Here is a 121,896-nt window from a genome sequence, read left to right on the forward strand (position 1 = left end):
TGACATCAGGAACCTGGACTGGTGAGTTTTCTTTCCAGGGAAAAATTCTGGGATACGTGCCCAGGGGCCCCCGGCCCTGGGTGGGCACCTGAATGCAAAAAATCAAAACATCCAAGGATGCATCCCAGAACAAAGCTGTCCCCACCTGAAACTTGCGCTGCCCTGACAGTCCCAATGGTACCCTAGAAACTGACATCAGGAACCTGGACTGCTGTGTTTCCTTTCCCAGGGAAAAGGCTGGAATTTGCGCACAGGTCCCCTGACCCCGGGTGGGCGCCTGACTGCAAAAATAAGAACATCAAAGGATATATCCGAGACTTCATCTGCCCCCGCCTCAAACTTGCGCTGCCCTGCGAGTCCCAAGGGAGCCCTACAAACTGACATCAGGAACCTGGACTGGTGAGTTTTCTTTCCCAGGGAAAAAGTCTGGAATTTGCGCACAAGACCCTGTGGCCCTGGGCTGGGCCCTGACGGCAACATGTACAAACATCAAAGGATATCTCCGAGACTTCATCTGCCCCAACATGTAATTTGTGCTGCCCTGAGAGTCCCAAGCAAGCCCTACAAACTGACATCAGGAACCTGGACTGGTGAGTTTTCTTTCCAGGGAAAAATTCTGGGATACGTGCCCAGGGGCCCCCGGCCCTGGGTGGGCACCTGAATGCAAAAAATCAAAACATCCAAGGATGCATCCCAGAACAAAGCTGTCCCCACCTGAAACTTGCGCTGCCCTGACAGTCCCAATGGTACCCTAGAAACTGACATCAGGAACCTGGACTGCTGTGTTTCCTTTCCCAGGGAAAAGGCTGGAATTTGCGCACAGGTCCCCTGACCCCGGGTGGGCGCCTGACTGCAAAAATAAGAACATCGAAGGATATATCCGAGACTTCATCTGCCCCCGCCTCAAACTTGCGCTGCCCTGCGAGTCCCAAGGGAGCCCTACAAACTGACATCAGGAACCTGGACTGGTGAGTTTTCTTTCCCAGGGAAAAAGTCTGGAATTTGCGCACAAGACCCTGTGGCCCTGGGCTGGGCCCTGACGGCAACATGTACAAACATCAAAGGATATCTCCGAGACTTCATCTGCCCCAACATGTAACTTTTGCTGCCCTGAGAGTCCCAAGCAAGCCCTACAAACTGACATGAGGAACTTGGACTGGTGAGTTTTCTTTCCCAGGGAAAATGGCTAGAATTAGAGCAAAGGTCCCCCTGGCCTTGGGCAGGCGCCTGACTGCAACTCATAAGACCATCAAAGGATATCTCCGAGACTTCATCTGCCCCCACCTCAAACTTGCTCTGCCCTGAGGGTCCCAACAGAGCACTACAAACTGACATCAACAACCTGAACTGGTGAGTTTTCTTTACTCAGGGAAAAAAGCTGGAATTTGCGCACAAGTCCCCTGACCCCGGGTGGGCGCCTGGCTGCAAAAATAAGAACATCAAAGGATATGTCCGAGACTTCATCTGCCCCCACCTCAAACTTGCTCTGCCCTGAGGGTCCCAACAGAGCACTACAAACTGACATCAACAACCTGAACTGGTGAGTTTTCTTTACTCAGTGAAAAAAGCTGGAATTTGCGCACAAGTCCCCTGACCCCGGGTGGGCGCCTGGCTGCAAAAATAAGAACATCAAAGGATATGTCCGAGACTTCATCTGCCCCCACCTCAAACTTGCGCTGCCCTGAGAGTCCCAAGGGAGCCCTGCAAACTGACATCAGGAACCTGGACTGGTGAGTTTTCTTTCCAGGGAAAACACTGGAAAATGTGCCAGGGGCCCCTGGCCCTGAGCTGTTGCCTCACTCCAAAAACTCCAAACATCCAAGGATGCATCCCAGAACAAAGCTGTCCCCACCTCAAACTTGTGTTGCCCTGATAGACCCAAGGGATCCCTACGAACTGAGATCAAGAACCTGGACTGGTGAGCTTTCTTTCCCAGGCAAAAAGGCTGGAATTAGACCACAGGACCCCCTGACCCCGGGTGGGAGGCTGACTGCAACAAATAGGAACATCAAAGAATATCTCCCAGAACGAAGCTGTCCCCACCTCAAACTTGTGCTGCCCGTACAGTGCCAAGGGAGACCTCCAAACTGACATCAGGAACCTGGACTGGTGAGTTTTCTTTCCCAGGCAAAAAGTCTGGAATTTGCGCACAAGACCCTGTGGCCCTGGGCTGGGCCCTGACGGCAACATGTACAAACATCATAGGATATCTCCGAGACTTCATCTGCCCCAACATTTAACTTGTGCTGCCAGTACAGTGCCAAGGGAGACCTACAAACTGACATCAGGAACCTGGACTGGTGAGTTTTCTTTCCAGGGAAAAATTCTGGGATACGTGCCCAGGGGCCCCCGGCCCTGGGTGGGCACCTGAATGCAAAAAATCAAAACATCCAAGGATGCATCCCAGAACAAAGCTGTCCCCACCTGAAACTTGCGCTGCCCTGACAGTCCCAATGGTACCCTAGAAACTGACATCAGGAACCTGGACTGCTGTGTTTCCTTTCCCAGGGAAAAGGCTGGAATTTGCGCACAGGTCCCCTGACCCCGGGTGGGCGCCTGACTGCAAAAATAAGAACATCAAAGGATATATCCGAGACTTCATCTGCCCCCGCCTCAAACTTGCGCTGCCCTGCGAGTCCCAAGGGAGCCCTACAAACTGACATCAGGAACCTGGACTGGTGAGTTTTCTTTCCCAGGGAAAAAGTCTGGAATTTGCGCACAAGACCCTGTGGCCCTGGGCTGGGCCCTGACGGCAACATGTACAAACATCAAAGGATATCTCCGAGACTTCATCTGCCCCAACATGTAATTTGTGCTGCCCTGAGAGTCCCAAGCAAGCCCTACAAACTGACATGAGGAACTTGGACTGGTGAGTTTTCTTTCCCAGGGAAAATGGCTAGAATTAGAGCAAAGGTCCCCCTGGCCTTGGGCAGGCGCCTGACTGCAACTCATAAGACCATCAAAGGATATCTCCGAGACTTCATCTGCCCCCACCTCAAACTTGCTCTGCCCTGAGGGTCCCAACAGAGCACTACAAACTGACATCAACAACCTGAACTGGTGAGTTTTCTTTACTCAGTGAAAAAAGCTGGAATTTGCGCACAAGTCCCCTGACCCCGGGTGGGCGCCTGGCTGCAAAAATAAGAACATCAAAGGATATGTCCGAGACTTCATCTGCCCCCACCTCAAACTTGCGCTGCCCTGAGAGTCCCAAGGGAGCCCTGCAAACTGACATCAGGAACCTGGACTGGTGAGTTTTCTTTCCAGGGAAAACACTGGAAAATGTGCCAGGGGCCCCTGGCCCTGAGCTGTTGCCTCACTCCAAAAACTCCAAACATCCAAGGATGCATCCCAGAACAAAGCTGTCCCCACCTCAAACTTGTGTTGCCCTGATAGACCCAAGGGATCCCTACGAACTGAGATCAAGAACCTGGACTGGTGAGCTTTCTTTCCCAGGCAAAAAGGCTGGAATTAGACCACAGGACCCCCTGACCCCGGGTGGGAGGCTGACTGCAACAAATAGGAACATCAAAGAATATCTCCCAGAACGAAGCTGTCCCCACCTCAAACTTGTGCTGCCCGTACAGTGCCAAGGGAGACCTCCAAACTGACATCAGGAACCTGGACTGGTGAGTTTTCTTTCCCAGGCAAAAAGTCTGGAATTTGCGCACAAGACCCTGTGGCCCTGGGCTGGGCCCTGACGGCAACATGTACAAACATCATAGGATATCTCCGAGACTTCATCTGCCCCAACATTTAACTTGTGCTGCCAGTACAGTGCCAAGGGAGACCTACAAACTGACATCAGGAACCTGGACTGGTGAGTTTTCTTTCCAGGGAAAAATTCTGGGATACGTGCCCAGGGGCCCCCGGCCCTGGGTGGGCACCTGAATGCAAAAAATCAAAACATCCAAGGATGCATCCCAGAACAAAGCTGTCCCCACCTGAAACTTGCGCTGCCCTGACAGTCCCAATGGTACCCTAGAAACTGACATCAGGAACCTGGACTGCTGTGTTTCCTTTCCCAGGGAAAAGGCTGGAATTTGCGCACAGGTCCCCTGACCCCGGGTGGGCGCCTGACTGCAAAAATAAGAACATCAAAGGATATATCCGAGACTTCATCTGCCCCCGCCTCAAACTTGCGCTGCCCTGCGAGTCCCAAGGGAGCCCTACAAACTGACATCAGGAACCTGGACTGGTGAGTTTTCTTTCCCAGGGAAAAAGTCTGGAATTTGCACACAAGACCCTGTGGCCCTGGGCTGGGCCCTGACGGCAACATGTACAAACATCAAAGGATATCTCCGAGACTTCATCTGCCCCAACATGTAACTTGTGCTGCCCTGAGAGTCCCAAGCAAGCCCTACAAACTGACATGAGGAACTTGGACTGGTGAGTTTTCTTTCCCAGGGAAAATGGCTAGAATTAGAGCAAAGGTCCCCCTGGCCTTGGGCAGGCGCCTGACTGCAACTCATAAGACCATCAAAGGATATGTCCGAGACTTCATCTGCCCCCACCTCAAACTTGCTCTGCCCTGAGGGTCCCAACAGAGCACTACAAACTGACATCAACAACCTGAACTGGTGAGTTTTCTTTACTCAGGGAAAAAAGCTGGAATTTGCGCACAAGTCCCCTGACCCCGGGTGGGCGCCTGGCTGCAAAAATAAGAACATCAAAGGATATGTCCGAGACTTCATCTGCCCCCACCTCAAACTTGCTCTGCCCTGAGGGTCCCAACAGAGCACTACAAACTGACATCAACAACCTGAACTGGTGAGTTTTCTTTACTCAGTGAAAAAAGCTGGAATTTGCGCACAAGTCCCCTGACCCCGGGTGGGCGCCTGGCTGCAAAAATAAGAACATCAAAGGATATGTCCGAGACTTCATCTGCCCCCACCTCAAACTTGCGCTGCCCTGAGAGTCCCAAGGGAGCCCTGCAAACTGACATCAGGAACCTGGACTGGTGAGTTTTCTTTCCAGGGAAAACACTGGAAAATGTGCCAGGGGCCCCTGGCCCTGAGCTGTTGCCTCACTCCAAAAACTCCAAACATCCAAGGATGCATCCCAGAACAAAGCTGTCCCCACCTCAAACTTGTGTTGCCCTGATAGACCCAAGGGATCCCTACGAACTGAGATCAAGAACCTGGACTGGTGAGCTTTCTTTCCCAGGCAAAAAGGCTGGAATTAGACCACAGGACCCCCTGACCCCGGGTGGGAGGCTGACTGCAACAAATAGGAACATCAAAGAATATCTCCCAGAACGAAGCTGTCCCCACCTCAAACTTGTGCTGCCCGTACAGTGCCAAGGGAGACCTCCAAACTGACATCAGGAACCTGGACTGGTGAGTTTTCTTTCCCAGGCAAAAAGTCTGGAATTTGCGCACAAGACCCTGTGGCCCTGGGCTGGGCCCTGACGGCAACATGTACAAACATCATAGGATATCTCCGAGACTTCATCTGCCCCAACATTTAACTTGTGCTGCCAGTACAGTGCCAAGGGAGACCTACAAACTGACATCAGGAACCTGGACTGGTGAGTTTTCTTTCCAGGGAAAAATTCTGGGATACGTGCCCAGGGGCCCCCGGCCCTGGGTGGGCACCTGAATGCAAAAAATCAAAACATCCAAGGATGCATCCCAGAACAAAGCTGTCCCCACCTGAAACTTGCGCTGCCCTGACAGTCCCAATGGTACCCTAGAAACTGACATCAGGAACCTGGACTGCTGTGTTTCCTTTCCCAGGGAAAAGGCTGGAATTTGCGCACAGGTCCCCTGACCCCGGGTGGGCGCCTGACTGCAAAAATAAGAACATCAAAGGATATATCCGAGACTTCATCTGCCCCCGCCTCAAACTTGCGCTGCCCTGCGAGTCCCAAGGGAGCCCTACAAACTGACATCAGGAACCTGGACTGGTGAGTTTTCTTTCCCAGGGAAAAAGTCTGGAATTTGCGCACAAGACCCTGTGGCCCTGGGCTGGGCCCTGACGGCAACATGTACAAACATCAAAGGATATCTCCGAGACTTCATCTGCCCCAACATGTAATTTGTGCTGCCCTGAGAGTCCCAAGCAAGCCCTACAAACTGACATGAGGAACTTGGACTGGTGAGTTTTCTTTCCCAGGGAAAATGGCTAGAATTAGAGCAAAGGTCCCCCTGGCCTTGGGCAGGCGCCTGACTGCAACTCATAAGACCATCAAAGGATATGTCCGAGACTTCATCTGCCCCCACCTCAAACTTGCTCTGCCCTGAGGGTCCCAACAGAGCACTACAAACTGACATCAACAACCTGAACTGGTGAGTTTTCTTTACTCAGGGAAAAAAGCTGGAATTTGCGCACAAGTCCCCTGACCCCGGGTGGGCGCCTGGCTGCAAAAATAAGAACATCAAAGGATATGTCCGAGACTTCATCTGCCCCCACCTCAAACTTGCTCTGCCCTGAGGGTCCCAACAGAGCACTACAAACTGACATCAACAACCTGAACTGGTGAGTTTTCTTTACTCAGTGAAAAAAGCTGGAATTTGCGCACAAGTCCCCTGACCCCGGGTGGGCGCCTGGCTGCAAAAATAAGAACATCAAAGGATATGTCCGAGACTTCATCTGCCCCCGCCTCAAACTTGCGCTGCCCTGAGAGTCCCAAGGGAGCCCTGCAAACTGACATCAGGAACCTGGACTGGTGAGTTTTCTTTCCAGGGAAAACACTGGAAAATGTGCCAGGGGCCCCTGGCCCTGAGCTGTTGCCTCACTCCAAAAACTCCAAACATCCAAGGATGCATCCCAGAACAAAGCTGTCCCCACCTCAAACTTGTGTTGCCCTGATAGACCCAAGGGATCCCTACGAACTGAGATCAAGAACCTGGACTGGTGAGCTTTCTTTCCCAGGCAAAAAGGCTGGAATTAGACCACAGGACCCCCTGACCCCGGGTGGGAGGCTGACTGCAACAAATAGGAACATCAAAGAATATCTCCCAGAACGAAGCTGTCCCCACCTCAAACTTGTGCTGCCCGTACAGTGCTAAGGGAGACCTCCAAACTGACATCAGGAACCTGGACTGGTGAGTTTTCTTTCCCAGGCAAAAAGTCTGGAATTTGCGCACAAGACCCTGTGGCCCTGGGCTGGGCCCTGACGGCAACATGTACAAACATCATAGGATATCTCCGAGACTTCATCTGCCCCAACATTTAACTTGTGCTGCCAGTACAGTGCCAAGGGAGACCTACAAACTGACATCAGGAACCTGGACTGGTGAGTTTTCTTTCCAGGGAAAAATTCTGGGATACGTGCCCAGGGGCCCCCGGCCCTGGGTGGGCACCTGAATGCAAAAAATCAAAACATCCAAGGATGCATCCCAGAACAAAGCTGTCCCCACCTGAAACTTGCGCTGCCCTGACAGTCCCAATGGTACCCTAGAAACTGACATCAGGAACCTGGACTGCTGTGTTTCCTTTCCCAGGGAAAAGGCTGGAATTTGCGCACAGGTCCCCTGACCCCGGGTGGGCGCCTGACTGCAAAAATAAGAACATCAAAGGATATATCCGAGACTTCATCTGCCCCCGCCTCAAACTTGCGCTGCCCTGCGAGTCCCAAGGGAGCCCTACAAACTGACATCAGGAACCTGGACTGGTGAGTTTTCTTTCCCAGGGAAAAAGTCTGGAATTTGCACACAAGACCCTGTGGCCCTGGGCTGGGCCCTGACGGCAACATGTACAAACATCAAAGGATATCTCCGAGACTTCATCTGCCCCAACATGTAACTTGTGCTGCCCTGAGAGTCCCAAGCAAGCCCTACAAACTGACATGAGGAACTTGGACTGGTGAGTTTTCTTTCCCAGGGAAAATGGCTAGAATTAGAGCAAAGGTCCCCCTGGCCTTGGGCAGGCGCCTGACTGCAACTCATAAGACCATCAAAGGATATCTCCGAGACTTCATCTGCCCCCACCTCAAACTTGCTCTGCCCTGAGGGTCCCAACAGAGCACTACAAACTGACATCAACAACCTGAACTGGTGAGTTTTCTTTACTCAGGGAAAAAAGCTGGAATTTGCGCACAAGTCCCCTGACCCCGGGTGGGCGCCTGGCTGCAAAAATAAGAACATCAAAGGATATGTCCGAGACTTCATCTGCCCCCACCTCAAACTTGCTCTGCCCTGAGGGTCCCAACAGAGCACTACAAACTGACATCAACAACCTGAACTGGTGAGTTTTCTTTACTCAGTGAAAAAAGCTGGAATTTGCGCACAAGTCCCCTGACCCCGGGTGGGCGCCTGGCTGCAAAAATAAGAACATCAAAGGATATGTCCGAGACTTCATCTGCCCCCACCTCAAACTTGCGCTGCCCTGAGAGTCCCAAGGGAGCCCTGCAAACTGACATCAGGAACCTGGACTGGTGAGTTTTCTTTCCAGGGAAAACACTGGAAAATGTGCCAGGGGCCCCTGGCCCTGAGCTGTTGCCTCACTCCAAAAACTCCAAACATCCAAGGATGCATCCCAGAACAAAGCTGTCCCCACCTCAAACTTGTGTTGCCCTGATAGACCCAAGGGATCCCTACGAACTGAGATCAAGAACCTGGACTGGTGAGCTTTCTTTCCCAGGCAAAAAGGCTGGAATTAGACCACAGGACCCCCTGACCCCGGGTGGGAGGCTGACTGCAACAAATAGGAACATCAAAGAATATCTCCCAGAACGAAGCTGTCCCCACCTCAAACTTGTGCTGCCCGTACAGTGCCAAGGGAGACCTCCAAACTGACATCAGGAACCTGGACTGGTGAGTTTTCTTTCCCAGGCAAAAAGTCTGGAATTTGCGCACAAGACCCTGTGGCCCTGGGCTGGGCCCTGACGGCAACATGTACAAACATCATAGGATATCTCCGAGACTTCATCTGCCCCAACATTTAACTTGTGCTGCCAGTACAGTGCCAAGGGAGACCTACAAACTGACATCAGGAACCTGGACTGGTGAGTTTTCTTTCCAGGGAAAAATTCTGGGATACGTGCCCAGGGGCCCCCGGCCCTGGGTGGGCACCTGAATGCAAAAAATCAAAACATCCAAGGATGCATCCCAGAACAAAGCTGTCCCCACCTGAAACTTGCGCTGCCCTGACAGTCCCAATGGTACCCTAGAAACTGACATCAGGAACCTGGACTGCTGTGTTTCCTTTCCCAGGGAAAAGGCTGGAATTTGCGCACAGGTCCCCTGACCCCGGGTGGGCGCCTGACTGCAAAAATAAGAACATCAAAGGATATATCCGAGACTTCATCTGCCCCCGCCTCAAACTTGCGCTGCCCTGCGAGTCCCAAGGGAGCCCTACAAACTGACATCAGGAACCTGGACTGGTGAGTTTTCTTTCCCAGGGAAAAAGTCTGGAATTTGCGCACAAGACCCTGTGGCCCTGGGCTGGGCCCTGACGGCAACATGTACAAACATCAAAGGATATCTCCGAGACTTCATCTGCCCCAACATGTAATTTGTGCTGCCCTGAGAGTCCCAAGCAAGCCCTACAAACTGACATGAGGAACTTGGACTGGTGAGTTTTCTTTCCCAGGGAAAATGGCTAGAATTAGAGCAAAGGTCCCCCTGGCCTTGGGCAGGCGCCTGACTGCAACTCATAAGACCATCAAAGGATATGTCCGAGACTTCATCTGCCCCCACCTCAAACTTGCTCTGCCCTGAGGGTCCCAACAGAGCACTACAAACTGACATCAACAACCTGAACTGGTGAGTTTTCTTTACTCAGGGAAAAAAGCTGGAATTTGCGCACAAGTCCCCTGACCCCGGGTGGGCGCCTGGCTGCAAAAATAAGAACATCAAAGGATATGTCCGAGACTTCATCTGCCCCCACCTCAAACTTGCTCTGCCCTGAGGGTCCCAACAGAGCACTACAAACTGACATCAACAACCTGAACTGGTGAGTTTTCTTTACTCAGTGAAAAAAGCTGGAATTTGCGCACAAGTCCCCTGACCCCGGGTGGGCGCCTGGCTGCAAAAATAAGAACATCAAAGGATATGTCCGAGACTTCATCTGCCCCCGCCTCAAACTTGCGCTGCCCTGAGAGTCCCAAGGGAGCCCTGCAAACTGACATCAGGAACCTGGACTGGTGAGTTTTCTTTCCAGGGAAAACACTGGAAAATGTGCCAGGGGCCCCTGGCCCTGAGCTGTTGCCTCACTCCAAAAACTCCAAACATCCAAGGATGCATCCCAGAACAAAGCTGTCCCCACCTCAAACTTGTGTTGCCCTGATAGACCCAAGGGATCCCTACGAACTGAGATCAAGAACCTGGACTGGTGAGCTTTCTTTCCCAGGCAAAAAGGCTGGAATTAGACCACAGGACCCCCTGACCCCGGGTGGGAGGCTGACTGCAACAAATAGGAACATCAAAGAATATCTCCCAGAACGAAGCTGTCCCCACCTCAAACTTGTGCTGCCCGTACAGTGCTAAGGGAGACCTCCAAACTGACATCAGGAACCTGGACTGGTGAGTTTTCTTTCCCAGGCAAAAAGTCTGGAATTTGCGCACAAGACCCTGTGGCCCTGGGCTGGGCCCTGACGGCAACATGTACAAACATCATAGGATATCTCCGAGACTTCATCTGCCCCAACATTTAACTTGTGCTGCCAGTACAGTGCCAAGGGAGACCTACAAACTGACATCAGGAACCTGGACTGGTGAGTTTTCTTTCCAGGGAAAAATTCTGGGATACGTGCCCAGGGGCCCCCGGCCCTGGGTGGGCACCTGAATGCAAAAAATCAAAACATCCAAGGATGCATCCCAGAACAAAGCTGTCCCCACCTGAAACTTGCGCTGCCCTGACAGTCCCAATGGTACCCTAGAAACTGACATCAGGAACCTGGACTGCTGTGTTTCCTTTCCCAGGGAAAAGGCTGGAATTTGCGCACAGGTCCCCTGACCCCGGGTGGGCGCCTGACTGCAAAAATAAGAACATCAAAGGATATATCCGAGACTTCATCTGCCCCCGCCTCAAACTTGCGCTGCCCTGCGAGTCCCAAGGGAGCCCTACAAACTGACATCAGGAACCTGGACTGGTGAGTTTTCTTTCCCAGGGAAAAAGTCTGGAATTTGCGCACAAGACCCTGTGGCCCTGGGCTGGGCCCTGACGGCAACATGTACAAACATCAAAGGATATCTCCGAGACTTCATCTGCCCCAACATGTAATTTGTGCTGCCCTGAGAGTCCCAAGCAAGCCCTACAAACTGACATGAGGAACTTGGACTGGTGAGTTTTCTTTCCCAGGGAAAATGGCTAGAATTAGAGCAAAGGTCCCCCTGGCCTTGGGCAGGCGCCTGACTGCAACTCATAAGACCATCAAAGGATATGTCCGAGACTTCATCTGCCCCCACCTCAAACTTGCTCTGCCCTGAGGGTCCCAACAGAGCACTACAAACTGACATCAACAACCTGAACTGGTGAGTTTTCTTTACTCAGGGAAAAAAGCTGGAATTTGCGCACAAGTCCCCTGACCCCGGGTGGGCGCCTGGCTGCAAAAATAAGAACATCAAAGGATATGTCCGAGACTTCATCTGCCCCCACCTCAAACTTGCTCTGCCCTGAGGGTCCCAACAGAGCACTACAAACTGACATCAACAACCTGAACTGGTGAGTTTTCTTTACTCAGTGAAAAAAGCTGGAATTTGCGCACAAGTCCCCTGACCCCGGGTGGGCGCCTGGCTGCAAAAATAAGAACATCAAAGGATATGTCCGAGACTTCATCTGCCCCCACCTCAAACTTGCGCTGCCCTGAGAGTCCCAAGGGAGCCCTGCAAACTGACATCAGGAACCTGGACTGGTGAGTTTTCTTTCCAGGGAAAACACTGGAAAATGTGCCAGGGGCCCCTGGCCCTGAGCTGTTGCCTCACTCCAAAAACTCCAAACATCCAAGGATGCATCCCAGAACAAAGCTGTCCCCACCTCAAACTTGTGTTGCCCTGATAGACCCAAGGGATCCCTACGAACTGAGATCAAGAACCTGGACTGGTGAGCTTTCTTTCCCAGGCAAAAAGGCTGGAATTAGACCACAGGACCCCCTGACCCCGGGTGGGAGGCTGACTGCAACAAATAGGAACATCAAAGAATATCTCCCAGAACGAAGCTGTCCCCACCTCAAACTTGTGCTGCCCGTACAGTGCCAAGGGAGACCTCCAAACTGACATCAGGAACCTGGACTGGTGAGTTTTCTTTCCCAGGCAAAAAGTCTGGAATTTGCGCACAAGACCCTGTGGCCCTGGGCTGGGCCCTGACGGCAACATGTACAAACATCATAGGATATCTCCGAGACTTCATCTGCCCCAACATTTAACTTGTGCTGCCAGTACAGTGCCAAGGGAGACCTACAAACTGACATCAGGAACCTGGACTGGTGAGTTTTCTTTCCAGGGAAAAATTCTGGGATACGTGCCCAGGGGCCCCCGGCCCTGGGTGGGCACCTGAATGCAAAAAATCAAAACATCCAAGGATGCATCCCAGAACAAAGCTGTCCCCACCTGAAACTTGCGCTGCCCTGACAGTCCCAATGGTACCCTAGAAACTGACATCAGGAACCTGGACTGCTGTGTTTCCTTTCCCAGGGAAAAGGCTGGAATTTGCGCACAGGTCCCCTGACCCCGGGTGGGCGCCTGACTGCAAAAATAAGAACATCGAAGGATATATCCGAGACTTCATCTGCCCCCACCTCAAACTTGCGCTGCCCTGAGAGTCCCAAGGGAGCCCTACAAACTGACATCAGGAACCTGGACTGGTGAGTTTTCTTTCCCAGGGAAAAGGGCCGGAGTATGGGCCCAGGGGGACCTGGCCCTGAGATGGCAACTGACTTCAAAACATCGAAACATCAAAGGATGCATCCCAGGAAAAAGCTGTCCCCACCTCTAACTTGCACTGCTCCGAGAGTTCCAATGGAGCCCAACAAACTAACATCAGGAACCTGGACTGGTGAGTTTTCTTTCCCCGGCAAAAAGGCTGGAATTAGAGCACAGGTCCCCCTGGCCCTGGGTGAGCAGCTGACCGCATCAAATGCGAACACTGAAGAATATCTCCCAGACCCCAGCTGCCCCCACCTCAAACTTGTACTGCCCTGATAGTCCCAATGGAGCCCTACAAACTGACATCAAGAACCTGAATGGTGTGTTTTCTTTCCCAGGGAAAAGAGCTGGAATTACAGCACAGGACCCCAAGGCTTTGGGCAGGCCCCAGACTGCAAAAAATATGAGCATTGAAGGATATCACCCAGACACCATCTGCCCCAACCTCTAACTTGTGTTGCCCTGAGAGACCCAAGGGAGCCCTACAAAATGACATCAGGAACCTGGACTGGTAAGCTTTCTTTTCCCAGCAAAAAGGCTGGAATTAGCGCACAGGTCCCCCTGGCCCTGGGCGGGCAGCTGACTGCATCAAATACGAACACTGAAGAATATCTCCCAGACCCCAGCTGCCCCCACATCAAACTGGTGCTGCCCTGATAGACCCAAGGGAGCATTAAAAACTGACATCAGGAACCTGGACTGGTGTGATTTCTTTCCCAGGGAAAAGGCTGGAATTAGCACTCAGGACCCCCTGACCCCGGGTGGGAGGCTGACTGCAACAAATAGGAACATCAAAGAATAGCTCCCAGAACGAAGCTGTCCCCAACTCAAACTTGTGCTGCCAGTACAGTGCCAAGGGAGTCCTACAAACTGACATCAGGATCCTGGACTGGTGAGTTTTCTATCGCAGAGAAAATGGCCAAAGTATGTGCCCAGGGGGCCCTGGCCCTGAGCTACCGCCTGAATGCAAAAACTACAAACATCGAAGGATGCATCCCAGAACAAAGCTGTCCCCACCTGAAACTTGTGCTGCCAGTACAGTGCCAAGGGAGACCTACAAACTGACATCAGAAACCGGGACTGGTCAGTTTTCTTTCGCAGGGAAAATGGCCAAAATATTTGCCCAGGGGCCCCTGGCCCTGAGCTAGCACCTGAATGCAAAAACTACAAACATCGAAGGATGCATCCCAGAACAAAGCTGTCCCCACCTGAAACTTGCGCTGCCCTGACAGTCCCAATGGTTCCCTAGAAACTGACATCAGGATCCTGGACTGGTGAGTTTCCTTTCCCAGGGGAAAGGCTGGAATTAGCGCTCAGGACCCCCTGGCCCTGACATGACTACTCACTCCTAAAACTCCAAACATTCAAGTATGCATCCCAGAATGAAGCTGTCCCCACCTCAAACTTGTGCTGACCGTACAGTGCCAAAGGGAGACCTACAAACTGACATCAGGAACTTGGACTGATGAGTTTTCTTTCCCAGGGAAAAAGGCTGGAATTTGTGCACAAGTCCCCTGACCCCGGGTGGGCGCCTGGCTGCTAAAATAACAATATCAAAGGATATCTCCGAGACTTCATCTGCCCCCACCTCAAACTTGCACTGCCCTGAGAGTCCCAAGGGAGCCCTACAAACTGACATCAGGAACCTGGACTGGTGAGTTTTCTTTCCAGGGAAAACACTGGAAAATGTGCCAGGGGCCCCTGGCCCTGAGCTGTTGCCTCACTCCAAAAACTCCAAACATCCAAGGATGCATCCCAGAACAAAGCTGTCCCCACCTCAAACTTGTGTTGTCCTGATAGACCCAAGGGATCCCTACGAACTGAGATCAAGAACCTGGACTGGTGAGCTTTCTTTCCCAGGCAAAAAGGCTGGAATTAGACCACAGGACCCCCTGACCCCGGGTGGGAGGCTGACTGCAACAAATAGGAACATCAAAGAATATCTCCCAGAACGAAGCTGTCCCCACCTCAAACTTGTGCTGCCCGTACAGTGCTAAGGGAGACCTCCAAACTGACATCAGGAACCTGGACTGGTGAGTTTTCTTTCCCAGGCAAAAAGTCTGGAATTTGCGCACAAGACCCTGTGGCCCTGGGCTGGGCCCTGACGGCAACATGTACAAACATCATAGGATATCTCCGAGACTTCATCTGCCCCAACATTTAACTTGTGCTGCCAGTACAGTGCCAAGGGAGACCTACAAACTGACATCAGGAACCTGGACTGGTGAGTTTTCTTTCCAGGGAAAAATTCTGGGATACGTGCCCAGGGGCCCCCGGCCCTGGGTGGGCACCTGAATGCAAAAAATCAAAACATCCAAGGATGCATCCCAGAACAAAGCTGTCCCCACCTAAAACTTGTGCTGCCCTGAGAGTCCCAAGAAAGGCCTAAAAACTGACATCAGGAACCTGGACCGGTGAGTTTTCTTTCCCAGGGAAAATGGCCAAAGTATGTGCCCAGGGGCCCCTGGCCCTGAGCTACCGCCTGAATGCAAAAACTACAAACATCAAAGGATGCATCACAGAACAAAGCTGTCCCCACGTGAAACTTGCGCTGCCCTGACAGTCCCAATGGTACCCTAGAAACTGACATCAGGAACCTGGACTGCTGTGTTTCCTTTCCCAGGGAAAAGGCTGGAATTTGCGCACAGGTCCCCTGACCCCGGGTGGGAGCCTGACTGCAAAAATAAGAACATCAAAGGATATATCCGAGACTTCATCTGCCCCCGCCTCAAACTTGCGCTGCCCTGCGAGTCCCAAGGGAGCCCTACAAACTGACATCAGGAACCTGGACTGGTGAGTTTTCTTTCCCAGGGAAAAAGTCTGGAATTTGCGCACAAGATCCTGTGGCCCTGGGCTGGGCCCTGACGGCAACATGTACAAACATCAAAGGATATCTCCGAGACTTCATCTGCCCCAACATGTAACTTGTGCTGCCCTGAGAGTCCCAAGCAAGCCCTACAAACTGACATGAGGAACTTGGACTGGTGAGTTTTCTTTCCCAGGGAAAATGGCTAGAATTAGAGCAAAGGTCCCCCTGGCCTTGGGCAGGCGCCTGACTGCAACTCATAAGACTATCAAAGGATATCTCCGAGACTTCATCTGCCCCCACCTCAAACTTGCTCTGCCCTGAGGGTCCCAACAGAGCACTACAAACTGACATCAACAACCTGAACTGGTGAGTTTTCTTTACTCAGTGAAAAAAGCTGGAATTTGCGCACAAGTCCCCTGACCCCGGGTGGGCGCCTGGCTGCAAAAATAAGAACATCAAAGGATATGTCCGAGACTTCATCTGCCCCCACCTCAAACTTGCGCCGCCCTGAGAGTCCCAAGGGAGCCCTGCAAACTGACATCAGGAACCTGGACTGGTGAGTTTTCTTTCCAGGGAAAACACTGGAAAATGTGCCAGGGGCCCCTGGCCCTGAGCTGTTGCCTCACTCCAAAAACTCCAAACATCCAAGGATGCATCCCAGAACAAAGCTGTCCCCACCTCAAACTTGTGTTGCCCTGATAGACCCAAGGGATCCCTACGAACTGAGATCAAGAACCTGGACTGGTGAGCTTTCTTTCCCAGGCAAAAAGGCTGGAATTAGACCACAGGACCCCCTGACCCCGGGTGGGAGGCTGACTGCAACAAATAGGAACATCAAAGAATATCTCCCAGAACGAAGCTGTCCCCACCTCAAACTTGTGCTGCCCGTACAGTGCCAAGGGAGACCTCCAAACTGACATCAGGAACCTGGACTGGTGAGTTTTCTTTCCCAGGGAAAAAGTCTGGAATTTGCGCACAAGACCCTGTGGCCCTGGGCTGGGCCCTGACGGCAACATGTACAAACATCATAGGATATCTCCGAGACTTCATCTGCCCCAACATTTAACTTGTGCTGCCAGTACAGTGCCAAGGGAGACCTACAAACTGACATCAGGAACCTGGACTGGTGAGTTTTCTTTCCAGGGAAAAATTCTGGGATACGTGCCCAGGGGCCCCCGGCCCTGGGTGGGCACCTGAATGCAAAAAATCAAAACATCCAAGGATGCATCCCAGAACAAAGCTGTCCCCACCTGAAACTTGCGCTGCCCTGACAGTCCCAATGGTACCCTAGAAACTGACATCAGGAACCTGGACTGCTGTGTTTCCTTTCCCAGGGAAAAGGCTGGAATTTGCGCACAGGTCCCCTGACCCCGGGTGGGCGCCTGACTGCAAAAATAAGAACATCGAAGGATATATCCGAGACTTCATCTGCCCCCGCCTCAAACTTGCGCTGCCCTGCGAGTCCCAAGGGAGCCCTACAAACTGACATCAGGAACCTGGACTGGTGAGTTTTCTTTCCCAGGGAAAAAGTCTGGAATTTGCGCACAAGACCCTGTGGCCCTGGGCTGGGCCCTGACGGCAACATGTACAAACATCAAAGGATATCTCCGAGACTTCATCTGCCCCAACATGTAACTTTTGCTGCCCTGAGAGTCCCAAGCAAGCCCTACAAACTGACATGAGGAACTTGGACTGGTGAGTTTTCTTTCCCAGGGAAAATGGCTAGAATTAGAGCAAAGGTCCCCCTGGCCTTGGGCAGGCGCCTGACTGCAACTCATAAGACCATCAAAGGATATCTCCGAGACTTCATCTGCCCCCACCTCAAACTTGCTCTGCCCTGAGGGTCCCAACAGAGCACTACAAACTGACATCAACAACCTGAACTGGTGAGTTTTCTTTACTCAGGGAAAAAAGCTGGAATTTGCGCACAAGTCCCCTGACCCCGGGTGGGCGCCTGCCTGCAAAAATAAGAACATCAAAGGATATGTCCGAGACTTCATCTGCCCCCACCTCAAACTTGCGCCGCCCTGAGAGTCCCAAGGGAGCCCTACAAACTGACATCAGGAACCTGGACTGGTGAGTTTTCTTTCCAGGGAAAACGCTGGAAAATGTGCCAGGGGCCCCTGGCCCTGAGCTGTTGCCTCACTCCAAAAACTCCAAACATCCAAGGATGCATCCCAGAACAAAGCTGTCCCCACCTCAAACTTGTGTTGCCCTGATAGACCCAAGGGATCCCTACGAACTGAGATCAAGAACCTGGACTGGTGAGCTTTCTTTCCCAGGCAAAAAGGCTGGAATTAGACCACAGGACCCCCTGACCCCGGGTGGGAGGCTGACTGCAACAAATAGGAACATCAAAGAATATCTCCCAGAACGAAGCTGTCCCCACCTCAAACTTGTGCTGCCCGTACAGTGCCAAGGGAGACCTCCAAACTGACATCAGGAACCTGGACTGGTGAGTTTTCTTTCCCAGGCAAAAAGTCTGGAATTTGCGCACAAGACCCTGTGGCCCTGGGCTGGGCCCTGACGGCAACATGTACAAACATCATAGGATATCTCCGAGACTTCATCTGCCCCAACATTTAACTTGTGCTGCCAGTACAGTGCCAAGGGAGACCTACAAACTGACATCAGGAACCTGGACTGGTGAGTTTTCTTTCCAGGGAAAAATTCTGGGATACGTGCCCAGGGGCCCCCGGCCCTGGGTGGGCACCTGAATGCAAAAAATCAAAACATCCAAGGATGCATCCCAGAACAAAGCTGTCCCCACCTGAAACTTGCGCTGCCCTGACAGTCCCAATGGTACCCTAGAAACTGACATCAGGAACCTGGACTGCTGTGTTTCCTTTCCCAGGGAAAAGGCTGGAATTTGCGCACAGGTCCCCTGACCCCGGGTGGGCGCCTGACTGCAAAAATAAGAACATCGAAGGATATATCCGAGACTTCATCTGCCCCCGCCTCAAACTTGCGCTGCCCTGCGAGTCCCAAGGGAGCCCTACAAACTGACATCAGGAACCTGGACTGGTGAGTTTTCTTTCCCAGGCAAAAAGTCTGGAATTTGCGCACAAGACCCTGTGGCCCTGGGCTGGGCCCTGACGGCAACATGTACAAACATCAAAGGATATCTCCGAGACTTCATCTGCCCCAACATGTAACTTGTGCTGCCCTGAGAGTCCCAAGCAAGCCCTACAAACTGACATGAGGAACTTGGACTGGTGAGTTTTCTTTCCCAGGGAAAATGGCTAGAATTAGAGCAAAGGTCCCCCTGGCCTTGGGCAGGCGCCTGACTGCAACTCATAAGACCATCAAAGGATATCTCCGAGACTTCATCTGCCCCCACCTCAAACTTGCTCTGCCCTGAGGGTCCCAACAGAGCACTACAAACTGACATCAACAACCTGAACTGGTGAGTTTTCTTTACTCAGGGAAAAAAGCTGGAATTTGCGCACAAGTCCCCTGACCCCGGGTGGGCGCCTGGCTGCAAAAATAAGAACATCAAAGGATATGTCCGAGACTTCATCTGCCCCCACCTCAAACTTGCTCTGCCCTGAGGGTCCCAACAGAGCACTACAAACTGACATCAACAACCTGAACTGGTGAGTTTTCTTTACTCAGTGAAAAAAGCTGGAATTTGCGCACAAGTCCCCTGACCCCGGGTGGGCGCCTGGCTGCAAAAATAAGAACATCAAAGGATATGTCCGAGACTTCATCTGCCCCCACCTCAAACTTGCGCTGCCCTGAGAGTCCCAAGGGAGCCCTGCAAACTGACATCAGGAACCTGGACTGGTGAGTTTTCTTTCCAGGGAAAACACTGGAAAATGTGCCAGGGGCCCCTGGCCCTGAGCTGTTGCCTCACTCCAAAAACTCCAAACATCCAAGGATGCATCCCAGAACAAAGCTGTCCCCACCTCAAACTTGTGTTGCCCTGATAGACCCAAGGGATCCCTACGAACTGAGATCAAGAACCTGGACTGGTGAGCTTTCTTTCCCAGGCAAAAAGGCTGGAATTAGACCACAGGACCCCCTGACCCCGGGTGGGAGGCTGACTGCAACAAATAGGAACATCAAAGAATATCTCCCAGAACGAAGCTGTCCCCACCTCAAACTTGTGCTGCCCGTACAGTGCCAAGGGAGACCTCCAAACTGACATCAGGAACCTGGACTGGTGAGTTTTCTTTCCCAGGCAAAAAGTCTGGAATTTGCGCACAAGACCCTGTGGCCCTGGGCTGGGCCCTGACGGCAACATGTACAAACATCATAGGATATCTCCGAGACTTCATCTGCCCCAACATTTAACTTGTGCTGCCAGTACAGTGCCAAGGGAGACCTACAAACTGACATCAGGAACCTGGACTGGTGAGTTTTCTTTCCAGGGAAAAATTCTGGGATACGTGCCCAGGGGCCCCCGGCCCTGGGTGGGCACCTGAATGCAAAAAATCAAAACATCCAAGGATGCATCCCAGAACAAAGCTGTCCCCACCTGAAACTTGCGCTGCCCTGACAGTCCCAATGGTACCCTAGAAACTGACATCAGGAACCTGGACTGCTGTGTTTCCTTTCCCAGGGAAAAGGCTGGAATTTGCGCACAGGTCCCCTGACCCCGGGTGGGCGCCTGACTGCAAAAATAAGAACATCAAAGGATATATCCGAGACTTCATCTGCCCCCGCCTCAAACTTGCGCTGCCCTGCGAGTCCCAAGGGAGCCCTACAAACTGACATCAGGAACCTGGACTGGTGAGTTTTCTTTCCCAGGGAAAAAGTCTGGAATTTGCACACAAGACCCTGTGGCCCTGGGCTGGGCCCTGACGGCAACATGTACAAACATCAAAGGATATCTCCGAGACTTCATCTGCCCCAACATGTAACTTGTGCTGCCCTGAGAGTCCCAAGCAAGCCCTACAAACTGACATGAGGAACTTGGACTGGTGAGTTTTCTTTCCCAGGGAAAATGGCTAGAATTAGAGCAAAGGTCCCCCTGGCCTTGGGCAGGCGCCTGACTGCAACTCATAAGACCATCAAAGGATATCTCCGAGACTTCATCTGCCCCCACCTCAAACTTGCTCTGCCCTGAGGGTCCCAACAGAGCACTACAAACTGACATCAACAACCTGAACTGGTGAGTTTTCTTTACTCAGGGAAAAAAGCTGGAATTTGCGCACAAGTCCCCTGACCCCGGGTGGGCGCCTGGCTGCAAAAATAAGAACATCAAAGGATATGTCCGAGACTTCATCTGCCCCCACCTCAAACTTGCTCTGCCCTGAGGGTCCCAACAGAGCACTACAAACTGACATCAACAACCTGAACTGGTGAGTTTTCTTTACTCAGTGAAAAAAGCTGGAATTTGCGCACAAGTCCCCTGACCCCGGGTGGGCGCCTGGCTGCAAAAATAAGAACATCAAAGGATATGTCCGAGACTTCATCTGCCCCCACCTCAAACTTGCGCTGCCCTGAGAGTCCCAAGGGAGCCCTGCAAACTGACATCAGGAACCTGGACTGGTGAGTTTTCTTTCCAGGGAAAACACTGGAAAATGTGCCAGGGGCCCCTGGCCCTGAGCTGTTGCCTCACTCCAAAAACTCCAAACATCCAAGGATGCATCCCAGAACAAAGCTGTCCCCACCTCAAACTTGTGTTGCCCTGATAGACCCAAGGGATCCCTACGAACTGAGATCAAGAACCTGGACTGGTGAGCTTTCTTTCCCAGGCAAAAAGGCTGGAATTAGACCACAGGACCCCCTGACCCCGGGTGGGAGGCTGACTGCAACAAATAGGAACATCAAAGAATATCTCCCAGAACGAAGCTGTCCCCACCTCAAACTTGTGCTGCCCGTACAGTGCCAAGGGAGACCTCCAAACTGACATCAGGAACCTGGACTGGTGAGTTTTCTTTCCCAGGCAAAAAGTCTGGAATTTGCGCACAAGACCCTGTGGCCCTGGGCTGGGCCCTGATGGCAACATGTACAAACATCATAGGATATCTCCGAGACTTCATCTGCCCCAACATTTAACTTGTGCTGCCAGTACAGTGCCAAGGGAGACCTACAAACTGACATCAGGAACCTGGACTGGTGAGTTTTCTTTCCAGGGAAAAATTCTGGGATACGTGCCCAGGGGCCCCCGGCCCTGGGTGGGCACCTGAATGCAAAAAATCAAAACATCCAAGGATGCATCCCAGAACAAAGCTGTCCCCACCTGAAACTTGCGCTGCCCTGACAGTCCCAATGGTACCCTAGAAACTGACATCAGGAACCTGGACTGCTGTGTTTCCTTTCCCAGGGAAAAGGCTGGAATTTGCGCACAGGTCCCCTGACCCCGGGTGGGCGCCTGACTGCAAAAATAAGAACATCAAAGGATATATCCGAGACTTCATCTGCCCCCGCCTCAAACTTGCGCTGCCCTGCGAGTCCCAAGGGAGCCCTACAAACTGACATCAGGAACCTGGACTGGTGAGTTTTCTTTCCCAGGGAAAAAGTCTGGAATTTGCGCACAAGACCCTGTGGCCCTGGGCTGGGCCCTGACGGCAACATGTACAAACATCAAAGGATATCTCCGAGACTTCATCTGCCCCAACATGTAATTTGTGCTGCCCTGAGAGTCCCAAGCAAGCCCTACAAACTGACATGAGGAACTTGGACTGGTGAGTTTTCTTTCCCAGGGAAAATGGCTAGAATTAGAGCAAAGGTCCCCCTGGCCTTGGGCAGGCGCCTGACTGCAACTCATAAGACCATCAAAGGATATCTCCGAGACTTCATCTGCCCCCACCTCAAACTTGCTCTGCCCTGAGGGTCCCAACAGAGCACTACAAACTGACATCAACAACCTGAACTGGTGAGTTTTCTTTACTCAGGGAAAAAAGCTGGAATTTGCGCACAAGTCCCCTGACCCCGGGTGGGCGCCTGGCTGCAAAAATAAGAACATCAAAGGATATGTCCGAGACTTCATCTGCCCCCACCTCAAACTTGCTCTGCCCTGAGGGTCCCAACAGAGCACTACAAACTGACATCAACAACCTGAACTGGTGAGTTTTCTTTACTCAGTGAAAAAAGCTGGAATTTGCGCACAAGTCCCCTGACCCCGGGTGGGCGCCTGGCTGCAAAAATAAGAACATCAAAGGATATGTCCGAGACTTCATCTGCCCCCACCTCAAACTTGCGCTGCCCTGAGAGTCCCAAGGGAGCCCTGCAAACTGACATCAGGAACCTGGACTGGTGAGTTTTCTTTCCAGGGAAAACACTGGAAAATGTGCCAGGGGCCCCTGGCCCTGAGCTGTTGCCTCACTCCAAAAACTCCAAACATCCAAGGATGCATCCCAGAACAAAGCTGTCCCCACCTCAAACTTGTGTTGCCCTGATAGACCCAAGGGATCCCTACGAACTGAGATCAAGAACCTGGACTGGTGAGCTTTCTTTCCCAGGCAAAAAGGCTGGAATTAGACCACAGGACCCCCTGACCCCGGGTGGGAGGCTGACTGCAACAAATAGGAACATCAAAGAATATCTCCCAGAACGAAGCTGTCCCCACCTCAAACTTGTGCTGCCCGTACAGTGCCAAGGGAGACCTCCAAACTGACATCAGGAACCTGGACTGGTGAGTTTTCTTTCCCAGGCAAAAAGTCTGGAATTTGCGCACAAGACCCTGTGGCCCTGGGCTGGGCCCTGACGGCAACATGTACAAACATCATAGGATATCTCCGAGACTTCATCTGCCCCAACATTTAACTTGTGCTGCCAGTACAGTGCCAAGGGAGACCTACAAACTGACATCAGGAACCTGGACTGGTGAGTTTTCTTTCCAGGGAAAAATTCTGGGATACGTGCCCAGGGGCCCCCGGCCCTGGGTGGGCACCTGAATGCAAAAAATCAAAACATCCAAGGATGCATCCCAGAACAAAGCTGTCCCCACCTGAAACTTGCGCTGCCCTGACAGTCCCAATGGTACCCTAGAAACTGACATCAGGAACCTGGACTGCTGTGTTTCCTTTCCCAGGGAAAAGGCTGGAATTTGCGCACAGGTCCCCTGACCCCGGGTGGGCGCCTGACTGCAAAAATAAGAACATCGAAGGATATATCCGAGACTTCATCTGCCCCCACCTCAAACTTGCGCTGCCCTGAGAGTCCCAAGGGAGCCCTACAAACTGACATCAGGAACCTGGACTGGTGAGTTTTCTTTCCCAGGGAAAAGGGCCGGAGTATGGGCCCAGGGGGACCTGGCCCTGAGATGGCAACTGACTTCAAAACATCGAAACATCAAAGGATGCATCCCAGGAAAAAGCTGTCCCCACCTCTAACTTGCACTGCTCCGAGAGTTCCAATGGAGCCCAACAAACTAACATCAGGAACCTGGACTGGTGAGTTTTCTTTCCCCGGCAAAAAGGCTGGAATTAGAGCACAGGTCCCCCTGGCCCTGGGTGAGCAGCTGACCGCATCAAATGCGAACACTGAAGAATATCTCCCAGACCCCAGCTGCCCCCACCTCAAACTTGTACTGCCCTGATAGTCCCAATGGAGCCCTACAAACTGACATCAAGAACCTGAACTGGTGTGTTTTCTTTCCCAGGGAAAAGAGCTGGAATTACAGCACAGGACCCCAAGGCTTTGGGCAGGCCCCAGACTGCAAAAAATATGAGCATTGAAGGATATCACCCAGACACCATCTGCCCCAACCTCTAACTTGTGTTGCCCTGAGAGACCCAAGGGAGCCCTACAAAATGACATCAGGAACCTGGACTGGTAAGCTTTCTTTTCCCAGCAAAAAGGCTGGAATTAGCGCACAGGTCCCCCTGGCCCTGGGCGGGCAGCTGACTGCATCAAATACGAACACTGAAGAATATCTCCCAGACCCCAGCTGCCCCCACATCAAACTGGTGCTGCCCTGATAGACCCAAGGGAGCATTAAAAACTGACATCAGGAACCTGGACTGGTGTGATTTCTTTCCCAGGGAAAAGGCTGGAATTAGCACTCAGGACCCCCTGACCCCGGGTGGGAGGCTGACTGCAACAAATAGGAACATCAAAGAATAGCTCCCAGAACGAAGCTGTCCCCAACTCAAACTTGTGCTGCCAGTACAGTGCCAAGGGAGTCCTACAAACTGACATCAGGATCCTGGACTGGTGAGTTTTCTATCGCAGAGAAAATGGCCAAAGTATGTGCCCAGGGGGCCCTGGCCCTGAGCTACCGCCTGAATGCAAAAACTACAAACATCGAAGGATGCATCCCAGAACAAAGCTGTCCCCACCTGAAACTTGTGCTGCCAGTACAGTGCCAAGGGAGACCTACAAACTGACATCAGAAACCGGGACTGGTCAGTTTTCTTTCGCAGGGAAAATGGCCAAAATATTTGCCCAGGGGCCCCTGGCCCTGAGCTAGCACCTGAATGCAAAAACTACAAACATCGAAGGATGCATCCCAGAACAAAGCTGTCCCCACCTGAAACTTGCGCTGCCCTGACAGTCCCAATGGTTCCCTAGAAACTGACATCAGGATCCTGGACTGGTGAGTTTCCTTTCCCAGGGGAAAGGCTGGAATTAGCGCTCAGGACCCCCTGGCCCTGACATGACTCCTCACTCCTAAAACTCCAAACATTCAAGTATGCATCCCAGAATGAAGCTGTCCCCACCTCAAACTTGTGCTGACCGTACAGTGCCAAAGGGAGACCTACAAACTGACATCAGGAACTTGGACTGATGAGTTTTCTTTCCCAGGGAAAATGGCCAAAGTATGTGCCCAGGGGCCCCTGGCCCTGAGCTACCGCCTGAATGCAAAAACTACAAACATCAAAGGATGCATCACAGAACAAAGCTGTCCCCACGTGAAACTTGCGCTGCCCTGACAGTCCCAATGGTACCCTAGAAACTGACATCAGGAACCTGGACTGCTGTGTTTCCTTTCCCAGGGAAAAGGCTGGAATTTGCGCACAGGTCCCCTGACCCCGGGTGGGAGCCTGACTGCAAAAATAAGAACATCAAAGGATATATCCGAGACTTCATCTGCCCCCGCCTCAAACTTGCGCTGCCCTGCGAGTCCCAAGGGAGCCCTACAAACTGACATCAGGAACCTGGACTGGTGAGTTTTCTTTCCCAGGCAAAAAGTCTGGAATTTGCGCACAAGACCCTGTGGCCCTGGGCTGGGCCCTGACGGCAACATGTACAAACATCAAAGGATATCTCCGAGACTTCATCTGCCCCAACATGTAACTTGTGCTGCCCTGAGAGTCCCAAGCAAGCCCTACAAACTGACATGAGGAACTTGGACTGGTGAGTTTTCTTTCCCAGGGAAAATGGCTAGAATTAGAGCAAAGGTCCCCCTGGCCTTGGGCAGGCGCCTGACTGCAACTCATAAGACTATCAAAGGATATCTCCGAGACTTCATCTGCCCCCACCTCAAACTTGCTCTGCCCTGAGGGTCCCAACAGAGCACTACAAACTGACATCAACAACCTGAACTGGTGAGTTTTCTTTACTCAGTGAAAAAAGCTGGAATTTGCGCACAAGTCCCCTGACCCCGGGTGGGTGCCTGGCTGCAAAAATAAGAACATCAAAGGATATGTCCGAGACTTCATCTGCCCCCACCTCAAACTTGCGCTGCCCTGAGAGTCCCAAGGGAGCCCTACAAACTGACATCAGGAACCTGGACTGGTGAGTTTTCTTTCCAGGGAAAACACTGTAAAATGTGCCAGGGGCCCCTGGCCCTGAGCTGTTGCCTCACTCCAAAAACTCCAAACATCCAAGGATGCATCCCAGAACAAAGCTGTCCCCACCTCAAACTTGTGTTGTCCTGATAGACCCAAGGGATCCCTACGAACTGAGATCAAGAACCTGGACTGGTGAGCTTTCTTTCCCAGGCAAAAAGGCTGGAATTAGACCACAGGACCCCCTGACCCCGGGTGGGAGGCTGACTGCAACAAATAGGAACATCAAAGAATATCTCCCAGAACGAAGCTGTCCCCACCTCAAACTTGTGCTGCCTGTACAGTGCCAAGGGAGACCTCCAAACTGACATCAGGAACCTGGACTGGTGAGTTTTCTTTCCCAGGCAAAAAGTCTGGAATTTGCGCACAAGACCCTGTGGCCCTGGGCTGGCCCCTAACAGCAACATGTACAAACATCATAGGATATCTCCAAGACTTCATCTGCCCCAACATTTAACTTGTGCTGCCAGTACAGTGCCAAGGGAGACCTACAAACTGACATCAGGAACCTGGACTGGTGAGTTTTCTTTCCAGGGAAAATTCTGGGATACGTGCCCAGGGGCCCCCAGCCCTGGGTGGGCACCTGAATGCAAAAAATCAAAACATCCAAGGATGCATCCCAGAACAAAGCTGTCCCCACCTAAAACTTGTGTTGCCCTGAGAGTCCCAAGCAAGCCCTACAAACTGACATGAGGAACTTGGACTGGTGAGTTTTCTTTCCCAGGGAAAATGGCTAGAATTAGAGCAAAGGTCCCCCTGGCCTTGGGCAGGCGCCTGACTGCAACTCATAAGACCATCAAAGGATATCTCCGAGACTTCATCTGCCCCCACCTCAAACTTGCGCTGCCCTGAGAGTCCCAAGGGAGCCCTACAAACTGACATCAGGAACCTGGACTGGTGAGTTTTCTTTCCAGGGAAAACACTGGAAAATGTGCCAGGGGCCCCTGGCCCTGAGCTGTTGCCTCACTCCAAAAACTCCAAACATCCAAGGATGCATCCCAGAACAAAGCTGTCCCCACCTCAAACTTGTGTTGCCCTGATAGACCCAAGGGATCCCTACGAACTGAGATCAAGAACCTGGACTGGTGAGCTTTCTTTCCCAGGCAAAAAGGCTGGAATTAGACCACAGGACCCCCTGACCCCGGGTGGGAGGCTGACTGCAACAAATAGGAACATCAAAGAATATCTCCCAGAACGAAGCTGTCCCCACCTCAAACTTGTGCTGCCTGTACAGTGCCAAGGGAGACCTCCAAACTGACATCAGGAACCTGGACTGGTGAGTTTTCTTTCCCAGGCAAAAAGTCTGGAATTTGCACACAAGACCCTGTGGCCCTGGGCTGGGCCCTGACGGCAACATGTACAAACATCATAGGATATCTCCGAGACTTCATCTGCCCCAACATTTAACTTGTGCTGCCAGTACAGTGCCAAGGGAGACCTACAAACTGACATCAGGAACCTGGACTGGTGAGTTTTCTTTCCAGGGAAAAATTCTGGGATACGTGCCCAGGGGCCCCCGGCCCTGGGTGGGCACCTGAATGCAAAAAATCAAAACATCCAAGGATGCATCCCAGAACAAAGCTGTCCCCACCTAAAACTTGTGTTGCCCTGAGAGTCCCAAGCAAGCCCTACAAACTGACATGAGGAACTTGGACTGGTGAGTTTTCTTTCCCAGGGAAAATGGCTAGAATTAGAGCAAAGGTCCCCCTGGCCTTGGGCAGGCGCCTGACTGCAACTCATAAGACCATCAAAGGATATCTCCGAGACTTCATCTGCCCCCACCTCAAACTTGCGCTGCCCTGAGAGTCCCAAGGGAGCCCTACAAACTGACATCAGGAACCTGGACTGGTGAGTTTTCTTTCCAGGGAAAACACTGGAAAATGTGCCAGGGGCCCCTGGCCCTGAGCTGTTGCCTCACTCCAAAAACTCCAAACACCGAAGGATGCATCCCAGAACAAAGCTGTCCCCACCTCAAACTTGTGTTGCCCTGATAGACCCAAGGGATCCCTACGAACTGAGATCAAGAACCTGGACTGGTGAGCTTTCTTTCCCAGGCAAAAAGGCTGGAATTAGACCACAGGACCCCCTGACCCCGGGTGGGAGGCTGACTGCAACAAATAGGAACATCAAAGAATATCTCCCAGAACGAAGCTGTCCCCACCTCAAACTTGTGCTGCCTGTACAGTGCCAAGGGAGACCTCCAAACTGACATCAGGAACCTGGACTGGTGAGTTTTCTTTCCCAGGCAAAAAGTCTGGAATTTGCGCACAAGACCCTGTGGCCCTGGGCTGGGCCCTGACGGCAACATGTACAAACATCATAGGATATCTCCGAGACTTCATCTGCCCCAACATTTAACTTGTGCTGCCAGTACAGTGCCAAGGGAGACCTACAAACTGACATCAGGAACCTGGACTGGTGAGTTTTCTTTCCAGGGAAAAATTCTGGGATACGTGCCCAGGGGCCCCCGGCCCTGGGTGGGCACCTGAATGCAAAAAATCAAAACATCCAAGGATGCATCCCAGAACAAAGCTGTCCCCACCTGAAACTTGCGCTGCCCTGACAGTCCCAATGGTACCCTAGAAACTGACATCAGGAACCTGGACTGCTGTGTTTCCTTTCCCAGGGAAAAGGCTGGAATTTGCGCACAGGTCCCCTGACCCCGGGTGGGCGCCTGACTGCAAAAATAAGAACATCAAAGGATATATCCGAGACTTCATCTGCCCCCGCCTCAAACTTGCGCTGCCCTGCGAGTCCCAAGGGAGCCCTACAAACTGACATCAGGAACCTGGACTAGTGAGTTTCCTTTTCAGGGAAAAACTTTGGAATTTGCACACAAGACCCTGTTGCCCTGATCTGGGCCCTGACAGCAACAAGTACAAACGTCAAAGGATATCTCCGAGACTTCATCTGCCCCCACCTCAAACTTGCGCTGCCCTGAGAGTCCCAAGGGAGCCCTACAAACTGACATCAGGAACCTGGACTGGTGAGTTTTCTTTCCAGGGAAAACACTGGAAAATGTGCCAGGGGCCCCTGGCACTGAGCTGGTGCCTCACTCCAAAAACTCCAAACATCGAAGGATGCATCCCTGAACAAAGCTGTCCCCAACTCAAACTTGTCCTGTCAGTACAGTGCATAGGGAGACCTACAAACTGACATCAGGAACCTGGACTGATGAGTTTTCTTTCCAAGGCAAAAAGTCTGGAATTTGCGCACAAGACCCTGTGGCCCTGGGCTAGGCCATGACAGCAGGAAGTACAGACATCAAAGGATATCTCCGAGACTTCATCTGCCCCAACATTTAACATGTGCTGCCCATACAGTGCCAAGGGTGCCCTACAAACTGACATCAGGAACCTGGACTGGTGAGTTTTCTTTCCAGGGAAAAGGCTGGAAAATATGCCAGGGGCACCTGGCCCTGAGCTGGCGCCTCACTCCAAAAACTCCAAAGATCCAAGGATGCATCCCAGAACAAAGCTGTCCCCACCTCAAACTTGTGTTGCCCTGAGAGACACAAGGGAGCCCTACAAACTGACATCAGGAACCTGGACTGGTGAGTTTTCCTTCCCAGGGAAAATGGCCAAAGTATGTGCCCAGGGGCCCATGGCCCTGAGCTGGTCCCTCACTCCAAAAACTCCAAACATCGAAGGATGCATCCCAGAATAAAGCTGTCCCCAACTCAAACTTGTGCTGCCAGTACAGTGCCAAGGGAGACCTACAAACTGACATCAGGAACCTGGACTGGTGAGTTTTCTTTCCAGGGAAAAGTCTGGGAAATGTGCCCAGGGGCCCCCGGCCCTGGGTGGGCACCTGAATGCAAAAAATCAAAACATCCAAGGATGCATCCTAGAACAAAGCTGTCCCCACCTCAAACTTGCGCTGCCATGACAGTCCCAATGGTTCCCTAGAAACTGACATCTGGAACCTGGACTGCTGTGTTTTATTTCCCAGGGAAAAGGTTGGAATTTGCACACAGGTCCCCTGACCCCGAGTGGGCGCCTGACTGCAAAAATAATAACATCAAAGGATATATCCGAGACTTCATCTGCCCCCACCTCAAACTTGCGCTGCCCTGAGAGTCCCAAAGGAGCCCTACAAACTGACATCAGGAACCTGGACTGGTGAGTTTTCTTTCCAGGGCAAACACTGGAAAATGTGCCAGGGGCCCCTGGCCCTGAGCTGGTGCCTCACTCCAAAAACTCCAAACACCGAAGGATGCATCCCAGAACAAAGCTCTCCCCACCTCAAACTTGTGCTGCCATGATAGTCCCAACAGAGCACTACAAACTGACATCAGGAACCTGGACTGGTGAGTTTCCTTTTCAGGGAAAAAGGCTGGAATTAGAGCAAAGGTCCCCCTGGCCTTGGGCAGGTGCCTGACTGCAACACATAAGAACATCAAAGGATATCTTCAAGACTTCATCTGCCCCCACCTCAAACTTGCGCTGCCCTGACAATCGCAATGGTTCCATACAAACTGACATCAGGAACCTGGACTGGTGAGTTTTCTTTCCAGGGAAAAGGCTTGAAAATATGCCCAGGGGCCCCTGGCCCTTAGCTGGCACCTCACTCCAAAAACTCCAAAGATCCAAGGATGCATCCCAGAACAAAGCTGTCCCCACCTCAAACTTGCGCTGCACTGACAGTCCCAATGGTTCCCTAGAAACTGACATCAGGAACCTGGACTGCTGTGTTTCCTTTCCCAGGGAAAAGCCTGGAATTAGCGCTCAGGACCCCCTGGCCCTGAGCTGTCGCCTCACTCCAAAAACTACAAACATCAATGGATGCATCCCAGAACAAAGGTGTCCCCACCTCAAACTTGTGCTGCCCGTACAGTGCCAAGAGAGCCCTGCAAACTGACATCAGGAACCTGGACTGGTGAGTTTTCTTTCCCAAGCAAAAGGCTGTAATTACCACTCAGGACCCCCTGTCCCTGGGTGGGCAGCTGATTGCAAAAACTCCAAACATCCAAGGATGCATCCCAGAACAAAGCTGTCGCCACCTCAAACTTGTGCTGCCCGTACAGTTCCAAGGGAGACCTAGAAACTGACATCAGGAACCTGGACTGGTGAGTTTCCTTTCCCAGGGAAAAGGGCTGGAATTTGAGCAAGTTCCCCCTGGCCTTGGGCAGGCGCCTGACAGCAACACATAAGAACATCAAAGGATATCTCCGAGATTTCATATGCCCTCACCTCAAACTTGCGCTGCCCTGAGAGTCCCAAGGGAGCCCTACAAACTGACATCAGGAACCTGGACTGGTGAGTTTTCTTTTCAGGGAAAACACTGGAAAATGTGCCAGGGGCCCCTGGCCCTGAGCTGGCGCCTCACTCCAAAAAGTCCAAAGATCCAAGGATGCATCCCAGAACAAAGCTGTCCCCACCTCAAACTTCTGCTGCCAGTACAGTGCCAAGGGAGACCTACAAACTGACATCAGGGATCTGGACTGCTAAGTTTTCTTTCCAGGGAAAAGGGCCAAAGTATATGCCCAGGGGTCCCCCAGCCCTGTTCTGGACCCTGACTGCAAAAAATCCTTATATCTAAGGATGGACCCCAAACCGAAGTTATCCCCACTTCAAACTTGCGCTGCCCGTACAGTGCCAAAGGAAACCTACAAACTGACATCAGGATCCTTGACTGGTGAGTTTTCTTTTCCAGGGAAAAAGGCTGGAATTCGTGCACAGGTCCCCTGACCCCGGGTGGGCGCTTGACTGCAAAAGTAAGAACATCAAAGGATATCTCCGAGACTTCATCTGCCCCCACCTCAAACTTGCGCTGCCCTGATAGTCCCAACAGAGCACTACAAACTGACATCAACAACCTGGACTGGTGAGTTTTCTTTCCTCAGGGAAAAAACCTGGAATTGGAGCACCGGAACTCCTGACCACGGATGGGCGCCTGACTGCAAAAATAAGACATCAAAGGATATCTCCGAGACTTCATCTGCCCCCACCTCAAACTTGCGCTGCCCTGAGAGTCCCAAGGGAGCCCTACAAACTGACATCAGGAACCTGGACTGGTGAGCTTTCTTTCCAGGGAAAACACTGGAAAATCTGCCAGGGGCACCTGGCCTTGAGCTGGCGCCTCACTCCAAAAACTCCAAACATCCAAGGATGCATCCCAGAACAAAGCTGTCCCCACCTCAAACTTGTGTTGCCCTGAGAGACCCAAGGGATCCCTACAAACTGACATCAGGAACTTGGACTGGTGAGTTTTCCTTCCCAGGCAAAAAGGCTGGAATTAGCGCACAGGACCCCCTGACGCTGGGTGGGAGGCTGACTGCAACAAATAGGAACATCAAAGGATATCTCCCAGAACGAAGTTGTCCCCACCGAAATTTGTGCTGCCTGTGCAATGCCAAGGGAGACCTACAAACTGACATCAGGAACCTGGACTGGTGAGTTTTCTTTCCCAGGGAAAATGGCCAAAGTATGTGCCCAGGGGCCCCTGGCCCTGAGCTGGCACCTGAATGCAAAAACTAAAAATATCCAAGGATGCATCCCAGAACAAAGCTTTCCCCACCTCAAACTTGTGTTGCCCTGATAGACTCAAGGGATACCTACGAACTGACATCAGGAACTTGGTCTCGTGAGTTTTCTTTCCCAGGCATAAAGGCTGGAATTATCGCACAGGAAGCCCTGACACTGGGTGGGAGTCTGACTGCAACAAAAAGGAACATCAAAGAATATCTCCCAGAACAAAGCTGTCCCCACCTCAAACTTGTGCTGCCCGTACAGTGCCAAGGGAAACCTACAAACTGACATCAGGAACCTGAGCTTGTGTGAATTCTTTCCCAGGCAAAAAGACTGGAATTAGCACTCAGGACCCCCTGTCCCTGGATGGGCAGCTGATTGCAAAAACTCCAAACATCAAAGGATGCATCCCAGAACAAAGCTGTCCCCACCTCAAACTTCCACTGCCCTGACAATCCGAATGTTTCCCTAGAAAATGACATCAGGAACATGGACTGCTGTGTTTCCATTCCAGGGAAAAGGCTGGAATTAGTGCACAGGTCCCCTGACACAGGGTGGGCACCTGACTGCCAAAATAAGAACATCAAAGGATATCTCCGAGACTTCATCTGCCCCCACCTCAAACTTGCGCTGCCCTGAGAGTCCCAAGGGAGCCCTACAAACTGACATCAGGAACCTGGACTGGTCAGTTTTCTTTCCAGGGAAAAGGCTGGGAAATGTGCCAAGGGGCCCCTGCCCCTGAGCCGGCGCCTCACTCCAAAAACTCCAAACATCGAAGAATGCATCTCAGAACAAAGCTGTCCCCACCACAAACTTGCGCTGCCCTGACAATCCCAATGGTTCCCTTGAAACTGACATCAGGAACCTGGACCGCTGTGTTTCCTTTCCCAGGGAGAAGTCTGGAATTAGCGCACAGGTCCCCTGACACAGGGTGGGCACCTGACTGCCAAAATAAGAACATCAAAGGATATCTCCGAGACTTCATCTGCCCCCATGTCAAATTTGTGCTGCCCTGAGAGTCTCAAGGGAGCCCTACAAACTGACATCAGGAACCTGGACTGGTGAGTTTCCTTTTCAGGGAAAAGGCTGGAAAATATGCCAGGGGCCCCCGGCCCTGGGTGGGCACATGAATGCAAAAAATACAATCATCAAAAGATGCATCCCAGAACAAACTGTCCCCACCTCAAACTTGTGCTGCCCGTACAGTGCCAAGGGAGACCTACAAACTGACATCAGGAACCTGGACTGGTGAGTTTTCTATCCCAGGGCAAATAGCCAAAGTATGTGCCATGGGCCCCTGGCCCTGAGCTAGCACCTGAATGCAAAAACTACAAACATCCAAGGATGCATCCCAGAACAAAGCTGTCCCCACCTCAAACTTGCGCTGCCCTGACAGTCCCAATGGTTCCCTAGTAACTGACATCAGGAACCTGGACTGCTGTGTTTCCTTTCCCAGGGAAAAGGCTGGAATTTGCGCACAGGTCCCCTGACACATGGTGGGCTCCTGACTGCAAAAATGAGAACATCAAAGGATATCTCCGAGACTTCAAATACCCTCACCCCAAACTTGCGCTGCCCTGAGAGTCCCAAGGGAGCCCTACAAACTGACATCAGGAACCTGGACTGGTGAGTTTTCTTTTCAGGGAAAACACTGTAAAATGTGCCAGGGGCCCCTGGCCCTGAGCTGGCGCCTCACTCCAAAAAGTCCAAACATCGAAGGATGCATCCCACTATAAAGCTGTCCCCACCTCAAACTTGCGCTGCCCTGACAATCCCAATGGTTCCCTAGAAACTGACATCAGGAACCTGGACTGCTGTGTTTCCTTTCCCAGGGAAAAGCCCGGAATTGGTGCACAGGTCCCCTGACCCCGGGTAGGCGCCTGACTACAAAAATAAGAACATCAATGGATATCTCCGAGACTTCATCTGCCCCCACCTCAAACTTGTGCTGCCAGTACAGAGCCAAGGGAGACCTACAAACTGACATCAGGAACCTGGACTGGTGAGTTTTCTTTTCAGGGAAAACACTGGAAAATGTGCCAGGGGCCCCTGGCCCTGAGCTGGCGCCTCACTCCAAAAAGTCCAAAGATCCAAGGATGCATCCCAGAACAAAGCTGTCCCCACCTCAAACTTCTGCTGCCAGTACAGTGCCAAGGGAGACCTACAAACTGACATCAGGGATCTGGACTGCTGAGTTTTCTTTCCAGGGAAAAGGGCCAAAGTATATGCCCAGGGGTCCCCCAGCCCTGTTCTGGACCCTGACTGCAAAAAATCCTTATATCTAAGGATGGACCCCAAACCGAAGTTATCCCCACTTCAAACTTGCGCTGCCCGTACAGTGCCAAAGGAAACCTACAAACTGACATCAGGATCCTTGACTGGTGAGTTTTCTTTTCCAGGGAAAAAGGCTGGAATTCGTGCACAGGTCCCCTGACCCCGGGTGGGCGCTTGACTGCAAAAGTAAGAACATCAAAGGATATCTCCGAGACTTCATCTGCCCCCACCTCAAACTTGCGCTGCCCTGATAGTCCCAACAGAGCACTACAAACTGACATCAACAACCTGGACTGGTGAGTTTTCTTTCCTCAGGGAAAAAACCTGGAATTGGAGCACAGGAACTCCTGACCACGGATGGGCGCCTGACTGCAAAAATAAGACATCAAAGGATATCTCCGAGACTTCATCTGCCCCCACCTCAAACTTGCGCTGCCCTGAGAGTCCCAAGGGAGCCCTACAAACTGACATCAGGAACCTGGACTGGTGAGCTTTCTTTCCAGGGAAAACACTGGAAAATCTGCCAGGGGCACCTGGCCTTGAGCTGGCGCCTCACTCCAAAAACTCCAAACATCCAAGGATGCATCCCAGAACAAAGCTGTCCCCACCTCAAACTTGTGTTGCCCTGAGAGACCCAAGGGATCCCTACAAACTGACATCAGGAACTTGGACTGGTGAGTTTTCCTTCCCAGGCAAAAAGGCTGGAATTAGCGCACAGGACCCCCTGACGCCGGGTGGGAGGCTGACTGCAACAAATAGGAACATCAAAGGATATCTCCCAGAACGAAGTTGTCCCCACCGAAATTTGTGCTGCCTGTGCAATGCCAAGGGAGACCTACAAACTGACATCAGGAACCTGGACTGGTGAGTTTTCTTTCCCAGGGAAAATGGCCAAAGTATGTGCCCAGGGGCCCCTGGCCCTGAGCTGGCACCTGAATGCAAAAACTAAAAATATCCAAGGATGCATCCCAGAACAAAGCTTTCCCCACCTCAAACTTGTGTTGCCCTGATAGACTCAAGGGATCCTTACGAACTGACATCAGGAACTTGGTCTCGTGAGTTTTCTTTCCCAGGCATAAAGGCTGGAATTATCGCACAGGAAGCCCTGACACTGGGTGGGAGTCTGACTGCAACAAAAAGGAACATCAAAGAATATCTCCCAGAACAAAGCTGTCCCCACCTCAAACTTGTGCTGCCCGTACAGTGCCAAGGGAAACCTACAAACTGACATCAGGAACCTGAGCTTGTGTGAATTCTTTCCCAGGCAAAAAGACTGGAATTAGCACTCAGGACCCCCTGTCCCTGGATGGGCAGCTGATTGCAAAAACTCCAAACATCAAAGGATGCATCCCAGAACAAAGCTGTCCCCACCTCAAACTTCCACTGCCCTGACAATCCGAATGTTTCCCTAGAAAATGACATCAGGAACATGGACTGCTGTGTTTCCATTCCAGGGAAAAGGCTGGAATTAGTGCACAGGTCCCCTGACACAGGGTGGGCACCTGACTGCCAAAATAAGAACATCAAAGGATATCTCCGAGACTTCATCTGCCCCCACCTCAAACTTGCGCTGCCCTGAGAGTCCCAAGGGAGCCCTACAAACTGATATCAGGAACCTGGACTGGTCAGTTTTCTTTCCAGGGAAAAGGCTGGGAAATGTGCCAAGGGGCCCCTGCCCCTGAGCCGGCGCCTCACTCCAAAAACTCCAAACATCGAAGAATGCATCTCAGAACAAAGCTGTCCCCACCACAAACTTGCGCTGCCCTGACAATCCCAATGGTTCCCTTGAAACTGACATCAGGAACCTGGACCGCTGTGTTTCCTTTCCCAGGGAGAAGTCTGGAATTAGCGCACAGGTCCCCTGACACAGGGTGGGCACCTGACTGCCAAAATAAGAACATCAAAGGATATCTCCGAGACTTCATCTGCCCCCATGTCAAATTTGTGCTGCCCTGAGAGTCTCAAGGGAGCCCTACAAACTGACATCAGGAACCTGGACTGGTGAGTTTCCTTTTCAGGGAAAAGGCTGGAAAATATGCCAGGGGCCCCCGGCCCTGGGTGGGCACATGAATGCAAAAAATACAATCATCAAAAGATGCATCCCAGAACAAACTGTCCCCACCTCAAACTTGTGCTGCCCGTACAGTGCCAAGGGAGACCTACAAACTGACATCAGGAACCTGGACTGGTGAGTTTTCTATCCCAGGGCAAATAGCCAAAGTATGTGCCATGGGCCCCTGGCCCTGAGCTAGCACCTGAATGCAAAAACTACAAACATCCAAGGATGCATCCCAGAACAAAGCTGTCCCCACCTCAAACTTGCGCTGCCCTGACAGTCCCAATGGTTCCCTAGTAACTGACATCAGGAACCTGGACTGCTGTGTTTCCTTTCCCAGGGAAAAGGCTGGAATTTGCGCACAGGTCCCCTGACACATGGTGGGCTCCTGACTGCAAAAATGAGAACATCAAAGGATATCTCCGAGACTTCAAATACCCTCACCCCAAACTTGCGCTGCCCTGAGAGTCCCAAGGGAGCCCTACAAACTGACATCAGGAACCTGGACTGGTGAGTTTTCTTTCCAGGGAAAAGGCTGGAAAATGTGCCAGGGGCCCCTGGCCCTGAGCTGGCGCCTCACTCCAAAAAGTCCAAACATCGAAGGATGCATCCCACTATAAAGCTGTCCCCACCTCAAACTTGTGTTGCCCTGATAGACCCAAGGAATCCCTACGAACTGACATCAGGAACTTGGACTGGTGAGCTTTCTTTCCCAGGCATAAAGGCTGGAATTAGCGCACAGGACCCCCTGACCCCGGGTGGGAGGCTGACTGCAACAAATAGGAACATCAAAGAATATCTCCCAGAACGAAGCTGTCCCCACCTCAAACATGTGCTGCCAGTACAGTGCCAAGGGAGACCTACAAATTGACATCAGGAACTTGGACTGGTGAGCTTTCTTTCCCAGGCAAAAAGGCTGGAATTAGCGCACAGGACCCCCTGACCCCGGGTGGGAGGTTGATTGCAACAATTAGGAACATCAAAGAATATCTCCCAGAACGAAGCTGTCCCCACCTCAAACTTGTGCTGCCCGTACAGTGCCAAGGGAGACCTACAAACTGACATCAGGAACCTGGACTCGTGAGTTTTCTTTCCCAGGGAAAAGGGCTGGAATTATAGCAAAGGTCCCCCTGGCCTTGGGCACGTGCCTGGCTGCAACACATAAGAACATCAAAGGATATCTATGAGACTTCATCTGCCCCCACCTCAAACTTGCACTGCCCTGAGAGTCCCAGGGGAGCCCTACAAACTGACATCAGGAACCTGGACTGGTGAGTTTTCTTTCCAGGGAAAAGGCTGGGAAATGTGCCAAGGGGCCCCTGCCCCTGAGCCGGCGCCTCACTCCAAAAACTCCAAACATCCAAGAATGCATCTCAGAACAAAGCTGTCCCCACCTCAAACTTGCGCTACCCTGACAATCCCAATGGTTCCCTTGAAACTGATATCAGGAACCTGGACTACTGTGTTTCCTTTCCCAGGGAAAAGGCTGGAATTAGCGCACAGGTCCCCTGACCCCGGGTGGGCGCCTGACTACAAAAATAAGAACATCAAAGGATATCTCTGAGATTTCATTTGCCCCCACCTCAAACTTGCGCTGCCCTGAGAGTCCCAAGGGAGCCCTACAAACTGACATCAGGAACCTGGACTGGTGAGTTTTCTTTCCAGGGAAAAGGCTGGAAAATATGCCCAGGGGCCCCAGGACCTGAGCTGGCCCCTCACTCCAAAAAGTCCAAACATCGAAGGATGCATCCCAGAACAAAGCTGTCCCCACCTCAAACTTGTGTTGCCCTGTTAAACTCAAGGGATCCCTACAAACTGACATCAGGAACTTGGACTGGTGAGTTTTCTTTCCCAGGGAAAATGGCTAAAGTAAGTGCCCAGGGGCCCCCAGCCCTGTTCTGGACCCTGACTGCAAAAAATCCTTATATCGAAGGATGGACTCCAGACTGAAGTTGTCCCCACCTCAAATTGCACTGCCCTGACAGTCCCAATGGTTCCCTAGAAACTGACATCAGGAACCTGGACTGGTGTGTTTCCTTTCCCAGGGAAAAGGCTGGAATTAGCACTCAGGACCCCCTAGCCCTGACCTGGCTCCTCACTCCAAAAACTCCAAATATCCAAGTATGCATCCCAGAACAAAGCTGTCCCCACCTCAAACTTGTGTTGCCCTGATAGACCCAAGGAATCCCTACGAACTGACATCAGGAACTTGGACTGGTGAGCTTTCTTTCCCAGGCATAAAGGCTGGAATTAGCGCACAGGACCCCCTGACCCCGGGTGGGAGGCTGACTGCAACAAATAGGAACATCAAAGAATATCTCCCAGAACGAAGCTGTCCCCACCTCAAACATGTGCTGCCAGTACAGTGCCAAGGGAGACCTACAAATTGACATCAGGAACCTGGACTGGTGAGTTTTCTATCCCAGGCAAAAAGGCTGGAATTGGCGCATAGGTCCCCTGACCCTGGGTGGGCGCCTGACTGCAACACATAAGAACATCGAAGGATATCTCTGAGATTTCATTTGCCCCCACCTCAAACTTGCACTGCCCTGAGAGTCCCAAGGGAGCCCTACAAACTGACATCAGGAACCTGGACTGGTGAGTTTTCTTTCCAGGGAAAACGCTGGGAAAGGTGCCCAGGGGCCCCTGGCCCTGAGCTAGCCCCTGAATCCAAAAACTCCAAATATCGAAGGATGCATCCCAGAACAAAGCTGTCCCCACCTCAAACTTGCGCTGCCCTGACAATCGCAATGGTTCCATACAAACTGACATCAGGAACCTGGACTGCTGTGTTTTCTTTCCCAGCGAAAAGGCTGGAATTAGCGCACAGTTCCCCTGACCCCGGGTGGGCGCCTGACTACAAAAATAAGAACATCAAAGGATATCTCCGAGACTTCATCTGCCCCCACCTCAAACTTGCACTGCCCTGAGAGTCCCAAGGGAGCCCTACAAACTGACATCAGGAACCTGGACTGGTGAGTTTTCTTTCCAGGGAAAAGGCTGTAAAATATGCCCAGGGGCCCCAGGCCCTGAGCTGGCCCCTCACTCCAGAAACTCCAAATATCCAAGGATGCATCCCAGAACAAAGCTGTCCCCACCTCAAACTTGTGTTGCCCTGATAAACTCAAGGGATCCCTACAAACTGACATCAGGAACTTGGACTGGTGAGTTTTCTTTCCCAGGCAAAAAGGCTGGAATTAGCACTCAGGACCCCCTGTCCCTGGGTGGGCAGCTGATTGCAAAAACTCCAAACATCCAAGGATGCATCCCAGAACAAAGCTGTCCCCACCTCAAACTTCTGCTGCCAGTACAGTGCCAAGAGAGCCCTACAAACTGACATCACAAATCCTGACTGCTGAGTTTTCTTTCCCAGGGGAAATGGCCAACGTATGTGCCCAGGGGCCCCCAGCCCTGTTCTGGACCCTTACTGCAAAAAATCCTTATATCGAAGGATGGACCCCAAACCTAAATTATCCCCACCTCAAACTTGTGCTGCCCATACAGTGCCAAGGGAGACCTACAAACTGACATCACGAATCCAAACTGCTGAGTTTTCTTTCCCAGGGAAAATGGCCAAAGTATGTGCCCAGGGGCCCCCAGCCCTGTTCTGGACCCTGACTGCAAAAAATCCTTATATCTAAGGATGGACCCCAAACGGAAGTTATCCCCACCTCAAACTTGTGCTGCCCGTACAGTGCCAAGGGAGACCTACAAACTGACATTAGGATCCTGGACTGGTGAGTTTTCCTTCCCAGGGAAAAAGGCTGGAATTGGTGCACAGGTCCCCTGACCCCGGGTGGGCACCTGACTGCAAAAATAAGAACATATAAGGATATCTTTGAGACTTCATCTGCCCCCACCTCAAACTTGCACTGCCCTGAGAGTCCCAAGTGAGCCCTACAAACTGACATCAGGATACTGGACTGGTGAGTTTCCTTTTCAGGGAAAAGTGCTGGAATTAGAGCAAAGGTCCCACTGGCCTTGGGCAGGCGCCTGACTGCAACTCATAAGAACATCAAAGGATATCTCCGAGACTTCATCTGCCCCCACCTCAAACTTGTGCTGCAAGTACAGTGCCAAGGGAGACCTACAAACTGACATCAGGAACCTGGACTGCTGAGTTTTCTTTCCAGGGAAAATGGCCAAAGTATATGCCCAGGGGCCCCCAGTCCTGTTTGGGTCCCTGACTGCAAAGAATTCCTTATATCTAAGGATGGACCCCAAACCAAATTTATCCCCACCTCAAACTTGCGCTGCCCGTAGAGTGCCAAGGGAGCCCTACAAACTGACATCAGGAACCTGGACTGGTGTGATTTCTTTCCCAGGCAAAAAGGCTGGAATTAGCACTCAGGACCCCCTGGCCCTGGGCGGGCAGCTGATTGCAAAAACTCCAAACATCAAAGGATGCATCCCAGAACAATGCTGTCCCTACCTCAAACTTGTGCTGCCAGTACAGTGCCAAGGGAGACCTACAAACTGACATCAGGAATCTGGACTGGTGAGTTTTCTTTCCCAGGGAAAATGGCCAAAGTATGTGCCCAGGGGCCCCCAGCCCTGTTCTGGACCCTGACTGCAAAAAATCCTTATATCGAAGGATGGACTCCAGACTGAAGTTGTCCCCACCTCAAATTGCACTGCCCTGACAGTCCCAATGGTTCCCTAGAAACTGACATCAGGAACCTGGACTGGTGTGTTTCCTTTCCCAGGGAAAAGGCTGGAATTAGCGCTCAGGACCCCCCGGCCCCGAGCTGGCGCCTCACTCCAAAAACTCCAAACATCAAAGGATTCATCCCAGAACAAAGCTGTCCCCACCTCAAACTTGTGTTGCCCTGATAGACCCAAGGGATCCCTACGAACTGACATCAGGAACTTGGACTGGTGAGCTTTCTTTCCCAGGCAAAAAGGCTGGAATTAGCGCACAGGACACCCTGACCCCGGGTGGGAGGCTGACTGCAACAAGTAGGAACATCAAAGAATATCTCCCAGAACGAAACTGTCCCCACCTCAAACTTGTGCTGCCAGTACAGTGCCAAGGGAGACCTACAAATTGACATCAGGAACCTGGACTGGTGAGTTTTCTTTCCCAGGGAAAATAGCCAAAGTATGTGCCCAGGGGCCCCTGGCCCTGAGCTAGCACCTGAATGCAAAAACTCCAAACATCAAAGGATGCATCCCAGAACAAAGCTGTCCCCACCTCAAACTTGCGCTGCCCTGACAATCCCAATGGTTCCCCAGAAACTGACATCAGGAACCTGGACTGCTGTGTTTCCTTTCCCAGGGAAAAGGCTGGAATTGGTGCACAGGTCCCCTGACCCCGGGTGGGCACCTGACTACAAAAATAGGAACATCAAAGGATATCTCCGAGACTTCATCTGCCCCCACCACAAACTTGCGCTGCCCTGAGAGTCCCAAGTGAGCCCTACAAACTGACATCAGGAACCTGGACTGATGAGTTTTCTTTCCAGGGAAAAGGCTGGAAAATATGCCAGGGGCCCCAGGCCCTGAGCTGGCACCTCACTCCAAAAACTCCAAAGATCCAAGGATGCATCCCAGAACAAAGCTTTCCCCACCTCAAACTTGTGTTGCCCTGAGAGACCCAAGGGATCCCTACGAACTGACATCAGGAACTTGGACTGGTGAGCTTTCTTTCCCAGGCAAAAAGGCTGGAATTAGCGCACAGGACCCCCTGACCCCGGGTGGGAGGCTGACTGCAACAAATAGGAACATCAAAGAATATCTCCCAGAACGAAGCTGTCCCCACCTCAAATTTGTGCTGCCTGTACAGTGCCAAGGGAGACCTACAAACTGACATCAGGATCCTTGACTGGTGAGTTTTCTTTCCAGGGAAAAGACTGGAGAATATGCCCAGGGGCCCCTGGCCCTGGGCTGGTACCTGACTGCAAAGTATCCAAACATCGAAGGATGTATCCCAGAACAAAGCTGTCCCCACCTCAAACTTGTGCTGCCTGTACAGTGCCAAGGGAGACCTACAAACTGACATCAGGAACCTGGACTGGTGAGTTTTCTTTCCTAGGCAGAAAGTCTGGAATTTGCGCACAAGACCCTGTAGCCCTGGGCTCGGCCCTGACAGCAACAACTACAAACATCAAAGGATATCTCTGAGACTTCATCTGCCCCAACTTATAACTTGTGCTGCCCTGATAGACCCAAGGGAGCCCTACAAACTGACATCAGGAACCTGGACTGGTGAGTTTTCTTTCCCAGGGAGAAGGACCGCTGTTTGTGCTCACGTCCTTGTGGACACCACTGGGCCTCCTGAAATTCCAAATGGGATGCCAGATGACTTCCACACCAAAGTTGCCCCCGGCTCATGGCCTGACTGCTCTTGCCGTGGTCCTGGGTGGCCCCGGGATCTCCGTCTGGAATATCCCATGGCACTGGGATGACTTCGGCTCCCTTTGTCTCCTTTTCCACAGCAGATCTCTCCCAGGTGTCCCCAAGTCATCCCAGCTGCCCCAGTTCCCTCCCAGTGTGCCACCCAACATTCCCGCTTCCCTCCTGATTTTCCCAGTGTCCCTCCCAGTGCTCCCATAGCAGGTACAGGACGCAGTAGAAGCAGTTCTGTCACTGCTTGTAGCCCTTACTGACACCACAGGAAGACTCTGAGGGTTCTTGGGGATGGTGGGGAGGGATGCAGGGGTCCCAGCGGTGTCACTCTGGGGGTTGGAAATCCAGATGGATTTTGGGAGGGGGGCATGGAGTGTTCAAGGGGGTCTCTCAATGGTCATATGGGGAGGGGTCCCAAGGACATCCCAGGGTGTCCTGGGGACCACTGGGGGGTACCAGGCATCCCTTAGGGTTACTGGGGATCATTCAGAGGGTCCCAGAGGGATCAAGGTAGGCCCCTGGGGGATCTTTTTAGGGGTACCGAGAGAGTTTTGTAGGGTCCCAGGGGTCAGATCTCCCAATTGAGATCTGGGGAGGAAGGGGGAGTCCCACAGGGACTGGCGGGGGGAGAACAACTTAGCATCACCAAACATGTTCTGGCAATCTCCCCATACAATCTAGAGCCCAACTACACCCTGCACTGCCAATTTCAAGTCCCCAGGACTTGTGTTGTTACAGGCTATGCAGCAGGGCAGAACAGCTCCAGGAAAAATACGTGCAGACATCCGTGGCACCGGACAGGGAGAGAGAGCTTTTGAGGAGAAAGGACCGAGAGACCCAAAGAACACAGAGTGCACCAGAGACAAGTGACAGGACACACACCAGAACTGCTCTCCCCTGCATCCCTCCACACTAATATCAAAACAGACACTTTTTGCCTTTAGATGGCCTAAGGAGACATTTTTTGGACGTCTCCAATTCCAAACTGTCTCAAAAACCCCTTCTGGGGAGTCCCAACCTTGCACCCCGCTTATCACCCCCTCTGTGGGTCATAACCCTCCAGTTATCTTGCACGCATCTGGGGAAGCAAATCCCTGTTGGGTGCAGAAGACCGTCTCCCTGTCCGGGAAGTTCCCCGCTGTCATTTCTTAGTCTGCCAAGAGAAAGAAAACTAAACATCAGTACACAGTCTTATCTGCACATGGGCCAAAACCTGATAATGCTGCTACTGACCATTCTCCTTTGAATGCCCGGGTTCTCGACCTGCACGCTTCGGACGTGCTTGGATTCCAACGCCGTCATTGCAGGGTACGCCTAGGTTAAGTGGAGACAAGGCGACATGGCATTGCTGAAACACGAGTGGAATCTCATTCCTCCCCAACTCACCACAACACCTCGGCCATTCCTCAGGGCTACCAGGATGGGACCTTGAAATGCAGGATTGGAAGGCTCCATCACAGGGTCCTATAATGCTTCCAGCAAGATCACAAGGGAATGAAACCTGGTCCATCAGCCACTTGGTAACAGAGGTATGCGCACTCCGAGTCGATTCCCTAAAGCACAAAATCAAGAATGGATGCTTACAATTGCATCAAAAACTGAGACCTGAGCAAAAATAACTGTTTCTGTCCCCTGCTCACCTGGCACACTTGGCCTTGACTGCAGCTATCTGCCTGGACCTCCTAAAAATAAAGGCAAAGAGCACCGCTGTATCACGGTCACCCCATTTAGGCTGCCCCTGCAAATGTGAACAATGACTGACCTGCTGATTGGAAAACCCCCACCCAGGACTGGGGCCCTCTGCCATAAATTTGAGCTGTCTGCATCTGAAAGAAAGTTAGGACTGGGACTGTTGTCAAATGGCTGCAGCACAACTTAGCATCACCAAACATGTTATGTCAATCTCCCCATACAATCTAGAGCGCAGCTACAACCTGCATTACAAATTTCAAGTCCCCAGGACTTGTGCTATTACAGGCTATGCAGCAGGGCAGAGCAGCTGCGGGACAAATACGTGCAGACACCCGTGACACAGGACAGGGAGAGAGAGCTTTTGAGAAGAAAGAACTGAGAGACCCAAAGAACACAGAGTGCACCAGAAACAAGTGGCAGGACACACACCAGAACTGCTCTGCCCTGAGCACCTCAGCATTGAGATCAAAACAGACACTCTCCCTTTAGGTGGCCTAAGGGGACATTCCTTGGACATCCCCATCTCCAAAACTGACTCAAAAACCCCTCCTGGGGAGTCCCAACCCAGCACCTCTCTTCCATTCCCTCTGTGGGTGTTAGCCCTCCACTTTATCTTGCACATATCTGGGAATGCAAATCCCCATCAGGTGCAGAACGAGGCCTCCTGCCTGTCTGGGAAGTTCCAGTTGTCACCAGGCTGTTATCTCTTGCTCTGCCAAGAGAAAGAAAACCAAACATCAGTGCACTACCTTAACAGCACATGGGGCAGAACCTGACAATTCTGCTACTCACCGTCTCCCAAGAAGTATCGGGCCACACACCTCAGGCACGCTTGGATTCTGACACAGTCATCTCAAGGTACACCTAGGTTAAGGGCAGACAAGGTGACATGGCATTGTTGCAACTTGAGGGTACCCTCGATCCTCCTCCCTGCCTCACCGCAAATGCTTGGCCATTCCTGTGGGTTACCAGGAGGGGACCTTGAAATGCAAAATTGGAAGGCTCTGTCACAGGGTCCTGTAATGCTTCCCACAAGATCACACATGCATGAAAACTGATCCATCAGCCAGATGGAGACAGAGGTATGCGTACTCCGAATGGATTCCCTAAAGCACACAAACTAGAACAGATACATACAATTGCACCAAAAACTAAAAGCTGAGCAAAAACAACTGCTTCTGTCCACTGTTCACCTGGCACACTTGGCCTTGACTGCTGCTATCTGCCAGGACCTCCTAAAAATAAAGGCAAAGAACACTGCTGTAACACTGTCACCACTTAGGCTTCCCCGGCAAATGCAAACAATGACTGACCTGATCATAGGAAAACCCTCACCGAGGACTGGGGCCATCTGCCATAGATTAGAGCTGCCTGCATCTGAAAGGAAGTTAGGACTAGTGTCAAATGGCTGCAGCACAGCTTAGCATCACCAAACATGTTATGTCAATCTCTCCATACAATCTAGAGTGCAACTACACCCTGCATTACCAATTTCAAGTCCCCAGGACTTGTGCTATTACAGGCTATGCAGCAGGGCAGAACAGCTCCAGGAAAAATACGTGCAGACATCCATGACACAGGACAGGGAGAGAGAGCTTTTGAGGAGAAGACCGAGAGACCCAAAGAACACAGAGTGCACCAGAGACAAGTGACAGGACACACACCAGAACTGCTCTGCCCTGAACACCTCAGCACTGAGATCAAAACAGTCACTTTCTCTTTAGCTGACCTAAGGGGACACTTCTTGCACATCCCCGCCCCCAAAGCTCATTCAAAATGCCCTCCCAGCACCCCGCTTTCACCCCCACTGTGGACCTGAGCCCTCAACTTATCTCTCAGGCATCTGGGGATGAGAATACACATCGCGTGCCAATGGAGGCTGCCTCGCCTGCGGGGAATGTCCTATGGTCACCGGGCTGTGGTCCCGTGCTCATCTACAATTGAGAACACCAAACATCACTGCACGATCTCAGCCGCACAGCAGCCACAAACCAGCAATTCTGCTGCTCACCATTATTCTCCTGAGAACGCCGGGCTCCTCGGGCCGCACGTTTCGCCCACACCCTCCTGGCATGGTCTGCCTGGCTGAAGAGCAGGTGAGGTGAGGTGGCGTTCCCAAAACTCGAGTGGACCCCGGTCCCCCTCACTAGTAGTTCCCCGACTTACAGCAAGTCCTCGGCTGCTCCTGAGGCTCCCTGGTGCCACCTTCAAGTGACAAAGATCAAGGCTTCGTCACAGAGCCGTGTGCCGCTCCCCAAATTCCCAGGAGAGCGAAGGAGCGGCTCTGCGGCCACTTGCAAGGGATGTCTCGCTGGTACATGAGTGGACTGCCTAACGCACACAAACATGAATGGATACTGAGAGTTGCAGCAGAGACACTACAGCTGCAGGCACACAAATTCATAAATAAACAAACTAACAAAATCAAAAAATTCTACCAAAATATTAATTTTATTTACCCAATATCCAAATAGATTGACAGAGACACCCTGTCCTATCCCCTCAATAAGACCTCTTAATCTATGCCAAACAAATCCTTAAAACTAAGATAACCCTGCCTGTATCAAAATAAAAAAAAGTCTTGTAAACTTTATAAATTCATTAACCTAACACATCAGAACCATAAAAATATTAAACTTTTATGAACACCAGTACGCATTACACACTACTCTCATTTCAACGTATAAGAGTAAAGCTATTCCTATTACTAACCTAACACAAATATCACAAAATATAGCAGTAAGAAAAGAAAAAAAAAATAAACCTCACTAAAAATAAAATATAATTTTTTTATTTTAAGCAAAAAAAAAAAAAAAAATCATACATTCTAAACAGGAACTTCCTCAAAATCAAGTATTTCAATAAACCCAAAAAACTCTAACATATTTCAAACAACTACTAAAAAGCCAAAAAACATAAAACAATTAAGCAACCCACCACAACTATCTAAAACTATCTACAATAAACCTTCTTGAAAAAAAAAACAACAAATACCCCTTATGACTTCAACAATACATCACCAGCAATACCAAACAACTCAAAATACCGTAACTCCCATCCAAAAAATGCTCTATAAACTGAAACACTAAAATTAATCTACAAAACCCACTCACCCTTCAACAACCTCCTCTAACCTACACACAAATCTAAAACAAATAAGAATTAACTATAAACTATCATACCTTAAATAACGCCACCATTAAACACTACTGTACCAGACTTACTATAAATCAAAAACCACAAAATAACACACCACTGTTAACATTACCAATATTTTTCTCCATTCCTCTAACAACTGAATACAAACCTCAATTTACCTTCACTTGAAAAACATACAATACACCTACAACCAACTACCCCAAAAATAAAAACACAATCCTACCATCTAGCATAAATTCATCCAAATGAAACGTAAAAAAATAAAACTCCAAAACATCTGTAATAATCCAACAACATTAGATGAAAAGTATAACAAAAATATTTTTTAAAATCATCCAAATTCTTCTAAAAGACTATTACACCACCAAAAAAAAAAAAAAAGGAATATCAAAAAGCCTACTGAAAATATCCAATTCCTAAAAATAAAATAACAAAAGAAACATCAAATTCCCACCAATTTCATAAAAAACAGCCAGAATGGCTCCATGACCCAACAAAAAGAACCCCAACCTATAAGAAAATGCCAAACCACCTCAGAAACAAACAATAAAACACAGACAAAAGTGTCCTCTACCCTGCCATCAATGCCACATAAAGCAAATAAATTAACTGTTATCATACAGGACATCCATATAAAAAATCTCAATCGCCCTAAAACCTTAAAAATAATTACAAATTAACCCCAAAATAAAAACTTTAATCTCTAACAAAAGAAACCCAAAAACAAACAACAGAAACTAAAAATACACCACCATAGAACCAACTACCAGCAAAAAAAACCCCAAACTACTCTTTTTACTACCAGTTGTTAGTGAGGCACATCACAAAAATGAAACAAAAATAAAAAATAGCCCTATAGAAACCCACAAATCACAAAACCCCCTAGAAAAAGAAGTCCAACCAACATACTAAACTTCAAACCATACAAGAGACCCTGAAAGCTACTAAAAATGAAAACCAGATCTCTACACTAACTCAAAGAGTAACTAGTACTCTGCTAAGTTATCTTTAAAAACCAAAGTAATAAACGATATTAAAAAAATCTAAACCACTAGACAATAAAAAGCACCCAAATAAAAAACTACCTAAAAAATCCACTGTATAAATACACAAGTTCCTCAAAAAAACACTAATAAAAAGCAACCAACAAATACATCAAACTAAAACAAAAACTCAAATAAATAAACTGAAATTAACAACCAAAAAAATTACTCCTAACTCAATAAACCCATAATGCCTCAATCCATCAAAATACAAATACCACCTAGAAATAAACACGTCACCAAAAGATAAATGTAACCATAAGCGATAACTCCCAAATTACCAGTAACAATATAACATCCACGACAATTAAACAAACCAAATGAATAAAACCTCTATAAGAGAATTTTAAAAAAAGCAATTCTCAACATTTAAAAAAAACCCCTCACTAATTCACTACAGGACACTACCTCAAACCCACCAAAACTAACACTACATACTCGTGCTAATAAAAGCCACCACAACCTAATTAAAAACCAACCCTGTACTTCATGCTACGACCCATAAAAACCATTGTAAACCTTAAAAAAACATATCCTTTAAGAAGATAACAACAATTATATTTTTATAATATAAAAACAACAAAAAAAAATTCCAACATATCGCACAAAAAAAAAAAAAAATCCAACAACAACTCAATCCAAAAAACCCCTTGTCACAGCACCTGAACCAAGAACCGTAACAATAAACAATTACACCGTGACCCTTCTCATACACCAACTACGAACAAAAGAAAACAACCAAATAAACTCCTCAGGAGCGCCTCAAAACCACCGCAGCGAGGGAGGCTGGAAGATGCGAAGCCGCGCTCCCGGCCCCGGGCGCAGCGCGGCTCTGGCAGGAAAGCGGCTCCTCTGGCAGGCAGAGGCGGCGCCGCGCCGGGAGACACCCCGCCCACTGCCCCCGGCCCGGCGGGGCCAGCACCGGGCCCGGGGGGCCCCGGCGGCGCCCGAGCCCCGCGCCCGGAGCGGACGGAGCGGCGGCACCGGCCGGCACCGGCCCCGCCCGCGCCGCCTCCCCCGCCCGCCGGCCCGGCCAAAGCTCCGCTCGGCTCCGCACGGCTCGCGCCGGCGCGGCTCTGGCGGGCCCGCGGCAGCCCAGCCGCGCCCAGCTCCCCTTCCGCCCCGGCCAGCCCCGGCACTGCCGGCAGGGCTCCGCGCCGGACCCTTCGCTGCCGGGCCGGGGGCAGAAGAAGCGCCCCGAATGCAGCGGCACAGCCCGATCCCCGCCCTGCCAGCGCTGCCACGGCTGCAGCTCCCTTCCTCTGAAGCCCCGACACTGACGCCACGCTCCGGCGCTCACCTCACCCAACGAGGGAAAAGAAATGTAGGCTTCCCTTCAATCGCGTCCCCTAGAAGAGAAGAAGCGGCTTGCCTCAAATGATGGCAAAAGGGGGCTTCTTACCTCAATCCAAACCCCTTAAAAGGTGGGACCACAGGACTGCCCCCTCCAATTCAACCTCAGGATGACGAAATTTCAAAGAGAAAGGACAAAAGTCCCGGCTAAAAAGGCGCATCGGCTCACCTGCTCAGCTGCTGCTTCTCGTCACAAAGGTTTGTCCCTCGGCTCCTCCTTTGAGCAATGCTCCACGAATCCAGGTGACCCTCCGGACCCTGTCCGAAGTACTCACCGTCCTTCACGGAGACAGCCCTGGGAGCCCCCCATAAACTCCTCTTCTCCAGCAGCTTCGTGCAAAACCGATGGGAGGAAAACCCCCTAAATCAGCCGCCGGAGGAGCCGCCCCCTCCTCATCATCCTCACAGCTCACACCTGTGGCTGCTCTGAGCCCTCATTATCTTAACAGCTCACACCTGTGGCTGCTCTGAGCCCTCATCATCCTAATAACTCACACCTGGGGCTGCTCTGAGCCCTCATCATCCTAATAACTCACACCTGGGGCTGCTCTGAGCCCTCATCATCTTAACAGCTCACACCTGTGGCTGCTCTGAGCCCTCATCATCTTAACAGCTCACACCTGTGGCTGCTCTGAGCCCTCATCATCCTCACAGCTCACACCTGGGGCTGCTCTGAGCCCCCATCATCCTAACAGCTCACACCTGCCGCTGTTGCCACCCTCCAACAGCGTCTCTCCCTCTCCAGCACACAGCCCACTTCTCACAGATACAGATTCAACAGAAATCTGCTACGGCTGTCGGCTTTTCTTAATCCACCTGGTTACACAATTAAAACACATACATGCACTGATGGTGATTGAAAGACAGCTTTCCCCTGGAGAAAACAGTCCTTTTGCTGGCACACTTTGCTACACCTTCGGAAAAAGCAGAATCTGCACCGACTCCTAAGACCCCTGCCGAGGAACCCAGCCCTGCCTGGGACACCCAAAGCAGCAGACCTCGAAAAAGGAGGGGAAAAGTCAAGCTTGGAGTGGAAAAAGAGGACAGAAGTACAGCAGCCTTTAAAAATGACTGCACGGAGCAATAGTGGGAACCAGACACATTTATTCTTTCCTTGCTTTCTGTGATGACATAAATAGGAAGTAAAAACACGTTAAACAAAAGGCAGAGCTAGGATTTTAGAGGTCTTTATTTTGGCAGGCTGCATGACAAACGCCTCTTCCGGGACTGCGACGCCTTTTGGGGAATGGCAGAGAACGGAGGGAAAAGGTGCCGGGAGACCTTTTCTGTTCCCTTCAGCCCCTGCAGCTGCTCCGCTGGTTTCAGGGCACTCGCTTGGTTCGTTCCTAGAGAAAAAGGCTAGGGCATGATTTTCAAAACTACTGCCCATCCCCAGTCAGAGTTTCCTACATTCCTGCATACAAATGAGTGGATCGAGAGAGGGCTTCTTTCCAAATGAGTTTAGCCATAGCTTCCTATTCTTTACCAATAGCTGTGGAAACGAAACACTTGCCAGGTTTTAGTATTGTACACACACTCCTCCCTGGGAATTTTGGGGCAGCTTTGGGTCCCTCTGCGGGACGGCACCCAGCGTGACCCCCTCCCCTCATTTGCCACCCACCCGCTCCTCCACCGCAGTGTGAGTCCCTCTCCTGGGGACCTTGGGGTGCCCCAAATGACATCAGAGCCCCGAGTCTTCAGCCCCTAACCCTGACCCCCGAAGAAGGCACAGGACGAGTCCAACTGCCCCGACCAGCAGCCCAGCACTCCCTTCCAGCCCTTCCCACACCTCCTTCCCCCAGAAAGGGACTCCGCCGCAACAAGAAAGGTGGGGGCAGCCCCCAGAAGGCTCGAAGCTCCCGCCCCGCCTCGCTGTCGCGGGCCAGGGGCAGAAAGAGGGAGCGGCAGAGGCGGCGGGGACGCGGCACGGCCGGCACGGCACGGAGCGGGGGCCGCTCGCAGCGCGATGCCGGCGGAGCCGCAGGTCCGGCAGTGCCGGGGCGGGGTCCGAGCGGCGCGGGGGATCCGCCGAGAGCTCCGGCCCCGTGCGGGGACTCCCGCAAGGCCCGGGGGGCGCCGGGCTCCGGCCCTCGGGGCTTTATTCTCCGGCGACCCGAGCCCCGCGGCTGCGGGGGAAAGAAGCGAAGGGGCGACGGGAAGAGAGGAGGGAGAGCGGGACATGCGAAAGGGCGGGGAGGAAGGTCGGGCTGCGGAGGAAAGCGGGCGGGGAAGGGAAAGGCCGGCAGGGAAGCAAGAGGGACGGGGCACAGAGGAGGGAGAGAGGGGGAATGGAACGGAGCAGCGGGGCAGGGACAGGACAGGAAGGAGCCGGGTTTGGGGGGGACATGGAAACGGGGGAAAGAGAGATAACTGAGGGGAATACGGGCAGGAGCATGGAGCGGGAGAGAGAGGGACAGGAGGTGATCCTCCCAGCGCCCCGGCTCCGCCTCGGCGCCCCGCCCGGGCTGCTGCGCTCGGCAGAGCTCGACTCCGTTCGGCTGCACTCGGCTCCTCGGCCAGCTTCGGCTACTTTCGGCCACGCTCGGCTATTTCCGGCCGCTTTCGCCTCCATTCGCCTCTTCGGCAAAGCTCGGCTCACCTCGGCTGAACTCGGCAAAGCTCGGCTCCGCTCGCCTCCTCGGCCCCTTTCGGCCGCTTTCGCCCACGCTCGCCTAGTCCCGCCCGCACCCGCCTCCATTCGCCCATTCCCACAGCTCGGCTCCCTCCGCCCGGCCCCGGCTCCCTCCGGCTCACACATTTCCTCAGGGCACCTCAGCACAGGGCGCACAAACTGCAGCCCCTAAAGGCTTGCGGCTCTTTCAACACACACACTCGTAACTCAGCTCTCGGGACAGAGCTGATGGCTCCTTTAGGACAAGAATAGTTACACGTAAAAGCAATTCCCTCATTTTGCATCTCCTTTTTATTGAACCCCCCCAAAATCCCATCCATATCACAAGGAACGTGCAGCTCCGGTGACGCTATTTGTACAAAGGCCCTGGGGCAGCACACAGCCGGGATTCCACGGAAGAAAGCCCGGTTTGCATTGCAGAGGTTCTCGCTCCGGCACTGCCTGTTTGCAGCTGGGCTCCGCTCCCCTCATGGCCACATCCCTGAATGATGTGCCAGATTTCCCAGAGAGCTCCCAATAAAACTCAGCTACAGTCACTGAGCAGAAAATCCTTTGGGCTTTAGTTCCGCCTCTCACCTGTTCCGAATGCAGGGAAGGCGGGTTTTGGTCCCACATCGCAGCAGCAGGGATGGATTAGGGTTTTGTTTTGGTTTGGTTTGTGGTTTTTTTGTGTGCGTGTGGGTTTTTTTTAAATTAAAAAAAGGGTAATAAAAACAAACCATGTCTGACATAAATGTCTTGAAGTGCCATTCAAGCTTTTTAAACCCAAGCAAACCGTCCTAATTCCCTAGCCCAGTCTTCTATTCATACTGGCTACTTACACCCCAGTGTAGGAAGCTCTGCAGCCTTCTTCTCCTGTCCTGTATTAGACAGAGGATGGATATGAAGGGCACACGCATGCAGTCTTTTTGGTTCTTCAAAAAGATAAAAATGCCTGCAATAAAAATTACAGAAGTAATATTGTCTCTCAAAGTGTTCCAGAAAAGGGAAATTGGAGCTTTAATGTCCCACTGAGAGATGTTGAATAAAATCTTCCCCCTGAGTTTGCACCCAGTAATAAAATACTGATTTTTTTTTGACCAGACAAGGTAGGTCTATAGGAGAACAGCTCAGGAGGCTCTCATGGCTCACGGCGATGAGGATGGAGCAGGGCAGAACGTTAAAGGTGAAGTGTCAGTCCCCTGAATTAATGCCCTGATGGAGCCAATTTTTTTGCTAAGAGACATAACAGTTTCTTCCTTTTGTTCCCCAGTTTCCAAGTCACCTGTAATTCGTTACCTGCACCAACCTGCTGCAGCTAAGTGACAAATCCAGCTCCTGTGCTCCAAGCCACGTGTCCCTGACGCGAAGGGAAGTCAGGGATACAGAATCAGCTGTGGAAGAAAGAGAAGACAAAAATCAGAACAGATATTCTTCTATTTCCCCACAGGATTACCAAGCCAAGCTGCTTGTTACCTCCAGGACTATGTTTGAAAAGAGTTCCCTAACTCTTTTCTTAGCCTGAAATTCCAGAGTGGCTTTGCCCATGCAAAGCCAACGATCCTACTCACAAGAAGGAACAAACCAGCTTCCTGTTAAATAAAGCACTTGGAAATATGAGCTGTCAGATGCTCTCACTGACCAGCAAAAGGGATCAGCATCCAGGCCCACTTGGAGATGGGTTTTTAAATATCACAAATAAACTTAACAAAAAATTATTCCTGACTCAAACCCACAATGCCTCAAACCATCAAAACAAAAATAGTTCTGGAATGACAGCTACACCTCTGCAGACCACAGCACAAAAATAACACTAAAGAATTTCTGACACCTTCCTTTTGAAGATGCTCTTACAGCATATTATCATAGTAAAGGGGCATTCCCTACATCTCTAACCAGAACTAGAGCTAGAGCTATCAGTTACTTTCACATACTCGCATGTCTGTATGATGGCCTTAGGAGAAGCTGGCAACAGCTCTTCTGGTACCACACCTTGGAGGCTCAGATTGAGTCAAAAGCACCACTGAAACCAGCGTGTCAGGAGCTAACTGAATAATGAAAGTAATTTTCTCCATTTCTGTGACAGAAAAGCCTTCCATTTGGACAGCATTATTTGCAGCCAATTATTCTGCTACTTCCAGCAGTGCTCCAGGGAGCTGTATCACTTCTCCGCAGAGCTCAGGAGCTGTTCATTAGGTTCATCTCCTATAGTCTCCAGTTCCTTTTGCTTGCACAATGTGCACCCTGCAGTGCCATATGACAGGAGCTTTGAGTGCTGTCTGTTGCTCTGTATTACCCTCATAGGACTGAGGAACCCATCCCAGCCAGGGAAAGAACAGCTTTTTATTCTTGGATTAGGACACAAAGTGCCACAGTTTATCCTAACAGTGGGAGGAATAAAGAGGAATACCTGGCATACTCAGAATTCCACCTTAGGGCAAAGCCCAAGTGACACTGCCCTACAGCAGGATTTGAAAAATTCAGGGTCCATCTCTTAATAAATACATTTTGGCAAGAACCTGCACGATTCTCTTTGACATGTATTTCTCCTTTGTAATGACTCAGTGCTTGGTCTCTAGGACTTCCATATCCCTGACACACTTGCACTCGGATTACTAGCAGGAGGATCACAAACTTAGGTAGTCTCATATCTGTGCAGCATTTAAAGTCAAGGAACACTAGGCTTGGTCAGTAAGACGTCCAGTTTTACAATTTTCCATCATAGCTGCCTACACCTTTTAACATAAACTTGAAAAAGAGACAAAATTCCACCCTACCACTGTTGCAATAGGGAACTGAACTCTGATTTCAGACATTTTCCTCCTGCTTGAGCAGGGACATTGTACAAGATGACCCCACTGGTGGGTCCCTTTCAACCTTAATAATTTTGTGATTTCCAGGGTCTTCAGAGCAAGCCTGCTGAGTTTATAATGTTTTATTTAATTAAAAAAGCTGGAAGTGCAGCTCGAACCCTGAAAGTCAAAATGCGTTTATTCCTTACTTACTCATTACCCCCCAAAGTAGAGCTGCAGCTCAGCAGACAGAGAGGGACTTCTGTGGACACTGCATTTGTCACCTGTGACTAATTTAATTCAGCAAGCTCTAAACCACAGGTCAGCCTGTTCCATTACAGCATCATCAGGGCAACTTACAAGAACTGAAGCCAACTGAGAGCCCCTTCATCCCAAAGAGGACAAATATAAGCCTTTTACTTCAGCTCAGCAGAACTCTTAGTTCATCCTAACAAGAGGTAATGCATCCCAGCAGGTGTCAGTGAACCCAACCTCTTTAAATACTCATTTAACCCTACCTCAGCTGGTAATCAAAGTCGTGGGGGTGAGGCTAGGCTGAATTTCTCTTTTCTGTCCTTCTCCAGAGTAGTCCTAGTGAAGTGGCCTTGGACTCTGTTTTCTGAAGAGCCTAAGTGCTGCTCATGAAAGCCTCTAGATTTTTCTCCTGCTGCTGCTAGAGCTGTGACTTTGAAGAACTCACTCCTAAGAGCTGGAAATGTAAAAGTCAATTGGATGTGCTGGGCTGCAGTGCCCCAGCACCCCAGGACAGGCAGTGCCCCTCACCGTGCCTGTGAGAAGGTGAAGCCAACCCACGCCAGGTGCCTGTGCTGGACAAGTGGGAACACTGAAGCCAAGGCTGCTTCCTTCTTGAGGCTTTCTGAGGTGGCTGCTAGGAGAATTTCTCTTAGGCAGTCTCTCGAACCCAGTCTCTCAATAACCTTCTGACACAAATAGAGGAGGATTTTTGTTCACTATCTCCATGTGTGCAAGGTAGGAAAAGTTAATTAATTGCCAGCATACCAGAAGATTCCGCCAGAGGAATCCTCTATACCAAGGCCTTCCATCAGAGCAGAAGGCACTAACCACGCAAAACCTCCAGCGGGAAGGATCCTAGCAGTCCTCTTCTTTCCTCCTTTGCAAGAAACTGTGCTTAAACATTCCCCAGTAATTAAATATGCTTATGACTCTTAAAACATTTAAAGTTCCTTGAGGGAAGAAGGTGTGTGGAGGCACTATATGATCCACTGTGTTTGTTACGTTTGGGGTTATGTTATATATTCTTACGTAATGGTTTGAAACTTATCTTTATCCCTGCACTGTGTCCTTAGAACAAGGCTGTGAACACTCTTTTTCTCCAAATACAAGAATAATTGAGGAAACAGAACAGTGTTTGTCAGAAATAACGAGGGTAGAGACTGAGGGTGCCAGCATGCTGACTTGTACCACCTTAGGACACTTTTGGAAGTCATCACTCCTGTAATATACTGGATCCAATTTCAGCAAGAGCTCCACTCTCTCCTGTGGTTTCCACAGGGCCAAATAAGGCAAGAGCTCGTTGAGACTGAGGGCTCCTCATGCCCTCCAGCAAGGAGAAGGTGGGCAAAGACCCATCGGTAGGAAACAGATGATCCTCAGATTGAGCAAGTTGCTAACATCCTCTTGAATGTGCTGTGGAATTGTGCAGGCATTGCCATGGCCAGGGAGAGAGCAAATGGATGCTCTGATAATCTGCAACCTAAATTTAGCTGCAATTCCAGAGGGACAGTCTGTTCCTAAGACATTAGCCTGTTCCTAAGACATTTCATTTCCTGGACTTCAGAGATCCCCTCAGGCACTGCAGCTGCATTCTCTGAGGGTATATTGTGCGTTTCAGGCAGTTGGTGTTGGGTCCCTCCTCACTGATTCTGCCCCACATCTTGTGTTCCCAGGCTGAGGTGGGAGACTTGAGTGTAGAAGCAATTATTTATCTCTGCCTAAGAGAGACTTCCGAGTATGATCTAGCTTAAATGCCTGCTTGTAGGGCAGGCTGCACAGCTGAACTTGCCAAACACGGAGAAGCTAAACAGGCACCAAACCCTTGGCTTATTTCTGGGGGAGGCCCTCAGATGGCTTCTGAGCTTCTCCAATCTCTGCTCTACAGGGAGTCTGCACATCTCTCCAGCAATTGAAATCTTGAGCAGGGAAGCAGGCTGGTAGCAAAAGACTGAGCTAACACATAGCGAGGCCAAAGGAAACTGAGTGTCAGCACAGCTTTGAGTCCAGAAACACAATCAAAGCCCGGGGAAGAGTGTGGCAAATGCTGGGGTCAGCAGTGCAAGTACAGGGCAAGGCTGGACGGTCCCTGAGCAAAGCACCGGGCACTGCCCAGACCAAACCAAAGACCAGAGTCTAAGCAGGAATACAGGGAGATTTCCAGGAGCTCTGCTGGGCTGGGATAGGCTCCCATGGTAAGCTGAGAGGACAGAGACTTGGCCCTCAAGCTACAGCCACTGGGACAACTCTCCATCACGGGGCCAGGGAGCTGTGCAGGGCACAGACTCACCTCATCCCCAGCACTGCTGTCCCCGGAGAGCCCGCTGGCTCTCTGCTCCTGAGAAACACTCTCTTTTCGCAAAAATCCAACTCCCTCACCACCTGCATCTGCTTCTTCTTCAGTATTGCCCGCAACCTTCATTTCTGCTCTCTCAAAGCACTGTTCATCTCCACCTCTTTTTCATCGCAACATCTTTCAGTTGACACCTTTGAAGAGGCCACTGAATTCTACCATTACAGAGCCTGCTATTAGTTTTAATCCTCAGTTCTGCATTCCAATGCATTCTGCATTCTGCTTTTGAAAACATACTGAAAACTCATAAAATATGTGGTGTTCACTGGAGCCAGTGCTGACTTCTGCACTGTGCCTTGGCACAAACACGCTCCATCACCTGTGACATCTCTCCTGCATTGACCATTGTTCAAAGCTTTCCTGCAGGTGCCTGACGGAGCAACAAAATCTTGCTGAGCTTCTGTCAGGGCAGGAGCATAACAAGGTGCAGATCCTGTCCTGACCCCACAAAAGAGGGGTTTTTCCTGCATTCCTTCCTGCTGTGACACTCAATGACAAACATCCTCTGGGCCTCTATGTTACCAAATACAAGTACATGCCAACGTTTAGCGAGGACAATTTCAGCTTTCCCAATCTAAACTTTCCATATGATGTAATGACACTGTCACTTATTTCCTAAGAACCCCAGCCCACATAGCCTAGAGAAGTGTCTGTTGGCTCAGAGCAAGCTTTAGGAGCCTGGAAGAAGCTTGTTTTGATTTAGATGCCAGGCCCAAGACTGCATTTGAACTCTTGTCTCCCCACCAGAGGTTTCTAACCCATCCCCCATGTCACATGTGTAACACCAAATTCAGCAGAAAAGCACTTCTGGGAGAAGCTTAGGAATGGAGGAAAGTATAGTTATTATAAATGTTTCATATATCTGTATGTAAAGATAGATAAATAGATAGCTAAATATGTACAGACATCTGTACACCCACCTACACCGGTATCTATATGAAGTCCTTTTTAGACCCTTCCCCAAAGTTGTAAGTGATTGGTGCTTATAGAGACAAACAAAATGAACTTTTAAGTTAAGCCAACTTGGGTGGCTATTTGTGTCACAACAGTTTCTGAAAAAATGATGACAGGACTTAAAAGTCACCAATAGTAATAATAATAATAATAATAATAATAATAATAATGGTAATAAAGTATTTTGCTGTTATTTTGGCGGCTTATGCTGCTTCCTGTACTTACTGCTCAATGCCTTGCTATTTCAGTAGTTCACTATGAAGCAATAAAGCAAAAGCCTTAAGGCTGGCTGCTTAGCTTACAAGAAGCTCTGTTACAATTTGGAGAAAAAATAAAACTTGGAGCATTATCAGTAAAACAGAGATTCTACCCATTAAAAATGCAGTATTTGCTCTGCAGACCTGCAAAAACTTACTTTAAAAGGTTAACTGCGACCTTTCATAAACCCAGTCTCATTTTAGCAGAAGAGTTTCCTGCTTCTCTGTGACTGTGAGATGTATCTAGTAAATTCCTTTCAAAGGCCTTACCTGACCTATTTATTTTGCAATTGAGAGCCAAAATAGCTCAATATCAAATATCTGCAAGCACCTTAGTACTTTTGGAGAGTGGAACTGCTCGATCAAATCCTCACGATGACCACACTGTTTCAAAATGCAACAATGAATTATGTCATTATGTTTCCATTTGGAAAGGATTATAATGTAAAATTATGACAAGAGCCTGCCCTACTCTGAAGGCATGGGGACAATGGGGATTTGAGTCCCCAGTATGTAACTACTGTTGCAAATGGAAGACATCTATCAGGAACTGAGACGTGCATTACTGCATGAGATACAGTACCCAAGTCCCAAACTTCATTAACCTTAATTAATTGGTTTTGAAACCAAATTTTTTCCGTAGCAGTTCAACTGCATTAAAAGGGCCCTCTCTATAAATGGTTTTGATATATAAACATGCAAGCACTCCCAGAAGGGCCACATCCTTAAGGACTGCTACTATATATTTACTTTATGAAGACACTGCCCCATCTGCTGGGTCAGCCACGCACACGGCCCCACTGCTACGCTTGAGTGTGGCACTGGAATAAAACTTTTCTTGTGTTTAGGAACAAAACCCCGTCAGTCAAATCCACAATCATTCCAGCAAGTAGGGATGCACCAAACTGCTCGGGTTTCCATCCCTGTTTATTCTGGAAACTGACCGCAAACTCCTACGGAGATTTTGAAGGGCACAAGGGCTTCTTGTGAAAGCACAAAGGAAAGAATAAATGACTAAACAGGTATGTTCAGAAGAATAGGTGGGAGGTTTGTACCTAAGCACATAAGGCCACAGCCTCCTTTTTCAATATGTACAATTGTAGAATCAGAGAATGGTTTGGGTTGGAAGGGACCTCAAAGCTTTTCTCATCCCATCCCCTGCAGGGACACCTTCCACTAGAGCAGGTTGTTCCAAACCCCATCCAACCTGGCCTTGGACAATTCCGGGGGTGGGGCTGCCTCAGCTTCTCTGGGCAACCTCTGCTAGGGCCTTGCCACCGTAACAGGGAAGAATTTCTTCTGTATATAGGATTTCTTTAAGCTTTAAAGTCCTAAAGCAGAGGCCACCTCAGGCAGGCATTTACGGATGTAAAGGGTCCTTCTCAAAGGTAACTGTAAAACATGTTCAATGTTCATTAACCTTTCATATGCTGTTCACCAATTATGGAGTGCTTTGAAGAATTTTTAATGAACGTAAATTTTAACCAAAAATACTGCAAAGCCATTATTAATACTGTATGTAGGCACAGGGTACCTGACTTGTAAAGCTGCCAGAAACCTAAACTCTTCTGATAAGATTTGCCACATTTTTTTCTTTAAATAAATACATTTTAAAAAATCATCAAATGTCCTTGCTTTATTTCACCACAGCAACGAAATAAGCACAGTCTCAAGTCTGTGCTTCTGTTTCCTATTACATTAATTTCTCCTACCCTGTTCCTCCCTCAAAGCAGTGAACATGCAGGCAAGTAATCCTGCCATTGCTCCAAATCAATGGAGGATACAAACCTGCCTGCAGCCTCTGTCCCTCTGCTACTAGGCAGTCACTGCTGCACCCAGGCTCTTTATTCACGGTTGTAACAGAAATACTTTCATTTTTTTCTCTTAAAAAGACACTTAACATTTCACCAGATGGTATCAGCACTTCCAAGTGCCTGTAAACCAGACTCCCCAAGCCCAGCCCATTAGCAGCTGCTCTGTGAGTGGCAAAGGAAACCAGAAATTAATTGCCTACCTTACACCGCTTCTCACCTGGTCTTGGCTACTTCCTTTCCTCAGGCTCTGGCAAGAAACCCAGACATGAAGCAATTCCCCAACCACAATGACAGCCATGAAAAGCTATTTAGGCTGCTGACAGTTCGGCCCATATCATTGGGCAGTCTGACTGAATTAGGATAGAGAATTTTAGGCTCCCCACACTCTTCTGAGCAGAGGTAGGGTGCGTTATGTTCCTGTCTTGTGGAAACCTGGCACGTGGCAGAATGGGAGTTGGGTTTGTGCATCCTTTGCTGCTTACTCCTCTCCTTACCCCGAAAAACTGGATGTGAAGCTGCAGGTGTCCTTTTTACCTTTGTACTGGGGAACAAAGAGGTGGCAGATCCCCACCATTAATAGCCTGTGCAGACAGACCAACAATGAAATACAACTGTACTGGGTTTGCAAGGCAAAGCTTTGGTAGCAGGGTGGGGGGCAGAGCGGCGGCTTCTGCAAGAAGCTGCTGGCAGCTTCCTCCATGTCTGGCAGAGCCAGTCCCTGGCAGCTCCAAAGATGGATGTGCTTCAAGACGAGGCTGAGCCCATGAGAAATGGTGGTGGTGCCTCTGTGATCATGTGTTTCAGAAAAAAGAAAAAAATAAGTTTCTGCACAGTTGTAATTGCAGCCAGAGAAGAGTGGAGTGAGAGTACGTGAAAGGAACAACTGTGAGACAACTGCAGACACCAAGGTCAGTGAAGGAGGGAGAGAAGGTGTTCCAGGCACAGGAGCTGGGATTCCTCTGCGACCATGGTGAGGCAGCTGTGCCCCTGCAGCCCATGGAGATCCATGGGGATGCAAAGATCCACCCGCAGCCTGTGGAGGAGACCCATGCCAGAGCAGGGGGATGCCTGCGAGGAGGCTGTGACCCCGTGGGAGGCCTGTGGAAGGAGGAGCCCCTGCTGGAGCAGCTTGTCCCTGAAAGGCTGTACCCGTGGTAGGGTGGCCCACGCTGCAGCAGCCTGAAGGGACTTTCACCCACTGGAGGGATTCAGACTGCAGCAGTTTGATGGGGAGTGTTGCCTGTAGGATGGACTCGCACTGCAGTAATTCACAGGGATCTGCTGCCTGTGAGACGGACTCATGCTGCATAAGTTCATGGAGAACTGTCTCCCATGGGAGAGACCCCATGGAGCAGCAGGGGAGGGACTGCTTTCCCTGATGAACTGATTGTCACCTCCATTGCCTGTGTCCCTGCACAGATGGGGTAGGAGGTAGAGCTGGGAAGGAGGGTGTGGGAAGATGATGTTTTTAAGGTTTTATGTTGTTTCTCATTATCCTGCTCTGACTATTTAGCCATAAATTCAATTAGTATCTCTAATAAGACTATCTTTTGCCTGTGACAGTATTTGATGAGTGATCTCTCCTGGTCCTTATCTCAACCCTTTTTTGTATTTTCTCTCCTCTGTCCAGCTGTGGAGGTGAGTGATAAGAGAGGCTCTGGTGGGTGCCTTGCATCCAACCCACTACATGGGAGCCTGCTCCTGGATCATGGAGCAGCTCCTGCCCCACTGCTCTGGGAATTACAGCCTGTTCGAAAGCACTTGCTAGCACAGCACTATGTAGAACAAAGATGAAATTTTCCTCTTAAGCGTTTCTGATAGCCACCAGCAGAAGAATGGCATATTCACCACCCCATCCAGCTGCCTCGAGATGTTGGCAATTGGTGGGTTACACTGATGGAAAAAATATTTACCCTAAAAATCCTGCAATGCACCAGAGCAGAGAACTAAGCACAGAACTCACTCACAATGGCTGGAGACAAAAGAGCTACAGCTAAAGCTATCACAGCCTCTAGTCATCATGCACACCCTAAAGCATGTCTCATCTATGGCAAGAGACCAGAAACAAGCCTGGCTGCTGGTTGTTCTTGCTACCCAGCTGATTTTCATTGATGTTCGCCTTACATAATTCCACTTCAGGGCCTTAGCTGGATTTCCATCTGGCCATCACTCTCTCATGGCCGATTCCTTCCATTTTAAACCTTTGCTCCATCCCTGTGACATCTGCTGTTTTGTAATACCCCACACCCATCCCGAGCTCCACTTTCAGTCCGTGGACAAGCCCCCTGTCATCTGCTGAGCTCCTCTGCCACATAAGCCTCTCTGCATTCACCTTCACCAGAGGCTGCTTCAGTTCTGGCTGGACAGCTGCACACACATTGCCTCAAGTAGCTCCTCACTCATCTGTGTATGAGTATCATCAGAAACAACTATTAAACACCCAAACTGCTTTTAATTGACAAGCAGTAACTCATGTGTTTCGCTCAGTACTTATAAAAGGTCACAGTTCTGTGTTTTCCAGTTCTGACTAATAGTACCCACCACCTGTAACCCCCAGAAGTGGCAATATTGCTCAGCTGCTTTTCACATCTCTCTTTAGCACATACTATTAAGAGACCATTTACCTAATCAATTACACATTGAAAAGTATCTCTAGTGTCTAAAGGTACTCTGAAAACTGGATGCAATGGAGGAACTACTTCCTGAAACTTGTGGATGTGCTAAATCAATGACTGGTCATTGATTAAAGGCTGGAGCACTCACCTTGAGCTTTAACACTTCAGCTGATCAGCATGTGCACATGAGTACGTATTGGTGCAAAGGATTGTCTTCTGCTTCAACTGACAAACTGCTGGATAGCTTTTACATGAAAAAAAAAATCAAAAAGAATAAAATAAAACATAATAAAATGAATAAAATCTGTATTCCTCCAGACCCAGGGGAACAAACAAGCCAGACCTTCCAGACCCAAGCCCTGCCAGTAACAGACACAGCACTAAGGGATACACAGCATGGCTGGGTGCTTAGGTTACCAACTTCTGAACTCGGGAAAGAAAGGAGGAAAAGGCAAACTTCTGGATTATTTAACAAAGTAATTTCAGCAACGATCACTCTTGGTAACTTAATGGAACAGAGGAGCAAAGTCCTCTGCCCAGAGACAAGAAGTGACTGTGTATGGCTCAGCTCACGGCCACATAACACACTCTGACCTCAGTCTGCTGGAGCTTCCTCCATATGGGGACAGCAGGGGCAACCTGGATGGCTGGACTCACCCTTGACTACCAACAAAATGCTGAAACAGTCCTGACCTGGTGCTGTGCGAAAGGAAACACTGCCAGGAAGCATTGACGGGATCAGTTCTGAAAGCAAAGCGAGGTCCTGGCCTCATGTATTGCCCTGTTTTAACCACACAGGCAAACAGCTAAGAAATGTAACTATTTTCTGCTTAAAAGCCGCAAATTCCTTGGAGAAAAGGAAAACTCAATCTGACAAAAAGAAACACTCAGGCAATGGTGATAATCTGGCACATACTGGATAACAATCATTGCCCAAAAGCTGCCAGAGAAAATGGAAATTAAAAGTCACAAGGCAGATGCAGAATAATATCTGTTGTGAAAATACATTATTCAGCCAGCACTGGTGGCGGAGACTTTTGGTGCACTGCAATCTGCACACCCTGGTGACCACATATGCAGCAAGATGTGCTGCTTGGCATAGCCAAAGAGAGAGCAGCAGCCTTGCTTGTGAGGCATTTGGGAACCAGTGCCCTTACAGGTCAGAACTACCTGTTATGCCACTTTCACTGCATCGCAGCCTTCTGGAACTTGAGTAACACAGACCAACCCTGCCTTGGGGCATGCAAGAAATCATATGGGGACAAGCTGCAGACAAATGGGCCACTAGTCCTTGCCACATGCATCACCAATGGCACAGCATATGCTCCCGGTTACACTGTGGGTCACATTTTGGATGGAGATCTGCAGTCCTCCATCTGCCTTAGAAGAGACAGATGCACACGCTTTACAGCCAATCATCAACTATTGCCCAATTCCACCTTTACTACACAAGGGCTTTAGCAGACCTGCATTAACTTCATACTGCTTGGACATCTGTTCTCATGTGTTCAGAGGAGAAACAAGAGAAATATCTTACTGCTTGTTCCAAGGTTTTCTTCTCTTCACCTAAACAAGGCTCATGAGTGATACAGAAGGAATGAGGGAAGTATTTTTTTCTTGGAGCCCAACAATCAACCGACAAGACAACAAGGAAGCCTCTAGGGGACTTCTGACCATTCAGGTCATTGATATATTATTATTTTAACAGTCATAAAACCACTTTTGTGATATTTCTCTCCTTGTTTCTTGCCATTCCCCGTTTGTCCATCCAGATACATCTACTCTCATGTATCAGGCTGCACAATCTGTAGTGCAGAGACCATGCCTTCACTGTATTTATGCAGTGCTCATGCAAGAAGACTCTTGTCTAGCAATGAAGGAGGCTTAGGGATATCTGGTGTCCAGTAGCACAAGCAGCTGACAGTTCTTAGCTCTTCCTCAAAAAAAATTTCATCTGTTTTATGCAACAGCCACTCCAAATACAACTGCATTTTGCAAAGCACTTTTCTGACAGATTTCAGCCAGGCTAAATGATGGCTCTTCCTCTTGTCAGAGGAAGTATCCTTGCTTTTTGCTTTGCATTTGGATCAGAAAAGCATCAAAGCACAAGGCTCTGCCTAATGACTTCAAACCAGAGGTCTCTGGATCCACTCTCAAGAGCACGTTCCCTCTCTGGGTACCTGCCTTGTCCCACCACAGCTTCCACCCTCTTCTTGGTGGATGGCCATTCTCAGCCAAAGCACAGCCATGGCCAGCCACTTGGGGATCATGCCAAAGCCATAACTGGGGGCACTGGGCAGAGCTGCCCACACAGCTGGCACAGTCTGGCACATCACTGTACCCGTGTGCTACACAAGTTTTGCTGCCACTGCCATGTAGCTCACTGGTAACAGAAGATTCACAACAGATAATGGTTTAAATCAAATAATGTGATCCGAGCCCTGCTCTACTAACACGATTATCTCTTTACCTTTTCATTGCTTGCAATAATCAGGTAGTGGCAAGTTAATGAATTTCACAGCACGCGTCACATATCGCCTTGTTACATAGCTGTTTCTTCTGCATCTGCAACAAAATGAAAGGTAAGACTGTGAAATTACTGATAGAAGGCAAACAGGGTCTACTCACCACGGGAGAAAAGATGCCTCCAAGAGACTCATTCCATCATTCCCCTCTCTTTGGCAAATTACAAGAAATTAGCCCTTTTTATTTCTGGAAGAAATACACCACAGAGCAGTTGTGCCACCAGTGCACTGTCACCACGCTGCACCCATGGGCAGCTGATTCTGCACTGGAAACCAGAGAGCAGGAGAGTAGAAGCCTGGGGATGGGGGCTTGGTGGTATGCCAGAGAAGGCAGCTCCATACCTTTCACAATTCTTTCCCTTCTCAGTGCACCTGCTGCAGAGAAGGCCAAAGCTAGGACATTTTATATACATTTTTTTGATCACCCTGTTAGCTTAAGTGGAAACTTAAGTCTTCCCAGAACAATAAAATTCTATAGCATACAGAGAGAAACGGGCAAGCACCAGAACCCCAGGGATCACTCCCAAGGGAAAATTAAATTCAGTTAGGGATGAAAAGAGCCAGAAGGTAACATGAGGGAAGGTAACAGGACCTCACAGCCAGCAAGAGGATGGGAGAAGAAGCTGTGCTATCAGCAAGTACCAGTGCTCCAAATGCAGGGAGCGCTGTGCAGCCCCGTCTCTGCCAGGAAAGGCTCATGGAGCAGAAGAATGAGCACACGGGCTGCCTCTCAATCTCCTGGCAGGAAGCTTCTCTACTCCCCTTGTGCCTGGACACAAAGCTTTGGGCAGTAAGAAGGGAGAGGCACGGTGGCACCCGTTCAGGGACAAGCCAAGCTATGGCACACCCTGCCCTGGTTCAGTGCTGGGAACCAACGGTGATCTGGCTACAAAAACCACAGGAAAGATCATGTTTGACCCCGTGCAGCTTTTCTCTTAGAAATCACTTTAGACACTCTTCTTGTGACTAGTGCTCAGTGAATCCTACCAGGACAGAATGGGACGTGCTGCAGCAGCAACTCTGACCATGGCGTGGCTGTCCCTGCTACCTGCAAGGACACAGCTCGGCCACAGAGAGAAAATTTTTTGTGCCAGGAATGTTTACCAGTGCCAGGTGCTGGTAAGCACTGCTCAGGGTGCTGCTGGCACCTGGGATGGCTCAAAGCTCCATGGTTTGTGGCAACAGCCAAAAAGCACGTGCCACCTCCTGAGGACCTCCACCTGTAGTACCCCGGGCAATTCAAAACCCACTATTCCCTTGTGCCTTTGTCTACCTGGAGTCATTCAGGGAAATGAAAATACACTAACTGAATTAAGAAGAGAAATCTGTTAAGATACATTATTCTTAGGCCTCTGATGGAGAATTGAAGCACCATTAATTGCCTTCCTTCCTGCTCCTTTAATTTGCAGAATAAGTGTCCATACAGACTTCTAATGAGGTTTAGTTCATCTTCCTGAAAGGTAGCTTAGTTTAACTTTCTCCTATTCCTCCTCTAGACAACTTATGAATTACAGTATTAAAGCACCCTGACTCAAAGGATTCTTGCACTGTGGGAACACTTCCTGCTCAGAGTTTTTCAACAGTTAAAATCTCTGTGCTCTTTTATGCCAGATTTAGTCTACTAGCCCAAATGGGTCCACAAAAGACATCTGTATGGATGAATGCAATTAGTTAAAATATTCTCCTTCTACTTTCATTCCACTGCTGGAAATAAAACATAAAAAAAAACCAACTCTGTACCTGTTCCGTTTTCAGACTGAAGCAACAGCATATTCCTGGCTGCTAATGCAGCAGGGACAACAGCACTGAAGGGAAATGTTTGGATAATCACGTCTTTATTTAAAGAGAACCCAATTTCTCCATCTAAGCCATCACTGCCCTCCATCATAACAGCCAGCATATCCACGACATCTAATAAGTGAAGGAAAAAATGTAAGCAGAGGATCCAGACTAACTGGGAAAACAACAGAGGTAGAATGCAACATTCCAGGAACACAAGGTATCATTTAGCCCCCAAAAAAAACCCCAAAACAAAACAAAACCGAAGATAACACCAAACAAACAAAAAAACCCCACCTTAAATTAGTAACAAGAAAATAATTATTCTTACCTCAATAAACCCATAATGCCTCAAACCATTCCAAGGAGGGCGGCAGGAGGGGCGGGCAGAGCCAAGGCCCCGCTCCGCCGCCCCGGCGGCATTTTCCGGCACGCGGCCGCTCCCGGCGTCTGGAGAGGGGCGCGGGGCCGGGAAACGCGGCGCAGCCCTGCTCCGATACCGCTCGGCCGCGGCCCGGGAGCGAGGCGACCGCGCCTCCGCCGCCCGCCAGCACCGGCCCCGCCCTCCCCGCCGCCGCCCGCCTCGCCGCCGCCGCCCTGCTCGCCGCCTTCAGCCCTCCCTTCACTCACAGACACCGCCCCGCTCGCCGCTCGCTCCCGCCCCTCGCCCTTCCCGCCCCGTCTCGGTGGTTTTGCCGGGCGCTGGCTGGGGGGGCTGCAGTACCGCACTGTGCCCACAAGGCGGCAGCACTTATCATGCGAGGCCGCGACTCGGCATTCGCAAGAAGCCGGGCCGTGGGGACCTTAACGGAGAGAGGCGTTTTTGCCCATGCCTGTCGGCTCCCGCCAAAAACCCGCACGCTCGCGGTGCTGCTGACCCCACAGCCCGTGTGCACGGCACCGGAGCCGCCGCGGAAAATCCCGTCGGGGGGCGCCGGCCATGCAGGCAATTCAGGCAGTGTAAAAAACAGACACGGGTCCTCGAATTTCAATGTCCTCGTTTTCGCGCCCTCTCGAGAAGGTCAAGGGAGTCCGAACCAAGCCACTCCCAAGATGGCGGCTGCAGGCGGCGGGCTGCAGTACCGCTCTCTGCCCACAAGGCGGCAGCACTGCGCCGTCAGCAGCGAATGCCTCGAAATATCCCGCGCGGAAAAGAACAGCAACAAAAAATCTGCCTCTGACCCAATAAGAACCGAAAGAAAAAACCTTTTCTCTTAAACTGCATTTCAATGTATTTTATTTTTATATTTTTCATACCTATATTCACATTCGGATTTATAATTTATATTGATGTAAAATTGTGTTTTTATAATTTCTTACATTTATTCCTATTCTATTTTATTACATTTTATATTTTTATACATACCCTAATACATTGCTTACATATTTCTATAGTTAGATTTCTATTTCTAAAAGGTTTATGTTGCTTAAAATAAACCCCTGCCTCTATCCAAGTAAAAATCTTTTTTAAAAACCCTTTCTTTTATACTGCGTTTAAATTTATCTCTATTTTTTGTATTTATATTCAAATGCACATTTTAAATGTAGATTGATGTATGGTGTTATTTATAGTCTATCTCTTCCTAATACTTATTTTTATTTCTATTTTACATTTTTATATATACACCTGTATACATTGATTATATATTTCCATATTTAGAACGACATCCAAATAAAATGTATATTCATATTTTTTCAATTAAAACCCTGCCTCTAACCAAATAAAAACAAAAAAAGCCCTTTCTTTAAACGATACTTGAATATTTATATATTTTTTCATCATTATAGTCACATTTGAATTTCTACTTTTTATTGATGTACTTATAAATTATACATATATAATAAGTTAGCGAGATAGATAAATTATTTTTTAAATTCCATTTCGTACATACTGCTAATACTTATATTTACTTACCTTTGAATTTTTATATAGATCTTAATGTATTCAGGATATATTTCTATACATAGATTTCTAATTTTATTTTATTTATATAATTTTTATAATAAAATCCCTACCTACTACCAAATAGAAAATATCAATCCCCTTTATTTTAAAGTATATTTTAAAATGTCTATATTTCTATTTTTGATTTTTACAAGTACTTATATAGTCTATCACAATATATTGAGGTACTATATTTCGATATATAATATTTATGACATGTAATGTGTTATAATAAGACATATACAGTAAAATATGCATTATGTACTCTATTGATTCCTATTGTTTTGTAATATTCATATATCCACATGCATTAATTATACATTTATATATGGATATTTATATTTATAATCTATACTTATATGCATATAAACATTTAAATACTCTATATCAAACAATATAATAGCTAATAGTAATGGATAACATTATTTATGTTACATGTTTTATTTATATGTTTTCCATTAATATTTAAAATTGAAGTTTTATATTCCCATTTTCATGTTTATGCATTTGTTTTGTTTCATTAGAGTTACAGTTAAAACTTTGCAGTTCTAATCTAATTCCTAAATATAAAATGCCAAAACAAACAGCATCAAATTCCCACCAATACCATCCAAAAAATTCAGGAAGGCTCCACCAGCCAACCAACTACCAGCAAAAAAACCCGCACTACACTCCTTTCACTAGCAGCTCTTATCACAAAAACGAAACAAACATTTTAAAAAAGACCGATAGAAACCCACACAGCAAATCACAAAAACCACTAAAAAAAAAAAAAAAAAAAAAGCCAACTAACTTACCATACTCCAAACCATACAAGAGACCCCCAGTGTTTGTAAAAAAAATAATAACCAAAACTCTACCACTACACTAACTCTTAAAGAGAACCCAATGCTCTATAAAACTAACTAAAAAACCCCACCAAATAATTACAGATATAAAAAAATTGGAACCACGAAGAAACAAAAAATTCACCACCCAAATAAAATAAATACCTACAGAGATCCACCATGGAAATACCCATGTTCCCAAAAATAAAACTAATAAAAAACAACAACCAAATACATCAAACCACAAAAAGAAAATTATATTAACAAGAACAAAATAATTATTCCTAATTCAATAAACAAAAATTGCCTCAAACCATCAAAACACAAATACCACCTAGAAATAAACACGTCGCCAAAAGAGAAATATAACCACAAACAATATCTCCCAAGTTCTCTGCAACAATGAAACATACACGGCAATCAAATAAGCCAAATGAATGAAACCCCTATAATATAATAAACAAGAATGCATTCATCAATATTAAAAAAAACCTCACCGATTAACTCCAGGGCACTCCCTCAAGCCCACCAAAACAAACACTATGCACTCGCGCTAATAAAAGCCTCCACAACCGAATTAAAAAACGACCCTCTACTTCATGCTACTGTTATAAATTGTGACACGACAATTTGAAGTGTCTTAATTCAATAAAGCAATTTTATTTAAAATACCAAGCGAGTAAGGCAGGCAAAGCACAGCGCTGGGCGGCCGGGGAGTCTCCTGCTCCACCAACGGCGCACAAAAATGTTCTGTCACAACCTTCCTTTTATCCCCCCCCTTCTCCTTGCAGGCGTGACTCTTCAGATGTAGTCTGAGTCTGGTCGTTGTGATAGCTTCTAAGTCTCTTCTTTTGAGATACAGCAAGCAGACCAGATACACACACCCAGGACTCTAATCTCAACCTCCTTATCACCTTGTAAGCAAATAAGCATTTCAAAGACACACCAGTACATTCTTATGCAAACCAAGGTAAGCGAGCATATCACAGTGAACAAATGATCTTCCACTTATCTCACTACGACCCATAAAAACCAGTGTAAACCTTCAGAAACACAACCTTAAAAAACATAAGAACCGATCAAAAAGAAATCCAACAACAACACTCAACCCAAAAAAAAACTTGTCACGAGCACCCGAAGCAAGAACCGTAACAACCAAGAAGCGCCCGGGGCCCTTCTCCTACAGCGACTCCGAACAAAAGCCACCGATCCCAGGAGCTCCTCAGGAGCGCCTCAAAACCAGCGCAGCGAGGGAGGCTGGAAGATGCGAAGCCGTGCTCCCGGCCCCGGGCACAGCGCGGCTCCGGCAGGAAAGCGGCTCCTCCGGCAGGCAGAGGCGGCGCCGCGCCGGGAGACCCCCGCCCGCTGCCCCCGGCCCGGCGGGGCCAGCACCGGGCCCGGGGGGCCCCGGCAGCGCCCGAGCCCCGCGCCCGGAGCGGACGGAGCGGCGGCACCGGCCGGCACCGGCCCCGCCCGCGCCGCCTCCCCTGCCCGCCGGCCCGGCCAAAGCTCCACTCGGCTCCGCACGGCTCGCACCGGCGCGGCTCCGGTGGGCCCGCGGCAGCCCAGCTGCGCCCAGCTCCCCTTCCGCCCCGGCCAGCCCCGGCACTGCCGGCAGGGCTCCGCGCCGGACCCTTCGCTGCCGGGCCGGGGGCAGAAGAAGCGCCCCGAATGCAGCGGCACAGCCCGATCCCCGCCCTGCCAGCGCTGCCACGGCTGCAGCTCCCTTCCTCTGAAGCCCCGACACTGACGCCACGCTCCGGCGCTCACCTCACCCCAACAAGGACACAGAAACGTGGGCTCCCCTTCAACTGCGTCCCCTAGCAGAGAAGAAAAGAAGCGGCTTCCCTCAAATGATGGCAAAAGGGAGAATTTTACCTCAATCCAAACCCCTTAAAAGGGGGGACAACAGGGCAGCCCCCTCCATTTGAACCTCAGGATGACGAAATTTCAAAGGGAAAGGAGAAAAGTCCCCGCTACAAAGGCACACCGGCTCACCTGTTTGGCCACTGCTTCTCGGCACAAAGGTTTGTCCCTCGGCTCCTCCTTTGAGCAATGCTCCACGTATCCAGGTGGGGATCCAGGTGATCCCCCCGGACCCTGTCCGAAGCGCCCACCGTCCTTCCAGGAGACAGTCCCGGGAGCCCCCCATAAACTCCTCTTCTACAGCAGCTCCGTGCAAAAGCCAGCGGAGGCAAACCCTCGCCCCAAAACAACCTACCCCCGGCAGGAGCCGCCCCTCCTCATCATCCTCACAGCTCACACCTGGGGCTGCTTGGGGCTTCTTTCCAAATTAATTGAGACAAATTCCTATTCTTTACCAATAGCTATAAAAACTAAACACTTGAAAGGTTTTAGTATTCTATACCCACCCCTCCCAGGGAATTTTGGGGCAGCTTTGGGTCCCTCTGCGGGACGGCACCCAGCGTGACCCCCCCCCCCCCCCCCGCTTGCCACCCACCCGCTCCCCCACCACAGTGTGCCTCCCTCTCCTAGGGACCTTGGGGTGCCCCAAGACATCAGAGCCCAGATTCTTCAGCCCCTAACCCTGATCCCCAAAGAAGGCACAGGACGAGTCCAACTGCGCTGGACAGCAGCCCAGCACTTTTATTTTTGGGAGGACCCCACCTAACCCCTCTCACACACTACTGACCTTCTCCTCCACTGCATCTTCAGTCTCCCAGCGATGTAATTTGGTGTGCCCCAAATTACATCATCACTCCTCAGACTCCAGCTCTTTCTCTTTTTACTTGCCCCCAAAGGCACCAAATGAATCAAACTAATCCACACTGCAGGGTGTTGCTTTAATAATGCCATTTACTTATGTACAGCCCCCCTCCAAAAGGGACCTCCATATAATTTCTTATATTCTAAAACCTCGTATATAATATATTTTTATTTTAAAATCCATTTATATACAAATGTTTTTCTGTATACAAAAATGAGACACTTTACAGGTTCTAATACATAAATGAGCATGAGCAGAAATTCTGTATTTATTTCAGACATGCTGATGCCCACAGTTACACAAGCACAATATGCCAGTAATAACATTATTGTCTATTTTTAATACTAGGACATTTTGAATGGCAATATGTAACAAAACAAGTATGTCTCATAATCTGCTATTCAAAGAAGACTAATTATAAGCTCATAACATGCAGCTTGAGATCTATCTGTAATTACCTCACTTATGGTTAAATTACATCTCCTGACTGTAAAATCCCTGATAAATCAGTTTTCATTTATTACTCTCCTCAAGCTAAAATAATTGTGACAACATAATGGCATTAGCATTTAAAATTATATTCTTGCATATATAACACCGACCTTTATCCAATACCAAAAGGTATTGAGAATCTATTTAGTCTGCTTTTTTTATATTCTGTGAACACAGCAAATTACCATAACTGTACTGTTGCTAAAATATAATTTTAATGTATCCAATTTCTAGAGAGTATATATCATTCAAGGACAAATATTTGCAAAGGTCTGGGTTTACTTCTAATTTCTTGCAAAGAATGATCTCTAATCAGCTGCATATATTTTGGTATCTTAAAGTACTGATATCAAAGTATGTACTCATTTGTACTTGTAGTTGATTTGCTTTAATAAAATACAGAAAACTTTGCTGTCATTCCTCAGAAAAAGAGTTTTGTGAAGAACAGCTCTATTATTTTTGTATGACTGCTATATATGATAATGTATGATCCAAGTGATTACAGAAGAATTAATCTATACTTACAGCAAGTCTCAGAATTTAACACATAGATGTTTCTTTAGGATGTGTTTTTCTATGGAATGCAGTTCAGCAGAAATAAACTTAGAAGGAACACCTGGAAAATGTTCAGTGTTGGTATGACTACAGGGCTCACATCATTATTTTCAGGTCTCATCACTGTAAACCACAAAGCATCAAACAATCTCAAAAAGCAACAGACTGAAGACATCAGTTCATTGCCTCCAGGAATGCAGCACATGCAAACAATGAGGGTTAGTCTGACAATTAGCACTGCAAGTGCCATTTACATTCCTTTTTTGTTGGTGTTACAAGACTAGAAAAAGCAGCTTTCATAAAAAAAAAAAAAAAAACAAAAAAACTAACAAAAAAAAACCCAACCAAAAAGGGAACAAAAGTAGCCCTAGGACATAGGTAAAAGCACCACAATACACAAAAAGAACTTGTCAGGACAACACAAAAGCATTCCTTCCATGTCTCATGGGCAAGGTAACAAAGTCTCACCGGTGGCCTAAACTACTTTCTGCTAAAATACGAAAGCAAAAATTCTCACCAAGACATTTCTAAATGTTTTTGTAAACACAATGGTTGAAGAATACTGAACCACACTAGATAAATATAGTTAACCAGAGTTCAAAGTAATTGTTCTTTAAAAAGTAACAATTTCTAACTACAATTACACATTATTCTTTGATACTCTCAGTGTAAATAAAACCAAGCCAAATGAAACAAAACCTGTGAGAACCCCGGCCTTGCTCTGGGGTCTCATATGGTGGTGAAATTCCTCCTCCAACCCGTGCTTCCAAAGAAAAACTCCGCAGGCTTTAGCTGTTCGGTCTCAAGGCAGTTTATTGCTAGTTATCTAACAGATTATGTTCTTGGACTGTGGCTGTTTGATCAGCGGCCTGGGTAGAGGCACACACACACCCTGACATCCTCTCTATCTGCTGTCTTCTTCGTCTCCCTCTCCGCCCAGGGTTGCTGCTATCTTTTATAAGATATATTACGTATAACATGTTTACAATTATTCCCCAATACCTACTACCTACGTTGCCAAGTGTTTTTCTACTCTAAACCAATCTGTGAGTGCCAACATCACCAGGAACATGGAGGTAAGGAAAAAGGAGGAAGAACAGGATCAGCCCACTTTCCTCCATCTTAGAACTTCTGACCCCCATGTACAAAGTGAAAACCCCCCTGTACAATACTAAAAAAATTTCCCCTATACCTTGTAATTACTTATACTATACTATCTAACCTTTCATGACTGCTTGTTCCACCTCCAAAGTTGGTAATTCATTCCATGGCTCAAACTCAAAATCACAGCTGTTTCCAGCTGTCTGCCAGGGTCTAGAATGCTTCTGACCAAGGCCTGGAACCTCTAAAAATGTCTGAGAGACATTTTGAGTTCCCACAAAAACCAAAACCAGAAACCTGAACAAACACACACAAACGACCCCCCAAACCCTACCCTTAAATAACAAAGTTTGCTTTAGTCTAAAATGCCCCTGATTTCCAAAAGAAAGTCTTTATCATAGAATGTACAGCTGCAAAAATATACATTAATGACTACAAGATATTTTAGGACAGGAAAGTGTGTTTAGAAATGCAAACATAGTCCCATTTTATCCTTTTCTCAGTAAAAACATTTGCGAGAAACTGTGCTGAACAAAACATTATTAAACCCAACTCTGCTTTTTAAGGCGATCTTCAGTCAAAAGCTTGACACAGAAGAATACAGAAATGTATTAAGTATTTTATCCTAATTTTCCTTTCCCAAAAGGCCTCCAGTGTTCCTACAGATTGACATGGCTTAGGAAAGCAGTGAGAAGTCTTTATGTTTAGTTCTCGCAGAAAATGTGCAATGATTTTTGGTTTTTGCTATCTCAGCCTTTGTACAAAGGATGCTAAAACCCAAAGAAGAGTGATTTCAGTACTGCCTCAGGCCCTTTCTTTAATGCTGATACAGTTCTAAAAGCCCTATTTTGATAGGACAGAAGAATCAAGAGAAGAGGTACAGTGAAGAAAAAAACGGGTCACAAAAGTGCAGAAGAGAGGGGGAGAGGCAGGGTAGGGAGGACGCAGGACACACAAAACAGTCGGGGCCCAGGGCCCAGGACTGGCTGCAACTGTAGCTCCAGCTGTCAGTGCTGCTTCTTCTCCTTCTGTCCTCCCTTCCTGCTCAGCATCTCAGGGGGCTTGCCTATCCTCCACCTAAGAACAACCTGAACACTAAGAATAGTTAGAACAGACAAAGCTGTAAATATTACTTTAAAATTAATAGCTGGAGTGGGCAGCCCGAAGATCATGGGCTACCACATGTGATTTGCAGTTCTGCAAATAAAGACTTTCTCTCCCACAGAAACTCCTCCCAATACTGAGCAGCTTTGCCTAAACAAGGATTTGAGGACTCTGCCACATTACAACAGACTATATCCTCTTTCACTGTATCCAATACAGTAGAACTGGCATCTTCCACCTCTCCTAAAAACTAAGGAGAGAATAGCACAGTGCCCTGGGACATCCGCAGAATGTGAGGCAATCTAAGGGATGGCAGTGGGTTTGTCTGCATCAGCAGAGCTCCTCTGAGTCCTGCCCTGCTGCTCCTGAAGCCTCTCAGGATTCAAGTTCCTTCAGCCCAGAGCTCCCAGTTCCAGGGAGTGTCCCAGTATTGGGACAGCTCCCAGTCCCAGTTCTGCTGCTCACAGCAGCAGACACCTTCCTGTATTTGTGTATGAAAGCATCAGTCTTGCCAAGGCTAATGGCATAGACATCCTCTGGCAGCAGAGACCCAAAATGTCTGCAGATAATGGGTTCTCCACCTCCCTGTGCCAAGGAAGACAAATTCCCATCCATGCTTGGGTCTGCTCCACTGTCACCATCAGCAGAGGCACCTTCAGCACACCTGGTCAAACCATCCATGGCTCGTGCAGGGACTGCTCCACTGTCACCATCAGCAGGGTCAGCTCCTGCACACCTGGTCAAACCATCCACGTGTTTGTGGAGCTCCTGGCTCAGCAGCAACACCAGGGTCCCTCCAACACGAAGAACTCTGGCAATCACAGGAAAAAGAAAGGTTAGGTGTTGATCCCTCATGGCATCCTTTTGCTTGTGCAGAACTTTGCCACTGCTGACACTTCAGATGCCACCTGCATTCAATGAAACACCTGAACATGTCACAGCTCAGCTCAGTGAGCTGCACTTCCAAGGGGAATTTAAATCCCAGATCTTCCTACCTCTTTCTAAATGGGAGAACATAATACCCTGTCCTGACTCCAAAACATTTCTGATGTTAGCAGTTCTCTCTATTGGGTTAGCAGGGAAGAGGGACTTCTTTTTTACCCCCCTCAGCATTGTTCCAAGGATTGAAACCATCAAGCCCAGGGTTTTTGGAGATTGCAAAGGAACCCTTGCCTCCCAGTGCAGCAAGGGCTGCTCAGATTAGTAGGGCAAGTCTGAAACTGGCCCTTCCTTTTGGAAACTTTAAAAGGTCTGCCCTTTCCCTGTTCCACTGATCCTTAATGCCTTGCAAACTCAGGAAGCAGAGGAAAATTAACCATTGCTTACAATTAATTTTTCTAGGTATATGTCCTAACATTACATATGGCTTTGAAAGAGGGGAAAAAAATACTGTCCCGACTCAGTTTACAGCAAGTGGTTTGTACAGTTTTACTGATGAAGCTCTCATGGTAATGGCCCCTTCCTCATCTCCACCTTCCAAAGGGAATATTTTACTTAGGATGGACCAACAGAGCAAATAAGGCCAGAAGACAAGCACGGTAAGATTGCCACATCACTGCGTGAAGCCATGCCACCTTCTCCACCACCTTCCTGCATTGGCTGAATGAGATCAACACCCACTGAAGAGCAGTCCTAGAGAACAGGCTTCTTTTCAGGCAAGAAGTAGAGGGAAAGATGGCTTGACCTGTATATTAGAAGCAGCCCAACTATCATCTTGGCCCACCTTTGCCACAAAATGACATGGTGACAGATGAAAGAACACACCTAAAACCAGCTCAGGCTGCTAATGAGGCATTTCTGGACAGCAAGGACAATGCATACTACTTCTTGTCTGAGATACTTCCTGCCAAGGCAGGCTGGTCAAAGCTTGACTGTGACCTCAAAAAGGAAAGACTATGATTTTATACATGCAGGCCTCAGCTGAAAAATGATTATAGCTTAATTTGCCTGGCTATGCTTTAACTTTGTCCTGGTAAGCCTCTCCTCTTTCTTCTTTCTGCCACACTTTGAAGTGTGGCTCAGAAACATTCCACCATCATGCCTTGCAAAGAGCATCTGTGAGCATGGCTCACACAGGATCCTCCCCTGGAAGCTGTGCTGCTATCAGCACTCACTGCTGGTGAGACACAACACAACAGCCTCCAAGGGACAAGTAAAGGGCCGAGACTGCCACAGCCTGCAGGGTCACACTACAGAGCTGGAGACTATGGAATAAAGCAGATCTGAAACTGACTGAATGCTCAGATCACAAACTGCCATGGCACTTCCATCAAACCCTGAGCGTGCCAAAGGCCACACATACCTCTCCATTTCCTGGAGAATATCTGGCAGGAACTGGGCATCACTTGTGGTCTTGAACTTCTTCCCAAATGGAATATCTGAAATAACGCTGTCAAAGCTTTCTGAAGGCAATGGCAGTGCTGCAGAATAAAGGCAGGTCTTTATTTATCCCTGACTGTGTGAAAAATGCACAGCAGCTATGCCCCTGTTCCCCCTTCAATACTGCCTGCCAGCTGTTTGGGTTATGCAGATTCACATAACCCACATTTTGGTTTATGCAGGTGTGCACAGCTCCTTCTGCACTTGCCCTCAGAAACTCCACCATGGAGCCACCACCCGTCTGCAGACCGGGAGGAGACAAATGTGAGGCAGCACGGTTCAGTATGCAGAGTCTCCACTACTGAGGATGTCTGCCCCTGCAGCAAGACTCTCCTATAGGGCACTACATGGTCCCAAATTAACTGTGGCCTCTCAACACTCAGCACATTTTCAACATGAAAATCATTCAGGAAAACACAAAAGAAGAGCTAAGTTTGTGAGCACTTTACTCAGTGCAAATGTTCAAGTGCACATGTACGTACGGCAAGGAATCACCCCAAATGCCTCTCCATCCCCCTTATCTCCCCCCAGGAATCTGGTTACAGCCAGCATCACTTGGTTTCTGTCAGAGCTCGTGCCATTGAAGTGTCACCTTAGAGCTTCCGCTTCCCAGCTGAGGTCAGCTCCCCTCAGGAAGATGCAGCACTGTGCCTGTGGTGATGAAGGTAAGCCACATGCCAGGCTGTGCAGGCAGGCTGAGACCCCTCCCCAGATCCTGGGGGTCCCTCCATCCTGTGCTAGGCTGTGCAGGCCAGGCTGAGACCCTCTCCTCAGATCCTGGGGGTCCCTCCATCTCTCAGGGTGCTCCAAACTGACTGGACACAGCCCTGAGCAGACAGCAGGACTAAAGACTCCCAACAGTCCTTCCTCACCAAAACTCTGCTGAGATTCTATGCCAACTTTTCTACAACTAGCTGGAGATGCTTCCTGGACCATTCTTGGGTCAACACTTGCAGCACAACTGGGTATCAATTTTATCTGCAGATGAAAGGACACATCACCTACAGCCCTGCTCAAGACATGCAGAAGTAACAGCTGCTGACCAGTGATGAAGACACCAGCTTGTTCAGTTTAGAAAACTGACAGCCAAGTACCTTCCATTATCCTAGAAACCAAAGTCAAGCACAGCTTTTAAGAGAGAAATAAACCTACACTTTAATTAAAAAAAAAAAAAAATTTCTTATCATTCCAGTAAGAAATAAATACTGCAAGGTTAAAAAAAAAAAAAAGAAAAAAGTGCACTTCATCAGTCGTGCACAGGGAAAAACATCCAGCTTGCCTGCCTGTCATGGATTTCATATAGGCATAATTTAGCCTCTGAAGTCCAGAATAAGGTCATGAAATGATCCCTTCTCTACAGACTAGCCTGTAAATAAAAAGCAAACAGATTCCCTCTTAGAGAAGAAAAGCATCATCATTCAAAATACTCCTACTGCAAAACATGAGCAATTCAGCTCAGCTTAATGAGTGCTCACCATTACTCACCTAGTAAATTTAAGCTACAGGCTGCATTTCATTTGGATTTTCTGGCTGTGTTCCACTAAGATACAAAGAACACTCACATGGCTCATACTCTTTGTGATATTGTGGTGGTAAATCACACATTTACCATGAAGAGAGACTACTGTCCATGCCAGACAGTTGTAATTTTTATTGTCCTCTGCTGACTTCATTCTTATCAAAGTTCCAGGTGCAGGCAGCAGGGAGGAAGAACAAATAATTATCCCTTCACTAGCACCACCACCAGAGCCACCACCCAGGTATTTGTTGGGAGTTAGCTCCGCAACAGATCACCTCAAGAGAACCTACCTGTACAATGCCAGAAACAGAAAAAAATCACCTGGAAAGCCTACAGACATACCTTTCACAGAAGCTTTCAGCAGCTCAATCTTGTCCATGAAACCTGCAGCTCTGATATTGCCATCTGCACCCTCTAACTGTGAGTCACTTATATCAGCACCCCAGTAATAGGCTTCCTGTCCAGAGAAAGAGAGGAGTAATTTTGTTAACACTCGAGATACTTATTTTATAAACCCTTCTCAGAACTGCCTTGTTGCACAGCTCTAGAAAGGCAGCCCCCTTCCTGGGACACCTGCTGTTGTTACACAGAGCAATTCACAATCCAGACACTAGAGGAACAGAGGAAGTATATGCTGCCTCCACACCTTTAATGTTCAGAAATATTAATGTTCAGAGGTATGTGCTGTCTCCACTCCTTTAATGTTCTGGTCTACTCAAGACACTTGAAATGATAGAAATATCAAGAGCACGACCCCAGCTAGATACAGCCAGCCCCACTGTCCCTAACGCTGACAAGTGTCCCATGATACCAACTCCTCCGACCCCAGGACAAGTCCAGGAAGCTTCACAAGCTTGTGGCTGCCTCACACAAACTCTGCAGTGGGAATCACCAGCTGCACCCACCCTGCAGGACATGTTCATCTGGGGGAACCTTTGCACTGAAACACTTCTAGCAGCTGCCTAGAAAGATTGGTTTGGTTTCACCTTTCTAGCCAGCAATGGGCTTTGGCCTAACTGGCAGAGAGAAAACCCTGTCCCACAAGTACCAGTTTCCCTGCAGAGGTCCAGAAGCTAGGACTGGGATACTCACGGGCCACTCCTTGGCAGCCTCCAGCAGGATCATTCCAAGCCCACACATGGGATCCAGCACAAGGGCACCAGCCTGCAGAAACAGAGGGGTTACTGCGTCCCCAGCAAGACAGACTCCTCAGGACAGAGCTCACAGAGGGATGTGCACAATTCCACTGAACTCAGCACAGGTTAACAATCCCAGTGTGATGTGCACAATCCCACTGAATCCAGCACAGATTAACAATCACATAGGATGTGCATAATCCCACTGAATCCAGAAAAGGTTAATGATATTCTCTGGTAATCCCAGGCCAAACTTGCCTGTTAGGGAATATGGTAAAAAGCACCAATAGCTTCACTGCAGACAGCCCTGAGGAGACAGTCAAGAGGAAATATTACAAGTGGACTGCAGACAGACATTGGTACCAAAATTAATCTGTGAAAAGAGGTCACATTTCCTTGGAAAACAACACCAAACAAGGTTTCATTTTCTCATTATTACTGAACAGCAGAAAAAAATCTTGCCACTTAGACATGTACCTGTCCAAGGATTAACTCTGCTGAGAAGCACCTGGAATTACAGCACACACCTGGCTGAACTGCAGGTGACAGCACATTCCTCACAGGCATGGCAGACCATGTCCACATGCACTAGGGAATGGGGCACTGAAATCACCGCACTCCTTCCCAGTGAATGGGGAGAATTGGGCACTGAAATCACCCTGCTCCTTCCCAGTGAATGGGGAGAATGGGGCACTGAAATCACCCCACTCCTTTCCAGCCAATGAAAGGAGATTCATTCCAGTGAATCAGGCATTGTAATTGCCCCACTCCTTTCCAGCCCCCATGAGCAGCACCCCCTTCCTTCATTCAGGACCCATTTCTTGGCAAGGAACATTCACTGACCCTGATTTCAGCCAGAGATGCCATGGCCCATGCCACTGTTGACCGCAGTCCTGCTGTTCTGATATACTCTCTGTTTGCCAATGGCAGCCTGCAGACAACAAAAAACCAAAATAATTAACTTAAACAGCAGCAGAACCATCCAGCAAAGCCCATGTAATGTCAAGGAACAAATGAACCAAATAGATCTCCCGAGAGACAGAGAAGTCTGCTTTTAACCATAACTCACCGCTTGTCGGAACTCAAAATGTCCCTCAGACATTTTTGAAGGTTCTGGGTCTAGGTCAGAAGCATTTGAGACCCTAGCAGGCAGCTGGAAACAGCTGTGATTTTGGATTTGAGACGTGGAATGATTTACCAACCTTGCAGGAAGAATAAGAAGTCGCAAAAGTTTAGATGTTTTAGTAGAAGTAGTCACAAAGTAAAGGGAAGAATTTCTGAATGCTGTACAGGGGGGTTTTAAGTCCTGTGCAGGGGGGCTTTTGGTTTTGTACATGGGGGTCAGAAGTTTTAAGATGGAGGGATCTGGGCCTGTCCTGTCCTCCCTCTTTCTTCTTCCTTACCTCCATGTTCTTGGTGATGTTGGCACTCACAGACTGGTTTAGAGTAGAAGAGCACCATTTAATATAGGTAGTAGGTATTGGGGAAAAACTGTAAACATGTAACACATAATGAACCACATAAAGATAACAGCTGCCCAGGGGCAGGGGGAGAGAAGAAGATGGGAGAAAGAGGATGTCAGGGGTGTGTGTGCCTTTGCCTGAGCTGCTGAGCAAACCGCAGCAGCCCAAGAAGAAAATCTTTTAGATAACTTGCAATAAACAACCATGAAACCGGAAAACAAGAGACCACTGAGCCTTTCTTTGGAAGCATGGGTTGGAGGAGCAGTTTTTCCACCACATGAAGCCACCCCGCGACCTAGGGTGGTCTTTGGCAACTGCCAAGCCTGCTCTGTGTGTTCATTTAAAAGCCAGGCAGATCACAAGACTAATTTGACAGCAGTGATGACCAAACCAAAAGATAAATACTCATGGTGGACAGCAAGATTTACAAATCCTGCCTGGTCTGATACTGCCAGGACAAATCTGGTGGGGAGAATACTTACCTGAAAAGAGGAATCCCCACCACAGAGTAAATGTCATTAAGATGTACAAAGATCTAAAAGAGGACAGAAAAATCAACCCAAATATTTTAAAGTCTCAGATTGACAAAACAATAACTTTAACTCATTTAACCCAGACACAGATGCTTCTACAAACTTCTCATTTCAGTTTTTAAGAATAAGAATGGACACTATAAACAATAATAATGAATTGAAAGAAATCCCACTAGATTATCTGAATGCCACTTTAAAGATTATCTAATGCTTAATCAAGTTGAAAGGGATTTTGTCAGCCAGGAATCCATCAGCAAGCACTTGAATTCATAAGGGAGGCTATTTTTTCTTAACAGAGCATGGGAATTTTTAATTATAAATCCATTTACTACAAGTGGGAGAAATTATTCCCTGTGTACTAGCCACAAAATAAATAAAAATGAAAAAAACCAAAACAAAACCCAAACAAAAAAAATCTAACCATCAAAAAAAAAAAAAAAAAAAAAAACAAACCAAAAAAAACCAAAACAACAAACCCCAAACCCCACCAAACAAAAAAACCCAAAACAGACAACACCAACAACAAATAACCCCACTGTTACCCCCACTACTGCTACTAAGGGGCAATTCAGATAGAAGTTACGTGTCAGTAATCATTCCAGAAATGCAGGCAGCTACAAAGAAATTGTTCTGCTGTCCCATAGAGAGCATCCCAAAAGAAGACTGAGCTCCCCAGCAGGTAACTGCAATCCCTGACCAGAGAAAGCACAAAGGGAAACACGATATTGCTGCAAAATCCCAGTCCCCAGCACCTGAACAGCTTCAGAGAAAAAATCTGGGCAAGAACAGGAGGTGTACGTGAGTCTCACCAAAGCTATACATAGTGTTTAGTGTGGGAAAACCAGTGCCAAGAAACAAACCCAGAGTTTCTGGTCTGGGATCTCTCAACATCACAGCTGAGAGCAGCTTCCACAAGCCAAGAGCAGGGATGGACAAACATCCCTGGAGAAACAAATGCTCTTTGTCAGGAGCAAGTTCTCTGGGAGGTGTCTGGGGACAAGCTGGGCTGCAGTAAGGGAGCTGCTTGTCACAGACAGGCCTGGGGGAGGCTCTTCCTTTGGCATTCTCCAGTCCAGCTCCTTGAGAACAGCCCATGCTTCCTACTTCCCTCCCCTCTAGAGGCCACAGACAACCCGTGGCTCAGGTGAGTTCCATGTTCACAGTCAGAGCCCAGCAGCCTGTGAGGGTGCTGGATCCTCCTCCTCTGGGGATCCTTCCACAGACACCCCATGGCTCAGGTGAGTTCCATTCTTACACAGAGCCCAGCAGCCTAGTCAGGTGCTGTATCTTCCTCCTCTAGGGATCCTTCCATGGACACCCCATGGCTCAGGTGAGTTCCATTCTTACACAGAGTCCAGCAGCCTTGTCAGGTGCTGGATCCTCCTCCTCTGGGGATCCATCCACAGGCAGCCCATGGCTCAGATGAGTTCCATGTTCACACAGTCAGAGCTCAGCAGTCTGTGAGGGTGCTGGATCCTGAAACCCCTCTAAGGATCCTTCCCTTCCCACATGGGCCCCACAGACAGGCTGGATTCATGCCAGAGCTCTGGAAGGCACACACACACACACCAGGGCCACACACACTTTGCTCAGCACCACCAGCTGATTTCCAGGTAAATTCAGTGGCAGAAAGACCAGCAGGGAGAGGCCATGATCCCACGTGCAAAGGGAGCAGGGAACAAAACCAATTGGAGTGACTCTGGAAGCATCCACAGGCATACAAGTAGCCCTACCTCCACGTCAGGGTCCCGCAGATCAGCATGCCACCCGCACTGCTTCACCAGTGCCATGCCAATGGCTCTTCCGACCTCCTATGAGGGGGAGAACAGTCACAGATGGTAAAAAAACACAGAATTTGGGAAACTGCAGGGTACAGCCTCGGATATGCAACCCTCAGAAACTCTAGAGAAAATAGTCTATGCCTAAGAGAGTAACTCACACAATTCACAGCAGAAAAGGTACAACAGGGCGGAGCAAGTGAGTGAGGGCCAAAGCAAACACACCACATGGCAAACAAGCAACTCTCAGCTGCAGTGAGAGAGGAGAGGCTGAAGTTCCAGTCCTGACTGAGTCACAACAAAATATTCACTTGAGCTGCACTTGATCCTTGTGGGTCCCATCGAACTCAGAATATTCTGTGACTGCCATCATTTTGGAACTTTTAATCACATGCACAAAATACTTCCAATGGCAGTAAGGCAGATTAACTGCAAATGCACAACTACACCTCACAGTTTTAATGCTTTCATTACATATGGGAAGCTCTGATTACCTTCAGAGTAGAAGTTCAAATAGAGCACAAATTCAGGCAAACACCTTTGTAGGGAAGCTCACATGTCTCACCTCACCAAGGTACTAGCCTTAGTAGGAAAAAAATCTAAAAATCTTCAATTAGGAGAAACCTGCCCAGATGGGAAGAGGACTGGGCAGAACAGACCTATGGAGGACTGTATGCCATTATTCTTTCGCAAGGACCAAGTTCCACTTCTCCCAGGACTCATCCCAGGACTGTATTCCTGAAGAACAAATCTTCCCCAATACCCAACCAGAGACAACTGAAGCTGCAAGTTCTAGCTTTTACCCCTTGGTCCAGACTGCCACAACTGAGAGGAGTCTGGCCCCATGATCCTTACAATGGCCCTTCAAGTAGCTGTAAATTATCCAATCACTCCTCAGCCTCCACAGGCCCAGACCCTCAGACTGTTACCTTTGCTTATCCTCAACAAAAGGTATTGATTTGAAAAACATGAAGGGCAACAGTGCACAGAAATTAAAAACAGCATTTGTATTTCCACTTGTTTAAGGGGAATGCAGGTTAAGGGCTTTTTGAGAAAATACAGAAAAAGCTTACATCAGTTTATTATTCCAGAGGACACAACACAACTGAAATGACAAATAAACTACACATCCCTGTTCACCCTTGCTGAATTCTTTTAAAGCAGGTACCTCAGCATACCTGTGAAGTCAGTATTCTGGCAATTGCTCCACTGCAACGACAAGACACTCTGAAGCTGAGCTCCTCATTGGCAGCAGGATCCTCTCCACTGCCTCTGGAAGGGAATTCTGAGGAAGTCCTGCTCTCAATCCAGCACTCCTGTCTGTTCATTCTGTCTGATGACTCACAGGTTTCTCCAGCTCCCACCTGACACTCCTCAGACACAATTGCTCTCACTTGCTCTGTTTTTTGCCTTTTACTTGCAGTATTTGTCTCTTCTTCTGACTTTCTCTTCAGAGCCGATGTGTTTTCTTGAGAGCTATTGTCTGTTTTCCCCTTGTGTCCATGAAACTTTCTCCAAACAGAGATAATATCCAGCCAGTATTTTGAGTCCTCAATGACAAGGCTTTTAATCTCATTAAGCATTTTTCCTGGAAGAAAAAATCAGATTTGGGTTAAGTACCTCAGCCTCCGCACTTCACTTCCATAGGAGCTGAGAACAGCTGTTCACAGCAGCTGTGTTCAGACTTCATAATGTATGACTCCAGAATCACAGGCACAGGTGAGCTCTCAGCACCCACCAGGAGACACACAGGCACCCCTCTCATTACCAGCTCTGCACAACCAAGACTAAATCACACCAGGATTGAATTCTGTACAAGAATTAGCAGCTGGAGAAAAAAGCACCTGTGAGAGTCATTCCCAGGCACAGAGCAGCAGCCTACCATGCCACCCTCCCCAGAAAGCACTTAGCCCAGGATTAAGCGGTGCAGGACACTTTCCAGAATTGAAAGATAGATACAAACATGAATTACTTTGAGTCATCTCAGGCAAAACCAATTTTATTCTTTCAGAAAGAAAACTTCTGCTTCCCATTCATCACTGTGCCTTCACATGTGGGCAGTCCTAACAGAGAGGTCAATTCACTTACATACATCAAAGCTGGTCAAGGTGAAAAAAATAAAGGGTCTTTCCAGCTCTCACTTAAAATTTTAGAATCATTATCAAATTTCATCCTCAAAGTTGAAGGTAATCTTCCAAATAGAAATCCACCAGCAGGCAGATATCAATCTATCTAACTTGAAATTCTCCAGCACTGACAGAGAGCATGACCCAAGCAGCTGAGACTTAGAAGGAAGCTGTGTACTTAAGTAAACTGACACAAGATATAAGTTGAGATTTACTTAGTTTAACAGAAAATAAGAAATATTGTTAAAATAAACACAAGAGATCCAGAACTAAACTTTGGCTTTCGGGTGGAGTGTTCTTCTCTTTTTTGGGGCCGGGCAGGGGAGAGAGTCTCTAAAACACACATATATACTTAGGGCCAGCAGAAAACAGGCTGGAAGGTAGTTATTGAAAACAATTTAAAAGCCCTTTTCAGAAAAAAAAAAAAAAAAAAATGTTGAAAACACACGTAGGTGAAAGACACTTCAGAATCGATTACTATCAATTATAACTACAGCCACTAGTAAAAAACCAAACACCTCCAATTTTATAATCAGGGCTCAAACCAAGGCTTCCCGTTCCCGTGCAGCCCGTGTCCGTACCTCGGCTCCCGGACACTGGCAGCGGGCCGTGCTTCTTCAGCAGCAGGAACAGCCGCTCCCCCGACCGCAGCTGCCGCAGCTCTCCGAGCCCCGCCGCCGCCCTGAAGAACACTTTTCCCGAGACGCAGTCCACCTCCGGGGAGAACACCCGTCGGACCCGGCCGGGCGGCTCCGGGTGAGCCCTTCTACTACCCTCCCGGTGCCCCTCGGACCGCGGCCAGCCCCGCGGGCAGCGCAGCCCCGACCCCCACGGGTGAGCCCCTCCGACCCCGGCCAGCCCCGCCGTGGCGGAGAACGGCACAGCTCGGGCCGTGCTCGCCGGGCTCCGGGCGCCGAGCTCCCTGCTGAGTCGGACCGGACCGCCCGGGTGGTCACCGTCTCCAGCTTCCCACTCACCCGGACCGGACAGGACCGCCCAGGTGGTCACCGGCTCCGGCTCCCCCGGACCAGACCAGACCGCCCGGGGAGGCACCGGCTCCCCACTCACCCGGACCGGACCTGGCAGGTACGAGCTCCGACTCCCCGCTCACCCGGACAGGACCGCCCGGGTGCCCAGCGGCTCCGGCTCCCCGCTCACCTCGGTGGCGCCGAGCCGCGCCCGCACCTCCCGCGCCAGGAAGGGCTCCAGCCCGCGGCCCGCCGTGCAGAAGAAGCGCCCGCTCGCTGCCGACATCTTGGTGGGGCGGGACCTGGCCAGGGCGGGGCCTGGCCGGGTTCGGATTTTAAAGCGCCCGGTTTTTTTATTGTTTCCGGATTTATTTTATTTAGCCTGCGGATATCCAACCCGTACGTGTTGTTTGTGCAGGACAAACGCGTTTTCCGTACGGAAATGCACAAGATACTTGTCACCAGCTGTGTAGTAGGGCGGGCTCAGGCACTTGCAATGGCTTTATTCTCTGGGCAATTAGTCCTGTATACTGATGACTGTATATAAATTATACAGATACACACGATTGTTTTCGTTCCAAATTTAGGAGTGAAAAAAATACTTTCCGTTGTTATTCTACACAAACATTCCAGCGGTTGTTTTGGTATGACCTGCAACAAGGCAAATAGATCTATTCAGAACTCTAAATTCACTATGTAGTAAATTACACAAGACAGATACCAGCCAGCAGAATTCAGAGGATCTGAATTCAGTACATTAGTGATTCCTCCTCCAAGATAAAAGAGAAAAATCTTGCAAAAAAAACAAAGCTAGGAGCTTGCATTCTGCAACTAAGATAAATAATGTATGTTACAGCTTTTTCATCAAATGTTTGTAAATAGGTTTACAACTTTAGGCAAAGAAAATAAAGCTTTTGAGTTGGTCCTTGCACCCTTCACACATAAACAGTACTGTAAAGGTGTGAGGACCTCAGCAAGCACCTGCATTTCATGCTCAAAAGCTTCAGCATGGATTTCATGGTGTTTTTGTATGGTACATACTCTGTTTATTAAGGCTAGTGTACAAAAAAGATTCTCAGCTACAGAACCTGCTTCTGTAATTCTCTAAGAGTTACTAGTAACATTCCTAAAGTTTAGGAGGCCTGTGTGAGATTATTGAAGAAAAATAAATCCTCCTTGTATCTCCCCTCAATGCTGCCCACAGGCCCTGTACCTGCACTGACAGGTGAGAAAACACCGGCAGCAGCCTGCACGGCCACCCAGGTGTGGAGAAACTGTGGGCTGATACGCACTGAAGTTTACTTCAAAATATAGAAACATTTTAAATATATAAAATACTTTAATATATAAATATAGATTATAATATATGTAATAAAATACAATAATATTTTAAAATATACAAACTATTTTAAATGGCACAGCCCTTGGCACAGATGCATCTGACAGTGCAAACACAAATATATGAGGCACCAGCCATTCAGGCCAGATCTTTTTTTATGTATCTTGCAATCACTGTCTTCAATTCTTGTTGTCAGATAAATGCTATAGATTGTCAGCCTGTAAGAAAAATCAAAGTCAAAACAATTCTGGAGCTTTCTCAGTAACAGACCACTGTACTTTCCCTACAACTTAGGTTTTGATCTTCCACTCCTGAAACTGCTTAAATTATTTTATTTTTAAAAACATAAACATTAATTTTCCTTTTCAAGATTTGAGACTCAATTATAGGAAATAGTTAAAACTGTATAGTGTATTTTGGAATAAATATCAGTGTCTGAATATTTTAACATTGAATTTTAATCAGGCCTGTCAGGATCATAGTTTTTGCTATTCAGGGACTTAAAAATACAACAAACTTGAAGGCACAGACTGTTCAAATAGTGAAATTAAGCAGATAGAAACCAGCATTCTGCCTGGAATTAATTATTTTGCATTTGGACACTTCAAGCCATGATATTTACAGGGAGATTTGGATTTAAGTGACTAAGCGTAAGGGACACAGCTTTTCAACTCTGGTAATTCTTCAGACATTCCATGTGCTCCACCTGGAATATATTTGCTTTTTCAGGGTTTGAGTCATATTTTCTGAGCAAATGAGAAAAGAAAAAATGCTGGTTCCTATAAATGAAATATAGATTAGATGAAGAAACTGGGATTTTTCCCTACTAGACTAAAATTAGACATCAGCAAGTTATAAAAGCAGTATATTTGAGGTCAGTATCCAGAGTTTTGCAATACAAAATACATTGCTTTACACAGTGGCTCCTGTTTCATTGCATATAATAAAAAGCTAGCACTAGCATTTACCTCACTTAATTTACAAAATAGACTTAGATTGACACTGCATAACATCCTTATTCACTCAGTAGACTAAATTAAAAATGACCTAAACAAAATAAAATTTAAAAATGAATTAAAAATTCTTAAGTCGCTCCCTAGATAAATCCATGCTGCTCTTTAAGTAACATGCTCTTTTGTCAAATAGGACAGCACAGACTTGAACAGTCTTCTACTTCTGAGAAGTTGTTTTTAACCTTGATTGTCAGCTAAATCTGTGTGAGAATTAGTAATTTGGGAATTACTAACGGAGAACAGAGCTTTTATCTGGAGTCTGCAAATGCCATATGCAATCAGAAGGAACTGAAGCGTTTGGAGAAGACAGAAACACTCAAGATTCTCATGGAAAAGCTTTCAGCATAAATGTCTGAGAATTACTTATTTAATATTTTCATACAGTTATTCAACAGACAAGACTCAAATAATGTAAGAGGAATGAAAAATATAATGAAAGTGTAAATTAGCACCCACCCCCTCTCCATGATGGTATTTAATAAACAGCCAACAGGTGTGAAAACATTAGATTGTATTGTTCTTACTTAGTTCAATATATTTAAATACAGAAATATTTTCTGGACTGTTTAAAGGCTTACCCAGGAGAAAAAAAAAAAACAACAGAAAAGTCACCACACAAATCCTGCTCTAAAATGCATAATCTTTAACAATCCAGGAAATTTTACTACAATAGGTTAAAGTTTCATCTCTAAAGTGTCCTCTCTAAATAAAATTTAAACATCAAATTAATACAGAAATAGAAACTTGAGAATAAGCTCATACAATAAGCTCATACAAGGGTTCTTCTCATCGCCATCATCCACAGGACAACACAACTAAGTCACAATTGTCCCCAGCTGTCCACAATCTAATCAACAATTGTCACAACTCAGACTTGAACTTCGGTGTCTGCTGCTAAGTGCATACACACACATTTTATGTCTCTATGAGCAGGATAAGGCTGATAAATGTATCCTGTTAGACATAAACAATACAGCCTAAAGGAATTAGTGAGTTCCTTCAGGAATCCTAAATTAACATTTAAAACTAAACTGAATGCAATTTCTTAAAAATCATAGCCTGAGAGGAATAAGTCTCTTTGTAAGAGTCAGAATTCATTATTATATAAAGGAAACTTCCACAAAAAATGCATTATGTCAGTGAGGGAAGCATACACCAGCAATCCAAATCCCTGCATGACTGAAGATGCCAGTTCACTAATAAAACTGAAGTCGAATCTCAAAGAAACATTTACAGTCATACAAATCCATTACACTAAATCATATTCATATCCTCACTTTAAAAAAGTCACAACATAGTATCTAGTGAGTGCGTTCAGCTTGTCAATTTTGATTTCAACCATCTAATTTGGACATGGATCAGAAATCTTCTCTATCTGCTATAAAACACAAAGTAAAAAGCAAAGCTCTAGAGAACATGACAAAAGTGTTAACTCTCACTGAAAAGTGTCATTAAATAAACTTATAAACTTTAGCCTCATCACAAAAGTTGGAACTGGGGGGGGGGGGGAGGGGGGGGAGGGGTAGGGAGGAAGAATCAAAATTCACGGGGGAAAAAACCAAAGAAGTATAATTCAATCTCGGAATGTTTACCTTGGAACGGACCTTAAAGCTTGTCCAGTCCCATCAACCTGCCAGGGCAGGGACACCTTCCACTGTTCCCAGGCTGCTCCAAGCCCCGTCTAGCCTGGCCTTGGGCACTGCCAGGGACCCAGGGGCAGCCAGAGCTGCTCTGGGCACCTGTGCCAGGGCCTGCCCACCCTCCCAAGGAAGGATTTCTTCCCGAGATCCCACCCTGCCCTCCGGCAGTGGGAAGCCATTCCCCTTGCGATGTCCTCCAGGCCCGTGTGCCAAACCTCTCTCCGGCTCTCCCAGAGTCCTGGAAGGGGCTCTCCCTGCTCCTTCTCCTGTCTCCTGTCTCCTCTTTCCTTTCTCCTCTCTCCTTACTTCTCTCTCCTCTCTCTTTTCTCCTCTCTCTCTTTTCTCCTCTCGCCTCACCTCTCCCCGCTCCTTCTCCTCCCTCAGCTCCCGGTCTCTCGGCGCCGCCTGCCGCGCCCCGCGGCGGTGCGCGCATGCACGGTGCGCGGTGCCGTTGCCATGGCAGCGGGTGCCAACAGGGAGGTGCCGCCATGAGCCCGCCCGAGGTGGAGCCGCTCGTGTGCCGCAAATACGAGATCAAGAGGCGGCTGGGCAAGGGGGTGAGTGCCTGGCGGGGGTTGGCCTGGCCGGGGCCGGGCCGAGCTGGGGTGCCCTGTGGGAGCTGGAATGGTTCCGGAGCTCGGAGGGCCCTTGAGAGCTCGGGAGGCCCGTGTGGCGTTCAGGGCACCGTGAGGGCTCCAGGCGGCCCCGGGGTGCTGAGGGGGTATTTGGGAGTTCAGGCGTCCGTGGGAACTCTGTCGCTCAGGGCCCGCTGGGAGCTCCAGGGGACTGTAAAATTAAATAGTAACATGTATCTGTCTCAAAGTACATTCTTTCTGTGCCTGCCAAATCCTACATTTACTGTAACCCCATCATTTCAGGTCATGCTGCATCAAGTAATGTCTTCGCCATAAAATGTATTTTTATACATAAGCCAGTGGTAATTTCTAAGATATGTCTCCTGAGGCAGTCTCTAAGCCCTCCTGAGTTATCTACTTTTCTATTCCGGCAGCTCTTTGCTATCATTAATTGCGTTGATACGTATTTAAATGTTTAAGTATTTCCCTCATTATGTTCAGAGTCAAGGAGTCACTGAGGTGGAAAAGCCCTCTGAGCCTGTGGAGTCCAGCCACTCTCCCAGCACTGACAAGGCTGCCACTGACCCCTGTCCCCGGGTGCCACATCCACGTGGCTGTTAACTCCCCCCAGGAATGGGGACTTCCCCCTGCCCTGGGGCAGTCTGTTCCAGAGCTGCACAGCCCTTTGCAGGAGAGATTTTTCCAATACCCAACCTCAGCCTCCCCTGGCACAACTTGAGGTTGTTTCCCAGTTGCCAGTAGGGTGGTATTGTAGCACTTACCCAAGGTACTTGTACAACTGTTTATATTGCCTGATGCGTGGCAAAGGTCCTGGTGCCAAGTTCCAGGACCACACATGTTGCTGGGAAGCCTGCTTTGGTGTCCTTACATGAGTGTTTAATCACTAGAATCATACATTGCAGTTATTTTGCTTTGGATAAGTACTTAAACATTAAATGGGCATTTTTTGAGTGGGATGTGATCCCTTTGTGCAAAGGTATAATAATTCCTAGGCTGTGGAAAGTCCAGATTAAAATCTATGGCCTAAAATAAAAACACTGGATCTATACCACAAGTGAGACTGAGTAATCATCATTTGCAAGTATCACAGTCATCCAGAATAGGGAAACCTCAGATAGAAGTTCCCGTTCCCTTAACAGACAACACAGCTTTTAATTGAAAAAAAGGTTTAGTGTTGGACCTGACAGTGCTATGTTAGTGGTTGGACCCAGTGGTTTTGGAGGGCTTTTCCAACCTCAACAATTCTGGGATGCTGTCAATACAGACTTTGGTAAAAAGTCTCTCTCCATCCATCTTACTGACCCCCTTTCAGTTCTGAAAGAGCACAGTAAGTTGTCCTTGGAGCCTTCTCCAGACTGAACAGCACAGGTGTCCCTGCCTGGCTCCAGAGCAGAGGGACTCAAGCCCTCCCAGCGTCTCCGTGGCCCTTCTCTGCAGCTGCTCAAACTGCTCTGTGTCCTTCTTGTACTGAGCAGCGCCAAGCTGGATGCAGTGCTCCAGCTGGAAATCTCACCAAAGCCAAATGCAGGGAAGACCGATCTCTCTTGAACTGCCAGCCACACCATGGCTGGTACAAGCCAGGTGCCACTGGCATCTTGCCAGCTGGATACACCTGGGCTCACATTCAGCCATTGTCACCAGCACCACCAGGTTCTTTTCCAGCTTTCCAGCCACTCTGTCCCAAGCCTGGCATGTTTCATGGGGTTGTTGTGACCCAAGAGCAAGACCCTGGCCCTGCTGACCCACGCACCACGGGGATGGATGGGCCATCCATCCCATCCCATCAATGCAGCCCTCCAGGTCATGCTGTCACAGACTGTCAGGCAGGACCTGCCTGTCACAGCCTGGCACCAGCTAGGCCCGATCCCCTGGTTTGTGGAATCTTGGCTGTCCTTCTCTTGGTGCATCCCAGGACGTGGTTGGCTGGCTGGGCTGCTAGTGCATGTTGTCAGCCAGTTGCCAGGTTTTCATCCACCAGCACCCTCAAGTCCCTCTCAGGCCTGCTCTCCATACAGAGTCCTGAAACCACAGAACATTCTGGGTTGCAAGAGACTCAAAAGCCTGTTCATTTCCTCCCCCTGCCATGGGAGGGACACATTACACTAGACCTGGTTGTTCCAAGCCCCATCCAGCCTGGCCGCGGACACTTCCAGCAATGGGGCAGCCACAGCTTCTTGGGGCAACTGGTGCCAGGGCCTCACCACCATTATAGGGAAAGATTTATTCCCAAATTCCATCTAAACCCTCTGGCAGTGGGAAGCCCTTCCAACTTGTGTTGTCCCTCCAGGCCCTTGTCCAAAGTCCCTCCCAAGCTCTCTTGGAGCCCCTTCAGGCACTGGAAGGAGTTCTGAAGTGTCCCTGCAGCCTTCTCTACCCCAGGCTGAACAGCCCCAACCCTCTCAGCGTGTCTCCTGAGTCTGTCTCCTTGGCCTAATCTCTCTGTGTTCCATGTGGCGCCCATCACCTCTGCTCCAGTCCATCACTGAGCACGTTCTGGTTCCACACCAGGCCCGGGCTGCAGCAGGTGCCAGCACTCTGCTCACCTGTTCCTGCTTCTCTGCAGGCCTACGGCATTGTCTGGAGAGCAACTGACCGCCAGACAGGAGAAACAGTTGCTGTTAAAAAGATTTTTGATGCTTTCAGGAACAGAACAGATGCTCAGGTGAGAAATTACTGTGCTGATGTGTTCTGAGACATGGTGGGATTCCATAGGTATTTTCAGGACTTTGGTCTCTGAAAGATAATTATGCACAGTCTGCATATATTGGGATATATAATTATACAATCTACAGCTATATTGGGATAAAAATAAGAAATATCAAGCTTTGTGTATCATGGCATGTACAAAAGAGGAGTGGATTTAACCCTGTCATTGAACTGCATTCTGTTCTTCTCTTTTCTTGAGGTGATAATAAACTGTTTTTTCTTTATTTCTAGAGAACATTTCGAGAAATTATGTTCCTGCAGGTAATGTCCATGTTCCCCCTCTTCTCTGATTTTTTTTTATCTCTGATGTCTAAGTATTTTCTTCCCATTGTTATCCAAAATGCAGCAGTCACTGATTAGTGTTGATAACTCTGATTACTTTTCTGCACCATCTGAAAGGCAAAGAGACTTTCAGGGTGAACCCACCAGAATGGAGCACTCTCCATTTGGGCTTGTTTTTATTCTTTCCCCATTTTTAGCAATGTGTCTGCTGCACAGCACATCAGCACCTTCTGTAGCTTCTTGCTGCTTTGTGGATAGAAACTGTTTCTCTTACATTTAAACTGCCATGATTGGAGGATGGTTGGGGTGGGAGAGGGATTTACACTCCAAAATTGTTTTCCTCCATCATGCTGTAAGCAATTTAATAATTTAAAATAATCAAAATGGGAAGTTCTGCAAGGAATAACTTGACTACTCTTGTTTTGATATGATTGACCTTATCAGTGGCATTCCAGTTATCTGTTCACTCCTCCTTAGGCTTACCATGTAGAAACATCAATATTTTGGAATAGTATTGTTATAACTTGTGATTTTCTAAGGACACAAGTGAGGCAGGGCTCATAGAAGAGGAATTTCCTAAGACTTAAGTAAGGTTAAGTAGGAAAGAGATGATTTTTTTTTTTTTTTTTTACTTTTTAGTCATTCTTGAAGGATGAAATAGAAGCTGCAAACTTTAAAGCTAAAAATACAAACAGTTCCTTAGAAGTTAACTACCTCAGAAGTTCGATCATCTCTGCAGGTGCAGCACTCCTGTGATGGATGGAGTAGGAGCAGGGGAAAAAAGGATATTTCTTCTGAAGGAAAGGGGGAGTCACTTGGCAGAGGAGGGCAGGGAGAGGGAAGTTAATGTGCTGCTCAGCCCATACTTCCATAACTTTTGGTTCTCAATAGCCTTTAAGAATTTTAGTTTCCCCTCTTATTTTAAACCTCTTTCTTGAGGTTGAAACTGAGAGCTCAGAAACGAAAAGATGTGAAAAATACTCCATTATTCATAACTGCATGTTTGTTTTCATTTGTTTGTTTGTGCATACTAATTGCTTTGTTCAATCTTGATGTTTATCACAAGGCCATTTGATGGACTAGGTTATTGTTTTATGCTATGTATCTCAATTATTCTAATTGAGAAGTTGCTGTAATATCTGGAGTGTGAATGATTCTCTCTGATGCTCTGGTGGTTGCTTGCAGATTTTGTGTTAGCTGTTTAGTGTAGTTGTAGATCTACGGGTGTATTTTAGGCCAATTTTAGAATGTCATTTTGGTAAGTATGTTAGTAGCATTATTATTCTTTAAACAAAGATTAATAGAACTGGCCCTGACAAGGTCTTTTCAAGGTAACGTGATTTTTTAATACAGATTAGAATTTTGTCATAACTTTCTGTTATCAGTTCCGGGGCAAAGCAGTGTGAGACAGTGGAATTTTCCTTCTTCAATAGCACTCAAGTAACACTGCCCAGATTTAGCTAAATATTCTATTATTATTATTATTGTTCTATTATTTTAGAACAATATCCCCTTTTGGGTAAAAACCTTCTTTAGATCATTTGCCTGGGTATTGTGGCTGTGCTCAGAATGAAAACAAAGTGTGTCATGGGCTGGCTGTGTCTCACTTCTTTAGGAGTGTGTTTTCACACCTTGTAGCAGGTGAATGTGTTGTTTTGGGAGCTTCCCTAGATGTTACACATTATAAATGTTGCAGTATTATGAAGTGTTTACAGTGTCCATGGCTGCACAGAAGTGGGAAATAAAAGCTGTTAAAGCTGAGGATGAGCTTAATGATCCCATGAGGATTGTCAGTCTGCAGAGACGTGAGGATGGACACCACCTGCAGTGTGGTACATCTGTCCAGGTATCTCTGTGTGCTGTCTGATCTCCATGCAATCAGTTCCTCAGTGCAGCCTGTGAGTGTCCAAGTCAGCCCTCAGATGGGCATGTTCTGATTGCTTGGGTTTTTAACTATGAATGTTGATAGCAACTATGATCTGTTTTCATGCCACAGTAATTCTTGGGTTCAGTAGGAAACATGAGGTGCATAAAGGGAACTGGATTTTATTATAAATGGTATAGAGGGAGTGTTAGAACTAATGTCTCATTCAACAGAGATTATTTTTTTTATTAACTAACTGGTTTCCTACTATGGAACAAACTTAAATCCTTTTTTAAAGTTTATTTCAGAAGAAGCCTAATGGAGGAAAAAGCATGTTAATGTTTGTTTTAGACAGTAATACAAAGTGTAATATAGGTTACTGTCCCTTTTTATGATTCACAAGAAAAACATGATTGTGACAGCTGGGTCTCTTCCCTGTGCAGGAATTTGGAGAACATCCAAATATCATCAAGCTGCTCGATGTTATCCAAGCAGAGAATGACAAGGACATCTACCTCATCTTTGAGTCCATGGGTGAGACTCAGCACTGCAGCAGCCTTCAAACCAGCCTCTCTTAGGAGCTATCCTTGTTATCCTTGTTATCACTTTGATAGTGAATGCTCATGATACTACTGATATTTACTGATGTAAATGTATCACTGGTATATTTCAGAGACAGATTTACATGCTGTGATTAAGAAGGGGAATTTGCTGAAAGACATTCACAAGTGTTACATTCTTTACCAACTCCTGAAGGCAACTAAATTCATCCACTCAGGGAATGTTATTCACAGAGATCAGAAGGTATATTTCAAGATTTTCAAGGACCTTCAAAGCCCAACCATTGCCACCCCCTGCCATTGGGAGGACCACCTTCCACTATCCCAGATTACTCCAAGCCCCATCCAACCTGGCCTGGAGCACTTCCAGGGATGGGGCAGCCAGAGCTTCTCTGGACAGCCTGTGCCAGGGCCCCCCCACCCTCACAGGGAAGGATTCCTTCCCAATATCCCATCTAACCATGTCCTGTGCCAGTTCCCAATATCCCTTCTAACCCTGCCCTGTGCCAGTTCCCAGTATCCCATATGACCCTACTCTGTGCCAGTTCCCAATACCCATCTAACCATGTCCTGTGCCAGTTCCCAATATCCCTTCTAACCCTGCCCTGTGCCAGTTCCCAACATCCCATCTAACAGTGGGAAGCCATTCCCCCGTATGCCGTCCAGGCTGTTGAAAAGAGGAGTGGATCTCGAGCTCTCTTGGCACCCCTTTAGGCATTTGAAGGAGCTCTCAGGTCTCCCCTGGAGCCTTCTATCCCCATAGTTCCAGCTGTCCCAGCCTGTCTCCATGTGTATGAATAAATTTCCAAGTATGAGACTAGTAAAAGAACCTCGGTAATGATCTGCTATTCAGAGAGTGAAGGGCTCATTGTGCCTTGTCCCTTGCAGCCCTCCAATGTGCTGCTGGATGCCCAGTGCCGTGTGAAGCTGTGTGACTTCGGGCTGGCGCGCTCCCTGTGCCAGCGGGGCGAGCCCCAGCCCAGCCCCGCGCTCACCGAATACGTGGCCACGCGCTGGTACCGAGCGCCCGAGATCCTGCTGGCCTCCCGCCGGTGAGCCAGGGCAGGGCAGGGGAGGGCAGCCTGGCACTTCACCACTTGCACATTTTTTTTGTCTAAAAGTCTTCAGTCTTTGCAGTGTCACCAGATGCAGGGTCATGTCAGCAGTCTTTTTTCTCAGTGTACAATTGAACTTCTGCAACACAAAAACCTCTTATGAACATGACCATGTCCTTCCTGTGTTCTTACAGTGTCAGTGGACATGCATGAGCCGTTTGTCACCCTTTCTCCCACCACATTTATGTCTTCTACCTTGAACTCACAACTTCACAAAATCTGCTTGAGAACATAAATCCTCTTTTCCAAATTGAAGCAGTGTTTTTTGATAGACCTTCACGAAACATTCCCTAATTGAATGTTAAACCAGCTGCCTGTTAGTCAGGCTTAGTCCTTTTTTTAAAAATTAAATATGAAAAACCAGAAAAGTCAATAAACAGGTGCAGGCTAGTATCCCAAATTTTAAATCTGGATGTTTTGCAAACTGTCCTATACCCACTGGTTGGGATTGACTTTGCTTAAAAATGCAATTCTTCAGTAATCGTAGTTACTTTGTACATGCATTATGACCAAAGAACAATGTGTATCTTCATTCTTGGTCATATGAAAAGGATATAATACCTGGTTATGGCATTACCTTTAATATATTACCTTGTTCTAGTATTTCCCTGTAATATGTTCCCTTTTATGGTTTCTTAGACTAGACTTTGAGTAGGATAAATCTCCTTTCTGTTTCATGCTTGTCAGTCTCATGATTCCCAAATGTTATTCAATTTATAGTTCAAACCTGTGAGCATTTATATTTGAGAAGTCACCAAGTATGCTTTCTAGCAAATAAATCAATGTAGGTGATGTGAATAGCAGGTACAGGAAAATATGTGCTTGATTTAATCCTACCTCTGTTCTGTTCCTGTTTGTAGTTACACTAAGGGTGTGGACATGTGGAGCATTGGCTGTATTCTGGGAGAGATGCTGCTGGGAAAGCCTCTTTTTCCTGGAACATCAACGATGAACCAAATAGAGAAGATCCTGAGGGTTATCCCTGCTCCATCCCCTGAAGGTAGGACCCTGCTGTGTGGAAAAGTTCTAGAGAAGGGGATCAGTGGAAGAAAGCAGCATGGCTGGGTCAGGGAAGAAGGTATCTCATTCATTCTGGTACCTTTCTGAAGTGGGAAGCATTCCAAAGGAATGAAAATCCTCATCTTGAATGTTAGTGTTAGAGAAAAATCAGAAATTCAGATATCGTAGAATAATAAGGAATAATAAGGAATAAATAATAAATAATAATAAGGAATAAATAAGGAATTCAGATATCTTCTGCATCTGTTGCTATGAGAATACATGTTTACGAAGCGTATGATTAACAAATAGGAATTAAAAAATCAGCTTAGAAAATTTGTAAATAATTATTCCATTCCCCTTCCACAGATCTCCGACCGAGTTATATGTGAATAATTTCCTATGTTAATATCAAATACTGGCTTTCCTTCATAAACTGTGTGGCTCTGCTAATCCTCATCTTGGCAGTAACAGCATCTTTTTATTCTTGCAGATATTTTGGCTCTGCAGTCAGAGTACAAGGCCTCAGTTATTAACCACATGAGTTCCCGGTAAGCCTGAGGGGTTCTGTGTCTCAGAGCATCTAATGTTGAACCCTGGAGTCATGGAACCACAGAACCATTTGGGTGGGAAGGGACCTCAAAGCTCATCTCATTCCACCCCCTGACATGCACAGGGACACCTTTCACCAGACCAGGCTTCTCCAAGCCCCATCCAGCCTGGCCTTCCAGGGATGGGGCAGCCACAACTTCTCCAGGAAATCATTTTGATCCCTCAGTACCCTCACAAGCAATAATTCCTTCCCAGTACCCCATCCATCTCTGCCCTTTGGCAGTGGGAGGCCCTTCCCACTTGTGCTGTCACTCCACACCTTTGTCCAAAGTCCCTCTCCAGCTGCCTTTGAGCTTCTTACGGCTCTGGAAGAGGCTCTTAAGTTGTCTCCTTAAATAAAAAATATTTAAAATATGAGTAAGATTTGGTGCTTAAAACTGATTTTTTTTCAAGATACTTTCTTCATTATGTTCACAATTGTATTTAGGATTTCAAAATGCAAAACCAGATTTTTAAATTTCATTTTCTCTGGAAATTACAGAGAAGTATGTTTCTATAATCTCAGGTCTAGATTTGTGGGATCATGGAGCTGGGAAGTGATGAGCTTTAAGGTCCCTTTCTGGCCAAACCATTCTAGGATTCAGTGATTATGACACACTTTGTGAGTGAATTCGTGCCTGCTGTCACCTTGATGTGATCCTGGAACTGTCACTCCTGCCTTCACTGGGAATTAGACACTGAGAGCTTGTATAATTTTTTTCTGACTTCTAGGCAGCGAGTAGCATTTGAGGAGATTTTCCCATCCTCCACTCCACTGCCTGCCTTGGATCTGCTGAAGAAACTTCTGGTCTTTAACCCTGACAAACGGCTCACAGCAGAGCAGGCTCTGCAGCATCCCTATGTGAGCAGGTGAGAGTGACACCAGTGGGCAGCTGCCTCTGATGTTTTCTGAGACATTAAAAACCTGCTCTTAGCACAAATTTTCTTCAAATGCATTACAGAAAAAGCGGCAAAGCTAATTCTTTATTTTCTCCAATACTATTTACACAAGATTGTCTAACAATCCTGTTTAAATTTTAATAATCTGTTTCCAGTCAGTGAATTACATGATGTGTTCTCATTTCCTTAGGTTCCACTGTCCTTCCAGGGAGCCCTCTTTGGACTTTGATGTGATCCTTCCTTTGGGTGATGATGTCCAGCTGTCTGTGGCAGAATATAGAAATAAATTATATGAGGTACTTTCATCCTATTTTCCCAACTCCTAATCCTTCAGGTAACCTGCCATTCTTGCACATACTTAACAAATTCTGTCATTGTCTTGTCTTTGTATTCCCCTGGGCTTTCCATACCTGCTGGCACCATTACACCTGGGTGTTTGATCAGTTCCATACTGTCCTAATCTTTGAGAGACCTTTGCATGTAAAATTCCCACAGGGCAAAGAAAAATCTCTGAAACATGATGTCTGAGAAAGATGCACAGAATGGTTTGTGTTGAAAGGTACTTTAAAGATCATCTAGTTCCAAAATTATACTTGTTACTTACTCTGTAAAATAAAATTGCAGATATTTTTAAGTATTCCTCTGTGTTTTGATGTTTTATTTTTCTGCTGTATTGTGGTGTTAAGTCTAAATAGCTTTTCTGTTCTGCAGATGATCCTTGAAAAGAAGTCAAAGAGCTTTCCAAAGGAGCAAGGGCAGGGAGAAAATACTCAGCTGATCCAGTCTGAGTCCAGCACACTTCTGCCAGGTTTCAGCTCAGTGGCTGTACCCACCAGGAAAGGCCAGGAAGACCCAACACCCCCTCTGCTAAACCCTTCACATGTGCATCCTGGAGTCACAGCTGGGGTCCAGGCAGCAGGGTCCAGCCAGAGCAAGGATCAGGCCAGAGCTGTCTATCAGAGATCACAGATGGGTGTGATGGTATACAACCCCATCACACACACCACTGTGCAGAGTGGGTACCACCCTCCTACACCAGGTGTAACCCACCTTGGGGTGTTGGTGTGGGGAGCAGTGAATGAGTGCTGTAAAAGAAATGAAGGGAATCTGCATGGTAAAATGAGGGGCTGGAAGTGTGGGAGGGAAATGACATAAGAACAAAACACTGTTGAATGAGTGTCGAGTGTGGGACTGTCCCTGCCTCAGTCAATGTCTTCTGTGTTCTTCTGATTTTCCTGCTTTCTCTCATGTTTTTCCTTCTGCAGGAAATGCAAATCCTGGTGCTGGGATCAGGAACTGTTCTGCACCACCTCAACAGTCCAGAATCTCCAACAATGAGAAACTGGGGAGACAAATCACATGGCCAATCACTCGTCTCTCTCCTACAGGTGTGCAGAACCTTTACAATGTGAGTAGCTTAATTTCTAGCCCTTATCTGTGGTAACCTGGGTCACAGCAACTCCCTGCAGTGCTCCAGGCAGAGTGGCTGGAAAGCTGGAAAAGGTCACCCACTGGTGCTGATGCGAGCAGATGAACATGAGCCTAGGGGTGCCAAGGTGGGCAAGAGGCCAGTGGCACCTGGCTTGTAGCAGCCACGGAGTGGCCAGACACCCAGGGCAGTACCTCTCCCCTATGCTAGACACTGCTGAGGGACCTCCAGTCCTGGGGGCAAGTTTGGGATCTTCACAACAGGAAAGGAGGGCCCCATTGAGGGGCTGGAATGTGTCCAGAGAAGGGAACAGAGCTGGGGGAGGGTCTGGAGCAGCAGCAGCAGCTGTAGAGAGGAGGCAGCACAGGAAGGACCTTCTCACTCTCTGCAGCTCCCTGACAGGAGAGTGCAGCCAGGGGGGGGATCAGGATCTGTTCCCAGGAGACAAGTGACAGAATGAAACGGCCTCAAGTGCTTCCAGGAGAGGTTGAGGTTGGATATTGGAAAAATCTCTCCTGCAAAAGGCTGTGCAGCTCTGGAACAGACTGCCCCAGGGCAGGGGGAAGTCCCCATCCCTGGGGGGATTTAACAGCCACGTGGACGTGGCACCTGGGGACAGGGGTCAGTGGTGGCCTTGGCAGTGCTGGGGAGCTGCTGGACTCCACAGCCTCAGAGGGCTTTTCCACCTAAGTGATTCTCTGATTTCATGATTCTGTGGATCTAATGGGTTGCTGTTGCTGAGCTGTGAGGGTGTCAGTCCTGTCCTCTCTGCTTCTCCCTCTTCCCTGATTTTGGCCATGCTTCCTTGGAAAAATCCTTCCCCTCACTGGGTTCTTTAATGACCTCCTGCTCCTGCTTTTTTCCTTCCTGAGCTGGCTGTCTGCTGCCTGGTGACTGCTGGCACCTGCAGAGCTGATGGAGGAAGCTTATGACAGAGGAAGAGTGTGGAAGGAGGCAGCACAGATTCACAGAATCACAGACTGCTTGGGTTGGAAGGGACCTAAAAACTCATCTCGTTCCACCCCTCTGCCATGGTTAGGGACACCTTCCAGTAGTCCAGGTTATCAGAAACCTTCAAGCATTTCTAGTAGTACACTTGTAGCCCTCCTTTCAGCCCCTCTGATTTGGAATCCCTTCCAAAATGTTTTGAGAGAAAGAGAAGCCATTAATTCTCCAAGATAGGATTGTGGAGCTTGCTGCACATGTAGGTTTACACATGACCAATGCATTTGGAAGGATCTGTAGAGAATTGTGACCAATTTTCTATGACAAGAAGAGCAGAAGAGGGAAAAGATCAGCCTACACGTGCCCTGAGTTTGTGTTTGTTTCCTGAGAGGATAATGCTGACCAAAGACAAACCTGTGTCCTGTTTGCATTCCAGAAAGCTAATTTCAGCTTATTAACTTTTCCTGGCTTTTCTTTCTCACACAGAATCCCAGAAACACTCAGTGTCACAGCAAAGATGTTCGTACCCTTCTGAAGCCCAGTAAAAAGATGTTCCAGATCACTGCAAACGTGGGAGCTGCGGGTGATCCAAGGGCATCCATGGGCAGCTACTCTCAGGCCTATGGAACCATCAGTAAATCTGCACTGCAGAGCCTTCCAATAGCAAAGGTCCCCAAAAGCCCTGAGCAGTGACAGTGGAGATGTTGCAGACAGGTGAAGTACAGCTTATCCCTCAGCCTTTGACTGAGCAAGGGCACCAGGGGAGAGCAAACTATGAGGAAATGCTTTATTCACTGCTTAGGACAATGTCCTCCTCTCCTCTGGACGAGCTCATAGGAAAGAGAATCCCACTCCTCTGCCTTCCAGTCTCAGCAGGCAAGGATACAGCAGGCATAGACACAACACACACTTTGTTTGAATTACTGCAAAAAACACAGAAAACTGCATTATTCTGATACTTGAGTGAGTTTTAGACATATTTGGGGTCCAGGGGAACCTCCTGAATTCAACAAAGCCAAGCACAAGACCAAGGAAATGCTCTGAAGGCTTGAGTCCTTCTGCTCTGGAGATAGGCTGGGAGAACTGGAAGTGTCCAGCCTGGAGGAGAGAAGGTTCCAGGAAGATCTCAGAGCCCCTTCCAATGCCTAAAGGGACTCCAGGAGAGCTGGAGGGAGACTTTGGACATGGGCCTGGAGTGACAGGACAAGGGGAACGGCTTCCCACTGCCAGAGGGCAGGGATGGATGCGGTGTTGGGAAGACATCCTTCCCTGTGAGGGTGGGGAGGCCCTGGCACAGGGTGCCCAGAGGAGCTGTGGCTGCCCCGTCCCTGGCAGTGTCCAAGGCCAGGCTGGACGGGGCCTGGAGCAACCTGGGACAGTGGAAGGTGTCCCTGCCACGGTAGGCAGGGGTTGGGACTGGGTGACCTTTAAAAAGTCCTTTCCAACCCACTTCAGGATTCTTCAGCAGTCTGCCTAAATTGTGGATATTTTTTTGAGCAGAACAGGTAACTGTTCTCTGAAGACCATGAAGACCTAACTCTCCAGAGATAATCTTACAGCCTTTCACTCATTTCGATGACTGTTCTAGGCTAGATGAATAGAATTCATTATAGTCTGGTTTTGTTAAAATGAAGTAGAAAAACATTTGAAATACAGGTGGGTTCTTCTACAATATTTAACAGGTTCTCTAGTATGTAATATTGGGATAATATTGTAAAAATAAATCCTTTATATTGCACTGCAGAAAATTTTTGTCTTTCAAGCAGCATTTGCTGTGTTGAGAGGGAAACGGGCTATTGGTAGGGCTGTCTTCTTCAATGAATAATTCGTCATTTTTACTGGTTTTGCTTTCAGAAGGCAAAGTTTCATGAGATACTGTTGCTGAGACATCATAAAGGTGTTGCCAGTCTAGAGTGGAACTACAGGAAACTTTATGCTCCTGTTTCAGTGGTGATTTTGGATACATTTTCCTCATTACCTTGAAGCTCTTGTCTCTGTCCCTGAGGTTTTACTCTACCTGTGATGAATGATTGTTATTCCCCCCAGTTCTCTCAGCTGTTCCAGACCTGTCACCTCATGAACCTCATGAACTTAAAACTCTCAAGGAAGTCACTGCTTGGCAAAGGCAGGACTTTAGATGCTTATTTAAACTCAGACTCACCTGAAAAGGCCTCCTAAAGACAAGCCCTTCTCCATCAATAGCACCTCAGCAGCTTCTTTGAGCTCAGCCCCTAAAGCGCGTAATTCCCTTTACACACGGGAACAAACCAGACTCCGCAGGCTCAGGAACTGGTAAATACAATAGCTGGACCTGTGCTGCTGGAGAAGATCAGAACCACAGATTAGGCCAAAACATTGATTACAGCTATTTTTTTTTTGGTATGTAAACCTTCAAAAAGGTGCCTCCTCTGTCTGATTCATTGTGAGATACAGAAAAAGTTTAACTGCACCTGAGAAACCACTGAGCTTTAAGTACTTTTTCCAATTACCTGTGTGTGTGTGTGTCTGTATGTATTTATCTTTTCTGTCCCAAACTCAAATATTCAATTTTCTGATTTTCATTTTTTTTCCGAAATTTGAATGATTTTGTCTGATGAAAATATTCCCTGGGTTTAACAGAGGCTCTTAGTTTTGTACAGTAATGGAGAGTTGTTTTTTAAGCACGTTGGCATTTTAATTGTTTTATTTGTAACATACTGTGATAAGGTTGTTTGATACCACCTGACTTTATTGAGCAAACTGCCGTGGGAGGCTCATGCTGGATACATTTCTGCTCACTAATCAAGAAGAGCATTGCCATCATAGACAAGTTTCTTCCTCGTTTCCCTTTGATAGTCAGTGATTAAATGGAATTAAATAGGATTTCTAGGATCATTTTTTGGTCTTGAAGGTCCCCAGGATTTTGGGCATGAATTTTCCCATTTTCTTGTCTTTGGCATCTGTGTCATATTCCTCTTCACTGGGACTCGTGTGCTCGTCCTTCTTGCAGAACACCTCAAACCTGCTGTAGACTCGCTTCTCCTTCCGCATGTTCTCCATCTTCTTCAGGAGGGTGTCTCTGTCCTCTGACGGCTGCCGCTGCAGGTTCCGTTTCTGGCTCCCAAAACTCTCAGACCTGTGTATGTTGCAGCTTTTCTCCTTTTCCCCTTTTCTTTCCAAGCTTGTGGTCGACCTGGAGAGGTCAGGGTTGCTGGTGGATGGCAGCTGCTTGGCCAGCTCAGCTCTGTTCTTCTGGCTGTTGGCAGAGATCTGCTCCAGGATCACCTTGGTGTCATCACGCAGGTTGCTGCTGTACAGGATGTTGGCTGTGGAGGAAGGGAACCTCCCTTGCGTTGTCTGGTTGCTCTTGGGGGGGAGTGGTGCTGTGAATTTGTGGGGTTTTTCTTCCTCCATTGCTTCCTGGCAGTCCCCTGTGGATGATCGTTTGAGCACCACTGCCTGCTTGTCACATTTCCCACTCTCAGAAGCAGGTTCCTCCTCCAATTTCTTTTCACCTTTTGGGTTCAAAAGCTGCTTCAGCCGTAGTGACCCTTTTCTTAAAAACTCCATGGGATTTTGCTCTTGTTTTGAACAGTCTTCCTCAGATTTGTTGAGGGAGCTGTCAGACCCTGGACTTCTAGACAGGCTTTCTAGAACTGAGGATGTAGTACTTGTCCTCATCTGTGGTTTCTTCATTTCTGCATTGACTAATTTTGGAGAGTCTTCTCTGAAAGTCACTCTGTCCTTCTTCTCTGGAAGAGCCAATTTCTGAGTGTCTCCTACAAATATCAGGCTCTCCTTCTCTGGAATATGAGGTTTGTTCTCGATGGGGTAAAACCGGGATGACAGCTTGTCCACCTTGGTGCCAAGATGTGCCAGGGGATCTTTACTCAATGTGTCCCCAAGCTGGGGGGTGGATGAGGCCATTCCAAATGCTCTGTCCAACTCTCCATGCATTTTGTAAGTACTGCAGGAGTCTTTGGAGTCCAGCACCCTGCTCTCCAGGATCTTATACTGCACAGATTTGGTACATTTCTTCTCCGTATTCTGAGATTCCTCCTGTAGGTAACCCGAAACAGCTTTGGTGTGGGTGACTGTGCCCCGTTCCATGTCCTTGCCTACAGCTTTGTACTTCTCCAGCAGCTCAGCCACTTTGGAGGAGGCAGCTGTCTTGATGGTTTCATTGTCCTTTGTTAACTCACTGGACATTTGCTCTTTTTGGATCATCTGCACCTTTTCTATTGTGGTGTTGGGCTGATCTAATTTGGCAGCACTGAAAATCAGAGAGGACCTGAGCCTGGAGCTCCTCTGGATCAAGGGATTTATCCTGGACCTGAAGGCATCTGGTTTCATTATTGAGGTTTCTTCACCTGCTCTGTCAGGATCTGCAGATTCCTTGGCACTGTCAATTCCCAGTGGCTTGCTACTGAAAGGTGTGGGGGGTTTGAAGGCTGGGACAAGGTCAGTGGGGTGCTTTGTGAGGGGATCCCCAAGAGCATCATTATATGCCTCGGACTCCATCGGCATCGGGAGCCCTTCATCTGGTTCAGACTGGTATGCGCTGAGGTATGAAGAAATCCTCCAGTTCCGTAACCCTGTTCTGTTTTCCTGCATGTTCTTGTCGTCATCCTGCTCTTCATCCTTGTCCTGTAGGAATAGGCGCTGCTCCAGGCTCTGCTTCTGCGTGGGAGAAGTCTGGCAAATGAATTTCTGTCCTATGTTCTGCCTCCGTAACATCATTCCCATGGGGCTGTTGCCCGCAGGGTTCAGCTGGTCAGAGCCGTGTCTCACCTCCCTGGAAGAATTTGAGGGCACATAATCCAGCCGTAGGGGGAAACCCTCCTGTGGGAAACTGGACTCCAGTTCAGGGTATCGGGGTCCCTCTCCATAGTCTTCCAGTTCATTGAATCCCGGCCTCCCCCCTCGAATTCTCTCAAAGAATCCCTGAGGTCTGCCAGGAAGATGGGGATGTTCAAACTGGTACTGGTAGAACTGGTCCTTCTGGAAATGACTGGATTGGATTTTGAACTCGTCCATGTTGTTCATGAACATCTGCCGGGTGTACTGCTTGGCAGAAGCAAAATTTTCAAACGTTCCTTCTGCAAAACTGTGTCTCTTAAAAGCATCCAGCTCCAGCTGCTTGGAACGGAGGAAGCCCCTGACTGGATCCATCTGGGAATTTTCCATTTCCACCTTTTTGTACATCCGCATGGCTGACCCCTCCACAGTGTGTCGCAGCATGTCGTCCCGCCGGAAATTGGACAGGAAGTACCTGTCCGAATCCACCCTGTCCATGAAGGAGGGGAAGAGACTCTCATCCCTCTGGAACATCAGGGGGCCTTTTTTGGGGAAGAAAGGCATGTTATTGCCAAAGGGAGCCATGGCAAACGTGTTCTCTGCCTTTGCCAAGACGTTGGCTGGAGGAACGAGAGGTTCCGACTGTGCAAACAAAATGCGGAATTCTTCATCAAAGCTGGCCACCAGCTCACCCTGGAAGATGTGTGCAATGCTCCTGTGAATCTTCTCAAAGGACCACATGAAACTGAAGAGAGAACAGAAGTAATGGATTAACTCAGCTGTACCTATTTTCATTAAAACATTTGCTTAACTGAAGCAAAGTCTAAATTTTCTGGTTGGGCATAAATAGGGCAAAAGACTAGGGGCAGACAATTCCCCTGCAGCTACGTGATACACAAGACTGTTCCCAAACCTAACAGCTTGATTGATTGTGATCACATCTTTGCAGAGTTTTACAAGCCAATAACTGATTTCTGTTCTAAAAAGCCAATCAGTCATGTCACCCAGAGTGAGCTGATGATAATCCTTGTGTGAAGCAGATGTTCCTGTCTTTAGCACTGTCAGTAATGACCTAAGCAACAGTCAGCATGTCCCCTCAGCACCTGGCAGGTGACACCAGTCAGGGGGACCCCAAAGGCTGGCAGATGTGCCAACAGGAACCTCCAAAAAGACAAACCCAAGATCTTATTCCTGGGATGGCACAGCTCTTCCACCCACACAGTTTGAGGGGACTGAACAGAAGGAGCTGAACTGGAAAAGGGGGAGGAATATGGCGTTCATCTTCCCAAGTCAGGCTCTGCCTTTTCTTCCCCATCTGCTGAATGATGGGGAGCAGGGAAGGGATCCCTTACTTTGCCTAGTCTGTGTGTGCAGGTTTGCTGCAGCTGTTACAACTGTATCACAACCCAGGAGTGTTCTCACCTTTACAGTTCCCTACCACATCCCTGGGAATCATGAGGGATACCTTTGTGAGGCTTGGCTGCCTGCTGGGCTTAATCAAAACCCTTAGAATTACTGTCTTTTTTTTTTTTTTCCCACACGACAGATTTTTTAATTCTTAATGCGAAGGAAGCTTGGTTTGGGGTTGTCTGGGCTCAAGGCCTTCTTCCATTGGTGCATCTACCACCACTACAAAATGGAGTATTTTTCCCAAAAAATTGCTACTCAGTGTCCTTCAGTGAGCAAAACTTTTGTCCCTGATATCCATGAGGAAATGCCAAAATGCTGCTTTACCAATTCAGCAGTCTGTCTCTCACAATCCCAGACTGGTTTGGGTTGGAAGGAACCACCACACCTTGTTTCACCCCCTGCCACGTGCAGGGACACCTTCCACTAGCTCAGGCTGCTCCAAGCCTCATTAAGCCTCATCCTGAACACTTCCACAACTTCCTACTTCAGAAATGATACAATATTGGAAAGCCCAAAGCACATGGGAGTGTGGCAGAAGCAGTCCTGAACAATTTACTTGATGCTCTCATAAACAAGAAATTATCCAATCAGAACAGTGGGTTGTTTGGTACAGCATCATATGTAATTATTTTCAAACATCAGGAAAAAAAAACCAAAGTGAAATCTTATTATCATGGAATGTGCACTTTAGTCAGATTCTTACAATTTTTTCTGGATGGGGCTTGGAGCAGCCTGGGATAGTGGAAGGTGTCCCTGCCCATGTGGGGCTGTGGGGGTGGAACAAGATGAGCTTTAACGTCCCTTTACACACAAACCATGCTGTGATTTGATTATTCTGTGAGTGGAGGTCAAAGTTCATTTGGTCCAGTCTAAGATGCAAATCCTACACTCCTTATGCTATGGCAAATTCTCCCTGGAATGTATCAGATGGGAGCTGAGCTCCTCTGCAGCCAGCCCCATGCACAAAGCACCTGAATCTCTCTCTCTCTGAGCTGGACGGGGCTCCTCACCTGTAGTTGCCACTCAGCACCACCATGCAGTCCACCAGCAGGAACTTCTCCTTCAGGTGCCCCTTGAAGGACATCCCCGTGCGGCAGTAGTAGGTTGGGCCAGACACTGTCCTCACCCTCAGGAACTGCAAACCAGAAAGGCACCAACTCAGGTGGGACCCTCATTCCCTTCCTGCCCCTCTTTCCCTGCCTCCTTTTAACCTCCATCCACCCCTGACTGAGATTATCCAGTTCCAGTGGTTCTGCCTGCAGACACACCAATGTACAAACCCCTTTCTCTGCACATCTCCAGCCCTCACCCTGTGTCGCGCCAGCTCTCCTCACTTTCTTCACACTCATCTGTCACCAGGGTACTGCCCGTTCTCCCCTTTCTCAGGTGTTTCCTGCCATACTGGCCCTCTGTGTGGCAGGACACATCCCCTCAGGACACCAATCAGATGGGACAGGTCTTTGCTCACCTCCACATAGTTCAGGTTGACTCTGCACTTGGCAGCTGTGTCGAGGAAGAGCTGGGAGTTCATTTCATCCAGCAGGATGTAGACAGGCACGCGGCGAGAAGCAGCATCCAGCACCTCAAACAGCAGATCCACATCAGTGAAAACATCCATCACGATGGCCACCACCTGGGGAAGGGATGCAGGACACATGAGCCACTGTGCTGCCTCGTGCCCTGACCAACCGTGTATCCCAGCTTCTCACACCCCAAAGCTGCAGGGTCTCCATCTCAGCTTCCATTTGAAGCAGGAAACATCCCAGTTAAAAGTCCCATTAAGCACTGTGGGCCCCAAACTGGAAGGAGAATTTCTGTCCACGAAGGTGCATGTTCTGTGTATTCAGGTGAGGGGAAACCTCCATGTGGTGTGTTTCCCAACTCATCAATCCAGTAATTCCATGATTTTTTTGGCCATGTAATCACACTGGATGGCGTATGGAGCTGGTCACCCCACTCCAACATCCCAGTGCTATTTTTAGGTAACTTCCTGGCCAGCATTCAGGCAGCCACTACGCAGCTGCATCCATGTGCTGATTTTATGGGAAGCAGCTTCATAGGTCTATCTTCCCATTCCTCCCAGCTCCCTGAGTGTAAATCCTTGATGGAAAGGGCAAAAGGAAGGAGTAAAACGCTTCTCAGTGTTGCCAGGGAGAGAACAGGACACAAACTGAAACACAGGAGATTACAATTAGGTTACAGAAAAGCCTCTGGGACTCTAAAGAGACCATCAACATGGGAACAGACTGTCTAGAAAGGTTTAGTCTTCACCCTTGGAGATGCTCAAGGACACATCCTGAGTGACCCTCTCTAAATGACCTCCTCTGAGCAGGGAGGTGAACAGGACCAGCTCCAGAGGCCCCTTCCAATCTCTAATGTTTTGGGATTCTGTGAACTCTTGGTGTATTTTAGCATGGCCTAGGACATGGTGCCATGACAGCAGAGCAGCAACAAGCTTTGGTGCAGTCAGTGGTGGATTTGAATCATCCTGCTCCTCTGTCAGGTTCTGGAAGCAAAGTTAAAGGAATTAGCAGAGGACCTAATGTTGCTCAGCCTGGAGAAGAGAAGGCTCCAGGAAAACTTTACAGCCCCTTCCAGCGCCTAAAGTGGCACTGAGAGCTCAGGAGGAAGTTTGGACAAGGGCCTGGAGTGACAAAACAAGGGGAGTGGCTTTACACTGCCAGAGGGCAGTTAGATGAGCTATTGGGAAGAAATTGTTCCTTGTGAGGGGGATAAGACCCTGGTACAGTGTGCCCTGAGCAGCTCTGGCTGCACCATACCTGAAAGTGTCCAAGAACAGTTTGGACAAGGCTTGGAGCAATCTGGGCTAGTGGAAGGTGTCCATCCCCATGGCAGGGGGGTGGAAATGGATGAGCTTTAAGGTCCCTCTGACCCAAACGACGGCACTATGATTCCCTATCCTGATGCTTCTCTGGCACACGTGTGATTTTACCTCTGCTCGAGCTGGGCTCTCCCTGCCTCACCTGCTGAGCTGCTCGAATCATCCTGCGAGCCTCCTCCTTGATGCTGGGGTTGTCTGGTGGGGGTGGCTGCACCAGTGTCGTCACCTCTGTTCCCCTGAAGCCAAAGACCATCGGCCAGCCCAGGTCAAGCTCAGGAACGGCCAGATCTGAGTTCATGGGCCAGTAAGTCCCAGAGGATCCATCCATATCATTGTCCCCCGCTGTGTCCGTGCTGCCCTCCTGGTTGGCGTATTGGGGCTTCTGGAGGTTCTGGATTATGTGATCCACCTCGGAGCCACAGAGGAAATCGGGGGCCGCCTCCTCGGCCAGGAAGCGCTGGTAACTCTCCTTGCCCTCCTCTGTGAGCACATCCAGGGCCAGGCGGTAGTACTCCTTGTAGTGGGGGGGAAGGTAGTTGGGGTCCAGGGGATTGTCCCCCTGTGAGGAGCTTTGGGATCGACGAGCCATCAGGGGAGGGAGAGCTGCAGGGAAATAAAAAACATCTGTTTTTTATATTCAGATACAGCAGTGGCATGACAGCAACACATTCAACACAGCCTCCTCAGAGAGCAAAGGTAGAGGTTAAAAGAACATGGAGCAATGCCGGAGAAAGTTCAATCCAAAGGCATGAGAGCCTAAAATTAGGCAAAGGTGTGAGTCACTTAACCATTACCTTCACACAGTTAACTGTTTTGGGCCAAAATACAGTACAAATCAGCCAAGCAGCCCTGGGATAAGCAAGGCCAATGCATCCAACAGAATGATCAACTTTCTCTTTTAGGCTGCTGGTTCATAAGCTTCAATTTATTGTTTGTTTAAAAGTCAAGAGCAAAGCTGTAGATGGCTATTATCTACACCCCATTAAAATTAATTTCCAAATGCTACAGAATTTATTTACTATGTGTAATGTGGCCCTAAACCAAAAGCACCTGCCTGAACACAAGGGTACCCTCTGGACCCTTACGGCTTGGGTATTGTCAGCACCTCAGGATGTGAACAGAAGCAGGTAGTGCGCAGGTGCAGGGGTGTTCTGCTGGTGTAACACAGTCAGAAGGCAGAAGAATCTCCATGAGATGAATGAAGAAATAAAAGACAAGGGATGTGATCACTTCTTCAGTCTCCTCATGTTAAGAAAAAACAGCTGAAAGGGGCTCAAACACAATATTTGGTAATTGTCTATAGGGGACAATTTTTTGAGACTATAGACAAATCTGATTTAACCCATTTTTGGAAGAAAAGTTTGCTGTGCCACAACAGCAGTATCTGATTGATCCACAGAATGCTCAAAGCACTTTGGCTTTAGACTCTGAATGAATGTCAGTGCTGGAATGTTCTTTTCCTGCAGCCCACCACTGAGGTACCAGCAGAGACTTCCTCCTGATCTCCAAAAGAGTAACTCCTGCTGAGTGACGTTACTGAGTGAGCACAGGAGGTGAGGGTCGCTGCTGTTGTTGCCATCCAACACATCTGCTCCCAAAACGGGAGGGATTGCCATGGACTAGGAGAAGATAAAGACCTCACACTCATATTATCACTCATTAGAAGCTGTAAGGACAAACCAGTTTCAAGTTCTTATCCAACCACCTGCCCAGTACACAGCAGTGCTCTGTTACTCCTGCCTCAATCTCCCACAGATTACTCCTGCTCCAAAGTGGAACTGATGGTAAAGCTGTGTGATACAACAGAAAAAATTACAGTCTTAATGTAAGGATAAGAAAATCCAATAGATAATAAATCCTCTCTATAGTTCTCACATACAGCTGCGTATACAGCCTGAATTATCTGCATTTATCTTCCCTCTCTAATTCTGTCTTTTTTTCTCCGTGTAAGAGAAGAAAGTACAGAGCACTCCAGTATGTATCTTTGGTGGAAGGTGCCCCTGCCCATTGCAGGAGCATGGAACAATAGGGGCTTTATGTTTCCTTCCCACCCAGACCATCCTGGGATTCTGTGATTTTAGGATGCTCAAGTCACCAATGTTCCTGCTCTTAACTATTTCAGCAGTGTCATTTTAAGGACTTGCTCCCACGTTCCTTTAATTTTGGACAGAAGAACAACATATACAACTCATTCATATATGACCCAGGAAGGGGACAGAGGTCCCACAGCAAACTGCTCACAGTGTTCAGAAATGGGAGTGTGAGAGACAAAGGATCAAGTGCAGCATTAAAAGGAGGTAGTATCAGAAGAACCCTGTGGTACTGCTGGGCAATCAAATCAAAAAAGCGGAGGAAAGGTCATGCTGGTGAAGTGACAAAGCAATTTTATACTGATTAATAGAATTCTTTCACTACAGTTATAAATGAAGAAGACTGAGCTTTAAATAAACATCAGGCAATACTAACTGCTTTGCTCCCAGTGTTTACAGTGAGGAGTCACTTGAGTTCCCCATGTGGTACTGAGTACATTTGTGAATAAGCAGGGAAAATGGCACCAGCGAAGAAGTGAATTTGATGTGAAAGCAAACTGCTCCTCATGGGTTTCCCTGAGACACCAGAAGAACACAGACACGGAGCTAGGGCTGTCCTGGTATCACTGAACCCAGCAGTGGGGGTGGGCTGCTGGCCTGGATGACCAGGAGGAGCCTGCAGGGGATGTCTGGAAGGGGTCTGGAAAAGACCCATGGCTCACAACTGTGAAATATAAACCACAAGTTGTGTTTGTGCCCCCACAGGCATCTGCCCCAGTTCTTCACGTGTTCCATAGCTTGAAGCCACCTGGTCTGCTGGAAGGCGTCCTTGCCCAGGGCACAGGGTGAAACAAGATGAGTCCATTCCGACCCAAACCATCTTGTGCTTCCATGATTCCATTAAGTGTTGGCATCCTTTAATTCCTTGGGTTGTGACAAGAACAATACCATGTTGATGAATTCTCAGTTTGCATGAAAAATGCTTGTTTATATGTATAAGTGAGTATCTAAGTAAATAAATAAATAGCTATACACACACACATAAATATATATACACACATGCACCAAGTTCTGGATACTTCATTTATCTTCCAAAATCCTTCCCTGTCCAAAATCCTTCATTTATCTTCCAAAACCCTTCCCTAAAGCAGAAGAGAAGAAATTACCTGGAACCCCAAAGGATATTTATGACCTTTTGTCACTTTGGTGGGTGTGAGCTGAGTTCAGGTCAAGGAATAAATAAAATTTCTCCTGCTCCATCTTGCTGACTTCAGATGGATTCTGCAGTTAGTTAATGGATTTTTATAATTCTGTTTTGCTCTGTTCCAGCCTTTGGGATGACCTATTTGCAGCTGGCAGAGCTCTGAGGCCCTGGGTCAGATTTGGTGCCATGAAGCTGCTGACTGCCAGGCCAGTTCGCCAGTTCCGGATCAAACCATCCACTATTTGGAAAGCAATTCCTCTCCAAATCAGATGTAAGCAATCACATACCAGTTCTGACTGAAACCTCCCTCTGGCATACAAATATCAAAGACAGAACTGGCTTTTAAACTCCTGTCTTTTCACTTCTCTCTTAACTGGTCTTCCTCCATTCCAAGTATGTCCATTATCCCAGTGAAAGGCTGGATTCGGTGGAGGAGCAGTTCCCATGCCTCAGGAAATAGGAGATAGATTACTTACTGTGCCACACTGCCCTGCTATTTTTTTTTACTCCAGAACTGTGTATTCCATGTATTTTGTAGGGCATTCCATATTTTAAGCCTTGGTTCTGGTTTTAACCAGAGTTCAGGGAGCACGACAGGTTTCCCCTCAGAGGGACAGGAGCCTGGACACACATCAGTTATTAGAATTATCAGCTCTCTTCCCTGAGGGCTGGATTGTCCTTGATCAGGGGCACCTCAAACAACCTGCAGGAGACTGAGAGGAGACCTCAGTGCACTCCACAACTTCCTTGTGAAAGGAAGAGGAGGAGCAGATACCAATATCCTCTCTGGGGTGACCAGTGACAGGACCCGAGGGAGCAGCTGCAGCTGGATTAGGGGAGGATTAGGTTGGGAATTTAGAAAAGGCTTTTCCCCCAGAGGGTGACTGGACACTGAACAGGCTCCCTGGCAGAGTTCAGAACATTTGGACAACACTCTCAGGCACAGGGTGGGACTCCTGGGGATGGTCCTGCTCAGGGCCAGCAGCTGGACTCAATGTGTGGCCTCTTCCAGCTCAGCCTACTCTGTGATCCTGTGACTCCAAGCAGGGGTTGGCTCCCTGTTTGAACTTCACCTGCAAATCTATTTCCTGCAGCTTCTTTCACCCCAGAAAAAGATAAACGTTGTATTTCTGGAATTCTGAACGACCAAAGCTGTCAAGGAATGTAAGCAACAAACTGAAAATACCCCAAATGTAGGTTTTCAGCCTGTGACTACTGATTAATAGAGAATTTTACTTACTTACATGCTTGTATATTTTATTTAATTAGAAATTTCATTTTATTTTAATTGCTGGTCACAGTTTACAAAATCTCCTGACATGAGTAATGAGGGTTTGGGGGAGAAATGAGAATGCTAAAAAGAATAAAGTGTGGCAATTTGCTTGGGGGGGGGGTGTCTTTATAATGGGTAACAAAATATCTTTTTATAATGGGTAACTGTGTGCAGTTACAGCTCAGGCACTGAACAGTCAGCAGGTACAGGAAGAGAGGAGCTCATGCCAACCCAGCACCTGCAGCTCTGAGCAGCTGTGTGATGTGTTCAGCCAGAAGGAAGCCTGAACATCCCTCCTTCCATTCCCATGACAATATTGGAAAACTAAGGCCCTGAAGTCTCCTAGTCCAAAAACCCTGCAGTGCACCTCCAGAAGGGAAGAGGAAAGTTCAAGCACATCACCAATGTCCTCCACACCTTCAATAGCCACAATTTTACCAGGAAAGGTTTCCCAGGAAGAGTGGGAGAGAACTGCCCCAGCACTAGACATGAAAGGAAACGAATCCTGCTACATCCTGACAATATGGCCTGGGAAAAAATTCCAGCAATTCTTTGAAGCTGGATGTTTTGAGCAGAAAACACTGATACAGGAACTGAGAGATTCTTCAGATCACTGAGCAGACTGACAACATCCCTACTGATCCTGCAGCCAAGCCCCTGCTGCTTCAAGGAAAGAAAAAAATCCAGAATGTAAATTAGGCAGCAAAGGAGGAAATCTACTTCTCCCCATCACCGAGCCCTTAGGCCTTGGGAAAGTCTCTATAAATGAACTGCAAACAAACCATAGCCAGGGCAGCAATTGAGGTGCTCATACACAGGCTCTTCATGTCACCCGGCATGCCTGAAGGTACTTGGCCTGGCCTCCAGCTGCTGCCAAGGAGGCTGTGGGTCTCTGCACGGCAGGTGTCATACTTGCCAAGCTTTCAATGCCCAAAGGCACCTGGAATATCCCAAAACCCCCAGGTTTCAGAACCAGGATTACTCCTCCACGATCAGTGACCAAATGCATATGTACAGTGTGCCTATCTGCACCCCCTTACAAGTGATGGAAAACAATAATATCCAAGAAATATGGGATAGGATTCATTACAGACATGCTCATGTTTGGCCAAATATTCTCTTAATTTTTCTCCCAGACTTTAATAAATCAGCCGGCTAAAGCCTCAGTGCTCAGACCTCAACTGTTTTAACTCTGAGATTTCCCCTTACCCTGTCACACAATCCATCCTACCAAGATCCTGCTTGGAACTGTCAGTGCTTTATACCAGAATTTACCTAGAGGATGGGAAGCAGCTTTGACAGGAGGATGAGTCAAATTTTGGGGACACACTCCTGCCTGTGAGGGTGGGGAGGCCCTGGCACAGGCTGCCCTGAGAAGCTGTGCATGCCCCATAACTGGCAGCGTTCAAAGCCAGGCTGGATGGGGCTTGGAGCACCCTGAGCTAGTGGAAGGTGTCCCTGCTCATGGCAGGGGTGGGGAACTGGATGAGACTTAAGGTACTTCCAACCCAAAACATTCCATGATTCCTTCCAAATATCCCATCTAAACCCTGTCCTTTGGCAGTGGGAAGCCATTCCCTCTTGTCCTGTCATTTCAGGCCCTTGTCCAAAGTCCCCCTCCAGCTCTCCTGGAGCCTCTTTTGGCACTGGAAGGGGCTCTGAGGTGTTCTCAGAGCTTTCTCTTCTCCAGGCTGAACACCTCCAGCTGTCCCAGCCTGGCTCCAGAGCAGCAGGATTCCAGCCCACACTTACGTGTCACAGTGTCATTTCTTCAGACATTCTAGAAGTCTGTTACCTTATTTCATGCACTTCTCTGCTATCCTAAGTGATCATTCTATGAAATTATGTCCATAAATTTAGAAGTATCACCACTCATGATCAGAACCTTTAGAACCAAACCTGCAAAATTTAGTTTCTCCTTTTAATGCAATGGCTGGAACAAGCATGAGCATAGACAGGTACACAGAACAGTGTGGAAACAACCACGGAATCTCCTGAGTTGGAGGAGACACACAAGAGCCATCAAGCTAAACTCCTGACCCTGCACAGGAAGCCCCAAGAAGCCCACAGAAAGAAGGTGGTAGGAGTACTGTTGGCACTCTCCTCCACACACAGATTTGGGCTGGTGGCTGGGTTTGGCAGGAGGAAGCTGCAGAAGAAGAGAAGGCAGCTCTGTGGCTGTTTGCAGGAACTCCTCCCATGCTCGGGGGCAGTGGATAAAGGAGAGCACGAAGCAGCTTGTTGGAAACCTAACAAGTGGGAGATGAAGGCGGATGGAATGGGCTGAAGAGAAGCAGAATCCCGGTCTGCTCCACCCGTCTGCCTGGGCTGTGTCAAGGACACTGCACAGCTGCTGCAGCAGTGCATGGGGAGTCCAAATGGACTCACTCCCCTCCATGGTCAAAAACCATCAGGAGAGGAACAGGTGGAAAGGAAAGAGCAGGCAGGTCTCAGCCATCCCTGTGCTATGATCAAGGTGGAGGTGATGAGGCAGTCTCCAAGGGAAATTTCCCTTCAGCTTGGCCTGAGATCTGCTTCTGTTCTCACTGCTATAAATGGGAGTGACTTTACTGGCTGTGATCCCAGTCACATGCATTTGGTTTTGAGATTCCTAAGAGCTGTCAGACCCCCTCAATAAAGGGAAAAGTCAGACATGATCACAGCCTGCAGATTCCTCCACATTGAAAAACACTCAACCGCATGGAATATTTAATATAAGGAAAAGTGTCTGTCAGATGAAGCTGGAGGTAAAAACTATCCCTTTGCCTCTGGATTCATTATAGGAGCAGAAACTAGGAAAAGCACAGACCTGTTGATGTGGGCAGCATTTGGTGCCTGTCCATATTATGTTTCATTTCAACAGACTTTTACTGGGTTTTTTTCCCAGCAGAGCAGCAGGGAATCACAGATTCAGACATGCTGTGATCACCACAAAACCCTACAGATTAAAATAAATAAATAAAAGGACCTGCCTTTCTCCAAAGCCTTTGTGCCAGGTGCAAAATCAAGGGCACTGGACCATGTTTGCCCAGTCTAAGCAAAAGGGAACCAGCTCAGTGCTCCCTTTGTCTCTCATCT

The 121,896-nt window shown here is 48.3% G+C and overlaps 3 protein-coding genes and 2 long non-coding RNA genes across 11 annotated transcripts; 1 reads left to right on the forward strand and 4 right to left on the reverse strand.

Moving 5' to 3' along the window:
* Nucleotides 1–45,678: 45,678 nt before the first annotated feature.
* Nucleotides 45,679–46,251, reverse strand: LOC144245958 (uncharacterized). The gene is made up of 3 exons (XR_013339542.1): nt 46,083–46,251; nt 45,936–46,007; nt 45,679–45,855 (listed from the first exon to the last, which is right to left on the reverse strand). It is a non-coding gene; the product is annotated as an uncharacterized LOC144245958 (long non-coding RNA).
* A 7,347-nt stretch (nt 46,252–53,598) lies between these two features.
* On the reverse strand, nt 53,599–73,435 carry LOC110478057 (uncharacterized). 6 transcript variants are annotated; one of them, XR_013339534.1, is made up of 6 exons: nt 68,982–69,157; nt 68,612–68,782; nt 66,817–66,911; nt 64,495–64,590; nt 54,152–54,703; nt 53,599–53,906 (listed from the first exon to the last, which is right to left on the reverse strand). It is a non-coding gene; the product is annotated as an uncharacterized LOC110478057 (long non-coding RNA). The 6 variants fall into 6 exon arrangements; XR_013339539.1 differs by having other exon boundaries at nt 53,599–54,264; nt 54,619–54,703; nt 68,982–69,150; XR_013339535.1 differs by having other exon boundaries at nt 53,599–54,264; nt 54,609–54,703; nt 68,982–69,149.
* A 786-nt stretch (nt 73,436–74,221) lies between these two features.
* On the reverse strand, nt 74,222–93,719 carry THUMPD2 (THUMP domain 2 tRNA and snRNA guanosine methyltransferase). The gene is made up of 11 exons (XM_021544403.2): nt 93,249–93,719; nt 89,495–89,955; nt 88,918–89,050; nt 87,389–87,798; nt 86,166–86,243; nt 84,382–84,434; nt 83,280–83,367; nt 82,393–82,464; nt 81,643–81,757; nt 79,705–79,822; nt 74,222–78,213 (listed from the first exon to the last, which is right to left on the reverse strand). The coding sequence occupies exons 2-11, from the start codon at nt 89,588–89,590 to the stop codon at nt 77,778–77,780; spliced, it is 1,599 nt and encodes a 532-aa protein (XP_021400078.2). The 5' UTR covers nt 89,591–89,955; nt 93,249–93,719; the 3' UTR covers nt 74,222–77,777.
* Nucleotides 93,720–93,751: 32 nt separating this feature from the next.
* MAPK15 (mitogen-activated protein kinase 15) lies at nt 93,752–110,874 on the forward strand. 2 transcript variants are annotated; one of them, XM_077781605.1, is made up of 13 exons: nt 93,752–93,853; nt 96,456–96,554; nt 96,830–96,859; nt 99,188–99,278; nt 99,418–99,548; nt 100,193–100,356; nt 101,280–101,419; nt 101,912–101,969; nt 102,742–102,879; nt 103,100–103,205; nt 103,621–103,924; nt 104,175–104,317; nt 109,916–110,874. In XM_077781605.1, the coding sequence occupies exons 1-13, from the start codon at nt 93,785–93,787 to the stop codon at nt 109,919–109,921; spliced, it is 1,479 nt and encodes a 492-aa protein (XP_077637731.1). In that variant the 5' UTR covers nt 93,752–93,784; the 3' UTR covers nt 109,922–110,874. The 2 variants fall into 2 exon arrangements, with proteins under 2 accessions (XP_077637731.1, XP_021400083.2); XM_021544408.3 differs by lacking the exon at nt 109,916–110,874 and adding an exon at nt 105,770–107,031.
* FAM83H (family with sequence similarity 83 member H) lies at nt 107,949–114,914 on the reverse strand. Its single transcript, XM_021544411.2, has 4 exons — nt 114,454–114,914; nt 112,938–113,102; nt 112,480–112,604; nt 107,949–110,804 (listed from the first exon to the last, which is right to left on the reverse strand). The coding sequence occupies exons 1-4, from the start codon at nt 114,898–114,900 to the stop codon at nt 108,155–108,157; spliced, it is 3,387 nt and encodes a 1,128-aa protein (XP_021400086.2). The 5' UTR covers nt 114,901–114,914; the 3' UTR covers nt 107,949–108,154.
* Between the last annotated feature and the right edge of the window lie 6,982 nt (nt 114,915–121,896).

Source organism: Lonchura striata, chromosome 1 (assembly GCF_046129695.1).
Source record: "Lonchura striata isolate bLonStr1 chromosome 1, bLonStr1.mat, whole genome shotgun sequence".
Lineage (NCBI taxonomy): Eukaryota > Metazoa > Chordata > Aves > Passeriformes > Estrildidae > Lonchura > Lonchura striata.

Excerpts from the sequence above, each read along its gene's own strand:
- THUMPD2 (XM_021544403.2), bottom strand. The coding sequence starts at position 89,590 with ATGTCGGCAGCGAGCGGGCGCTTCTTCTGCACGGCGGGCCGCGGGCTG. Across the intron at positions 82,465-83,279 it reads CATCTCTGGCTGAAATCAGG|GCTGGTGCCCTTGTGCTGGA; the intron begins GTCAGTGAATGT and ends CTGTTTCTGCAG. Across the intron at positions 79,823-81,642 it reads GCTGAAAGCTTCTGTGAAAG|CACTGCCATTGCCTTCAGAA; the intron begins GTATGTCTGTAG and ends TTTATTCTGCAG.
- MAPK15 (XM_021544408.3), top strand. The coding sequence starts at position 93,785 with ATGAGCCCGCCCGAGGTGGAGCCGCTCGTGTGCCGCAAATACGAGATC. Across the intron at positions 101,420-101,911 it reads CCCTGCTCCATCCCCTGAAG|ATATTTTGGCTCTGCAGTCA; the intron begins GTAGGACCCTGC and ends TTATTCTTGCAG. Across the intron at positions 103,925-104,174 it reads CACACACACCACTGTGCAGA|GAAATGCAAATCCTGGTGCT; the intron begins GTGGGTACCACC and ends TTCCTTCTGCAG.
- FAM83H (XM_021544411.2), bottom strand. The coding sequence starts at position 114,900 with ATGGCTCGTCGATCCCAAAGCTCCTCACAGGGGGACAATCCCCTGGAC. Across the intron at positions 112,605-112,937 it reads TCAACCTGAACTATGTGGAG|TTCCTGAGGGTGAGGACAGT; the intron begins GTGAGCAAAGAC and ends TCTGGTTTGCAG. Across the intron at positions 110,805-112,479 it reads GTGCTGAGTGGCAACTACAG|TTTCATGTGGTCCTTTGAGA; the intron begins GTGAGGAGCCCC and ends TTCTCTCTTCAG.